Genomic DNA, 134,158 nt, shown 5'->3' with positions numbered 1-134,158 from the left:
TTCCCCATATATGGCTTCATAAAAAGGTGATGTTGTCCAGTTAGCCTAAATACTGTAGATACATGATATTTTCTTATACTCTACTCATGAAGTTATTCATCTCATCTTTCTGAGGTCCTGGACTTCTCTACAAATTACTTACAAAGTAAGAAGGCTCAGTCTGGCACCACTTCTCTCTTTTAAAGTGTCTCCTCTCTTTTAAAGTGTCTCCCTTCAAAATAGCTAGCTACCATGGTTCCTTGTTGTAAGCATAACAAGAAGTTTAACAGTGATTTCAGAGCCATGAACTTTGCATATAACTGAGAACTTAAAAATACAAATACCGGCTCAGAAACAGGAAACCATGCCCAAATTATTGCTTTGCATAGTTTGGTCATCTCATTTAGTTATATTCAACAGATACCTCATGATTCAAATTTTTAAACGCAGTCTAACACATCCTGTATGGTAACTCACTAGCTCCATCTGCAGTGATGTGTTGTAACATTTTAAATACATATTAACTTACTAGTTAATGTCAAATGCAAATGCGCTGCATCAGTTCATGTCTCTTATTACTACCTAAAATTGACCTCATGTTGCCTGTGTAACTACATAGCTTATCCAATTTCTATCCAAGAAGCTAAAGTAGCCAAAATCTCCACAGTTTACACAGTAAACAACAATTCAACAACCGTTAGAACATACCGCAAGTTCTTCAGCACTAATTTGTGATGATACATAATTGATCACAAGAACACTAAGAAACAGAATTTAATGAAAGACACAATGAATGCAGTGTACTACACAAGAACACTAAAAGGTTATGATTCTAATACAACCCAAGTTCTTTATCCCAAACCTCATTACTTATATTATCAGTCACAGCAGGAGAAAGCTTCAGTTAATACCTAGACCTTGCCTTTTACTTCAGTGACAACTGAATGTCCTCATGCCCATGATGTCCAAATACGCTTTTTACATATATAAAAAAGATTTAAAAATACATATATATAAAAATGCCAGCTGCTACTGTAGCTCTGTTTGTAGCCTGTGCAGAAAGCAGCATACCTGAATTCTGCATTTAACACTGCATTTTACAGTGGCCGCCTTATATTCAGTTCTTTGACTAGTCCACTTGATAAAGACCTGAAAAAAACCACTGTATGATTTCTTGTTTTATTTGTATCACTAATCACTGTCCAGCATTTTTGGAAGTGACCGTGATTGGATTTTAGGTGATTGGCCCTGGAGTCCTTGGCACCATCTAGCTGGCGGATGTCTTAATCTTTCTGACTTTGGCAATGCAACTTTGGGCTGGTGTTTCTGGCCTGCAGTTTCCTTTGTACAAAATACTCCTGGGTAATGGTGCAAAATATATCATGCAGTGAATCCAACTGTGTCCAGCACTGTGACTATTCCTGGAGTGAAGCAGATTAAGAAGCCAGCCTTACCTGGAAGAGGTAATCTCTGGGGGAAACAGCCATTTGCTGAGAAATGAGACATGTTTTTCAAATTTCTACTTAAAATAATAATGAAATTGTGATGACGTATAAATAAATACTAACGGGCTTTGTCCTCCAAGTCATTCAATGTGAGGAAAAAGAGTAGCCAGGACAGAAATTCACTATGTCATACACCATGTCACTCACAGCTTCTTCAGCTATGAGAGGGAGGGTATGCCTATGCTGCACATGACACTGCATTGCTGAGGCACTGCACTGCTGAGAAATCCAGTGCAGGTTGGTGGTAGGCTACTGGAAGCTGTGTAGAAATGAAAGGATGGAGTTCTATAGCTAAAAAAGTCCATCACCATACCTAGACTGCTTCTCACCTAACATACTTGCAGTACGGACATGCACAGTCACTTTTTTTTTTTCCTTCTCTTCTTTTCCCCAGATCAGATCCTTTATTATTGAGTGCTCCATGTAGGTTAGAAACAAACAGCAGCAGAAGCAACACTTGTATTTTTAAGTGGGATCCTGATCTCGTTGGCTTATCAGGGGATAGAAGTAGATCCTTCAGAACATGAATGTTTTGTTGGAACCCAAACAGATGGGAGACACACAGACTACTGAAGTAGCAGCTGGAAAAGGCAGCTGGTTCATTTAAAGCAGGCAGCAACCCTGCTTGTTTTTAGGGACTCTTGTTAGCAAACTGGAACTGGAATGGAGACTGCTCAGGATTTGGTCATGAATGTGCTATTCTGCCGCCTCTGCAGCTGAAAAGAGCACAGGCTCTTCAGGGAGCATCTGTCCTGACTCTAGCTTAGGAGCAAAGTTTGTGCAAGATTTTGAATAAGAAAACAAAGCTCCTGTCAACATATCAAATGATGAGAGCAAATTAAAAGCAAAGTCTATGGCCATAGGGAACAAAACCCCCCTTATTTTTCTTAGTTTCATGTCACAGAAGACTAAGGGGAAAAATATTTTAAGATGACACCCTCTGGTTCGCTTTATTACCACTGACCTCCTGCTTGCCAAGAATCCCAGTCATGGTGCATCTTTGCTTTTATGAAAAGTTCTCATGCAGACACAATCTTTGCATGATGACTAAAGAAGGGAATCCTAGGAGAAAAAAAAACCACAAACAAAACAAAAGAAAAGGTGCCGAACAGCCACACAGGCAGCTTCCATAGATGTATTTCATAGGGAGGCGATGAAAGCTTTTTCTTATGGAGTAGATTCTGCTTATCTTATAACTCTTACTGTTTAAGCATTCCTGTTTAAGGCTGAACTCTAAAAGGTGGCCCACAGCCTGAACAGACACATCAGAGCTTGACTCTAATGGTAAGCTGCCCTTGAAAACCTACCCACATGATGAAGAGAATCTAACACAGGAAAAATTGACAATAATAGCTATTATTAACAATTGCAGTATCATTCATCATTTACCATAGTGTCACCTCTCAAAAAAACCAGCATGGTCTTAATCATGATCAGTGTAGGGGCAAAAATCTTTGAGTATTTTTTGTCAGGTTAAGTCCTTACTGAACTCACTGGTGAAAAGTTCACTAGTAAGATAGAGCAGACAAGGGCAATTGGAAATTGATGGTGGAATACTTAAAAATAGCATATTCTAGTAGACATGTGGGGAGAAAAAAGAGGAACATTTCAAGTAAAGAGAGCATTGTTATACCTTTTTCACCTTGAAATTTTCCAAAACATGGTTCACCCTGTCCAAAGAATAAATAAGGTTATTGCTGTGTCAGACAAATGCCTCTGAAGGGATATCTGATGGAAGAAAATCCATTAATCTCTATGATGAGATGACAAGTTCATCACATAGCTGTAAGTGCAGCGCCTGTACTTCCACTCATTTTCAATTTTATTCTCTGTACAAATAATAAAAGCTGAACTCATCATCAAAGGACAGTAGTAATACCTTCTGCAATCTACCATAAAAGCTAGTTTTCTTACATTGCTCTAAGAAAAATATTCCAGAAGCAGAGAAAATAAGGCAGATTCCTCAAAAAAATCAAGACGCGCGTTATCTTCAGCGTTAAATTATCCCTCCACACCTAGACTGTATTTATAAAGTATGAATTCAGCACAGCATGGGTGTATTATTTAACTGTTTGTAACTTAAATCCATTATCTCCATGTAAATCAATGTATACCTAAAGTATTTTGTCAAATAGGGGCTAAATATTTTATTGAACTGGGACCTGAGTATGACTACAGGAAGTCCAGATAGGCTTTCTAAAGCCTTAATATTTCAATATGAGATCACCTAGATTTTGCAGAGAAACAAGGTATAGAAAATGTCATCCTATTACTGAAGGGATGTCTCTGCAAATAAAAAGAAGTGTATAAGGTCAGGAATTAATTCAGGTTTTTTTGAACAGAAGTGCAGGAGAGGTCATCCACAATGTGGAATACAGAAAAAAAAATTAAGAAACTGGGAAAAGAATGGAGAGCAAGAGGAAAAAGGGCTTGCTAATTTTTTATTAGTATCACAAACAACATTCACATCTTTCCCAGAAAAATGCACTCTTCTGTACATACATGCAGAACGTACAATTGTGCTATCCCTGTATGCGGCTGACACTTCATCTTTCATGCTTGTGTACCAGATGCTGCATTTATGTGGATGTGCCCATTATCTGTGTCACAGCAAGCTCCAGAATTTGTCATATCAGTGCACTCGGCATCCAATATGAACAACTGTGGATTTTAACCTTCTTCATAATGAAGAATTCAGTAGTTTCTAACCATACCAAACTGGTAAGATTTGTTCAGAATTTTGTAAGTTTCTTCTACGTAATTTTAAACAATGGTTTAACTGTGGTAGAGTAATTTGGAAAATCTATGAGGCAGATATGTCTCCATTTCTCTGCTACTATAAATTGCACATTCCAAGTGTTCCATAATTTTTCTGGTGATTTGTTTTGTCCAGGAAATATTTATATAGCTACAGAAATGTAAACAGAACAACAAAATACCTTACCTACTTGATTTCTATTTATTTTGCCCTTAACTTAAAATGAGGTTGACTACTAGAATAAATGTGAATGTTATCTTAAGAGACTTTATAACACACAGCAAAGAAAGCTAAATGCAGGAATTTGATCTATGACTAAACTAGATGCAGATGAGTTTCCCATTACTTAATACACCTAGTAATTACAGTAATTACTTCTTGTTCCTAGTCATCATGAACCTTATCAAGACAGGTCACACTTTGAAAAGAAAAATCAATATAGATTTGACTTTTATATGGCTCTGGATACAGTTGCAGCCAAAAGAAAACCAGCCTTGCAACAACCAGGACCCTGAGATTATATACCCAGGCAAATCAAAGTCCCTGTTCTCCATTTGCAGACTAGGCCTCCATTTAGGTATGCACAGACAGGTTCCCACTCCAACTCAGAGCCTGCTACATCAGTGGGAGTGTCTGTCCAACATAATAGCACAAAATCCATGGAACATTATCCCCCAGTCTCCTGAAAGGCATTTCTTCGCTCCCCAAGTTATACTTGGGCCAAGTGTGTTTTCGTCTTCTCCGCTCTTCAGATTCCTTCCAGCTACCAGAGAGGCTGGCAGTGCCCCTCTTCCTGGTAAAGAGCACTAGCCATGGCAACAGTCAGGGCCTATCCTGCTCTGACTGAAGGCCATATAATTTCCCAGGAATATATGCCTCACACTACAAACAGCTGAGAAGATGCCTATCAAGTTTAAAGACCTCAAATCTGCACTGCACTGAGATATGAAACTCAGAGATGACTGCAGCAAACCACAGATTAATTTGTTGTCCTGTGTTAAGACAGGTTGTTAAGCTTCTCACTACCACCATGGCCATGCACCAGTCACATCAAGTTCTTAACAAATTACAACAGATGACAACACAATACAGACAATAAAAAGCACAGTGTAAATCTCTGATCATCAGGCATCTTGATCCATCTGAAAGTCCGACTGTGCTTTTCTAAAGACTTGAACACAGAACCAGAAAGAAGACTTAAAATCCAAGCACTTTTTTTCCTCCAGCTAGATGTATCCACTTCTAAATTATATTCCTTCTCTTCTCCACTCTGGTATGCCATATCCTCACCCGTCTGGGAAGTTACCTGAACACTCCAAGTGCCACTGCCTAACTGCACTTCCCAGTATCCTGGAAGAACCATTAATGGAAAGGCATGCCCCCGGAGTTGGCCTAAGAACACAATACTGCAAAGGCTCGGGTCATGGAATAGTCCCTCCACATTTCATAGAACCACAGTGTATGTGCCCCAACCATGACTGTGCATGATACTCTATGAAATTCGCTGGCACATAAGCTGGCAGGAGAGGGAGCAACATTTCCAAAATCTTGTTGCTAAATTCCCAGTTTTGACTTTTCATTGTCAAGTAATTTGTGTTGCCTGGATTGTACATCACAGAGGGGCAGCCTGAAGAAATGTTGCATCCCTACTGTGCCTAATTAGCAAACCAGCACTTGAACTTTGTTTGGCTCAGATGCGACTGAATAGGTTGGAGTTTAAGGAGGTAAGAACCCAAAGCATATGTTTGTATCTTAGTTTTATGGCTTTTATTTTCCCAAGAACATGTGCTCAACTTTTAGTTATCCTTTCAACTTCAAAAGCTTATCTCAACAGGCAAATGGAAGCAGTGCTATTTCAACCATGTAATTTTGTCTGAGGATATTAAAACAGATGTCCACTAAGTTGGCATAATTATGTAAATTGTCCAGGAAAGAGTATATAGAGGACTCCATTGCCAAGGAGACAGAGATACATTAAATTTCCATTCATTCTATTAATACTCAGGACCTCATTCTGCAGAAGTTGCTTAAGTGCACACACTACATAAATTAAAAAAAAAATCGAATTTTTAATCTTATTTTTAAAAGATAAAAACTTAATAAATGTATGAACAAGTGAGTAATATACAAGTTGATTCCAAAGAATCTACCCTGTTTCCCATGAGTGTTCTTTTTCATTTCATTCACTGGAATTATGTTCTTAATGTACAATCTAGTAGGTAAAGATTTTACTGCATTGTCAGGGAGCTGTTTCTTACACTAAGAGTTATTAAGGATTATTTGTATCCTGTTTTAGATGAGTTAGGCTCCAAAATTTAGTACCACAGATTTCTTATCATCCTTCTTACAAGCACGATTGAAAATTAAATTTGATGAACCCACACCATGTCAAGAGTCCCATCAGATAGACATGGATGAGTGAGTATTCACAGTAACTTCAGGCATCTAACTGAAGTTCCAGGTCACTGTATAGGCCTTTGGGAAACACAGACCCCAAACGCTGGTGTCTTGATTAACCTTGGAAGGCACCTAATTTATAAACTCAGTCAGCAGAACTTGGTAATTTACAGCAATGACCCTGGAGAGCAACAAATGAAGAGACATATGTAATTCAGTGACAACTTAGACTGGGATGTAAAGCTGTGTGAAGAAAACAGAAAATTCTCATTGATTTTTATAAATCCTAGATCACTTTCTTCTTCTGACCATCTCTTAAATATTTAATGATCAGCATCAGACAAATACTCCACTCAAATCTGGGTTTTGACTCTCACAGACTGCCTACACAGGTTGTTGTGATGATGATTTGAATGCTATGAATATGCAGAGCAATGTCACAAGCTGTTTTATATGAGTCAGACATAAATGCATGCACATTGAAAGGTAAATCCTTGAATTTATTGGCTGAAAGGTCAAAAATTTTGTGAAAGGCTTAGGAAAAAAGGATGAAGTCACTTGGCACGTGGAAGGAAGTATAAATGAAATTAAGAGTTAAAACAAAATGTTAATATTAACAGCTGAAGGAAGATAAAAGGTGATGGAATTCCCATTTTTGAATTGGCACTGAGGACTGGTTCAATGATTATAAAATTCAGTGCAAATATAAGAACAAGATAATCTCCCTTGACAATAATTACCAGGTCCTCATATTAGCAGGAAAAGGGCATTTTTATTATTACAGATGTGTGTAGAAGAAAGATTATTACCCATTAAAGTCCCCTATTATTCTGCTGTCAGTTACCCTCTGTTAACAAAGTCTTCATGATTTGACAACTCATTCCTTAATTGTCACCCCATGCTAGCCTCTAGTTCACAGCCACACTGTGAGCTGAGCTTTCATATATTATACATATTACGTACTGAGTTTTCCAAGCTTTCACCTTTGATATGATCTTTATCTCTCTAAATGACATTCTCCTACACAACCAGCACATGGCTTCAAAGAATGCTTTGTGGAGTGATAAATTACACTCTTTTCTTTTGACAATGGAAGAGTATCCTTATGATCAAGCATTTCTCTGCTATACAATCCTGAAGATTGTAAGTCTCCTGTGAGAGACATGTCAACTCTAACACTTGGCATTAAGAGGTCTTTAATGCTAATTATGCTGCTGCTCCTCAACTCTCTCTCAAGAGTAGTTTTTAAGATTCCATAGATACCAGCTTTGTAGTTCTGTTTATTTTTTCCCCTTCAGAAAATTATATGGTATTTATTCCCTCAAGAAGAGACTGTTTATACCTAGAAAGCTGTACAACTACATTTATGTGTTGTAATGCTTCTTATGCCATGTAATGTCTCTTAGATGCTAGGCTCCCTGTGTGATATTCACAGCACTTGTTCGGTTGTTATATTCTGTGTGTGGCATTTTAAGAAAAGATTCACAAACATTCAGCTCACTAAGAGGGAAGCCAGCAAAGCTAGCCAAAATCTGAAAGAAACAGATTTTAATTACTTATTTTCTCAATTTTAGGGGGCAAATTCTTGTTTACAAGGAGTCATGCATATGCTTGGGAAAAAAATCAGCAGGGGTTATATTTCAAAAAACAAAGCACATGTCCAAATAAGCAGGTTGCAACGCATATTCCCCTCTTCCCCCACTCTTCCTGCAATAGCTGTCATCAGAGCCCTTCTCTAGTGATGTGGAGAACTCAGGTTCAGTTTTCTCCTTGGTCTTTTAGCTTCTATCCTCAAACACATATGCATGAAGAGATGACTAAACGGTTCTACCCCTGTCACATCACAGGCAAGTATAATGTAGGAAACACCAGTCTAAAGCCCTTTGTGATATAATCGTTTCACCTGTATAAAGATCTTAGTACAGCAACATAAATAAAGATCCTCCACAAGTTAAGATATAGATACAGTCCAAAGTGACAAAAGAGTAAGGGAGAGCTGTTGAATATGCATGACTGTTATCTGAGGTCAAAGTCTCACAGGACTAGCATGCTATTAAACATCTTCCTCAAATACTTGGCCTTTTCAAATTTCAACAGTCATTTTAGCCAAGGTCTGATGTCAGTCCAGATCTGCGCACTGCCTTTCAACACAAATGGCTAATTCTGATATCCTCTGTTGAATTTTACAAAATACTTCTGATATCCCTTCCTCCAACATCCCAGGTATCTCAGTTTACCACATTATGAATGTGTGTTTTCAGGATTGAAGAAATTGATTTATTATTTAATCTTGTATCATCCTGCTAGATGCAGGCTGCTATCAACAGTGAGCCCCTAATTATGTTTCCCTTTGATGCAAGTATTCATCAGCTGGCTCTGGTTATGATCAAGGCTGAGATTCTGAAAACCAAGGGCTAACACAAAAACATCCAAATCAGATCAGGCCCAAGGACTTAAATCATTTCTCCCACAGAAACCTTTGCTGGGAAAAGAGCATGAAAACAAAGCAATCTTACAATGAAACTTCCCCAGAACACTCTCCCAGTCTCCAAGGATTTGCAGCACAGGGAATTCTTGAGAATGAAGTTGCATCTTTGTGTTTAATTACCCTCAATGGATACATTCGTGGACAGAAAACCCAACTGCTTTTTGAATTAATGGAAACTTTCGCTATCCACTATGCTCAGTGACAAAAAGCTCCATAATCTGTATGTTGTGAGAGGAAATGCCAACTTGTGTGGCATTAACTTAATATATTGGTAAACTTCATTGTACTTTTCGCCCTTTTACTTCATGCCGCTGAACACAACCTGAACATCACAGGACTTACCACAAATTGAAGAGTTCATTAATTTCTGCACTATGTATGGCTCAAAGGGCTAAGACGTGTGCTTCTGTCAGTACAGACCAGTGGTTTATGTTTGGCTTTAATAAAAACATTGGCCCTCTTTCTATGATTATAACAAAGGTAAAAACTAAAAGTTCAGGAAAATAAGAGCTCTAAGATCAGTCAATTGCTGAATCTTCTATGACTCCAGTACAAGGTTGAGACAGATGTTTGGCAAGGAGCAAAGGCTTAACCTTTGTAAAAATGTATTAGCCATCTTGCCTGCATTTAAGGTTAGGAAGAAGGAGGCCTAAGTCACTCTGTGCGGGTCTGTATTCTGCATGTTTCACAAGCTTACAAGGTGCACAGGTATCAGTATGCAGGTGCCCACAGCTGAAGTTTGGTTTCGGTGAGGTATTTCTTTTTTTTTTTTTTTTTTTTTAATCAATAAGGGTAAGTCTATGCTTTCGTAAATAAACGGTTGAAAAAAGTGGTTTATTCATGGATCTTGCATGACCCTCCTAGCTAGATTAAGGTCAAAAACTGGATAGGGCCAATAGGATAAGCCATTTCACTATGGATTAGGCTACAGAAGAGATTGAAGTTGTTTTCCAAAGCTGAAAGTATGAACTGAACTCCTGGTTCCATTAAGATTTCCATGCAGCTAGTGTGGGTGGACTCTGACAGCTCAATGCACCATACTGATTCTCCCCTTTGAATGTGCACAGGGAGCAACAGAGTGCTACAGAGCATCAGGTAACTACTGCTCTTTTGCAGCAAACCAGTTGTATTGGATTTGGTAATGGGAAGAATACAAAGAGCCCCTATAACAAAGGCAGAAAAACCTTCTGAATCCATGCTGTGTTTTTTATCAGACAGATGAATTCCCTAGAAATGTCATTTCAAAGCAATACCAGATTATCTTCTCTAAGAAGTAAAAAATTGAATGAGTTCACACTGGCAATATGACATTTATTTTACTGAAAGGAAGTGCATTAGTACCTACAAATCAATTCCTTGCAAGATGTAGGCCCTGAACAAACACCTCCTTAGATATTCACAGCAATCAATGTACTGTTTTCCAAGTCCCAAACCAGGCATCTGAAGCCCAGCTTGTAGCTTCCCTTCTGTTCTGACTAAAGTACAGTTACACTCAAGTATAAGAACTGGTTCTCCATTTGAGTGTGGGGACTGTGAGAATATTTGTACATTTACTGCACTTTCCTGTGTTCCACTGGCTTTCTATATGTTGCTCGTCAGCATATGAGATGCACAGGTAACAATCCTGTGTCTATAGAAGACAGAAGGAGTCTGACTAGAGAGTCCAGAGTTGAATGCTCCTTCAGGCTATTTGCTGAGGAAAGCAGAATTTTGGAGACTATAGGAGCAACATCCCCCAGAAAGTATCTTTTAAAAATTAATCCCTCCTTCCACTCTCTACCCTGTCTGAAGAGAATTTCCAAAGATGGTATTCAGGTCAGAGATGGCATTCAGATGCAAGAATTTTTCTGCAGAAAACTCTTCTTTCTTTCCTTTCTTAGTTCCATGCTTGAGACTTAATTAGCAATTTCATCCTGTTTCTTTTTTCGTTAAAGTACTTATAAAAATTTTGAAATGAAAACTCCCTTTCAAATTGAGAAGCTTAAACACATCATTAAAACATAATGCTCTCTAAACCTAACATTCCAACATAGAAAGCAATTCCCTACTTTTTTGGTCCAAACTTTATGTCAAATATTGACAGACTCTGTCCTGAACAAGTAAATTCTGCCCTTATGCCAACTGAATTTTTAATGAAATTCACATTTACCAAAATAAATTCATCCAATTGTGCTCAGTACACAGATTTCCTAGTATGGGAAATCATTGAAAAAACAGATTCGGATTTGCTTATCTTTTTCTCTATAACACACAGTGCTTTTAACGTCTGCTACGTTAAACTTTAGATAGGAATGTGATATTTCACTAGCACATAAACGAGCACAAAACTTCAAGCATATGAGGAGTGTCAATAACTTATTTAAAAGGAAATGTTTGTTGGGTTTTTGGCTGCTTTTTTTTAAGAATGATTAAGGGCTATCATTTCCTTTTAATGGTCCATAATTGGTTATTTCACTCCCACTGACACTAATGGGAACAGCCTGCTTAATCACTGCATGCAAAGATGAATATATTTGAACATGTGGTGGGCGGAAGCTGCCTTACCTATTGAGTTTAACTATAAACAGAAAAAGGATATGAAATCTATTGTTCTGCTGACATTGTTTTATGAATCTCTCTAACAATATGACTTCTTAAAGCTTTTGCTTGTAGAATATATTTTCAAAAGCAGACTTTTATGTACCCTGTCCCATGCAAGAATATTGAGACACACAAAATCTGAGTGATTTTCTATGACCTCCAGTTTACAAGTTTATGGCAGAACCAAGAACAGAACAGAGGTTTCTGCCTCCTATTTCTGTGCTGCAGTGTTGCCTCTGCAATTAGTTAGAACTGATCCTTTTGTGCTTTCCAGAAAAATACACAGTTAGGGGCTGACTCAAGTACGTTGAAGTCAATGGAATTCTGTTTGGCTCAGTGGCTTTTGGACCACCTCATCTATATTTCATGCAGCTACACCTCTTTCATAAATTGTTGATTTACAGCTACAAAAACTGCCTACATACATGCCATTGGGAGAATGTGTATACTGCAGTGTGCATACTGTTGAGGTTTCTTTTCTCTTGGTAGTGATCCTAGCCAGGACACCATTGTATACTGAGTCGTCAGGGATCCACAAGACAGTTAACGTGAGCAGGCCCAAACCTGAGCTGTGCTGTGGGAACAGCTTAGCCTCCAGGCCTGTGCCGGCCACACAATTTCCTCAGTCACAGGATCACCTCAGCCGGCTCATTCTAACAGAGGAGCCTGCAGGCAGCTCCGCTGGGTACTGGCAATTTCACCACCCATGTGCCTCAGCTTTATCTAAAAGTGCAGCCAGGAGTTCTTATGTGAACTTCCCTTTTGTTTGACAGTAGAGGTTATGAATAGCATTGTTTTCTTGTAAAAAAATCATATAATAGCTCAGATGACCCAAACGGAGGAGCTTCTCTTTGCAGACAAGATCTGCGCAGCGTGCCGTGGGAAAATCCACCCAGTGTCTGTCTGATGCTGTACAAACGTGGGGTTTCCAGCATCTCGTAAGAGTTACTATCTATATTCCACTTTTTATTCTATCTTATTAAAACATCTATTTTATTAAGCCAATTGTTGTTGGGTCTTTCTTATGGAGACGCAGAAAGAAACCTGCTGACTGTTTCTTCCTTTCTCACCTCACAAAAGGTAACAATAGGAAATCTTGGGGTTTGGTATCAATAATTTGGACCAGTAACCTACTTCCTTCGCCTGCAGATGTTGTACATGTTGTACAACTAGTAACCTGATTTACAGTGTCATTTCCTGTAAAGACTTTGACCATCATTTTGCATCAAGGGCTTTTGCTTAAGGTTTCCCACTGATTGTAGAGATAATATGATCTGCTCAAACTGCTTATGCAGTCTTAGAAATCTCTGCCACAGGTTTCTGTTTCTTGCCATGTTGCCAAACTATTGAATACGCTTTAGCTTATTTCTGCCTTAAATAAATGACTTTTTTCACTGAAAAATAAGTATACCATAAGGACCACATCTTAAACTAACGATACAAAAGATTAAACCTTTAGTTGAAGTTATGCAGATTAGCAATAATCTCCTGCCAAACATAATATTGAGGATGAATCACTGTCCCAACTCAATTCACAGTAGAAATGGTGTATAGAAGGGTAGTCTCACAAAGATGCTGTATCTCAGATAAAATATTCACAGTTAACACCTCCAGCACAAGCATTTTGACAATGACCCATTCTCCATATGCTCATCTACTTCTGCCTTTTTAAAGATCTCCGTTCCTTTTTTCTAATTTTGGTTCTTTTATTTAATTATTTTACCTTTTCCCCAGTTGGCTTTTTCTTAGTTTTGATCTGTTATATTTGAGATATGTCTAACCTAACAAGAAAACATCTTTAAAGTGTCCTGTCTAGTTGTGGGGTTTTTACTTTTTCCAAGTTAAGTTGTCAATTATCACATAGTAAGTCACAGCACTTACTTAGTTTCATTAAATGCATTGTTTTTTCTTACATGAATACCCTTCTTCATTTCACTTTTTCTTCTTATTGAGAAGAAGCCTGAGGGGTACATTAAATGGGGAAGCCTAGTCCTAAAGTTGATCCTGAGAGGATTAGGTCTGTACAGTCCTCAGCCCCATACTGTTGAAAGAGAGTTGGTCTCGTGAATTCATAGACTTGCAGTCAGAAACACAGCTTCTTCATTTTGTCAGAAATACATCTACCTTGCCATCATGAAACACCCTTGGGAATCAGTGTGGGATAGTCTGCTGTCAGAGTGGGCACTTGAAGCCTGTTTTCATTTGTGTTACCTTGTTTCTGCTGTTGAATGTCTTTTTCTCAGTAGTCTGTTACATTCTGTGCTTTCTTCTCTTAGGAGCTCATGAAGTCAATAGCAGGCAGCATCTTTTTCATATCCAAATCCATCTTTTGTGGTCCTCTCATATCCAAATTCATCTTTTGTGGTCCTCTGAATTCTGACTCATTGTTTCAAAGAAAAAATGCAAACAAGCTAATCCTGGTGAGGGTTCAGCAAAGCACAGAAATATGAAGAGGAAGAGGCTAAGGGGTATCTAATTACACTCTTCTACTATCTAAGGACTAATTAGAGAGACGGAGTCACACTGTTCTTAAGGTTGCACCACAAAAGGACAAGAGACAAGCGTATTTTATAATCCAGTTATATACACTAGCTGCAGCAAGGGAAATTTGCATTAGATATAAGGAACCTTTTTTTACTGCAGAGGTGGTCAAGCACTGGAACAAGCCCAGACAGACTGCAGAATCTTCATCCTTGGAGCCATTCAAAAGTCAGCTGGACAGGACCCCTAGCAACTTGATCTAACTCCAAAATTGACCCTGTTTTGTGGTACATAGACCAGACAACCTCCAGAGGTCTCTTCCAACCTAAATCATTCTATGACATTGTTTGTCTTCAATTTTCTGAGTGCTTTAATATTTGGTTCCCTCAGCAATGCGCTAAACACATCATTGTCAGTTCTGCAAAGAAGCACACAAACTTTACCAATCCCAGAAAAGACCTGGATCCCTTCATTATCTTCTTTTCTTTGTGAAAACTAAAGCCCAAATAACCAACAGGTTGCCTCCTGTCTGCAAGCTAAAATTCAAAAATATTAACTAGAACTGTGATGCTGCTATATCCCTTTAAGTCAAACTGCATTTACAAATCTAGTGACCAACTACTTTTGTATATGGGTACATAAATGTTACAGCATCACAGGTGACACTGAGAAAACCAGTGACAGCAAAAATGTATTATGAACCAAATTCTCTACCAACAGTCTAACTGACATTGATATATCAGCAGGAGAATTTGCTCTTAGGTTTTTGTCATTCAGCCTTTAAACATCTCTATATGCGTTTAACAGACAAGATGCAGGACCACTGCAGAGATGTACAATTATAGAAAATAAGGCTGGAAGGGAGTCTGGGAGACAATTCCCTCTCCAAGGCATGTTCAGTCATTTCTACAACATTCTTAACAGATTTCTGCTGAAACTATTTTGGATCTCTACCGATGGAGATTCCACAGTAGTTTCAGGCAGTCTATTTCAATTTTTCACTACCACTAGACTATCGTTTTCTTAATTTCCTCTTCATTTAAGACCACTATTTCTGCCCTATAAACTATGGACATGAAGAACAGTCATCTCTTCTTCCCACAAACCACCTTTTATTTAAAGACTAGTAAGTATGTGTTTGACCAATAAAGTTGAAGATGTAAAAACACAAAATGAGTCATACAGTCTTCTATACTTTACTAAACTGACAAAGGCTCTGACAAAATTCTGAAGTTTTCCAACCTTTCTCCAATCCAAAATGAAAATAAATCTTGAAAACACAAAGTTTCATTCCAAATGGACATCCAAGTTCCTATCTACCCCTATAGTAAGTATAAGGTAACAAAGACACAATCCTAAATAATAAAATCCCCATGCAAGTCCAGAAATTATGCATTACTACTCCCTTGAGTATATAAATGCATAACAGAATGACAAGCTACACTTTGCATGCATGTCAACTCTGCTGTACTGTAAATTTCCAATATAACCCTGACCATGACACAACTACAGTAACAGCCTAACAGATATACCCTGATAAAGAAGCTCTGTAATATTTAAAGGTGGGAGGAAGACAAATAAGCCTAAATATAATACAAGCAGGCATTTGTTGAGTTTCTGCATAAAGAAAGAAAGAATGCATAGAAGTGACATTTGAAATAAAGGAAATTTGAGTTCCTCCCTTTTTCCTATAAGAATTTATACCCCACCAATAACAGAAGGAAACAAAAAGGTATCTGCTAGTATCAGAACAATCTGAATTTTATTACAAAGCCTATGTGACTGTAACTGGGTCACTGATTGGTAACAATGATGAGCCATGCTCCTCCCCTAAATTCATCTTCTGCTGGCAACACATTCATATTTGCTTGAAATTTCACATCCTGCCATTGAAGCAAATAGGCATTAACTTCCCAAAGAGGCATGGGCATTAAGGTCACAGTGTTGAGGACTGCTACCCCAGTTAAGAATGAAAAATGGACAGCCCTAAGGAAAAAATTAACCCTAACTCATTCTCAAAGCTGCAAACACCTCAACAGATACTGACACAGCTTCAGCTACTACTGATAGAGATAAAATGCAAGTTTAGAGATGCTGGGGAGAATATTCTAAATTTGTGCTTGTTATCAGCTTGCCATGGAAATTCCTTCCTGGCTCTGGTCAGAGGGAGATGCAGAGAGCAAATACGCTTCCAGCTTATTCCTGGGGAATGCCATCTACTGGTGGAAAAGAAGGTATAGAGCAAATGCATCCACATGCCAGAAACAGTTTTCCTAGGACTTCAGTATCACTCTATCTAGAAATATTGTTGCAGATTAGCAGGATTATATAGCTGTACATTATCAGTGCAAATGAAAGAGGCAATGGGCTGGGGGAAAAGGAACTTTTCCAAGGTTTAAGGAAGAAAGAACTAAGAATGAGAAATAAGCCCCAGTCTGGGCACATCTGATTTGTGCAATGTCCTTGCACCAATACATTGTTAGGAGATATTTTTTGGCAGTCTGTCCAGCTCTCATTGAGTGCAACCAAAAAAACATTCAGTCCTCTGTAATGTACTTGCATCCAAGAAACAAAATGGTGATGACATCCTTTGATGCTGCCAACATAAATGAAACTGCCTAATCAAAATACTGATGCATCAAGTAGCCAGGATGGGAAGGATATGAATGCCAAATATGTTGCACTGCTGAACTGGTAATATAGGGTACTAGTAATAATAGGTGAAACTGCTGAATGTATCCAGAAGGATCAAAAGGAATTAAAATTATTTGCAGTGTCTATTATATATTTCATTATGATGCTTCTCAATGCTAATATAATTTTGGTGTAACTTTAAGGCAATTGCCTACAGGATAACTATTGCTGGTACCTTACTGCAGGCTAATTATCCAAGTCCATTAGTTAAATCATATTTCAAATCTCTCATCTATATTCATCAAAATCACAAGTCTTACTTCTTGAAAATAGTTATTAAAACAATAAAGCCGCACATAGAGGGGATCTCAGGCTCATGGTATTTGGATGAATTCATATAGAGTGTGACATGGCAATTGTGACATCACCTGAAGTGCAGAACACAGTGCAGAACCGAATCATCCTGGCCTGGCCTCTCCCTGATACTGCATTCTTGTTTACATGTAAGAACAACAGGACTTCATTAAGCAGCAAATCGCACTTGAAGTGGACAGAAACCAGTTTATTGATGTCTGAACTGGTGACGACGCAGTTCATCGAGAACTGAGGGGATAGCAGTCTGCTTGTTTTGTGCTATTAAGGAAGTAGTACATCACCTTTAAGCTCTAGCCCTGCCTTTACAACAGCCTTAAAACCAGGCTGAGCTAACTATAGCCAGCTGTTGGTACTGATACCTACACCAAACCTTACCATCCCACAAGCCTCATTACGCGCAGGACTGAATTCTAGTGAATGTTTCTTTAGTGAAGAAAAGAAAATCAGTAGATGGTAGGCAACACTGTGTACTCTGAAGTAGATGCCACTGGCACAGATCAAATAGGTGTTTTTTCTCTACATGTGCAGGAACAAGAAGAATTATTTTAAAATATTAATTGCATCATATGCATAGAGACATCTACACAACATTAAACAAAACAAAAGGAATCGGTATGCAAGCAAAACCCTGACTGGCAAAGGGTATAAGGTTAATAGGAGTAGATCATAGCAGAATTTAGTTTTCCCCATTCATTTAACTAGGATCAGATCAGTCTGACAGCATAAATCGATTTACCGTTGATAAAGCCATGTATACATTCTCTCAGACAGTATAAAAATCATTCCTCTTTTCCAGGCCAAGGGAGCTTTTTGTCTGTCAAATACCAATCACTCATAGTGAGACAACAGTTGACAACAACCTATAAATATTAAATGGGGCTATTAGCAAGTAAGGATTTTGTCAGAAATTTGCAAAACTACTAGTGAATAGTTTCCTTTACATAAGTGAAAGTTCCAGCTGTGGTATGCTTTCATACACTTCACTGTAAATGTGTGACAATTGCCCTTCAGTTCAATACAGAGCAAAGCTTCAGTAAAGCTTTGGTACTAGCCAGGTTATGGCATACCACGAGTTATCCTGTATGTGAAATCCTAGGACTTAAAGTATCTTTAAAAAGAACAAGCAGAGGAAGAAACATTATGTACAGTATGTTATTTGGTAAAAGACACAACAATTTAGCTTTTGATTCAGGCAAAGATCCAATGTAAGTGTTCTTACTATCTTACTTAATTGTACTTCAAAGAATCACAGAATCACTAGGTTGGAAAGGACCTTCAAGATCATCAAGTCCAACCATTAATCCAGCACCACCATGTCCCCTAAACCACGTCCTGAAGCGCCACATCCACACGTTTTCTGAACGCTTCCAGAGATGGCGACTTCACCACCTCCCTGAGCAGCCTGTTCCAATGCCTGACCACCCTCTCAGTGAAGAAATTTTTCCTAATATCCAATCTAAACCTCCCCTGGTGCAACTTGAGGCCATTTCCTCTCGTCCTATCACTAGTTAGTTGAGAGAAGAGACCAACACCCTCGTCGCCACAACTCCCTTTCAGGTAGTTGGAGAGAGTGATAAGGTCTCCCCTCAGCCTCCTCTTCTCCAGACTGAACAACCCCAGTTCCCTCATAAGACTTGTGCTCCAGACCCCAAGAAGATATTAGCTGAGAAGGTCCTCTGCATCTTCTGAACCAATAGGCTATACAGCCAGCTGGGGGCTACCCCCTCTCAATGTGGTTGCCCAAGTCTGTTTGGAAGCTGAATTTGGCCTGTTCTGGGAAAAGTGTCATCTGTATGTGTGGTGTGGGAAAAACATTCTGTTTTCCTATCATTTCTGTAGATATACTCACCCACATATGCTAGAGTCATGGGAAACTGCATGATTCAGACAGCTCTCTATTTCAAAAATCACTGAAGGAAGTGTTATGGAAATGAAAACAATTATCACTGAAGAAGTCACAGGAAACAAAAATTAAAATTTCAGAACACATCAGTATTGATATGCCTTGGAAAACATTGCATTTTTCATTATTTTCTTAGGTAAGAGAGTCATTCCCCTTTACCAGTTCTAATCAATTATGTCTCTTGCTTCAAGGATTAGATAAGGATCAGGAACAAAATATGTTTTCAGAAGTCTACAATTCAGTCTTACACAAAGACATTTTATAAGAAGTTCTTCATTTACTTTTACTTCATCCTGCCAGGATCCATTAATCAGAGTGTTCTCCCTCCAGGACAGACTGCTCGGACAATGGAGCTGATGAGGTATAGCTCTCTTCTCTTTCTTGTGCTTCTTTTAAGACTTTTTTCCCCAGTGCGTGCATATATATCTACACCACAATAACATATATTTTGAAGTAAAGTGAAGCTCTTCTCCCAAGAATTAATGCCCTTAGAAAATCAACACAGCTCAGTAAAAAAAGACAGTAACTCACAGGACATTAAAAAATCCTTTTTCAGGGGAAAAGATAATGCTTGAAGTCTGGATTTGTAAAACCCACTGTTCTGAAAGTGCTGACCACCTAGTGCACACTTAGATTTGCTCTCTGCAAGGGTCTCCCGACAGCAATGGTACAGTCTTCAACAAGAAGTCCCCAAAGTGCAGAGTTACGGACTGATGGTTCATGCTTTTAGGAACAGAATTTTGTTAAGACTTGCAGTCATCATGCTTTGCCAAAGCAGCAGTAATAAAGGAGAATCAGAAGACAGTAGAAGGTGGTTATTATGGGACTTAGTAAGAATCTCAAAATCTGCCAGGAGGTAGTACACTACAAAAGCTACTTCAAATACAGTACACAAATGTACATGCTGCAGACTTACTGAGCTGCTGTAAAATTACCTTATGTTAGAACAGTTAAAGAATATAGCAATTATTCATGAAAGAATACATGAATTCTCCCATGTTTTCCCTGTGATTGAGATATTTATTTTTTCTTCTTTGTGTCTCTTGGCTGCCTCTTTTATATGCCACAGCACAATCAGATAGCAGTAATTATCAACAACCTTGATCCTGCCCAAAATGAAGTGAATGGAAAACTGCCAATTGAGCTCAAAGGGAAGTGAAAGTGAGTCCCCAAATTAGGGAAGAATAATAATCACTGTGGTAATAAGCTAAGGCTTCAGTGTTCCTGTCACTTTTGCTTTGTGAGGCTTTACTTATTTGCTTCAGGGAGATAATGATATGAGGGCATGTAAAAAGAGTATTTTGCTCATATACATTTGACATGCAGCGGCCATTTCTGCCTCTGGACTGACATAAATAAAGAGGCCATATCGTAAGCAGTGTAAATCACAAAATCTCCTCTGTAGAGCTACTGATCTATAGGGATTACCTGGCCTGGAGTTTGTACTTCCAACATTGACAAAGGCTTGATGCTTCCCTCTGGGGAAAAAGCCAGTCCACCATTACCCTGAGAATACATGCTCAACCTCAGACAAATAATAGGCAAGTTATTAAGCTGTTCTTGCTTGCCTTACCTGATGTCCGTTTGAATAGCGCTCTCATTAGAAAGCTGGTATAACTGCTTCTAAATTTGTTCTTTCAAGCTGCAGGTATATATAGATCTTTTATAAAAGAGTTTACCACATGCGAAACAATGGCTGAATTAAATGAAGATTATGCGCATCCACTGATTGTTTTTGAGCAAGTTGTGTTTTCTTTAATGACAACAGGGCCACACCGAAGGCAGCAAGTCCTGAACTGCTTACAGTCTTTAGGAAAGGAAGGCAAAGCCCTTCAATGGCCACATATTTTAAGGCAAATGATGATCCGTGGGCCAAATCATGAGAGGAGAGGTAGGCCGCATTTCCTCTCTTAAATTATCCTTCAGTTTTGACAGACTTCAGCAGCCTCTGGAGCTCATTCAGGGATCACTGTGTCCCACTCCTCCTCCCCAGCAGCAGGTCAGCCATTTTGCCAGAAGCTGAAAGAAGTCTTAGCCCCATCCTGGCTGCTTATGTGTTTGGTTTCTGGACTACATCTGCCTTCTGTGATAAAACTAGCTCTTCCAACATCATTGTCGCAACACACTGTAAAATACTGTCTGAATCCACTGCCAGTTTTGGAAAGAGCAGTCTTAGAAACCCTGTGTTCCTGTAAGTTTTGTGAAAATGAGTAGCCGGGCACAGCAGCGAGACCTTCCTTGCTCTCCCACAGATGTAAGGCTGAGGCAGCCTTAGCCTTGTCTGCCCCACAAGGCTGCAGGCAGCAAGCTCACCCAGAGGCACAAGATGGCCATCCAGCACATCACTACACCACTGGCTCTGCTGGGCCAGCCAAACACGCAGGTGAAAGGGGCAGGAAAGTCTACTAGACACGGCAGAAAGCACAGAGCATTCGAGGAGCCTGTAGGCCATAGGAAAGAGCTGCACGTAAGGGTGTAGGGCGTCAGCCATAGAAACAAAGCGGGCAACTAACACTACCCCGCCAGTGCATCAGGAAGAAACCGAGCCAGCCGCTGAGAGAGTGGGCGGGCGGCCGTTGGGGAGCCGTCGGAGAACCGTTAGGAGGGCGGGCGGGCGGCCGTTAAAAGCGTTACTTCACGGCGCTTCACAGAACGGGCTCGTGAGGGAGCCGGCCTGCTGGCAGCGGGAACGGGACCCTCCCGCCCGCAGCAGGGCTCTGGAAAGTTTGGCCACATCGGCGCCACCCGCCAGCCGCCCCACAGCCCGCCGCGCCGCACCCGGCCCCTCCCTCCGCCCGGCGGGGGCTGTGGCGGGGCAGGGGCGGTGCCAACAGGAGAGCGGAGCGAGCGCCACAGCCGGGCTGGGCGGTGGCGGAGCGGGCTCTCCGTCGGCAGCCATGGGCCAGGACTTGCCGTGGCTCAGCCACTCCGGCAGCCCGCGGGCGGCGGGTAACGCCTGTACGGCAGACGGGCAGCGCGGCGGGCCCTTCGCCGCCGCTACCGCCGCGCTGCTGGCGGCGCTCATGGGGCTGCTGGTGCTGGCCACGGTGTTGGGCAATGCCCTGGTCATTCTAGCGTTCGTGGTGGACCGGAGCCTCCGCACGCAGGGCAACTTCTTCTTCCTCAACCTAGCCATCGCCGACCTGCTGGTGGGTGAGTGCCGCGGCGCCGGGAGGGGCGGAGGGTTGCAGTCCGTGGCGCTGCCGGTGTCACGGCCGAGCTCTGTCCGCAGGCGGCTTCTGCATCCCCCTCTACATTCCCTACGTGCTGACGGGCGAGTGGAGACTCGGCAGGGGCTTGTGTAAGCTGTGGCTGGTGGTAGACTACCTGGTGTGCACTGCGTCCGTCTTCAACATCGTCCTTATCAGCTTCGATAGGTTCATCTCTGTCACCAAAGCGGTAAGGGCTGGACAAGCAGGGTTGAGGGTGGTCTGCAGGGGCTTTGAGGCTGCCCTTTCAGGCAGGATGGTTTGCTTAGGATAGCTGGGTCTCAACCGCATTGCACCTCACTCAAACACCACAGGAACAAGGTGGTATCTGGAAATAGTTCTGGAGTGATCAGCTTTGGCAGAAAAGGCAGTTGCTTCTCACTTGTACATTGGAAGAGGTTCTCTGTTTTAAGAATCAGGCAGTTTGTATATGCTGCTGTTCTGGCTAGAAGGGCAGAGGGAACAAGGTATACTTATTTCCTCCTCAGCCACACCTTGCATAAGCTGAAAAGGTATTACCCAGCTGAAACCAGACCATCTCCCTCAGAACATGGCAATACACCTGTTGACAACTGATAGCCCAAGCCAGCCTAGCTGCATCCCAGCTGCAGCAAAAGGCAGAGAGAGATCTCCTTGCCCTGGGTACCAAACTCTCAGGGAGAATTAGATGTATACAGTTGTGTATGGTTCAAAAGTGGCCAAATATAAATTAACATCTTTCGAAGGATGCAGATGCCATTTCGATGCTACAGCCACAGAAATAGCTAGAGCCTTGCCTCAGTCATGCAGCATGTCAGCTATCAAAAAAGGAGTAGACTAGAACTAACTTAATTTTAACCTAGACAATACTGCCTCAAAGTACTTGGATGGTGCCGAAATAAGACTTTTTACCTGCTAATAGGTTTCCCTCTTCTACACACACTTCTTTGTTATTCTTCAGGCCCCTGTTCCACCTACATTTCCTTAAAACATTAATTTAGCTTAATTGCTTATTCTAAATGACACTAAGAGGCAATGATACCTTTTTGGCAAACAGTACAAAGAGAGGCTACAAGATCACTTTAACATTTATATGCCGCTTAGTGTTTTACCAACTTTTTCTGAAGAGGGAGAAATGAACAGATTAATTCTTAAACAGTCAACACTTAAAATTCCTTTATTTTCTAGGTTCTGAATTAGCCATGAATTTTGCTTTTGTAAACCAAACTCTCATAACTGTACACATAGTATAAATATATAGACTAGATGGTTTCAGAAATGGAAACTGGTCATAATAAATGAAAAAAAAAGCCAGCTACTTGAAATACTTCAAATTAATGCTCCATATAAAAATTCCTCCCCAAGCAAGATTACGGAAGCTGCCTGTTGGGACAGGGCAGTATAAGAACATACGGACACAAACACAGGCAGTTCTAAATTATTCCCTACCTCAATAAAAATGGTAATGTTCCTACAAGACTGCTCCTGGAATCAAGAGCTTTGTCAAGGACCACAAAAATCAGACCTGATTCAAACTCAAGATCCCTTCAGTTGTATGGGTATTCTACCAGAACAGCATTGGCTTTAGAGATCAAGATCCAAAGATTGGGGCACTAAACATGAATCCTATACAGAATTCAAGCATGAAGACTTCATATTCCAAAACACTGTGTGGCGACTGTAGAGAGATGAATATTGTCTAGTACACCAGGGAATTAGAATATTGAGAAATAGAAGATCTTGATTTTAAGATTCTATTGAATTCTACTGCTTTTTTTCATTTTATTTAGTATTCAGTTTACTGACTCAGTATTACTGACGTACTATTTTCTTTTGCACTTTAGCTTCTCTGTTTTCTAACTAAGGGGAATTGGTTACTATTCCTGTAAAGCACTTTGCAGACCACATCTATACATCCTAATTGCAGATAGGAGTTCTGCAAGTAATCCATGAAAGAATGAAATTAAAGATACCAAACAGAAGTAAAAGCTGTTATCCATGGAGTTTTTTTTGGTGTAATTTTCATATTAAGGAAAAAAAAAAAGGCTCTCTCTCTGCAAAGCAGAAAGAAAAGAACTTGCACAGGTGTTCTACGATTTCAGATCCTTTCAGGTATTTTAAATTAAATTATTTAAAAATTCTAAATAAGTGAGTTTTGAGGGGCCATTTTTTTAGACATTCTATAAACTGGTGTCACAGCTAATGCAGTTGAATATGCAAGCAGCTGGTGACAACCAATTCTAGGAATAGCAGTGGTTGTTTGCTTTGGAAAAGCCTTGGTTTTTTAGCTTTTAAGATCTGATACACATTCTCAGAACATACCCAGTTGCTCTGATAACATTTGTTGGAATGGATATTTCAGAAATAGCTTTTCTGTGGTACCGGTAAACTTAGTATAACCCTTATCCTTAAACCAATATAATAGCAACCCTCAGAAATGACAGAGAGGGCCATGTTCCAAGGTAGCCATGTAACCATTTAAGATACTAGTAATCTATGTGACTTAACTTTTCTCTCTCAGGTCAGTTACAGGGCTCAGAAAGGCATGACCAGCAATGCAGTATTGAAGATGATCACTGTATGGATTGCTGCTTTTCTTCTCTATGGTCCAGCCATTCTCAGTTGGGAGCACGTTGCCCAAAAGAGCATCCTCCCTGAAGGAGAATGTCATGCAGAATTCTTCTACAACTGGTATTTCCTAATGATTGCCTCTACTATTGAATTCTTTACACCTTTCATCACTGTTACATACTTCAACTTAAGTATTTACCTCAACATCAGGAAACGCACATCCCTCAGAAATGAAAACCTATCACCTGGTCAAGAGGACTGTGAAAGTAGTTTCCAGGGGAAAAAGAGGAAACACACTATATTTTTTGTAAAACCTGCTAACAGACACAAACATGAGAAGAGAGCAAGCAGCCTTTCTCCCCCAAAAAAGGCTTCCAGGCTCAACCTACATAAGCTTGACAATCAGTCATTAAATTTGAATGTCCATCAAGACCTTCCACCACTTCAAGTGGAAGTCAAGACCAAGCCTCATAAGAATAGTTTCTACAAAACTACAGAAAGCATGTGCAATGCCACCAGCAGAGTGGACATTGCTAACGCTATGACAAATAGATTTAGACTTTCCCGGGATAAAAAAGTAGCAAAGTCTTTAGCAATTATCGTCTGTGTGTTCGGTTTGTGTTGGGCTCCATATACACTTTTGATGATCATCAGAGCAGCTTGCCATGGGCACTGTGTACAGTATTCACTCTATGAGACTTCATTTTGGCTTCTGTGGGTGAATTCAGCCATTAACCCTGTTCTATACCCACTGTGTCACATGAGCTTTAGGAAAGCCTTTATAAAACTCCTGTGTCCAGGAAAAGCCAAAATTCATCCTCATATTTTTATGTGAAAAAAAGTGTGAAGGGTCATAATTAGTACATCTTGCTTTCAGTGGGAGCATAAACTGGCTAATATTCACCTGTAAGTATTAAGTGCGATGTGCACTGGGTAGTTTATGGAATACTGATAAGTAAGTACAAGTATAGGTTTTTAGGAATGTATAAAGATACATTCATCCGTGTAGCTGGAGAAATCATAGCAATGAAAAGAAAGCAAATTTCTCAAAGGTCTTTGGGAAATTATGGCAACAGTGTATTTTCCAGTAATGGTGCACTTGCAGCATTACAGTGCTGAGAAGGGAATACAACATTTGTGGCCAATAATTAGAGTTCAGGCACTCTCACTTTTAATGACTGTAATTACTGCTGGTTAAGGAATTTCATAACATGTTAACCTTGGACCTCTTCTATTTTATCCCCAAACCCACCCTAAAATGTCAAGGGGCTCAGCTGTTAAGTGTAGTATGCTTTTATCCCTCCACTTAGTGGCAAGCCAGATAAGATCATGACCAATTCAAAAAAATACTGATATCCAGGAAAAGTATGGGACAAGAGGCACCAGAACAGTCAGGATTACGAGAGAAGCTGAGCAATTGTAGCAGGTAAGGCAGCACTGATTTAAGTGGAAAAGGTGATTCAGAAATAAGAGAGTAGAATTTTTAGTAAAACTAAGTTCAGGGACAGGAATATAAAAGGGTTTTGAGCTTTGTGGTAGGAAATATGAGAATTGAGAGCTCATACACTGGAATAGTTTCACCATGAGCTCTCTCCTTCAGCTAGGACTTCCTGCCCCCTGCCAGGATCCTGCATGGGTGGGAGTCTACTCAAGTCAAACCTCTCCTCCTTACAGGACTGATAGGTATTAATCTACTATATACTTACAGCAAAAAATAGAAAACATAATTAGTCTATGAGATCCATGACAGACAGATTTTGCTATAGACAGAACTTTAGGCAAACTTCCCTTGGACTATTTTTTAAAACATTTCCAGCTGTAGTTCTAGCTAGGTCTGAAAGGAAAGAAAAAAAAGTCGTTTTCCCCTACCCCACCCATTGAATCTATCCATCAAGTCATCAGTGGTCAAAACCAAAAGCATTATTTCAAGTGTTTAGTCTGTTAAAATTTACAGCCTTGCTATTGACCATTTTGACTATTGACTACGTACTGTTTCTGCTATTCTGCCTCTGCCACAAGAGAAGCTCACATACCTAGCTCCTGAGTTTTGACTAGATCTGTCCTACAAGAGGTATCAATTTGCACATCACTAGTGATACAAGTTTTGTTTCCACCATCATAAGCATTTCTACATAGCTTAACAGACACTTTCCTTTGCTGACAAGTGATAGCTATTGAACAGCTGTAGTCGTCCATTGCCACAGCCAAAATGCATGTTAGTATAGTTGTTAGTTAGTTAAAGTTTACAGTCAGTATTTTGAAATTTACTTTGTAAGATTTCAATAAAAGTAATGAAGAACTGTGGAAGAGTCATAACTTTGTACCCTTAACAAGCAGAACATGGGAAGAAGCACTAGCCTCCATCGTCTTGGTAACTGCAGTTGAAACCACAAAACCATTATTCAAAAGACAATTTGTAAGTTACAAAGACTGACCTTGAGGATTAAACAAACATGGTTAGCAAATATCGTAAAGTAGGAAGGCATATCCCTACCATATGAATGTATGTACATGAACATGATCATCATGTTCTGCTGTGGATGTTTTCTAACGAAACAATCAGCTTAACGATTCTCTTAAGAGAAACAGCATCAGATACATTATGATTTTTAAATAGCATTCATTATACCACTAGGCAAGTAAATCCATTAGATTATTTCCTCATTCCTCCTCCACTCCAAACCAGACTTATACATCAGTAGATCAGTGATCTAATTGTCTTCTACTCCATAATTCTTGTCTCCTAGGATCATATTTGCCTTTTTCTGAAAACAGGTAGCACTAAATTATTGGACACTCCCACCAAGGTCTCATTCAGTAGCCAATCAAGCCAGAACAGTTTTCACAACAGTGGTCAAATCAAGGAGTAAGTTCAATCTGTTAGCTTTAGAACATTACATTCAGTTAAGGTAAAACAGACATTTCAAAGTTTTCAGCAACTGGCATTAACCTACAGACCAGACCAGTCTTCACAGGAGTTGCCACTGGCAATTGCACTACTGCTCAGTTTCCTACAGCTTTGTCATTTAATTGCCACTAGTCCACTCAAGATATGTCATAAAAGCATTCTGAAATGCAACCACATGTCATCTCAGCATCATTTGTAAAAATACTGGTTTTCAATTATTTGATTTTCTATTCTACATTAGAAATGCCAGCAGCCTCCCAGCCTGTCCAGGATAACTATGCCTTCATTCTTCTGTCCCTACAAAACAGAAGTTCCTTTGCTTTTATCAGAAGGTTCAACATTAGCACTGGGTTCAACAGCAGGCTCTGAAGAGACATCAAACAACAGGTGTTAATAGCAACTTTATTGTTTCACTGGTGCAAAATCATGATACTGAATAAACTTGTGTAATGCATTTTCCCCTAAATTTACAGTAATGAAGGTTATACATATCTCTATAGATTGCAATTCCTCTATTTTTTTTTTAAACTATTTGGAACAAAATTAGCTTGATAAATATGCCCTGTGCACAGTACTGGCCCTCACTGAATGTCACAGAGCCTTAATATGCAAAATATAACTTCTGTTTTTGAACATGGTATTTTAAAACTCTCCAAACATGCATTAATATATTCTAGTTTTTAGGGAAAAATATTACACTTAGTCTTAACTTGCATTAAAAGAAAAGCACAAGCAGAATCTGACATACAATAATCCCAAAAATCTGATGCCCTGTAAGGATCAGACACAGCTTCAGATGACAGTCACTGCCAGTTTAGAACTCTAGTGCTACAGAAGCAACAGTGAACAGACAGAAGAGAAATCAGAACCAGAAGAGCCCTACCATGTCACATGGATGTCGAAGAAAATTTCAGCCATGCTAACTGATGAAACCTGTAGTCGCTGGTCCAACCTTTCAAATTTGTTAGAGTACTCAACACAAGTGTTTGAAGTGCCAGACTGAACACATGAACATTAACTTGACGTTTCTGAAAGGCACAGCCTATGAATCTACCTTAAAAAAAATATGGTATGTAAATGAAAAGAAGTAAGTATAGTGTGTATCTTCCTAAAGAACAAGACCTTCATAAATTGGCCCCTCTGATTCTGGCGATTCCCTCCTCAGACGCAAGTGCTCCAGTGTGTTGTGAAAGTGTTTGTTAATTTGTTCTGTTTCTTCAGTAGACTCAAGGTTTGGGAGATCTTCTCTTATCTTCTGTATAAGCTGATTCAAAACCTGAATTGTCACCTACAGGAGAATATAAAAACAGAAGTCATCAAGAAGGCCTGCGTATAACTGCATAGACATTAGTTTTAACAGAGCTGTCGCTAAACTGTTGGTATTTGGACAGTTCATAGAGCTGTTGGTAAGACTGCATGCAGACAAACTGTTGGAGACTGCCTTCTCTTGCTCCTCATAGGACCATTCTGATTTCAGAGTTTTGTGGAAATTCCGCTCATCCCAGCAAATGTGAAGAACTTAAGTCATTAACCTGATAGCTTTGTAACTTTTACCGCAGCATTTCTCTCCAGTTTATTCAATACAAGTTTTAAAAGCTTTAAAGGAAGCACATAATCAGATTGTCTGTGCACTGTAACAATGTTTCTTGTAGAAGTCAGGATGGTAATGTCAGATTCAAAGTTATTCTTACTGACCAAGTCATTACCTAGGAAATTACAGCTGCCTATGGTGTTAGGTCCAACACTACACAGCACAAAATGCACTGCAGACCACCACTGTACCCACAGACTTGTTTTTATAGCTGCTAAGTGCTTTGAAATTCAAAGTTTTATTTTCATCACCATCAGATACAGCATCTCCTATATGAGAGCACTGCTATAGCAGGAAGCCTGTTCAGTTGCTGGAGAGTCAGCAAATCCCTAAAATCTCTTCAGACATTCTCTCAGAACTACATTCATTAATGGCTGCTCTTGATGAAATGATGACATCAGATGGGATGTTGATCTCTGCTTGACCAAGCAGCTTTTTCAAACTGGCTAAGTTTACTAGTAATCTGCTAACAGAAAATGTATGAGATAACTATCTCACATTTCAGATGCAGAATTTAAGATGGTACATGAGATGTCCTATCTATTTCTTGAAATTAAAGCTTACACCAACCATTTGTGGTGCACTTAGCAGTGACCTTGCTGTAAGCATTTTCTTTCCCTTAAGTTAGGTACCTCTAAAGTTAGATGAGAAAGCAGTAAGATTCTAAGTCCTAGTTAGTTTTGATCTAATAAATATTTCAGGTATCCAAGTCTCACAATATTTACGTTCATAACTAAACTGGTAACATTTGGTGTTCTTCCCCCCATGTAAGAATAAAGTTTTATCCACAATTTTACTAGCATATCAAGAATTGACTGCTCTGTTGTTATTACCAGAACTCGTGCCTCTCATGAGAGACTACAAAGCAAGCTAGAGAGACATGATTTGGGGTATATGTGTGAATGAAGAGCTTAAAGAAATGGTCTTTAAAAAAGATGCAATAAAGAATGCATTTACACTCACCGCCTCATTTTCCTTTTCATAAAAATAGATGTATCTATTCAGAATTTCTATGAAAAGTTGGACTTGCAGAGAAGGGTCCATGCACTGATTTGCTATCTTCAGAGCCTTCTTTAGGCATTCCATTACTCTTTTTCCTCCATGAAGCTAGAAGGAAAAACCCAAAAGTTACAGGAACTAAAAGAACCTTAGGGAGCTCCAGTTTCTCTTCCCTTGGCACATATACAGCATTTCCTGGTCATCTACCACAGAAACACAAAACCACACAAACTGTGCAGAACAAACTATCATTGAAAGCTTACCTTGTCTGACTGCCACCAATTTTAAGTTTTGTTAAATCAGACATAACTTGAACAGTTGTTGAAAGCCTTCAATTATGAGATCGATGAACTCAATTTTGTAATATGTACACTAATGCATACTTTGAGAAACAGATTTCAAACACTGCTCTTTAATTACAGCAGCTTATATGACAAGCCCTGAAGAACACAGTTTTTTTTTTTTTTTTACCTTTCACTTCAACAACTTGTATGTTTAATTTGGAAGTTTACTAGTTCACATCCAAACGCAGCTACTATACTAAACACATGCAGAATGCAGACTGCACTTTGACAGCCAGTCTTAAACTAGCTGTCACTCAAAAGCTTGCATGGTACTTCCACCCTTAAATTTGAGTCTTAACCATTTTTGTATTTATGCAGCTTACACTGCAGTGAGATTTAGAAGCTTTGTATATTAGAATACATTCCAACCAAATCCATATCGCTAAGTGATATGTCTACTTTAGAAGTAAGCACTTCCAGAAGAAAGGCAGAACTATGTTACTGAGGTAGGATGTATTACGCTGCTGTTGCTTTATTCTTACCTCCTCTCCATTCTTGTCAGTATTTCGTCCAGACCAAAACAGATGGGCACAAGTGCTCACAGCCCGGCATTGGTCTGGCTTCTTAAGAAGCTTAGAGGCTGCCAGTGCACACTGAGTCCTTAAAGGCTCATGGTTCTCCTCACTGAAGCACTTCATCCTCTCAAATGTCCCAATTATCAAGGTGATTGCAGCCAGCTGTGCTTTTGAATCACTGATTTCATCTTCATACAGAGAGAAGGCCTAGTCAAGGGAGAAAGCAAGACTCTCAATCACTGCTTTGGAACACAACAGAAAAAAACAAATCACACCTGCTAGAGGATGTGGTTCTTTGAAACACACAAAGCAGTAGAGCAGAAGTTAAGCAGTAGGTCAGTGACCACAGAGTAGGTAAGAAAAGTGTTAGCACTGCTGCCATGTGGATGAAGAGCCTTGAGAGAACATACAGGATTCAAAATCTTTAACCACATCTCTAATAGAAGGTACATAGCTGTCATACTGCTCACATCTTCAGAACTGTGCTACAACGGCAACTGATACAAGACAGTGAGGAAAGGCTGAGGTTATCAGCAACTCCATTTAAGAACGCGTATTAGTAGCAGTATTGGACAAAAGATTAGGACAAAGCTTGCAATGCGGATAACATTAAATACGTTGGTTCTTTATCATGATGGGGAGTATGGGAAGGTTTTTGCAACAAGGCTTAAGACCAAGTAACAGGTTTAAGTGTATTTTCAGAGCAGTTTATAACAGGTTTCAATACAAGGATTTTAATCAGCAAAGCTCAGCATGGTAGTTGTGAACACTGCAAATTTTAGAGAACTTTCAAAGAGTTCTCATGGTCAGGGCAATACCAGCTAGATAACAGGAGCTGGGAGACAGAAGCAATGAAGGAGCATTTTATGTTGAGAAAGCTACACTCCTCCAGTGAGCCAACTATGCGAGTGGAAGGCAGCATTGCAACGTACTACATGTTGTCAGACTGAATATTCAAATCAGTAGCAACGGAGCTTAATTCCACAGCAGCCTGGGAAGCAAGAATGAAGATAAGGTGTTTCTACCCTGAGACATTAACTATCAACTGTTCCAGATGCGTTAATCACACTGGATGGGTCAATGTTCAGGAAACCTACTCAAGCCAAACTTAAGGTAGCACAGGACAGTGACTGGAATAGTTGGACACTCACCTGGGACATGAATTCATAGGCCACAGTTTCATGATTCTCAAAGCCAATCTCTCCTGCAGCCAGTGCTCCTTGTAGGAAGAGACGGAGAGGCAGCTCTGCCAGTTCTGCTTTGATCAGGGCACTGATGGTCTGATGAGCAAACGAGAAGATCTTCTGGCACTTCTTTTCCCATTTGTCATCCTAGAAGTGAAACAAGTCAAAGCTTGAACAAGACTATTGCTAGGAAATAAGGAAATTGCTAAGGAAAAGAGAATCTATATTGTAATCAGATCTGTTAAGTGCTCCAGTCGGTTGTCTTCCACATGCCACTCCAGCCACTTATTTACTGAAGTAAATCAGTCGATCTTCACAAAGTACTTCTTCCATTTACAAAAAAGTTCACACCCATGTTTCCTACCAGCTCACAGAAACCTTCCTCAAGCAGTCTACACTGAATTGCAGTTACCACAGCTGTGCTTAGAATGTAACTGAGTAAAAGTCCAATTAGCTAAGTGGAGAAAAATTCTTTTCAGTCTGGAGCATCAGACATGGAAGAGAATTTTAAAACACTCATTTTGAGGAGTGTTTTAACAAACAGCATTTTAACTTATTTCCCCACAATATGTCCCCCAACAATAAGGGAAAAATACATATTTAAGCTGTCTCAATCAGAAAGCATTAAAAGAGCCAGAATGGATCACTGATTGTTTTAGCATGCACTTCTGCAACTACCATATAAATTAACCTACAAAGAAGCACTTGCTTTTAGAAACATTAAAATAGAATAGCTACAGATTTAGAAGTTGATGAATTTCAATATTCAGATCTAAATCAGTTTCATGCCATCACTTGCGGTGTTGTAGTTCTCTGGTCTCCATGTGAAAACACATAATCAGTCACCTTCATGAATAAACACAACTAAACAATTTCTGCTTCACCATTCTTCAAGTGCTTAGGTAATTTAATAGGAATTGATAAAAATCCTCCTTAAATGAGAAAGCATTCACACTTCAAGTAAAAATCTGCCTCCAGCAAAAAACCCTAACATTCTATATCAAGCCTTAGTATACTGCAGCCAGACAAAATGCATTTAAGAAAGCCAAAAAGAAGTAAGTATAAAAGAGTTACCTAGAGGTCAACTTACCACTTTGGCATTCTCTTTGTAGCGAAAAGCAAGCTGGTATGCAGCAAAAACCAATGGTGGCAGCGTAAAACGAATACGTTGGTTCCCACCTGCACCAAAGTGTTTCCGGGCAGTGTTTAGGATCTAAAACAGAAGCACTGTAGGCTTAGAGAATTCTTGAAAGAGGTGTGTTATTTGCATCTAACTTTAATCTGCATTCTATGGAACAAGAGCATCAGAAAGACATGGTGTTAACATCAGATAAGTTACAGAATTTTGAGGGGACTACATACAAGTTCCTTTACTTGAATTAAATCTGTGCAGTCTCTGTAGCTCTTTACATGCTGCTTGCCCAAACTTTTCCTACAGCTGCTTAATAAGTGTTAGGCAACACTTGTTGTACTGTATTAACCACAGATACATTTTGGATTATGCAGTGAGATGGAAGTTGCCTGAGCTTGCATTTAATAATGACATTGGATACATTCTGTCCTCAACTTAGTTGAAGCTACAAAGACAACTATTCTTTCTTAGAGTAGCTGGTAAGAAAGTAAAAGAAAAACCAAGTTTCATGAAACTAAACACATAGGTCAATAAAGCTTCTCATATTCCAAGAGAAAGACTATAGTGCCACATTCTGGTAGCCACACCTACAACTTTTGCCATTTTTCCCTGGTTTTAGTTTATCATTATGCTCATTAATAATAGCTTCTTTTATTGCCTTTCTCAATTTTGAGCACAAGCTGCACACACAACATGAACATGATACTTTTCTGTCTATCACCTGAACTTGCATTTCAGATCTCTTCCATACAGAACACATAATTTAAAGTGAGATACTGTGAAAGAGCAGTGAAAATCATATTTTTTCCTACTGTTCCTGTAATGTAGGACAATTTGATACAAGCATTCATGACGCTCATCAAGAAGCTAGTAAGCATTTTTACTAAAATGTGTTAAGTAGCTTACAGAATTCTATCCAAAAGGTAATTTGACAAGTCCTATGATGGCATTTAAAGGTGGTCAATCTGATTAAAGCTAAGCATTACTACACAAGAAAGAAGACAGCCTGATGTTCAGAAGCTTTGCAAAAACATCTTCAACATCTCTAGCTATGCAGTCTTTTGGGATAAAAATACATCAGCTCCCTCTGTGCCAGCATCCCTTTGAGGAAAACTTTGTTCTCTATTAGCAAAAAAAAACCCCAAACCAAAACAAAAAAACAACCAAACACCTAAACACAGTTATCTTGGCTTTTCCTATATGAATATGGTACTTGCTATCACTTGTAATCAACCCACATAGTTCTTGAAATTAATGAGAATCTGGCTGACCTTCCTGCCTTACTCCAGCAATATTCAGAAATAATGCAGTCAATGAACAGGAGGTCCTGAAACACAACTGTCTCCAATCCTTGTACAGGCCTTAAAGCTATGCTTCTCCCCACTAGTTGCAGCAAAGCTCTACATTTCAGGCAAGCAATTTTTGTATTACATTTTAAATCCAAGCTAATGAATGCCAGTAGCATTATGTATAGCTTTTACTGGATTATATTGGTCTAGTCTCACTGTTTATACAGTGTGATATTGCTGTAACTTTTAACACAGAGTCAGCCAGTTGTATTTCAACCACACTAACTGTAACTTCACAGTAGTCCCTACTCAGGCCTGAGCTCTGACTCTAGCTGCTGCAATCTGTAACAGCATCCAACTTCAGCACATCTTCTGCCAGCTTTTACAATGGATTTTGCATAGAATATCCCCATCCCTCTGCCTCAACACACTTCTCCATACAGGGAGAACATTTAAACTTGAAATAAACTAAAGCTAGATGTAGCAGATTAACATCAGAGCTACATAAAGGTTTTGATGGATCAACCCAAACTGTTATGAATAACGTAATACATAAGTTTCAAGGCCATATCAAACCTACTATTAAGGATGGACCAAGCAGAGAGGAAAAACATTTGTAACCACTAAGCAGCTGTATACTACATGCTATATGAAGACCATATACTTACACTAATTAAAATCCCTGAGGCCAAACATATTAGCTGTATTTTCTGAGCTTTGGGGTGTATTTTGGTATCAAGAGAATGCAAATGGCACAGTGGTCCAAATTTTGCTTGCTGCTTTTTAGATAAATGATTATGTGAAGTTGTCAGAATGTTAACATTAGTTACCACAAACTAATATAGTTGCATCCAAACTGCCACCTCATGGGACGAAAAGTTTAAATCCACAAATGCCTTCAAGTCCTCGCCTACTTTCTCCAAACAAAAAAATATTTCATACTACCATTCAAGGTATCATACATAATGTTTTCTACTATGTGCCAGAGCAGTGATGTCCCAGCTACACTAAATTCCTGTAAAGTAATGCAAGAACTGACAGTTCAGAGAGCACAAGCATTCAGAAACACTCATCACAATACCAGATACTGTTGATCAGGGTCATCTGAACGCAAAAGATGAATAAATCTTCCCACAAGACTCTGCTCATCAGCAAAGTCCTCAGGGTCAGGATCTTCAGCAGGCTGATCTGGTTGATCCTGGATCAGCGTGGATACCAAATTCATGATAGCATCAACCTGTTAAAGGCAATAAGCTCTGTTTAAACCAGAGTGGTCGATAAGCATAAGTTGACAGCAACTGTGAACATCTTTACAGCCATTCATAGTGCTGACAAAGGAAAGTCTATTAGTTGGTGATGCTTTGGGACGTATTTGCCTTACTCCCTGAAGAAAGGTCCCTCTTAGCACAAGTGCGACAGCACAGCAGTACAGAGGACATTCAGATTCCAGAAGTACTATCCAGGCTTCTTTAGATCGTGTTTTAAGGTGATTCAGGATCTTTGTTCAAACCTAACAGAAGTAGTCTCTAGGATGAGGTTAGGGAAGATGTGCAAAGACAAAATGTTTAAGAACATCAGTGGAAGAATTATCAAGTGGGATAAAGCCTGTGCTACTAAGAAGGGGAGGCAGGGGTACACAGGGCACGAAGGCTAGGAAACAAAGCATGCCCTGCATGAAGCCCCTTAGTATGTGTTTTCAAGTCTTCAAACAGTAGTTTAAATAACTATGATTTCAAGTTAGCTTATGTCATACCTGTTCTTGGGACACAATTTCTGTGTTATAATCCAATACATTGCTAAGCACGTAACAACTCATGCTCTTCCTGGACTCATAATCAAAATATTCGAAGAGTGGGTGAAAATGTTTTAGCTTCAGAACTGTCAGGATATTGTTGTAAGTATCAACCGGGATTTTCAAAAGTCTAGTCAGCTCCTTTGAAACAGCACTGCTTGTTGCAATACTGAAAGAAAATATATGCAAAAAACACAATCAATCAATAGTTCACACACGTAGAGAGATTTAAAGTCTGCCTCAATACCAATCCTGATGTATACCATAACATCTAAGCAACTTGCTGCTAGGGAGACAGGAAATGAAGTACCAAAACAAGTCACTGGATATACACTGGAAACTACACATTTTAAGCTGCTGATAGCAGAAGCAGAGACTGTGGCTGTAAATTCAGCAAGAGGAGAACTTGAGTGCTGTAAGGGATGAAGAGGTAATGACTACACACAGCTCGGCATATACATTGTGTAGCTTTATAGCTGTGCAGTAAGATTTATGCGCAACTGAGCAAGTCCTGGTTAGTCAGTAGTTCATCATGATCCTCTATATAGCTTGGCCCAAAAGCAGTTCTTATACATCCAAAGCATGTCTCTGCTATCTTGCCAAATATGCTGAAGTGTAAAAGTCAAGATTTTAGAGAGAATGCAAGAGACATTTACTTACTGTTCCAGATTAAGTTTATTGAATATCTCCACAGTTGTTTCCAACACCTTATCAACATAGTCAACACGGTCCGGGTAGCATTTCATAGCCAAGTTAATGAGAGAAACTTGCAAAGATACCACATCCTCCGAGGGCATGTCCTGGCGAGACTGAAATTTAAGACAGCACTGAGTTGATAAAAAAAGCACATAACTTTGCAAAAAAACCCAAAAGTTGCATGCAGGAATATCCAGCATACCTGTATAACAGTAGCAACCTGCTGTGAAAAGATATCAAAGAGTTTGATATCTGCTGGGATACCAGGTCCATCTTCACGGTGTGCAAATAAAGCTAACCTGGTAACAGATAAAAGAAAGCAGCTTGGTCAGCATAGTTTCTCCACTCCTCAGATACAGGCCAGAAAGAGATACTGGCAGAAAAAGCAAATCCTTTAGGTATACTTGCAAACTCTATTACAAGCAAAAAGGAAATTAATGGAAGTCAGAAACCCTAAGAGCAACTGAGCCTGGTAAATATCAGTCCTGGAAAAGGGTGCTGACAGACATGGCAAGATGAAGAAAGAACAAGACAGATGTTTCATAATCCATGTTCTTTAGCTAGCAAGAAGTGATCCGTTCTTTCCAGCAGAGAAAGAGGTATAGGGTAGGCTGATGGAGCAAATACCCTGCATCCATTCAGTGATATTACTGAAGTTACGCATGCAGTAGCATTCTCTGCAAAACAGCCTCCAAAGAAGAAAAAAAAGAAGAAATATGCTGACTTAACTATGCTTTGTCTCCAAAGACAGTCCAACATGTCTGGAACTTCCATTGTTTGCAAAGAGCAAAATACAAAATAAATTTCAAATGGAGAAGAATACTTTTATTGGGAAAAAAACAAAGCAAAAGATTGCTATCCAGCAATCCAGCCATACAAAAGATGCTGTAGAGCTATCTCTCTGACAGGAGAAAGTCATGCCAAACACCATTTCTACAGAAATCAGATACAAGATAAGAATCACTACAGAAAGGCTAGAACCTTACCAAAGGTAAAGCTGAAAAAGCTCAGCATTGCTATCTTTGCTTTCTAATCACTAAGGGATTATTCTATTCTGAATTAGAGAAAGACCTACAAAAATATTTAGGAAAAGGCACTGGATTAAATTTTTAAAATTTTTTCTTACACTGTTGCTAAACTTTAATTCTGAATGAACTTTGGGTCTGAAACAAAGCAGCAGGTAGGAGAAGGTCAAGGTGCCAAAAAACTTCCCTGCCAGGAAAAAGAGACGTTGAACTACTCTTATATTTCATTAGGGTGGTAACAAGCTGACTTTCTAAAGCCAGGAACAATCACTGCCTTTGAGAAAAGGGACAAGGCAGCTTTTCTTGGCAACAGCTCAGAGGGTAAGGCCAGCATACTACAAACTATGATCAAATTGCAGGCAGATGGCAGCAAAATTAAAAGCTATGGATGGTTTAGTAAGGCAAGAAAGATCCCAAAGCAGCAAGATTATTTGCAGAAATATTCCTTTAACAGGAAAGCCCCATGGGAGCAGGGACTAAAGCTTCACAAGCTTCCTCAGCAGTTGCTGATGCTCAGTTTCAATTGCCCTATGCCAGCTGAAATAGAGATGAGAAATGCCAGCAGACACTACCTGTAAGGGGCAGATTCACATCTGAACTACACAATAGTGAAATGCAGTATTGCTCCTAACAACTCCAATCAAAACACAAGAGCAACATCTTCCCTACATGCATGGATTCCAAGAACAGATACACTCATATCCTTCAACAATTGCAGTAACATTATAGTCACATTACAGTCAAAAGTACAAGTAGCTATACTACAAAGAAGATAATCATCACACTGCTTCCTTTCTACCCTTGTCCAATAGCCAAATGAGAAGGCTCTGGAAGACACTATTCGTGGCCCACAAGAACACAACAGCAGTAAGACTAGGAGGGCAGCAGGTTCACTACTAGTCAGTTGCTTACTGTTGTATGTAACAGCAAGAATAGAAAATTTACTGTGGAGGTGATACCAAAGCTGTTTAAGTCTTCTAAGTAGACGTGACAGCAACAGCTACATGAGGAAAGCCTTCTTGCAAGAATTACATTGCTACACACTAATGTAAGAATCTAGCAAAAGATCCTGTGACCTCTGTTGAAAGTAGTCTCAAGAGAGTCTCAGAAATTTGATTGTTACAGGCAATGCTTCTTGGGACTTGGGGTTTTTGTGGGTCCTGTGGTTTTTTTAAAGCTAACAAAATTATGAAAAATCTCAGCCATGGCAAAGTGTAGGAAACCAATGAATTCCTGTGAACATCTCTGGATTAAAGTAGAGCTGCTTCTCTGACAAATGCACAAATTCTGAAAGATACCTCAATAAGCCTGAAGTCCTGAACAAATAGATCTGATGTAACCTGGAGAAAAAAAAACTACAGTTTTGTTAAGTAAAAAATTCAAGATCCTAAGTTATACCAGTCATGCATAATACACATGCTCCATCTCCAGGCATTAGAGAAGATAAAGAAACAAAGCCAGAACAACCCTGATCATTGCTAAATGCCAGTGGGACTCAAGATCCCTACGGTAACTGAAGTCCATGCATTGGTACACAGACCAGATATACAAAGGTACATATGTTTGTGTGCAAATATAAAGACAAGGATTTTGAGGCTTCAAAAGGCCATGTAAGTGCATTTCCTGTCTGCAGTAAGAAAATACAGGTACTCACTGATAATCTGCATTGTTTCCTTTCAGAATACAAATCAAAACTTCAGTTCAGATTTCTCCCTCATATTTTAATTCAGTGCAAGCAGTTTTAAGCAGTACCCCCACAAGAAAACACGCTTTTGAAAGAACAGGCAGGAAGCTAGTGGTAAACCAAGAACTAAGAAGGTAGTTCAATTTCCTATTAGCTCTTTTCTGAAGAGGCATATGTTATGTTCTTTGACCAAGATTGCAAGGTAAAGTATCCCTGATAGATGATTTCGCCATTAAGCTCTTCAAGTTTTCAAGAGGTACCTATGACCGATATGGCTGTCAAAGCAGAACACTGCTGCCACTTCAGTTCAGAAACACAAAACTGGTCAATACTAAATGCGTTGTTTCCTGGCTTAATCTGTTTACAAGTTTTAATCAGTCTAAAAGCAAGTTTCATTGGAAGATGTAAAAGCAAGAGTCCAGACAGCAGAAACTATAGAAATAACATTCTTTACAGCCTTATAGCTGATAGAAAAACACAGAAACAGTGAAGTGATATCAAACATTGAAAGTTTTCAAATCCTAGAAGAATTACCATCTGCTTGGGCACAACACAAATTTAGTTTTGAGTCAATTTCCACTCCCTTGGTCACTCACCTGTCAATTAAAGCAATAATTATATTTTTCACATTCACATTTTGGTGCAGCTCAGCACAGGCTCTGAGAAATGGGTTCAGGGTTTGCAGGTGAAATTCATCTGGAAAAACCTGAAGTTTTAGAATAATAGTCATCAAGTTATAACCTGAATTTGCCCATTCTTACACAGTAGTAAAATGCAACAGAGTAATTCTAAAGCAGATAGCTACACAGTAAATACGGTTGGGCCTATAAATGCTTTAGGGTTCCCCAAGCTGACCTTGACTGGGTAAATGCATGAAGCGAGAAATGCAAGACAAATGGGTAACCTGAGGGGCCAGTATTACAATTCATACTGCAGGCACTGCTGCTCAGATGCTTACAAGCTTCTGCCAACAGAAGGAACACACATCTCCACTCTGCCCCTCTGGTAAAAAAATATGGGACAAGCCACTGTGTAAGAGTCCCAGTGATGAAGTTTTCCAGTTCATGAGGAAGAGGTTAAAGTAGCCTGAATGTGACTAAAAGTATAGGAATAAGTGTCCCTATGTCCCATCGCTACAACTGATTTTAAGCAGCTCACCTGTATGATGCACTCCATGAGGTACTCCTGAGCTAAAGCATCTCTGCAGTTTACAACTTGCTCCAATATTCCTGGCAGAACAATCTAGAGTAGGAAAAAAGTCTTGCAGTGATTTTACAATTACTTTCTAAGTTTATATTCACACACATGCATTTAATCCAAGCAGAGCAGTATTTCTACCCTCTCTCAGGTTATTCTTCACATAAAGGCTTTCTGATGAAAAGGTTTTCAGTTTTCAGCAGTTCCATCCTTCAGAGAGAAAAAAAAATCTACTGGTCTCAGGCATCTGTCCCTTTCATACATCATACTACCTGCAAGCTTTGATTTATTAAGTCAGTGCTACTAGCTTTGCTGGCACATACCACCACTCAGGGTCTCAGCAGTACTGCTCAAAATCATTTTCAGCAACTATATGGTAGAACTCACAAGGGACAGACTTCTAAATAACATATTTGCTTGACCATCATTTCATGCAGTAGCAGTTCTCTTGAATGCTTTGGGAAGCATAGCTTCATTTAACTGGTAAAGTCTATCACATAACATTGTATGTGTGCACATCCCTTAAATCAACTCATTTTTCTGCAAGTAAAATGGCAATCAGGAAGGGAAGTTTTAAAATTTCTTGTCAACATTACAGACAAGCTTAAAGGAAAAATGCATGAGTCATGTCCTTAGCCTCACAACACACTGTACAGCTTCATTAGCATTCAGAACTTTTCCCCAGGTCAAGAGTCCAAGAAGCACCAGGACTATTGAACTTTTAGCACAGCTGTAATACTTCAAGCTGATCACCTGAAAGGCCAAACTGGTTTCATCTGCAAAAAGTAACAGAAATCAGAAAGGATGGGCAGACATCCCACCTGCTTATATCGCTCCACATTAACACCTTCCAACTGACTGAGGCGAACCAGGTTTGTTCCTACTAGGATTCTCAGTTCCTGCCTTTCTCGCTCCCTTTTCTCTCTGTCCCGACTATGGCCCTGGTGTTGCATTCGCACCCAAAGTTTGTTCATCTCTGCAAAGTTCAGCAGCACAAAATCCATCGAATCGCTGATGTCTCCAGTGGTTTCTTCACTGCAATTGAAAACAAGTTAGGAAAAGCTTGTCAGAGGCATGCATCCTTCCATCTGCTGGTGAACATCCAATGTTTAAGAAGGTAGGAGGGTGGAGGAGTGTGTGGTGGGATATCTGGGTTCATAAGAAAGGTTCATATCCTCACTTGTGAGAAACTTTAGTTCTGGAAGGGAATTCTTAATGGACAAAATACCAGTCAAGTCTACAGAGTTCGAACATATCTACTTCTCTCAAACCCGAAGAAAATCATACAGAAAATTTAAATATGTTCTTTAAAAAAATTGTTTTTAACAGTTATAGCCCATCTTTCTTACTCTGCTTGCTCGCCTTCATCTGGTAAGATATTCCTGGTGCACTGCAGGAGATAGTTTCTAAGAAAGAGGCCTCTAAGAGGATGCTGTACTCCACGGCACATCTCCACCAGGTCTTTCAAAATATCTTTCCTGGACTGTGGAAATGACTTGACATAAACAACACCTACTGTTATCAGGAGATACCTGCAAAAGGCACAGAATCAAACAGTAAATTGTAAAGTAACATCACACTTAAAGGCAACAGTTTCTTTTCTTCCATCCTGCCAGTATTAGGTCTAGGTCCCATCATTTTAGTTTTTTTGTCAGTTTTCAACTCCTGTTTTCCTCTGCTACAGAGTACAGCAAGTCTGAACAGCCACTTGACCTCACTACAATGCTTTACACATTGAATGGATAAAGTTCTGAATGCTCTCAGACTAGTTCTTCTATACTTTCAGCATCCCACTAAGCTGGAAAACAGCTCTGGCACATATAGATAAGTTATCTATTATGCTGAAACAGTTAAGCCTCATTCACACTGTAGTCTAGTAGGATAGGTGTTACGCTCTTCAGAAATCCCCAGGCCTGGACTCATTCCTTCAGCATCTCTACATTAAGCAACAGGTAGAAGGAACATGCAAGATGCAAAGGCCTAGTGCCCCAGTATACTTGGGCTCCCTTTCATCTTAAAGAGAAAGAACATATAATGCTCAGAACCTTCACAAATTCAGTTTAGAGGCCTCAACCCCCTCTGCACAGTCCTCTGCCTCATGCACGGATGTGCACAGAACCTCCATAAGAGCACCAAAATTGTTAATCAAGGACAACTAGAGTCTACATCAAGTAGGCAGGAAGACAACTCAAATGATTATGCAGAAGGGTAAAGACATTGTGGTAGTCATTAGCCAGACTCCAGAAACTGCCTGAAGATGCAGCCTAAAGTCTCCAAAGCCTCTTCCTGGCATGAATATAAAGGTCAGGAATCACAAACTGCAGTACCAAGCAAAACCTGAGTCCGAAGTCTGAATATCTAGAAGATCTACTCCAACCCAATGGTCACATATTTAAAGATAAGCCTTCCAGTATAATCTCTAGCAGCCTAACACATAGCCAAAGACACATATTCAGAAACACAAAGCTTTTAAGAATTGAGTTATAGCAATTTTCAGCTTTATTCTCACACTTCTCACTTTCCAAAGAGACAGATGGTTACAAAGCATCTACTGTGTGTGAGGATCTAAGACCTAGATCCTCAGGTGCAAGTTCATTAACAAATAATGGAAAAAGTTAATAAATATGTAGTCAATCTCACTGATCAGGATATGGTACTTGGTTAATCTTCCATTGACCAGCTCTTTACCCAAAACCCAACTTTATTCCAAGATCAAAGTGCGTCCATCCTGGTCACGTGCAAAACCAACACATGGGCAGGAGGAACTGACCAGCAGCTGCACTCTTGGCCTAAATCTCAGAAGTCTCATTAGCAATCCACTCTTAAGATACACAGAAATACTTATCACCATTGCAAACTGACTTCTTGCTGTCAGGCAAGAATGCAGAGTCAATAATCACCTGAACCCAGAGTCCGACCACTATTCACCAGTCTAAACAAAAAAACACTAACATATACACACTTACAGTCTTGGAATAATATTTCCAGCGTACTGTACTAGCTCATAAAGGTCTGCCACCTTCCTTCCTTTGGCAAATTCATCTGTCAGGTAGATTTCCAAGTAGTGTAGCTCATCAGAAATTGCCATGTCTTTTTCTCATAGTTAAGGATTCTAAGTTAGAGCGTCTACAACAGATTTACATAGCAATTGGCTCATTCACACCAACGAGGAAAGATGCTGTACCAAATACAATCATGCCCAGGTACGTAGTACTTCTAAAACAATAGTCACTATTGGGATAAATGTGCAAAAATTATCCCCAAGCCTTCAATTGTCATTTTTAGCATATTAGAAAACAGGGAAAGAAACCTAACTCAAAATAGCAAGCAAATGAAAGTGATTGAACAGAGTATCTGAAGTAAAGGCATACTATGTGTCATAGAAGAATATCATCCACACATGGAGAAAGTAGTATTTGAATATATTCACATTCTATTCCCAAGTCTCATGAAGAGGCTCCCCCTCTTTATATACCACAGTATGCACAAGTAAACACATTGAGGCACTGACTTATGGTTAGAAGCTAAGATAATAACAAAGGCCAAAAATAATCTGGTTTTACAGATTTTGCTACTGCAAGCAGGGTTGTTTTACAGAGGTGATATTTTTATAGAATTAGACTCCTAAAACCTCGCAAGGGAAAATACAAAAGACATTAAAGACCTACTTTATACCAAAAGGAAGAGATGAATTTACACAGTGAGCAAGTAAGGGTATATTCTCCTACAATATATCCAGATAACTAAATATTGAGGAGAAAAGCGCTAGTAAATATCTGAGACCAACAAGATGCCACTGTACCAAAAAAAGGACATGAACATTTCATTCCGAAGTATTTCAACTACTCGCTTCCTCTTCAAAGGATACAGAGCTCATAATAGCTCTTTGGTGATAACATAGAAGTCCGCAGCTCACCAAGCATGTTGGAAGCATGTTTCAGAGCATCCATAAGCTTGTTTTTGTCCTTTAGAGGAAGAAAGAGAGAACAGTCTGTAAGAAATAATACTAGGCAACTGCAGTATTTTAGAAAGCTACACTTTTAGCTTTTTAAAAAAGCATGCAAAGATTAAGTAAATATCACGAAAGCGATGATTCTAATCAAGTGATTTAGTACTAGGTTGCTCATCCTAATTAAGTGGAACATTATATCTGATGGTGGTAAGAAGACGTATCTGAAGACAGAGCTGCAGTAATAAAATGTAATACTAATGATACAAAAAATTAAAAGAAAATTTTGCTTATGCAGCAATCTCCACCCACCACTCAGATTCTATCCAGCAAGCAAAATAGAACAGATTTCCCCTGCCCCAATCTGGCCTATTGTTTTGCTCAGATCTCATAAAGAAACCTCTAGCAGACAGAGGATACACACTTCCAGCAGTCCACTGTTAGAATTAGATTCCTCTTCCCCTTCTTCTCACCCAAGTACACCACCTTACTGAAAGCCATAGTTTATTAGGTTGCACATAACCTACACCTATGATGGATATAATCACCTGGCATCACAGGATACAAGACAAACTTCTAATCTACCACCTATACACATACTTGTTCAACCCATAGGAAGCAGCATTAAGTTTTGGGGGAGAACGGAAGGAACTGCTAGTGTGATCCACTTAGTATATTGTCACTCAGTCACAGACAGCAGTTAAAGGCTCAGCTGCAGCTGCTTCAAAGATTTCAAAAGCACTCCAGAGAGTACAAAACTGCAAGAGGTATTATCTTTCTTGCTACTGTCATTTGGCTGCGAACAAAGTTAGCTTGGCTAACCATGTGAAAATATATGGGAATATTTAAGTTTTCATTGCAACTTTAAGCAGTTTCTCCAAATAAAAATAGGCTTCTCAAACCCAAGAAACTACACATGATGACATCATCTGCCTGCCTTGGCTATAATTTCAAGATAAATATCTCAGCACAACCCTAGCCAATTGTGTTCTCCAGTCACCAAAGAATCAGTCTACAGTTAATCACAAAAAAAGACTGCATGGAAGAAACAACAGTATGCTAAACATAAACAAGAACCGTTTCTCATCATGTAGTTCCATATAAAATGAATTTGAGCAATAACCTTCTGATATCAAATAACAGGCTTATTCCCAGTTTAGGTTTACTTAAATGCAAGCACATAAATTATACAGGTGCATCTCTATAATTTATCTTGTCAAATATTGGAGCAAAATCAGGAAGACACATTCAAAGAATACTCAAGGCTCACTCTGAGTAGCTGCCTCATTTATTTGCAAAGCCTCTGCCAGAAAGATGCATAGAGGGTTAATTTTCCTCAGAGCACTAGAGATTACTAGGTTTTTTTAGCATCGATTTACTGTTTTACTCCTAGCAGACAAGAAGCTTCATTGCATTTTAAAGTCACATTCTTACCAAGCATCTCTTCATCTGGAAAGACTGCACCTTCACAGCCTGAATGGCTTCATCCAGGAGTTTTTCCTGTTCATCCTGAGGAGATTGCTGTGTTGTTGGCTAGAATAAAAAAAAAAAAACCAAAAACACAGAACTCAATTTTACGAAGCTGTTTACAACTCCATTCAAACTGGGTTCCCGTAGTTTAAACGCAGTGCAAGTGACACTGCAGTGTGACCACTCAAGAGTTGTCAGAAATAGATGTGTGATATGCAAGGGGGAAAGTTCCCAGTACTCTGAAAAAACCTGAGGGCAGGGAAGAGAGAGGTTATGGATAGCCTGTGAGGACCATTGCTTTTTAGAGTGCAAAGCCATGGAGACAGAACAGGGTCAACCTTTCCCTTCTAACATTTAGAGGTCAAAAATCCAGTGCAAGTATCTGTCAAGAAAAAGCTCCAAGAGGACGCAAAGACATCACTATGCTGAGAGGAAGCTTCGTTGCTTCTTTCCACGGAGCTTCAAAGCAATGCCCAGACCCCACACACTGCAACTGTACAGATACTTTCCTGTACTCACAAGTTCTCAATTATCTGCTTTATGAGTCACACAACTCTGTTAAGGACAAGTTTCAGATAACCAAAAGATAAAGTACAGCTAGTGCTTTCCCGAAGATAGAAGTGACTTGCAGAAGGCAACAGAAGACTGAAGAGAAGCAACAACTCTTCATGTCCCCTACTTGTCCCAGTGACCCTCTTCCTCTTACCTCTCTCCAAAGATGGGCATTGCAGGCCTTCAACTTAAACCTTCAACATCTTTTGCCTTTCCAAGGATCATACTGCATTTTCTTGTAATATTAATTAAATCCATTGCTTACAGCCTTAGATTTCCCTGCAACCCAGCTATAATAGGCTTTCTCCTACTGCAGCTGCTCCCTGCCCTCTACCAGATTGATGAGATTACTTTCTATGAGCACCTTTAAGTTATCCTCCAAGATGTGCAAATTTACTTAGTCAGAACCCCTAATGCTCTCCTCACCTGCAGCCAGTCTTCCTCCTAACACCTTACAAGCAAACACCACCATCTACCTACAGTTTAGGCCCAGTCTTCAATATCTGATTAGAGCCTCCCAACCTCTCCTAATCTTGCAGTTTTCCGATGGCCTCTTTGAAATATTGACAGAGATAAACGCACTGTTGTTGTGTCCCAATTAATCTTCTCTAATCTTGACAAATACCACGTGCACAGCAATTTGCACAGCAGGTTCTCTGACCCTGCAGCTTCAGTAATTTCTCAACTATTTATACTCGCTCCCCTCATCCACTGTGTTCAGAAGGTTCCTGGTCTCCTCTTTTACTATATCTCACTAACAAGTTAGCAGACCACAAATTACATCCTCCTAATGTTCTTAAAACAGTGTCTTCGGTACTAACCCCTCCCACACACCCCATGCTTGGCGTCCCCACAAGTATCTTTCTGAGGACAGATTCAAATTGACGTCTTCATTCAAATAGAGGTTTTAGTTTAACAGCAACTTAATGATTATAGAGCATTGCAGCCTTGGCATGCCCCTGTTTTCTCTCATATTTAATAGAGTTCTTGTTCTGCAGTTGGAATCTCCCCCTTGTTCTTCCCACTATACTTTTCCACATACAGAAAACAGGCAGTGCCATGCAATACTGTTCTTGCCTTGATCATGCCCAAATAGACAGTGAATCTCTGCCTTTGAGGGTTTTCAATCACCCAGCTAGACAAAACCATTGGTGACAATCCTGCTTTAAGCAGGTTATACAAAATAAAGGTTCCTTCCAACCAACGCTTCTATGACTCAACATGCCTCAGTAGTATTCAAACCATACACAATAACTAATTAACAAGTCTATTTTGTCAACAGAAAAAACTACCTCTTCTAATTACAGTAACTGTACCTCTTATGAAGCTCACTCTATAATTAATCAGATAAAGTGCAGGTCTTCCAAATATATGATTTAAGCATAAAGCAAAACTGGTATCCATGGCTAGATGACCCTACTTCCCAGGCAATTCAATAGCTACAAACTCTAGAAAACCTCCAACTGTGAAGCAAGTACATTCTGCCAACAGAAATTTGCTATAATTGCTAAGCTTTAGTTGTTCCTTGACAGATCAGACTTTCAAGGAACAGAACATGACAGTGCTGGGTCTAGCATGCAACAATCAATAGCAAAACATCATGTAACAGACTTGCTGAATTATGTCTATGGCAGCACGTTTGTCACACCCTACAACACCCCGAACCCATACTAGTGCTTTAGAGAAGCTACATCACTACCGAGCTGAATGCCGTATGCTCTCAGCACACCAGATATCTCTACATTAAAGCACAGCTAGAAACAGTGGAGTAACATCAACACTAACCACACCTTCCTAACCCTCCCTGTAATGGGCACAGAGCTTACACAGCTACCAGTCCTGCTCTTCCATCCCCAGTTGCTCACAGGGCCAGGTAGTGCTGGGAGAGCTGTTCAGGCCATAAAACCCTCTAGAAGACAAGCCCAGCTGATTAATAGCTTATCATTCACCTGATTTATCCTACAACCACATGAAACCTTGCAAGTAGGGGTGTGAAAAGAAGGCCTTTGAAAGTTGCACCAAATTAAAGCAGTTATTGAAACACATAGTATTTGCTACAGCACCAATAAGTGGTCGGCAGAGTGCACATGCATCAGTTTCCTTACTTTTGGTGTGAAAACCACTGGTTAAAGCATAATGGCTACTATGAGTTTGACTACACTTTAGATGATACCAATAATGATCTCACCAGAAACATCTAATTGAAGATATACGCTTTCTTATGCAACTTCAACAACTGTCTTTTAGCAACAGTTGGAGAGATAATGGAATTTTGGAGCCTTGCTCTTTTGGACCTAGATTTCCCATTTATAATGAACCAGAGTCAGCTTTACATCAAATTCTGTCTGCATCAACAGAAGACATTGACAGTATTTCCATTTCTGCTCTAAATTTGAGCAGCAAGGCCCCACACTGTATTCAACATTGGGACCGTAGTAAATACATGACCGAATTCACCAACAGAAGCATTTCCATGCTACCACAAGAGATTCACTTTTTTCTTCTTTATCTCTTCAAGATTAAGACTAAAATTACATTCGTATCTGTTGTGATTTGAAGACTGAGAAGGTGGTTGGTCCAAAGAAGTCTTTACTACAAGGGTACTGCACTTCATGTCTAAAGAAAACAATCTCAGCATTTTACAGGTGCACAGGCACTGAGATAACCTACCACTGATTGTAACAAGCATACAACCAAAGCAGTCTGAGGTAGTGTTTGTAAAAGCTTTACTTCTACATGAAGAGAAAACATCTTAACAGCAGCACCACTGAACAAGTTCCAATTCTTTCTTACTTTTCAGTTTTCAAAGTCTGAATATTTATCAGCTTATCCTTTTCTTTCTACTTCAGAAAGACAACTACTTTCAGCTTCAGAACTGTAGAATATTTCTGCATATAACCTGGTTATTCTTAAGTGATACACATGATCACATCAAGATACACATATTCTGATAACACGTGCCTGAAATTTGAGGAAGTTTTAGCCAAAAGCAACTGAAGTAAAGAGACCATGCAGCAAAAGCCTACCAATGACAGTTAGCAGGGCACACACCAAACCAGAAACCAGTTCTTCTGTCAGATACAATGTGGAATAAAGCTGTTTATTTTCTGTATCTTCCACTTCAAATTAAAAAACAAAATAACACTGGAAAAAACCATCTTGTGTTATTAATCAAAAAATGCAACCATGCTGTGGAGCCCTACACCGATCTACAAACAAGAATCTTGAGCATAAGCTTTTTAAGAGGAAGATACTTTGACACTGGAGAAAAAAAATGCAGTACTCTATAATCAAGGCACAGAATGTCCTGCCTTGTCAACAGCATGTACAATAAGGTATAAACTCCTGCATGAACACAAGATAAGCAATTTATAGCATCTATGCAGCCATTTAGACTTCAGAAATGCCTGAGCCTTACCCCTACTAGACACGCTGCAAATGTTGAAGAAAAAAGGAGAGTCGATGTGAACACAGTTTTCTGCTTTACTAACCTTTTTTCTTCCGAAGCCACAAGGAAGCAAGTGAGCAGCGGAGAAGGGATAGAGAACTGCCTCTTTCAGCTGCACTATCAGCTTCTGTCCAAGAGGCCATAGCCTTTCTCTAGCTTTGAAGAAAGGACTACCATAAGTTACCACATACAAGTTACGTAGGTCACAACACACAGCAGCTGAATTCGCGAGGGGAACGAGGAAAAGCTTGCTTTGGTGTGGATTTTTTCTTTGTTTCAGGTTTTGTTTCCTTTTTTTAAATAAAGGCTAGTGAACTGTAAATTGCCTTGGAAAACAAGAATTTTTTTAAACCCCAAACTAGCTTGGAAGAAGTCTACTGCTTGGCTATCAGAGTGAGTAACACAAATTATCCTGCAGATAACAATTAGAAAAGCGTATTATTGCAGCAGCAAACATTATTCTGGACCATGCCTACCCTCATAATAGCAACTATTCTTGAACATACAAAGTGAATATTACACCTACTGTAATATTCCCTACCATGGGAAGACTTTGTAAGATTCATACTTAGTTGCATACTTGAGACTTAGCTGCACTCTGGAAATGGGTTATTATTTTGGGTAAATGTGCTGACTAGTTAAGATGCTCATTCCACTTAAAAATCTGGTAAATCGCAATACTCGAAAGGATTAGGTAGTATTGAAATACAGCAGAATTCAAGGTAAGCTTGTGGAGCCTACAAAATAGCTTGTATTCTGGCAATATAGGTATCTTAAGCTGGATGCAGAGTATAAATAATACAAAGTAGAAGGTTTTGCTTCTGTTCCATTCTAAAGTGCATTTTCTTCTAATCTCCAAATGATTAAGTACTTTTCTTTAGACAATTGATGTGCTTGCAGCCTATTCCAGACATGACTTTTCCTTCTGTTTGCTCACATGCTTGTGTTTAGTATCACAATGAATGAGATTTACCCAAGAAGGTTTTTCTGCCTCCTCCTAGTTGGATTAGGCCCACCTACCAAGCAGTCACCATTGAGACCTTTAAAATGGATGCTACCCAAGATAGAAGGTGGGTTAGCTACAAGAGTGGATCAGGACAACTGCCAGCTTACAGGTGAAGCCAGGGTGCACATAATGCATTGCTGTAAGAACCACTTCGCTGCTTAGAATGAACAAAAAATGCATAAGCATTTTGTACCATATAGGAAGCATTACTCTGCAATACTCCAGAAGGCAACCCCAGAACTTCTATTATATCTCGCAGTACAGGAGCTCAAAGATGAGCCAGAGAGAAGAAAACATTTTTCACAGGTTTAAACTGGTACTTAACTGCCACAGGAAGCCACATGGCATTAACAAAACTTAAAGGGATGGACTTCTTATTCTGGGGATGATCTAGAACAGCCAGAGTCCTCTTAAAATCAGTTTTTTAAAAGGTACTTAAATATTCAGCTTCAAGGTTTAAACCAAGCTTGGCCATAGGAAACGGCAATGGAGCCCTAATTTGGTAGAAGGGATTATCCCATGTTTAGCACCCATAAGTTTATTTTTTCTAAATCACCTGATATCAGTTCCCCTGGAAGTAACGGGCAGAGGAAAGTTGTGTTGTTCTTGAGTTAATCACTACCACAAAGTATTTATGAGGGTATATTTAGCATTTCCCATCACCCAATTAAGTATTTTCCATTCATCTTTCAAGTAACCTTACAGGTTTCACACACACACCCCTCTAGAGGATGTAGTATTAAACTTATACCAACATACCCATAACTTTAAAAAGAAAGTCTGTCCCAAAAGCCTAGGAACTGTGCAATCCTTGCTTTATAAACTACTCAGGTTTTGTATCACTGTCTAGATACTGTTAGCACTGTTTATACTCCACTGTGCTGGTTATAGCAAGTGCTGCTTAAAGTTTTATTGAATATTAAATACCACAGAATACACACTAAACTGGCAGACTTTTCAGTTTTACTAAGAAACTTGATTGTCCCCTTACATTTATTGGAAATTTGAAAAGCATTTCTCAGTAAGAGCTGCCTCCATACTGAAATTTCAGGTTTGACTCCCTAACACCAACATTTGTTCCAAGCAGCTCTATCAAGCCGGGACCACCACTGCAAAACCACCTTTTCTGCAGGAAAAGAAAGGAGGTTGACTAGGAAAGTCTGAAACGGCACTCCTGGAGGGTCCGGAATAACTGAGCAGCAGACTGTAACGTCGACAACGCGAGCACATCTGCACAGCACCAGAAATGACATAAACTCGGCTTTATGACAGGAGCAGCACGGTAAAATACATTTAAACTCTGACCGTCAGTGCAGCAGCGGTTCCCTAATGAAACATCTAAGGCCCCGGCGCCTCTACACGTAAACTCGTCGAGTCCAGTAACGCAACGACTTGCGCCGACCCGCCGCGGCAGCGGACCGCAGGCAGCGCTCACCACAGCGCGGACCGCTACCGCGGACACAACGGGCCCAGCCTTCACCTCAGCCCCGCCCAGGCCGGGTGGCGGCCTCCGGGCCCGGCCCCGGCCCCGGCCCCCCTGCCCCGCCAGGCCCGGCTCCACCGCCGGCCGAGCGCAGCCGCTGACGGCGCTCCCGAGCGACAGCGAGCAGGAGCCCCGGGCCCAGGCCAGGCCCAGGCAGCCGGGCCTGCCCCTCCGGCACCAGCGGGCGCGGGCCGGACCCCTCCCACCTGCACACACGGCAGCGGCAACGCTCCCGCCGGCTCCCGCGGGCCGCACCCCACAGCACCGACCAGCCCCGCCCCACTCGACACAACCCGGCCCGGCCCGACCGCCCGCCCCTCGCCGCCCGCAGCCCCTCACCATGGTCGCGCCGCCACCACAAGCTGCTCCCACCAACAACACCCCACAGCGCCGCGCACGGTCATGTGACTACGCCGCCCGTGCCGCCCCGCCCTGCCGCCGCACTACGGCCTTTCCATTGGTCCGCTCCGAGGAAGTGGTCCACTCCAGGCCGATTGGCGTAAAGGGCGATGATTAGCGGCAGAGCCGGCCAGTCCGCTGCCGAACGTGGCCGTGCGTCGCGGAGCTGCGCGCTGTAGGGAGCCTGGGCGGGAGCGGTGGCGGGGCGGGCGCATGGAGTGCGGCGCCGTGAGGCGGCTCGCCGCGCGGCTGGGCCTCAGCGAGCCCGCCGTCATCAGGTACGGCGGCTGCCCCGGGGGGCGTGCGGTGACGCGGGGCAGCTTCTCTTCGGGCGGCCCGGTTGCGGTAGGGCGCCGAGAGCGGTGTCTTCCTCCGGCGGCCGTTATGGCGAGGCGAGGGCTGAGCTGCCGCCGGTCGGTGCACCCCCTCGCGCTGTAGGAGGGTCTGCGGGGCACGCAGCGCTCCCGGTCACTACGCACCAGCTGTAGCCGGCTGCCCCCGCGCTCGGGAGCCTTATTCCCGTCCGGATAAGGGCGCCCGTCCGCGGGGTGCTGGCCTGTCTGGAGCGGGTCCTCCCCTCCAGCCGCCGGGCCCGCCGTGGCTCCTCCCTGGCGGCAGCGCCCGGCCCCGGTGGCTCTCCCGGCACCGCGGCGCAGCCGAGTCCCGCCGCACCTCCTGGCGCTGCCGGCCTGCCGTCCGCTTCCTTCTTGGGCTCCGGCCGATGTGAAAAAAGTCAGACCTGAAGGTATACGCGGTTAATGAAACGGCCATTGCAGGCTATGAAGTGCAAAGCCTCTGCTGCGCATTGTTAGAGAAAGGGCAGTATTGTCCTGCGTTTAGCACCCCTTTCCCTAAGCACGTGCTGCGGCCACTGCTGCAGCCGGGGTGCTGGACTAGGTAAACCTTGGATCAGTTCCTGTCCTGCCATTCTTGCTCTCTTGTCACCGTGGTTTTGTTAACGAGGGCTTTGCATGCCGGGTGTTTTGCAGAAAAGCTGAAGAGTATCTGCGGCTATCCCAGGTGAAATGCACGGGATTAATGGCTCAAATGACAGCGACAGGCAGTGCTGTGATGTGCCTGGACCTAGCAGCTGGTTTCATGAAACAACCAGTTGACAAAGTAAGATACAGTATATGATTTGGCTGGCTGGTGCATTCTTCGTAAGTCCACTAAAATAATTGTTTTGTGTAGTGTAGGTTGAAATCAGGAAAGGGATAGGAGTAACAGACATTACCCTACACTCAGTAGTGTGCCACTAGACACAGTGTTAGAGCTTTCACTACTCAGAGTTTGAAATGGGGCCAACGGAGATCAGTGTCGTAGTCACTTCACAAGCTGAGCTTGCTTTGCTGTAATTTCGGCTCTTTTAGTAACAAATAAACTACCAGCAAGGATATTAAATTTAAGATCTGTCCCTTTTACTATGGGAGGGAAGCAGTAGCTCCAAGGAATGCCTCTCTATCGTGGTACCTGTAAACCCCCATCTGCAGACCTGCCAGATAAATGGCACTGAGCTGCCAAAATAATGTCTTTTACAAGATGTTTGTGATTGTCCATTCACAGACAAAGTAGAATTTAACTGGACCTTACCCCATGAGGAGTAGCATGAAAATATTGCTCATCTCTTCAAGTTGCGCAGGTCTTGGTTACCTTTGCTTTTAAACACTTTGTAATGAAAGGGCCCATGTCATATTATATGGAGAAGACAAACCTCACTTCCAGTGAAATGGTCTAAAAATAACACTCCATTAAAAGATGTGGCATTCCTAGGTGGTTAATCTTTCTGCGTGCAGTCAAAACTTAAATCATTCATTGCACAAATTTGTTTAATATAGAAATTGAATTTTATTTTATCGTACTGTGTAGTTTCTCCCTAATCTATTTTGGTTGCCTGAGTAAGATGTCAGGAGGAATTCTGCTAATTCTTGGGGTTTGTTTTTGTCTTCTTGAAAGAGCTATTTTGTTAAACTCTCTGGTTTGAAGAAGACTACGTACCAGAGCTCGATGAAGTCTTTGGAGTATTTGCTAGAAGTGAACCCCAGACTGGGAATGCGAGACTTGGCTGTGCAATTCTGCTGCACAGAGGCAGTGAACACCGCTTCAAAAATACTACAGAGGTGAGGAAGCTCTCGTGAGCATGCTGGTAACCACTAGTAAGATTCTTTTTCTTTTGGATTGTAAAGAGCTTGATGGTTGGACGTCAGTGTGACTCCAGTCACACTGACTGGAGTGGTGAGGTGAGTTCTTAGCCATTTATCTAGGCTGCTTTTTAGAATACATGTCGGAAGGACTTAGTCTGTGAACCTCAGTAAGTCATGGTCTGAGTCCTAGTTCTTCATCTGGGAATAGTGTAAAAAAATACATGACTTCTAGTCCCTGTATTTGTCCATAGCATCACTCTGTCTTTCGTTTAACTGCTGATCATGTCACGATTCAGAAGTAATGCTCAGTAGAAACAAATCCTCCCTTCTGGAGAAGCAGATCTCTTAAAATGCATACTACTTTACCTGTAAAAGCAATAGGTAGAACACTTCAATGGACAGTCAACAGATTTAACTAAAATTTTGCACCCTGTAACATCTACTGTAACAAGAGCAATCACTGAAGAGCTCTGCTCTGGAGTGCTGTCACCCTGATAGCACATGTTTAAATGCTGTTAGGTCAGTGAACAAAGACTGTGTATGCTTGTCAGTGCTTAATACAAACTAAAAATATTAGAGGAATCAAAGAAACTATAATTCCACCCTCCACTACAGGATGGATTTATGCAAAGGATATCATTGTAACTTTTAGATGTAATGTAGAAATAAGAGTTCTGTGTGGATGGGGAGCACAAGAGATAGATTTCACTGACATGCCTTGATCCAGATCCCTAATTTAAAATTCTTTTAATTCAAAAAGAGGAAGTTATCCCAGTCCCCTCCTTTTCCCTAGTCTCTTTTGCTCTTCTCAGCTAGTAGCAACTATTTCTGCTTGACTGGGTTGCAAGGGACCAAGTGATCCAACAGGATACCTGTTCAACTGCTGAGTACCATGTGACAAATTAATTTCAACAGCTTAATTTGAGGCAAATGCACTATACAATTATCGCTCTTATTGTTGCTCTTTAGGTATGAATCCAGCCTCTCTGAAGCACAGCAAATGGACCTTGATTTCTCAAAACCACTTTTTATAACAGCTGCACTATTCACTGCATGCAGGTGAGTATAGCTTGAGGGATCTTTTATGGGCTTAAATGTCTAGTGAGATGCCAAACAGAAATAGGGCTTACAACATAAGCAGCTGATTCATTCAGTATGTCTGAAGGGTCTTGCTTAGCACATTCTGCTGCCCTACTCCTGGAAATGGAGACAGCTGTAGCAAACCAGGCCTTTCCTTACAGTGAAGTCTCCAACCTACACTGCATTTGCCTTCTGGAGAAAGCAGAAGTATTGTATGAAATCTACAGAAAAGGATCTTGAATTACTTATCCTAAAATAAATGAAACCTGTCTACCCTGGTGTGTAATTTGATGCTGTGCGTAGTTCCATTAGGACATACCCATGGCAATGGCTGAAAAACTTCTGTTAGTGTTTTGCACTTCAGCCTCCTCCCTCTCAGCCTAACCAGCATAACATAATCCCTTAGTAATATTTTTCAGATGTAGTTGGAATTTTTTCCCATTGTCAGGGTAGATTTGAGCTGGGCACAAAGCAAAAAGTTGCATGGCTTTTGGTGAGATACTGCTCAAGGTGCAAGAACAGCTGCTAGCTTACTTCTGAACACCAAGAAGCAGCCATTCTGAAGAAGGGAAAGCCCCAAGCCCTAAAGCATCACATCCTGGGGGTGCTCTAGCCTTTGGGAGATGGATCCAATAGCTGTAGGCCTGTTACCAGCTTGGAAGACAGATGTCAGGAGCACTTGACTCAGCCAACCCTTTGTAAGAATTTGTTTGGATACAAATATCTACCCTCTCAGTATTACGCCTTGTAACAATCTTATGAAGCAATTCGGGTGCTGTGTACTTGCACAGCTCCTGATAAATGTTCTCTTGACAGAGGGGTCCCATTCAGCTTTTTGCAGTAGTGGGATTTTGTCTTGGTTCCCTCAATCTGAAAAGTACCTTTTCATAACAGAATTTCCTTATGTAACTTGAACTAACCCTGAGTTTCAATTCCTGAGCTGTATTGACTGAGTAGTGTAGGGGTCTGTTTTTTAAACAAATTTGTTTCTGAGTGAGACAAGGATTACACTGAAGCCTACCCTCCTCATTCTCACAGGCAGTGTTGTTACAGTAAATGTCATCTCGCCTGAGTGATAGCTGGAGTTTTGCTCTGTACAGAGATAACTTTCTCTTGTAGGTGTTTGAAGCTAAAAGTGGACAAAACTAAAATGCTGGCTACATCTGGGGTCAAAAAAGCAATATTTGACAGGCTGTGCAATCAGCTGGAAAAGATGAGCCACCAACTCAGCAGTAAGTTTTTGGCTTTATCCCTGTAAGGCAGCATAACCAGTGCCCCATCCTTTTCCTCTGGTGATTTCATCCTGATCACTTTCAGCTGTCCCCTTCCAGCCAACCTGCCCATCCATTCCAACAGGTTTCCTGCAGCCCAGTTCCCAGTTACAGTCGTTGCTTCTAGGGAAGTCACAACAGCTTGGCATGTGTGGCCAGGCCAAAAATAAATATTTTCCTCTCTTCTCAAAGGTTTCTACTCTTTACATGCTCTGCTGCTGCAATTTATTCTCTGCTTCTCCTGTACTACCTGACCTATCTTAGATTCCTCCTTCTTTCTTGCTTTCTGCATCCCTTTAATATGGCAATATGACACACAAACATCTTGCTTTTGCTTTGACTGACTCATTTCTATGTTTTTCTTTCCCACACTGCAGGACTAACAAGCCTAAGCCATGCTCTTCTGGTAGTAATTCAGACATTACCTGACACCATCCCTCCACATACAGTGGGCAGCCATGAGGAATGTTTCTCACTGGTTTTTGAACCTGCAGCGCTCTCCACTCTTTTTTTTGTGGAGGAGGAAGATTGAAATACAATACACCCCTTCCTGTCCTTCTATCTCTGCTCCTTGCTACTTATCTCTTTTTTCCTTCCCCAGACTTTCATTCTTACTCTCCCACTGACAGTGCCCCTGCTTCACCCTATCTTCATGTGTCATATCATGGAAGTTTTCTGGAATGTGCTGCCTAAACCCAAATCAAAAGCTGCTGCTCTCTCCCTATGCATGGACCTTCCCATAGTACAGTGCCCTAGGAAAAAAAACAAACAAAACCTTACCCTACCACTAAAGCAGCTAAATGCAGCTGGGAGTTTCTGTATCAGTTCAGGGGAGAGTATGCATCTGTATACATGGACAGCCCCCTGCATGTTGTGGGCTTTTATAATACAAAGCGTGGAAATGGGATAGAAGGGGAAGAAATAACTGATAATCCTGCCTGAGTAATCAAGAAGGGTAGCAGTGTGGTTTTGAGGTATGAACAGGGTGGATCATTGTGGCAGCGCTAAAGCAGCCAACCAGTGCATGCAACCCTTGAAGTGTGCTGGCATCTCTGTGTGTACAGCTTGAGCATCAGTCTGGACCAGGGAACTGCTCTGAGTGGGAGACAGTACTTTTGGAAGGTGGCAAGTGAAAGAATTGCATGTAGAACACCACTTTTGGGGCCCCAAACACCATTCAGAAGTAAAGCAACTTAGTTATTTTTTTAGAAGAAGATGTTCCACTGGCTGCAGAGATGCCTGAAAGCTTACAGACCAACCTGGAGTGCTGTGAGAAGGAAGATGGTAAGTTGAGTTTAGCTATGAACTAAAATTGCCTCACCAGAGCAATTCTGAGCTTTACTGCTGCTTAATGTTTCAGTTGTGTAATATGCCATACTACTTAGTTCACAGCAGTTTACTCCATTCTGCAAACCACTGGCTAATGAAAGGATGGAGAACCTTGCCGAAGGACACTGGTGTTTATACTGAGTAGTACTAGTAGAATTAAGGACAGCTGTTCCAAATAGACACACTAGTGAAGAGGTAACTGTTCTGGCAAGTGAGGGGAACAGCAAACCACAGGATTATATAACAGTGACCGACCCTGTGCTTGTGTCTGTACATTTGCTCACTGCCATGGTTATTCCCAGTAACATACTGCCCATGATGGCCCATCGTGGACTTTCTCCTCCTCTTATAGGATCTGAAGGTGAGGAGATGCCATGTAAACGACCAAAGACCGAAACAAAGCAAGACTATGAAGAATGGAAAAAGAAAATCCTGGAAAACGCTGCTAAGGCACAAGAGACAAGTAGGAGTACTGCCTCTGTAGTGCTACCTAGTAATGTAACTGCCGCTTGCTCGTAATTTTAACTCCCCCTCTGCTCTGACAAGAGTTCCAGTAGCATGTGAGTGATGGCTGCCTGGTAGGCAGCTGATTTTATTTATTAGCTAGTTTTTAAGTATTTAAGAATATTATTTTTAGTAAGTGACACCAGAATTGAGATGATTTTTACAAGAAGCCTGTCTAACAACTTGCCAAGCTGGTACCTGAGCAGCTATGGCATTAGGTGGTAGAATAGCTTCATTCTCTTGCTGCAAGAAGCAGGCATCGTTCTAATGCTGTGTTAAGTGTAAATAAATTAAAAGTTATATGCCCTTGGGCCCCTGGCTGGAAGCAGTCTGTGAAAAAAGAGGGAGGGGACTAACGATGCCTTGTTAAACTGCAAAACTAGTAGAGGAATTAAGACTGATATTTTTTATTCTTTTACTGTTGAAGAAGTACTGTTTTGTCACTGCATTTGACTTATTTTTATGACCTCTATGGGACTGAAGTCTCTTGTGCTTGTACTAGGTCCCAAATATTCTGAGAAACAATAAAAATACTGGAAGGAAAAGCTTTGTATTATGACATCAGGTTCTTGGCACTCATCTCATATAAAACCCGTAGAATGCAAAAAAAAAGACATACAGGAGATGTCTGTGCTTTAAGGAGGAAGATATCCAGGGGACGAGGATCTTGTCTGAGTGATACAGGTTTTTTGCATCTCGCAGTCATAACCTGGGGGAAGAGGGGAAAGTGCCCTGCCATGTAGTTCTTAGCAGCAGCTTCTGCAGTCCTACCCTTTCATGCCAGCTATTCAAAATACAATTTGTGTTAACTACTTTTTGAAGGAAAACCATAACTTCTGTCAATACAGGGCTGATGTAACCACAATAAAACCAATCCAAGTTTTCGGCCTATTTCTGTTGCATGTTTTCTGCCTGGGATGTGTAAAGGGAAGTTAACTTTCAGAAACCCTCATTTCAAAACATCCCAGAAAACCCCAAGTGTCCCTATGAAGCAAGGTAAATTATCTCATGTCTGAGCATTTAGATTTGAAATGCTGCCCTCACCTGAGCTTCTTCTCAACAGTAATGGCTCACCAAATGTCTCACTGCTGTGCATACTGCCTGGATACAATAGTTGGTATCATTAACTGCTTCAGATATCAGTGTATGGGGCCAATTCTTTTTGTCATACTTACTGTTCGGTCACTCACAGGTCACCTGTGGTTCGTCCTTTTAGCTTTTTGTAGACCCCCAAAGCAAAATGCACAGGACATGGTGAAACCACTTGTAAGGCTGCAGAGGTGGGTTCCACTGTACTGCAGAACCTAAAGGGATTTCTTTCTAATAGAAACAAAGTAGTAATCCTGCTGGCCAGATACATCTTTTCTTTATAAAAATGGAGAGGAAATACGTACAAGACAGCAGAGAGCATCCATGTGTTACCCTCTTATAGAAATAGAGGAAAAAGCATACAGTAATTGGAAAATTAAAACTTACTGGCCATTTTCCTTTCACCACTTCTCTCAATGCATAAAAAAAGGAATCACTTGAAGCCCAACTTTCATTAGCAAGAAATAATTTCTTAAGTCTCATCTGGAATGAAATACAACAGTAACTATTGGGGAATGTACTCCAAACAAATGCCTGATGTGCAGAGAAAATATTGAATAATTAATCAACATTGAATAAGAGCTGTAACAAAATGTCTGCCATTTAAAGTCTGATCTAATATGTAGCAGAAATCCTCACGATGGGAGAGAATCTGACCTAGTACATTAGCATTCTGTTACTAAGACATACTCAAAGATGCTTTCGGGTTTGTTTGTCAGGGGGGTTCAACCAAAATTGAGGAATAGGCTTGTTCCACTTCAATGCAATTTATTAGTATTAATTCAGAAATATACAGACCAATTAACACAATCACATTTAGCATGCAGAACCACTGTGGAAGGAAAACATGAACAAAAGTGGGCCTTCACAGAAGGTGATACATTGTCAAGATTATTTCACTTGATTTTAATCATTCTCCTCTGTCTCAATTCTGGAAATGCTGCAGAGTCCAGAATTCAGGACTACGCAAAGTGAGAAGCACTAGAGTGGAAAAAGATAACAAGACTAGGGTAAGCCAGTCTTACAAACCTCTTTATTAGCAACCAACACCTTTGCTAATTCAAGGGACATGAAAGTCGATGAAGTTAAAGGGAGCTTTACAGTGTTTTGATGCCTTTGCTAGAAAGCTAGTTTTAGTAGTATTAGTTTCTGTTTTTCCTAAGAGCCTATCCAGCTCACACTGAGCTTTGCAGAATCTAGGACAGAAATAAAGGAAACCACAGCTTTAATAAATAATGTTACACTTTTAGCTGAGAGATTGTAAGTGGCTCCAATGCTTTATACATCACAAAAAAGTTCAAAATCCAAAATAAGTTAGTATTGTGAAGAAAATGTTTACTGTTCAAGAGCAAGGTGGGGAGACAGAAAAAGGGCTTCAACCTCCTAACTGGGCTAAGGGCAGAGTCTGGCAACACACCGTTCCCCTGCCACTGAACAGCAATAAAACCTATTTTCCATATCACACCATATCAACTTTTCAGACTTCATTAAAATTGTCAGAGAAGAGAAAAAAAGCCTCAAACTAAAACTTAGAAAAATCAAGGGCTGAAGTCACAGCCAATGAGAAGCACTTACAAGTTTTAAATAAATATAAAACAATGTCTGGAAATATCTTCTTTTTTGGACAACGTAAGATCTTTTCGCATAGACCCAACAGTCATTAGGCAGTTTTTTTATGTGGCAGTTTCACCTGTCTCCTTCCAAAAGTTCAATCAATTCATCTCAACTCACTATAAGAAAAAGCAGCAATTGACTGACTGACTGAAGTTGCTTCAAACCAGGATTCCTCATATTTCCTAACTATGCGATGACTATTTTTTAAAGGAGAGAGTAGAATGGAAAAAAAAACAGCAAACCAAAACCATTCAACTCTGAGTAGCTGCACTGAATCATCTTGGTTTGGGCGGCGGGGGGGAATAATCTTTCTGAAAAAAAACCACAGAAGAAAAGGATATTCGACATCTTTTGTTCTAAGTAACAAATACCACACGGAAAAATTGTGCCACCTGATGTCTTACATCAGTCATGAAGAAAGTCAGAAATACCATGCTTGGTGTGAGAAACCAGAAAACTGACAAGGTGTTTTATGGTGTAAACACATCAACAATACTCTGCAGAATCAAAGCCTTCAGCAAGAAGTCAGCCCCAAGAACAGCCATATTTGCCATCACTATGTACAACAACTAAAAACTTGTAAAAACAAACAAAGTAGCTTCCGCTTTTCGAAATTATTTCAGTGCTTCTTCCTTTGAGGCACTTCTGGAACCTCAGTACTGACACGCATAATATTTGAGGAGGACAGACCCAAAACCTTATGTTATAAAACAAAGGGGTAGAAATCACTGAAGATACTGAGTCCTTCTCCTATGGTTTCATGTCCATCTCCAAGAGTGGTAATGCTTCATACAAGCTTATGCAAGCTTGACAGACATACTCTGAAATCTCTTCAGCCTGTTAGCAGCAGCCACCACATAAAAATGTTTCTGTGAACAAAACAGAACAGTCCCAAGTGTGAGTGCAACTGAGGTAAAGGACTTTTTCTATGGCTGACATGGATTTTTCTTCTTAGTAAATCCATTTACTTCTAGTGACCCACACCTTGTGTGTGTTGCAGTGCAGAACAGCTTTGTGCTGGGGAGTCACTGATTACTGCAGAACAGACTGCTGGTACTGTGAACTTCTGCAGCAGTACTACGAATTGTATAGTGATGTGTCTTTAGATTATGTATTTTTTAAAATTCAAGTGCAGAAGTCTGCAACCAAACAGTAGGAGTCCAGGAGCAGAAAAAGTATAAGCCTCTGGTTTAACTCCCTGGCAAGCAATTATAACTCTCCAGTGACAAAAGAAAAGGAAATGGCCCTCACTGAGTTTTACTCAGATTTCCACAAGCTTATTTGTACGAAGATCACTGTGTTCACCTTTAAGGATCAATTCTCTACAATCCAATAGAGACTCCAGTAGAAATTCTCTATCACTTCTTCATATAAAATATTGTTCTGAAGGAGCATAGGGTGATCAGAAAGGTCCAGAAGAGTTCTCTGGATGGTTTTTAGCCCAATTTTTTTTTTCTCCCACACTTCTACTCTCTGCAATGGGAGGCCGAAAACTGCCTTATATTGTATCTCTACACCATAGTGGCAACAGAACAATGCAACTGTTGTCAATGGTAAAAAAGCTCTCCAGTATGAACAGAAAGAACATTTAATATAAGCTAAGTAGCATCTGAAGTCTCTGATCTTTTAAAGAAAAAAAATGTGCAACTTCTAAACACCAATCAGGAGGAGTAAAAATTGAAACCAAACTCGCTAGAAATAGAAGCAATTATCACTCTGCAGGAGAAAAAAAAAAAAACAAAACAATTTACAACTGAAAATAGAGTTCCCAAACTCAGTATTTACAAGAAAGGCAGCTGTGGGCAAAAGTGAAGCAACATAGAAAAAAGGAGGGAATGGCTCTGCCTGTGTTAAGCTGATTTTCCCTCTGGAAGTAGATTTGCCAGACTTTGTCTATTTACCTTCCATTTTCTGTGAGCCATGTAACTCTGCAGCAACAACTGGGACTTCAGGCGAAGATTGGACTTCTTGGCTTTGGCGGGTAGATTGTTCAACCACTCGTGCTTCAGACACTGTGTTGCACTCATCCGGCAGCTGCAGGAGAAGAAATCTGCCATGTAAATCCAGCCACCCTCATTGCCATTTTCTCAGTGCCCTGTGCTCCTCAATATCATTGATAAAGAAACTGCCTTAAATGAATCAACACGAGTGGAGATGCTTCCTGAGATGCTGTTCATCTCAGTGCATAGGATCCTAATGACACCCTGCACTCTCCAGTGTAAAGGATGGGTGCTGTGAAAAGCTGCTCGTGGGTCTGCAGCAGGTTGACTGAGCTGTGGTTAAATACTGTATTCTGCCTTTTTAGGGTTTTGACTTGGGGTTTGTTTTTTTTTCCTTTGAAGAAGCAGCCGGTACAGGTTCATCAGTTTATTTATCATTTGGTTATGTGAAGGCAGAACTTTGCTAAGAGATTCAGTGCATACAGAAGAATAATATTTGTGGTGTTATCTGTCTGTCCTGATAGTGCAGGCTTATTCTGTGCCTTATATTTAAAAAGCAAAATTGTCTATTCACCCTAAACATGGATCAAGTCAAGCATACATTATATCCTGACATTCAACAATAGGCCCAAATGTGAAGGCCTACCCAAAAAGCTTTGAGAAATATATGATAATAGAGGAAATCTTGAGGGAGAGGTGTTTAAAAAAAAAAAAAAAAGGTTTAATTTGCCTTTTTGCAAAACAAAAGCCTATGCCTAACTCCTGAGCTTTGCCTGAGCTGTCACTGACAAGATGAAGAAAAGATGACTCCTACCCGCTTGCACCTGATTGCAGTAGTCAGGGGAGGCAGGTACAGCTCTGGCACAAGGCCAGACCTACCGTCCCAACATGGCAAAGGTGCCCAGTCTGTAAGAGAGCGGAGGCTGTCCATATACCTTGTGAACAACTGGGCCTACTAATTATTGCTCTCTGCATCTCACTAACACCACTCTTTTCTTGCACAGTCATTTCATTCACAGCTTCTAACCAGACTTTGCATAGTGTCCCTCTGGAGTCCCTATTCCCATTGCAGAGAAGAATGGAAGACTCCAAAGCAAAGTTTATAATCTCATAGCAAATCATCATCACAGTCTGAGAGAAAACCCTTTGTTGTCTCCTGCTGGCAATATACTAAAGTTCAGTTTATTCTTAGCTTTTCATATGACTTATTGTTCAAAACTAGATTTGTCTGGTTGAGGTAATGATCTAGAAGTTGTTAATATACTAAGCACTCCTTTGAATTCCCCTCGAACACACAATCTGTTTTACTGTATACATATTTCCTGTTTTCATTAGTTTTGTATCACTACTCAGCAAGAGGATTTCCCTACTCACTTACCCAACCCCATAGCCATAGTCTGACATCAGTATCATCCTCATTCTCTCCTGTTGTTTCATATGTGCAATCACTTTTTATTTCAGTGGAGCCAAGACTGAGAAGCCACATGCAAAGTTAAGTCCCAAATGCTCCTTAATATCTACCAAAGGCATGTAGACCACTTTAGAAGAGAACAATGCACAGTTTTCACAGCTGCAGCTTCCATTTATCCTCCATGGCATTCAAGAGACATTTCTGCAGTTTGTGTCAGGGCTTGTGAGAATCCAAAGTAACAACAGAAGCAGCTTTTTCTTGGAGAAGGAATACTAAAGACAGATTCCCACAGAGCAAATCCTTCCAGATTTCCTCTGTTCTGCCTGTATTGATGCTATTGTGAAAAGCAACTTTCTGCAGTCAAGGTACACAGACATTTTGCTTTTAAATAGGGGCCTTTTGAATCACTGAGGAACTGCCCAGCAAGCACAAAAACAGCATACAAAAATGTCACACAGTATGTTCTCATTGTTGGTTGCAATCCAAACAGTTGGCCAGGAGGAACTTCATGTCATTAGGTGCTGCTGTCCTCACAAGCAAAGAGGTACCTTTTCTCCTTCACGAGTAGTCTGGAAATAAAGTCTTTAGCTTCCTCCGATAGCTGTTCAAATGCTTCTGCATCAAAATCCCAGCTGCAGTTGACTACGTAATTCATTGTCTCTGCATCAGTTTCTCCCAGGAATGGGGACAAGCCACTAAGCCTTAAAGAAAGAATGGGAAGGAGATGAGTAATTATTATTGTACGCAAGATACATTTTTCCTTCTACAAATCCTATGCTTTATAATTGTTCATATCTTACAGAAAGGAAAGACTCTCAGCTATGGGAGAGTTCCACTTCTCAATCCCTGCCCATATCAGCCAACAGTTCGGCACAATAAAACGTTGTAATGTTAGTGTTATTCTCTAGCTGTTCAGTCAGCTACATCAGGGAGCACTGTTAATAGACTCCCAAGAAAATTAATTCAGTGGGGATCTAGGTACATACTTCAGTGCTTTCCCAGCTAAGAAAGCTAGGGGGACTCAAAAGCTTTCCTAAATCAAGGCCCATATCCGTATTTGGCTTAAATTAAACAGAATTCTGAACAATAGCATGCTTTTTCCAATTAGTCTCTAAGCCAAGATTTATTGCTTCAGTCGTTTATTACTTCATTCAGTTGGGTTTTGGCTAACATACAAATTTAAAACAGAAATTTATCCAGTTCACAGAAAGCATCTGTGAAAGATTCTGGGATGCAAAGTCAGCTCATGGGAAGGCAGAGACTTCGGACAGACAGACCATCCGTGGCCGCCATCCACATATCAGAGACAAGTTTTAGCCCTATTTGTGACATGACATTTTTTAGACCCATGGCCGAACACCTAACATTAATTCCTCTGTGCAGATGCACACCAACTCCAAGCTACTAGACTGATCAGATTGCAGATTTGCAAATTAATTCAAGTACTCAAAAACACAATCAAAATGAAAATTCTGACATGCTTTGGGCAACTTCTCCGAGTTAAAAAAAGACCTGACCCATTTTACCTTGCTAATAAGGCGGTAAAGAAGAACAACATTTGCATATTTATCAAAAGGATTATTTGGTTTTTAGAGACTTTGTACACACAGCAAGGTGCCTCTGCATTTAAGGCTGGGATTTTTTTAGCAGAATGAATTAGGAGGAATCACAGCCAGATGGGCTCAGTGGTTGCTGCATCCCTGCTCTGCTCATACCCTCCACTGGCATGCTCTTGCAGAGCCTTTGGTGCCATCGCCACGACCCCTTACAGGGTTACTCACAACATATATGTGATGACTCCTACACTCCACATGTCTGTTGGGAAGGAAACAAAGTCATAGTTCACCACTTCAGGAGCCAAGAACTCTGGAGTTCCAAAATTAACCTTCAGTTTCTCACGAGGTTTGTACCTTTACCAGAAAGAGAAAAACATCACTGCTGAGAGCAGGCTGGGGAACGCGTCTTACATTTGTAAAAATCAAGGTGTGGCTTTTTGCCATGCAAGCATAGCAGAGGGAGCATAGCAGACTCACCCAGGCAATCAGGACAGCATTAAGGTCTTTAAAAAATAAATTGGTGAATTTTGCTGTGACTTCATGTGACCATCAGCTATCCCATGGCCAGAGCAAAACCAGAAGGAAGACCAAGGGCGATAAAACCTGCAAAGGCCTCCCCCACAGAGCGATAGCAGCTTTACTCTGCCAGGCTCCACAGGATGCCTTCCAGTAGATGTTGTCCAACACTAAGCAAATAAAGCAGCTTCCATTAAAACAGGTTTGGAGAGCATTTGCTTAGTGGGATGTACCCAGCTAGAGCTCAGGGTAAAGGTCTGTATAACAGATATGAGCACTGCTAAGGTGGGACCCTGAAGAGGATTATTTGGGCTTGGTAACAAGTTAAATAGTGATCCCATAAAGGGAGAAAATTACTCTGTTCTACTGCTTAAAAGGGAAAGGTTACAAACTGAACCAGTAATAATTGTCACTGATGGCAGCTGGAGTTACATCTGTGTACAGACAGAACAAACTACTAAAGCATTGCTTTTAGATGTCCATTTCCTGGAAGATCTTGTTTTTAAAACTGCTTTAGTAGAAGTTTGCATCTTTACCCTCCCAATTTAAAAAAAAAAACCACTAAACCCGCAAAAAACAACACAACCAAAAACCCCTCAGTGCATCCATTTCTGTTTTCATAAAATACTTCTAAAAGAAAAAAGTCCCTGGACAGATATTTACATACACACACAGAGGTATATATATGCATGAATGTACCAGGTTTTGGCTTGAGAAAAGCCTCAAAGGGTTTAGAAAAGAAATAGAGAAATGTTGTTCTTACTGTTATACTAACAGGAGTAACTCCTTTTTATTCTGGGGGAACTGACTCATGCTCTCACAGCTTTCCTTTAACAAACTCATGCAAGCAAAGTAAAAGATTGAGAAAAGTCCGTATTTCTCTGAGGGTTTCCTGTTTCATATGGGATGGCTCAAACATGTAGCTTTTTTCCCCCCTTCAATCAACTTATCTACGTAAAGACTTCAGCAGATTAATTTCCACAACTAGAACCTGCACAATAAAACCCAGCAGTCAAGAAGTCTCTGAGAGCCTTCATGGACTCCCTAGAGTAAAAGCTCTACATGGGGAATAATTTTGAGATAATTAGAACAGCAGAAAGGTTATTTGAAAAAGCAGTTAGATAATTAATGCACACAGCAGAGAACTCCTGCCTGCAGCAGCATACTGCTTAGCTCATTCACATAGCAGAATTACTTTAGAGCCACCAAAACACACAAGACACTACTCCCACCCCCACAAGAACTACCAAAAACACATCAGAGGTCTGTGGGCTTGTATTGGTTTTGTTTTTTAAAATAAATTTGTAACTGTACTCTCTTACCTCCTTGCTAATCCAAAGTCAATAATTTTAATCTGGTTTCCTGTGTGATTTACACATAGTATGTTTTCAGGCTACAAAAAGAGAAGAGTGTATTTAAATGTATGACACAGAGAGAGAACTAGCAAAGGAGTATGAAAGACTCAGAGATTTTAATGATCATTTTTAATATAATACTTTTCCTTCTATTCCTATCATGGGAGACAAGTATTTGACTGGTGTACTGAATTAGCAAAAGGTTTGGTTTTGGACCTCCCATAAAGAAGTTTAACTTCTGTTCCTGTATAACAATAGTCCTGTATTTCACCCTAGATGACAAACAGATTTTGAAATAGAACGGCCCCCCTGATGGCTGAGGCTTACCCACAGGATTTACTCCTTAAGTATAAAAGTAATTCCACAAAAAGCCACAAGAAACATATCAAATACATCCTTTGGTTTGCCCACAAAGGCAAAAATTTGCTTTTTCCAATGAAGATATTTTCCAAGGGCCAGGGGGGTGGGGAGGTGGGAGGTGAGGGGGACAATGGTGTCCAAACTTATCACAACTGCAGAACTGTCTACAGGCCAGCCAGGTGTAATATCATTTGTGTAACGCACTGCATAAACAAGCAGGAAAAAAAAAAATCAGTTGGTATTTCTGTTCAAAAAGATCCGTTATTAAGGGGCCATTAGGAAAACATTGTAATTTTACTGCAGTTCAGTTCCAGGCAGTAAAAAGTACAAACAATAGGAAGATGATTGAATAGGTATTTGAATACAGTTACAAGAGGGTAGGGAGAAGGGGAGGGAAGACTGCAGGCATTTCTAGTCAAAGAGGTTTTTGGGTGTGTTTTTTTCATTGATGACAAAAGGGCATTGTTTAATTCCACACAGAATGAAAAGCTTCTGATTTGAGAGAGGCAAAACCACAGACTCCTGTTCATTTCACTATTCTAAGCAAGCTACCAAATAGGCATTGCAAAAAAAAAAAAAAAAAAAAAAAGGTCATGAATCTCTAGAGCTCCATTCATTGTGGCTATTGAATTAAGTAACTCTATTTCTTTAGGACTTAAGTCCATGAAATGAGAAATGACTCTTGTAATTACAGACTCCGTGGTGGTCCAAACATGGCACCGCTAAAGAGCGGAGAGTATGAACTACTGACCTTGAGATCTAAATGGAGAATATAATGCTGGTGCAAGTAGTGGACTCCTTCACAAATCTGTTTGGTAAATAGGATTGCATCCAACTCAGTTAGATTGTAGTTTTCATCTGTGATCCGGTCAAATAATTCACCACCATCAAGACTAAAATTTTGACATAGAAAAGTATTAAAAACCCTAAAATTCCTCATTAGCTCAATTTATTTCCAAGTTAGGAACTTAGGCTCTCTAATTTAGCAAGGGTCCTAACACCACATCCAATATAAATTGTATCAGTAGTCTCAATGGCTTCAAGAGACTTATTCCTGAGTATGAAATTAAGTATGAATCTAAATTAAAAAATAGAAAAGTTGTCAGTAACGTTTCGGGGGGGGTATATGTCAAACCCAAGCCCACACGACCTGGTGATCCAATGGCAACCTGGAGAACCTACGGGGAGTATCAAAGTATCTATTCATTGTTCATGTTATTAGTCTAGAGAAAATAAATCTTCAACCTATAAAGTTTACTAAATGAAACTTCTCAAACTGAAAGTTATTTCACATGAGCTGACAACTAGACTTAATTCTGCACAAAAATTAAAAGAAAATTACATCAGACATACAGCTCTGACAAGGTTTTACAAGGTAAAAACTTCAGGTGTTCATTTCAATATACACATTTTAAATGTCTTATCATATTTATATTTGCTATTCCATTTTGTATTCTTCTTTCCTTTATGTCATTAACAATTAGTTCTCTAGCAGAAACTCAGTTTTTAGGTTATAAAACTTCAGGTTTTTGTAAAGCAGTATGCCACTACGCAGAAAAGGCAGCAGGTGTGCATCATGAAATCTCCCTTTTGTGAATTCCATATTTGGTATAGATCAAAATTCTTATTTAGCTTCCCATTGGGGAAGCATTTTTACTAATCCTAAAATTATTCCAAGGAAGCAGACCATGCATACAACTAATCATCTTCCTACCTTCTCCATGTCTTTTCTAATTCTACTTATAAATATCTCACTCCTCCTCTTGTCTGGGTCTGTCACCTCACTCTCTCCCTAATAAGTGATTTTATTTACCCACAACACTTTTATGTAATTTGGTAGCTAGGGACAATGTTGGGGCCTGTTAGTTAAACTTAAAAGAAAAATGAACCATAGTGCAGTTCTGTTCACAAACAATCTTGTAATTTCATTCATACTCTTGAAGATGGCTGCCCTTCTTACCCTTTGTTTAAACTGTAACCTTGCCAAATATATAATTTTTAACCTGAAGAAATTACTGTTAAAACATGTATTTTTTTTCTTCTGAAAGTGAAATCAACTCTCTCTGGGGCTGGAAAACCACCCAGGTCGTCTTCACACCTCAGAATTATCATTCCCTATTTTCTTTAGTGACCTGAGAAAACCCAAACATCTGACAATTCCCAAAAAGATCATTTAAACTTACTATTCCATGATAAGAGTGATATTATTTTTGGCTTCAAAAGCATCATAAAGCTGGATCAGATTCACGTGATTTAATTGGTTCATGATGTTAATTTCATTTTTTACTTCCTCCTGAAAAAATAATAAAAAAATGAGCAAAATATGCTCCTTAAATTCCAGTGTTTCCAAATAAAATTATTTGTAAAATCCAGTAACACCTATACCACAGATCTCATGCAGACAGAAGGTTTAAACACAAACAGCCATCTAAAGTCCAAGCTGCTACTTACTAGGACAGATTTTACAGTATTTGATAGTACCCAACGACAAGTTGCCTCTTATGGGCCAATTCAGGGGAGCGGTGTTAAGGTGCTTGCAGTGAGGCCAGGTTTAGAGTGTGCTCGCTTGGGTTCACAGCAACATAGTTACCCTCTCTTTTGCTCCTTTCACTTTTATGATTTTGGCTGCCAAGTTGAGACCAGTTGATCTTTCCGTGCACTTGTGAACTTGCCCAAAACGACCCCTGTTGATACCAAGGAAAAGATGGGAAAGCGGCTCAGCACAGCTCACTGCAGAAACTGTTCATACAACTATTCTTACTGCCGATTAAAAATAGCGCAGTACAAAGTGAACAGAATCAGGTGGCCAGCAGCATGAATCTCCTCTTTCTCTCAGCTTATGAAGGATTAGTTTTATCTTTCCAGCCAGTTGTTCAGTGCTTACATTAAAATATTACGCCCCCTTCATATTACTACATTTCACTGCGGTATGATGACCCGATGATATTCTTTTTCGGTTCTGTAACTGTACCCGCTTGCTGTCCTTCGGTGATGCGTTAGTGGGTATATTAACAAGGATATTTCTGTCCTGATCTCATAACTTTTTAAATGACTATAAGACCAGTAACTGTAGCCACTCCACAGACTGCATTTCTTGCGTGTTGTAAATTCTCCCCCGTGTCACCCAGATATGTTAATGCCCCTTGGGATGATATCTAAACACCATCTTTCTGCTATTGCATCATCAGGCTTACACTTATTAAGCCATATTTGTACTTGGATCAGCCTGTAAATCAAACCTTCTTGTCAGATAAGTAAGGATACAAGCATACAAAGGCTGAAGCAGCTGCAGACTTCCTATGAGTGAAAACTAAACGTAAGGTCAAAATAATTATAACTTCTCCCTTAGTTTTCTTTAACTTGCAGTTCAGCACGGAAAAAAGATTTTGGAAGCTGCCTGACCTAATAGGCTTTGCTGACTTCAAATGCTCTGAATCTGTCTGCCTGAAGGTTACAGGTTTTTCTCATGACACCAGCCATGGCCCAGACTATTATAACAAATGCAAAAAAGAGTCACCCAAGATCATGGTCAGGCATCTGAAAATGGAACTGGGGCAGAAACCAAGGTATCTAAGCGACACGCCCCACACACACCCCAAAAATCAACAACAAAAATTGATACAAGGAGCCCAACAACTATGATAGCCCAAAAGGTCTCAAGGATGAACCTGCTTACGCTGGCTGCAGTGCGCTTGTATGTGCTTCACCCACACACACCCTGGAGCCACCTGAAGAAGATAGCTCTAGCTCTCCAGCTAACTGCATTTCTCCATGCCTTAGCCACCACCAGCAGTACAGCATTAGGGACGGGGAGACTTACCCTCCCAGTACTTCATGATGGCACACCAAGTAGCACGCTGTCACCTCTGTTTGCTTGACACTCACTATGCGATGTTCGAAAGGAGCCGGAGGAGAAGGGCTGTCATCTAAAGACGAGACAAGCTGGTCACTGAGACGTTTCTGCACACATCACTCAGTGTCACTTCCCTAACACCAATGACTTCAATCCACAGGACACGCACATCACCTTGTTGTGTTCGCTAAGTGTAATGAGAAGTCTCAGCTGCCTTCCATGCTCCCAGTACCCACCGCTCCATAAAACCACACGCTTCTGTTTCCTCCACCTTCAGCATAGCTGTTCCTCAAGGGATGAGCCCAGTTTCTCAGACGGGGACTGCTGACGCAGAGCCGGGACCCCCAAGGCGCGCACACAGCTCCTCCCCGACCTCAGCTCTCAGCGTTTCTGTGGCTGTGGGGCTCTAAGGGGGAAACACCGGGGGCCAACACAGACACCTGGACAAACCAGCCTCTGACTGCTGCCGGCAAGCTGCTCGGGCAAAGACCCAAAACAGCACTTCATACTGCAGTGCACTACCCTCTCTCCCAACTTTTCTCTTTGCCTCATGTTCCTCTACTAGGCCATCATTTTTTCTTCTACTAGGAATTCAGACAAGCACTGAAGTATGTGGATAACATCAAGCATGCGATTCCTTCACTATTTTTAGAGCGGCATGCAAGTAAAATAACCATTGCATTTGCAGCTAGCCATAAGAAGGGAGGTGCTGAAAATATCCAAAACCTATTACTTCAAGTGAGGGACTTTTACTGCTAACACCCTTATACAGATGAAGAATAAAGGCCCAGAACTGAGAATAGGATCCCACCTCCTGAACCTCAACCCTTTTTTTAACACTGAACACACCAACATCTCGGTTTATGCATTAATAGAAGAGGTCACCTGAAAAAAAGGATCTGGAAGTTTGAAAAAGTTACACTTCCATCTTCTTTTAATCATTATATGGCAGCTGGAAAGACGAGCACAAATACACAGCACTGATAAACTATGGCAGTTATTGGCAAAATCAGGAAGTCTCTCCTGTCTGCAAGATTTTTGCAGACAATGCCCAAGTTAAAGCTGCAAACATTAACATTACAACTATTAAGTTTAATCAGTTTGTGGGAAGCTAGATCAGTTAACTATGACACATTTAACATCCAAGTTTTTCTAGGGTAAAGCTTCCATAAACTCACTTTTGGTGTCCCCCATTCAAAGCAATTTTACAACTAATCTCCAGATTATCTTGGGCTACAATTTAACACATATTCGACTAATCTCCAGTCACTGCTGAGAAAGACAGATCCAGCTCAGGACATCTACCCATGTACGTACGTCCTGGGACACACACATACTTACGCTACCAGGAGAGAGTACTCCCTGAAACAATGCAATCGAGTGTTCATACAGTAACTGAGCAGAGATCTATGGCCAATGACACAACAAAGACCACAGCAAGATACTCTTCCTGCAATATTTTGCTGCTCTCTGGATCTCCAGTCCATGGTTGCTGAAGTATACCTGGTTTGCATACTCTATCTTAAGGAATAAATGCTTAATCTAAAGAAAATGGGTTTTTTCCAAATTCACCCAATTTTATGTTAAAGAAACTTTTTTCCCAAAACACACTTCAAAAGGAAAATTACTATTAAAAGAATTTGTACAAATGTTAATTCACTTGTTTTTTTACATAGACAAAGGTACCCATGGCAAAATGCTCTTGAACTGTAAGACGCAGGTGGTCTACTGAGCGCTGCTCCAGCTATTACTGTATAACTAACACACACGAGTAGTACAAAATCCTCAACGTAAAAGCTTCCAAGAGTAACCACAAGCAACTTACCAATGATCATTTCATCCTGCATGGGAAGCTCTTTGCTAGCTTGCAATGACTTCGTTTTCTCTGTTGCCATGCCTGTACACTGACAAGCATCATTTTCACTTCCCCCTGAAGAAGCAGACTCAGATTCTCTCCTCTCACAGTTGGTATCTGTCAGGGATTCTTCTGCTTTTGCTGTTTCTTGATGGATTTTCACTTTTCCCCCCAGATCTTTCACAGGCTCCTTTGCAGAGGTATTCTGTGAGGTTATGGGCTTGCATTTTAATTCTGATTTCTCTTCAGCCTTTTTACCTGGTTTGGGCTTGCTCAGTAATGGCTGTTGCTTCCCTGTTTGAGAGGCAAGTTCATTTTGCTTATTGTCCCCTTTCACTTCTTGATTTGGCTCAGTGCTGATGTTTTTAGGACTCTGTTGAAGTTTTAATTTGTCAGACAACTCTTTGACTCCTTCCACTTCCGTTGCTGTGGAGGATGGGAATTTTACTTTGGGACTTTTACCTCTGTGATCATTTAAGTTTCCTTCTTTGGTCATCTCAATCTTTTCTTTCATTTCAGTCATATGTACATTGATGGATATCCTGCGGAGCAAATGGTTGACATTTTATGCAGATGACTAGCCTTGCTTTTGTAACTTTGTGGAGGAAGAAAAGTCTGTAAGCTTCTGAAACCAGAGATTTCTCCAGTATTAAAGAAATCTAACCATATCAATCCTGTTAGGAAATACAACACTATGTGTAGAGTATCAAAAAGCTTGCTGATACTTCTTCTGTGTTCTCATCTGTGTATATGCCTGCCTCTCACACTGCAAAGTGTTAATCCCACATTTGAAAGCTTACTCAGTTTTTGCAACTATTGTAGTTGGTCTAATAAAACACCACTCATCTGGGCATAGAGGGGGTAGTGACTGCCTTCACAAATTACTGGCTAATTATCTAAATGACTGACTGCTCATACGGCTCTACAAATCCAAAGGCTTGCATCTATCCTAGTCCTCTTCTAGCTGGCAGACTTGCACACTCAAACATCTGTGTTTGCGTCTTCTGATAAGAGAGCATTCTTTCCACAGCTTTCTGTTAAAAATGTAACTTTCATAAACTCTCTCACTCCATCAATACTATTTTCCTTGGCATTCTGGTTACTGGAAAAGTTTAATAAAGTTTTTTCCTCGTGTTGCCTAAAAAGAATACGGGTTAAAACCAATTCTCTATGCTACTAAAATCCATCAAAGACGCTCCAACTGTCAGGAGCACACAGTCTGATTTCAGTGAAGCTGAACTGAAACTTGTGAAGTTGTAAAGTAGATTCTATGCAACAGCAAGTAAAGAACATTTCTGATGTCTAGGAGAGAATGTACCTTATTTTCACAAAAGTTATTGCCTCTTTCAGTGGAGCGACCTTATTACAAAAGATGTTCTAGAAGAAAATGTTTCTGCTTTTGCATAACAAGAGTCTGAAGTGTCTCATTTTCAGCACCTTTAACACCCTTGCATTGTGCTATAAATCTAAGCTGCACTGGAGTAAGCTATCGGGGCAGCTGAACACAGCTCTGAGCAAACACTTTTCCACTGCTATCTAGACAAGCCTGAACTCGGCAGGACTCTTGGGCATTTCTCCAAGCAGGAGAACACAATGTTCTTTTGACGCTTCTGCGTGGGCTTACAGACTTCATTAGAAGTTGCATTCATTTTAGAGAGGCATTTACCACCCTCGTGTGACTTCACACACAAAAGCATAATAAGTAGCCTGTGCAGGAAGGCTGCAGCTTCCCCTGGGGTTTACTCTAGGTTCTGTCCTCCAGTTATCTGTCAGCCTTCCTCCTTCCCAAACCAAAGTCTTTGGGGCTCAGACACCCCCCTGTCCAAACCAGCCAGCTGCTGCCTGTCTCCAAGTTCACCACCTGGCACATCGTGAACAGCAACTGTTCCTCCGCTGCTTCACAAACACCTTGAGCCACACTCAAAGTACAGCACCGGCGGAGCCTCCGAGGCAGCGCTCCAGCAGGCAGCTGGGACCGACCCGCTCCAGCTGGTGAAGCACAGTGCCCATGGCTCACCAGCCAGAGCCTCAAACCCACAGGGAAAATACAGGGAGGTCCCTCTTTTCTTAGTGTTGATACAGTAACTAATTTAGAGCTAACAATCTCTATAAACTGTACACAAAGCTGTTCCTGAATGTCTGAAAAAGAGGCCACAGTGGTGAAAGCTTCTACTTACTCCTGCCACGTCCTTACACTCAGCCTCTTAGGAGAAAAATATCCCAGTACGCCAACCTTCACAATGAGCCCTTTCCCTTGTGAAGCCTATGTGCTGACATCAGGACAACTTTCATCCATTTTAACAATTTATGCTTCATTCACTTTTTTTTTTTTTTTTTAGAGAGTCCTGCAATCCCAGTAGACACTTACCCTCGCACAGGAAGATTTAAGTGTCCGCCCTGTATTCACAAGTACTGCTACAAATTCAAAGTTTTCGAATGAAATTACGCATACACAAAAGTAGTGTCATATTCTTGTCTGGGCTTCAGACACTGATTTGTACACATGAGCAATGGGGAAATTCCTCCCACAAAGTAGCATACATATATATACACACATGTGTGCGTGCGTATCACCCATACAAACACACATACACCTATATAAACAACTTTATATCCAACGGCCCAGACAGAGAAAGCATGGCAGTTACAACTTGCCACAGACTTTCCATCTGTTGCGGTTTGGCTGGTAGGGGTTTTTTAGTTGTGGGGTTTTGTTCTTTTTTTGCTATATGACCTTTTTAAAATTTAAATAAATTGAATTAAAATAAAATCCTAAATAAATAATTCTAAAGGAAATGTATTATGAAAGACATATTACAAAACACCTGTATGAGGAAAAGATTAGGCTAATAGAGATTATAAAATGAACAATCTCGTTGTATCTTTAGGTGACCAAAGCATTAAAAAACCCACAAAAACACCAAGGCCAGCAAGCAAAACAAGTTGTTTGGTTTTGTATTAGTAAATATGTCAAATTCCTTTCACTCCATGGTTATAGAAACAGGATTTGGAAAGGAGTGAGTGGTTTATAAATGTCCAACTACCCCTTTCTATCTCTAATACACAGAAGCTCGGATCATATTAAAAAACCTCCCATACGTCTAGCCCTCTGAGTCCTTGGCTTCATACAGATTTACAGAGGGCCCTTGCTGCTTTAGGTTTTTTGCCTTAACCGTTTGTAAAGTTTCACCACTTGCTATCCTCGTATGGCTGTTTTTCCCCTGGATCATACCTCAGCAGGAGCTGCCTCCTTTAATAATCTGGCTTTCCTTTTTCCCTTTTAACACATGAAATGGTTTCAACATCACACAGAAAGCTACCAGCGAGGCCATTACCTGGTATGTGTCACTTCACACCCTGTGTCAGATATAGCCTGGGACGTGGAGGGCACAGCTTCCTGGGATGCCGCACTCAACAATGGAAGTTTGTTTTCAGTTTCTCTGAGTTTCTGATGAACAAGCTGCCTGTGGCACTCATCTAAGTGTGGGGCTCTGTTCGTATCGTGTGCTTCAGCAGGAACATTTTGGTTGACTACATGATCTTGATTTATGAAGGGAAGACCATTGTGTTGATTCAAAGCTTTGACACCAACATCCTTTTGCTGTTGACAGCTCTTAGAGCCATGTGTTTTGCCAGCACCTCCTACTGCTTGCTGCTGTGCCGTGCTCTCTTTAACTTGGGCTTTGGAGTCAGCTTTGCGGGCCACAGCACTAGAAGCGTTCACCTTCTCATGTGCTCCCTTGTTTTCATCCAGCTTTTTCCCACTTTTTGTCTCTGAATAAAATAAGCCATTAATAAACTATACTTGACAAAAGTGACAGCAAAACAGAGAGGAAGTAAAGTAACCCAACGTTCAAAATAACCTACATAGTTACATACATCTGAACAGTAGCAACAAACCCCCTTGAAAATCCTCACACCAGCAGGCTCGAGACAGCCATTATTAATGCTCATGTCTTAATCAAAGGTCTAACTGCTCTGCTGGCGCTCCAGCAGTGTTACAGATTGAACTTGGATTTCCATAAAGTAAACAAAAAACCTGCAAGGCTCAGCTCACTGCTTTTCGTATCTGAAATCACTCTGTGGGCAAATGTAACAGGTAGTTCAGGTGCTGCAGACCCATTCAGGACTCTCCTAAAGCCGATATACCCTCTACCTGATTAGAGCAGCAGAAATGCATGGAGGAAGACTCCAAGGGATGCTGGGCTTGAGAGAGTGCCTCTTGCATTTTCCACAAAAGAACAAGAAGGTTCTTCAGCCCATCCTCAAGACAATGGTTGTGAATGTTAACAGTGGAAATTTCTAGGGTAACTTCTTTCAGGGTTCAGCATACACATCACCAGCTGAGATTAGATCACAACCCTGTGCTGCTTTTGAGTCAGAATTGTGACCACCTGTTGACTTGATTTTTGTCACTTCCTAAATGACGCTAAAAAGGGGATCATCCATAATTTAAATGATTCAGTGGCAATTTGTGAAGACAACAGCATGACGGGGCCTGCTCAACGTCACGTTCACGCCTGTTGCAATATCACAGGCATTAATAACGGACACAACAGGGCAATGCCTTGACAGATGCATCCTAAATAGGGATCTAGCCCTGACATGGGAATGAAACTTGCTGATAAAAAAAAAAAAAAAAAAAAGAGATATTCCCAATGTCAACATGTCCCTCTCTCAGAGAGAGAAAGAGGACGGAGGACTGGTTCAGATGCATTAAGGGAAAAGAATTTTTTAGTTTGCTATGTGATATTGCCACTGCCTTCATGGTATCTCCAAACAAGTACTGCGCTCTCAATTCAGCTCACTGTAATTTCAAAGCAAAAAAAAATCTGTGCAGCCAAAGGTGCTGCTTTTATTTTCTTTATCCTCTAGGGTTTTATGGGGTTTGATCTGGGGAACAGATGTTCTTGCAGAGGAGGTGAGAACATTTCTATTTTTCCCCAGTACTGAGGGACAAAGTAACTCAGTTACATTTGAGTAATTCAGGTAGTGGGAAATAGCAGGCTATTAATTTCCAGTTTGTCTGCTGCACATTCTAGAATCAAAGCTTGTAACATGGCTGGAGTGATACATACCTTCCAGAGGCTTCTTGCTTTCAGTTTGGGTTCCTCTGTTACTAAGCACATGCTTAGGTTTTGCACCACTCTCCTCAGGCTTATCTTTGGCCTAAAAATGACAGAGGAACACAAAAATAACAGTTATGGCCTAGAGTGTTTATTTGCCACTAGGTTTCTCCAACTACCATAGGTATTCAGACTCTGCAAAACCTAACACTTCTGATCTTCTGATTTTTTAATTACTACCGTGTTTACTCCCCTCTTTTTGTCTCTCCCCACTTTTGCACACAGGCATGCTTCTAAAACAAGATGACACAGAGTAATACATTAGCTCATTGCTTTCCAAAATTTTGACTATCAGAGATTTTGCCTCCTGTCATCTTTACTCATATTGATTAAAAACCATGACGTGAAACATAAAAGAGATATTAGAAAAAGAAATGGTAATGTATTTCTGTTGCTTTTTGGCTAGTGACTGAAAGATAAGCAATGTCTCTGAAGACACTGTTAATATATTTGTCTCAAGGCATCTAAAGATTCAAGATTTGAGCTATGACAGAGATGATACCAAAAAAAAAAAAAAAAAGAGCCTCTAGCTTTATGGTAACTCTTGTGTATGTACTTGACATTACACATGTCACCTTTGGCATGGTTAAAAACAGACTTACTGTCTTTTAGCAGCAGATTTTTATTTTGAAGCAAATTTCTTCCTCCAATTAAGAAAGCACAGAGGAGAGGTATTTTGTAATAGCACCACTAAATGCTTTACACAGCAATACCTTTGTAATCAAATGAAAACAAAACAACTAGTATTTAGCAAAAAGCATTACACAAAAATAGGAAAAGGCATAGCATATTTCTTGGTTGGCATATTGCTAAAATCTAGTGGCGAGCAGCCTCCTATCCTCATTTGTACAAGCAAATAAGGAACATTTAAAATACTTCTGCAGATAATGCCAGTTACAAGACTGCTGCAAATCACCACCTTCATCTGTTAGTAAAAGCGGTAAAGGATTAAGTTTATCATGCTCCAACAATACAGATTGCAAAACAGAGCTCCCCCCCGCCCCGCTTCCAAAAAACCAAAACATCCAAAGAATAGAAGTAGTAAAAAACCATTACCATTTTTATTACAGCTCTAAGCAAACCTGCAACAATGACCAGGGGGAACATTATTCTCGCAAAATCCTACGTGCAAAGCAAGCCTTGGCTAAGTGACAGTTTAATGCTGGTGGGCTTTTCTGTCTGTTTTTAAATATGAAGTTAGAGGTTTGAATCCTCTGAAGCTCAATTCATAGTCTTTTACTAATCTGACTCCAAGCCCACAAAACTTCTTCCCTAAGCATTCCCATGGCATCCCTGGAATGCTGTCATACCCTCAACAAACAGCTTCACCCAGAAATGAAAACATGACCTCCCCACTCCCATCCCCATTCTGAGTAACCTTGCACTAAGCCAGCGCCGTGATAAGCAGCATGCTGTTACAAAACAGCAAACGTTGGAAAACAGAAACAGGCAGGTAGAAAATTCTTTTTGTATGCAACTCCTGTGCAACTGCGGAGCTCTTTGGACATATCTATACTGCTATCACAAAACAGACTGCAAAAACTAGACCAAAGTTAGCACATGGCTCAGCACAAGCCAATTTGTTTTTAAATTCACCAGTGCTTTGCTCGACATTAGCCCCGCTAGGTCACGTACATATGCTGTTTCACTAATTCAAGCCTAGTTCAAACATCACTCAGCCGCCTGTGATCAGAGTATCCACATATCTTAAGGTCTTATAACTGATCTTATGCTCCAATTTCAAAAACTGTTCATGACCAGAAACAAAAAAGAACAATGATGGTCATATTGCAAAACTAGAGTTAGCCATAAAACTCTCTCCTCGCCCAATACACATTGCCTAGTTAGAGCCTGGGACACAGACCTCTGCCCCATCCTAGTCCATCAGGTCACCAACAAGCAGGTCATGCCACCTCTCAGTCTCCATCTGCCTATCCATAAAATCTGGATGAAGTTCTGACCTCCTTCAATCTCTTCTTTTGCAAACACCGATGAGGAGGCAGTGCATAGCGGCTAGTCGACAACTAATCCCAACAGTATGCTAGAAGTCCATGTGAAACATTCCTCCAGAATCCGTCACATCACCTCCCTTTATTTGCACCCCTCCTTACTGCTCTTCTCACTTAGAAACTGACAATCTGGAAACAAAATTAGTTTATCACCTTTATACTGATCTACACCTGGCCATTGATATACTGTGCACTGCTAGTTCAGCTCAAGGTGTAAACCCCACATAGGACTGTATCTGGCTCCAGGCATTTCGCAGCGTAACAACTTGTAACAAACAACGCAGCTTTAACCAAAATGCATCAAACTTTTCCGTTTCTCCAAAAATCTGTAGAACTAAAATTGGAACCGCAAGCAAGTACAAGCTTCATCTCTCTCCAGAATTAAGGCTGATACCTAATGCATGATTTATTGTTCTCAACACTAATGGAAACTCTTTATAAATTCTTCTTTCTCCTAACAGTCTAGCTCACTTGTCAGTCTCTGACACTTAAAAAGGAAGACCAGGAGAGCACTTGGAAAGCCTGAAATGTTATGCTAGCACCTAGAATTGCCCTGTTCTTGCAAAAGTCTAGGTGTACCTTCCACTAAAATATTTACAGTTTTGGTGAAAAAAACTGGATTAAGATACAAATGGACATTTGCATTTGAGCTAAGTTCTTACTGTAATCACACCTTCACATACAAGGAGATTCTTGGAATGAACAAACCTATTCCAACTCTTGCAGCTTTCCCTCCCTTCTTCCCACTGTGGGATACAAGCCATGGTGAAAACTGAAAACTCCCATTAGCTAAAACTAATTCCAGATGTCCGTACATTTTAAAAACAACATTAATCAATTCTAAAACACCGTATCAACTATGTACCGTTCTTGCCTGTTCCTCCCTCACTGTCCTCAATAATTAAGAAATGCTTAGGAATTGATGTCTAGGAACTGGAAAACACAAGAACTATTTGATTTGAGGAGTGAACAGTGTTGATGGAGTTGATAAAGTCACAGTTTCATCACAAAGGTGTAGCTAAAGACAGCTTAGATATCTAAGGACATATAAATCTGCTCAGTAATATTACCATAAGTGAGCATGGGTCTTAGTAACTGGCGTTGTGTTCAGAATTCACAATCAGTCAAGAAAACAGAAGCTTCTTCCAACAAAAAAATGCTTCCAGTATGTTACTGATACTTTTCACTGGGACCTCAATTCAGTCACTAATTTGAATAACATTGCTGATCTTCAACCACTAGTAGAAGCTGAATTTTCCTTTACAGTAGCAATCTGCTCCTCAGATTTGTTACAGGATTGCCTGGCACACTTTGGGAACCTCAGACATAAGACTGCAAGCCATGTTTTGAGCCTTGGTCTCTGCCTCAAGAGGCTTCCAATTCAAAGGTCACAGCAGTAACCTGTACAGCAATACTGAAAGGAAAACCTGAATTATACATTAGGCAAGAAATCGACAGGAGAGCCTAAAGCCCTACTACATCACATAGAAAAACATGAAGAATAGTAAAACAAAACCAACCTCAACAAGGATTTCCAGCAGACTCCCCTTCTTCCAGGGCACAATGCCTTTGAGAATAAAATCCACTACTTTAGAATTTTTTAATACGTCTCCCACAAATGTAATAACTTTATCCAATGTATCAACCCTTTTCTCTATCTTTGCCAGCCTCTCCTTATGCCTCGAGGCATCTAGCTGGACAGCTTTCATCAATTTCAGCACTTCTGAGCATATGCTCTGGATATCAGTCTGGTGAGTACTGTCCGACACCTTTAGGCCTTTTTTCATTGCATCTGTCTCATCAGGAGCTGCTCGGGATACTGTTAGCTTGCTAATGCCTTTTTCTACATCATCAATGCCTTTGTTAACTCGCTGCAGTTTGCCTGTCAGATCTTCTTGGAAATGCAACAGTTTGTCCACCTTCTCATTCAAGAGATTCAGTTTTTTGTCCATCACACTTAAATTGTTCACTTTTGTAGGCTGCAACTTTGTCAGGGCATTTCCCTCTGCAAGCTCCACGCTACCCGCAGACATTCTGTCCAGACAGCAGGATGTCAGATAGATTAGGTCGGCTTTTCATTAACCATAAATTAGAAAATGAGGGTCTGAAAGCTCATCTTCTTTAGCTATTCCTATGCCCGACAACCTCCCTTACGGGAGTCGCTAGAGCGTATCATGAGATAGCTACCGGAGAAAAGATTTATTTCTGCGTTATCTATTTCTTACTGTGTGCTTTCAATGATGGAGGTAATTTGGCACCAGACTGTATTTTCTTGGGCCTCCTTGACGTCACAAAACCATTTAAAATTCTTTCTCGAGTGGCTGTTGATAGGCAAGCATCTTAATTGCCAATGCCTGAGCAGAACTCTGGAGGGAGAAGGATTGTTTTTATGACCAGTTTTAGTTCTGTGACAATGAAAAGAACTTGCTAGAGCATTTCTCTTAATTAAATAGGAAAAATATAAAAGTAAATTTGGTGACCTTGTGCTAAGGCTTGGAAGAATTCAGCTTTGTAGCACAAGTGCAGAGCACTCAGCATAGACACAGGGTGTGCTCTTTAGGTTGGCTGGCACTTGAATTTAAAAATAGCGTACAATGACAAGGATCTGAAGTACGTATCTAGCACCAGCATGTCTTTGTCAACTGAAACTTCTAAAATTAAATCTTTCTCCCAGGCTATGAAAGTGAACCAAGTAGAAAAAAATCTTCATGAAAGCATAGCAGAATTAGTCCAACTATTAGCAATAAAATTATTAAATCATAAATCTTATTTAAAGGATTTGTTACTGACTTGCTTTCATTTCTGAATCACAGCGTGTCTACTACAAAAATTACAGTCAGTCACTAGAGAACGGAAAGGTAGTCACTTTATACTTGCACAGCCCCCACTGCCACAGTTCTGAACACTTTAGAAATGTTAATGAATGTATCCTTACAGTACAACACAGAATGAGAGTCAGTCCTCCTCCACAGTGGATGAACTGTGGCATCAAGAGATAAAGCAGTTTGTCTTATGCCAGACATGACATTGTGTCAAACCTGCGTCTAGTTCTCCCAGGTCCCTTTTCACTGCTGTATGTATGTACGGCAGGGAGAGAAATCAGTGGGGAAATCCTGCTGCTGCAGGAGAGCTCGTGCAACAGAACAACGGAAGTACAAAGCCATGGGCTTTCAGATATTGAGCATCCCTTTGCATCCAATCCCTTCCTCATCTTTTGGAAGGGGTGTATAGGAAGAAAGTGTAATTCTTGAACTGAATTTGCTGTATGAGATGGGACATTCTAGAAATCAAAATACTTCCTTTACACTGCAAAGTAGTAGCGGCATTAAAATTACCCTCTCGAGAAGATGTTAAGTCCTTGCCATTTCTGTAAGACAAGGTTTTTTACCTTTACAATGAGAAAATATTTTGTTATATCTACCAAGGCCACCAAGCAATTATAGCCAACCTGGCGGTTCTGTGACATTCAGAGGCCAATTACTGTCTTTACAAAAGATACCAACACCTTTAATACTTGGACTGTTCATCACCTTCAAGGGAGAGTTTGAATGCCAAGCAATGACTTTAAAAGAAAACTTCGTCTGTGAAAGTTGATGGAAGTCAGCATTTCATGCCATGTCACTTCTGATCAAAAAAATATTTTAGAGTTACTGGTATTTTCACAGTGGTCTGAGATAGTATGGCATAAGTTTTACGATAACCCATACAATCTTATTTTGATAATCAAGCATACAATGCAGTAAAATATACAGCTCTATCTTGAAAGTATAGGACATTGGTAATAAAAGCTTCACAACTCTACTACTGTATTTAAAGAGTCAGAGTTTCAGATGCTTTAAGTAATTAATTCTTTCGAGCCTACAAACATGCTTGATGACAAATAATCAAGACAGCCAACATTTTTACTAACTCAAGAGTACCAGCTGAATGTTGTCCTCTCAGGGACAAAAAGGTAGAGTCATTTGATTGTTAAACCTAGACAACTTGCAGCAAATATTTCAATAAGGAAACCCAGCCACAGAAAGTCATCCACAGTTGCATACTTAGAGCTTAAGTTGCCACCAGCAGTGTGCTATTACAGGGACAGCATGCCCGGTCGTGAAACAATGCAAGTAAATAGAAGTGCACAACTGGTCTCTGTGTGTGTTTGTGGGCAAATATGAGTCTTTTGAACCTTCTTAATTATTTAAGAATTGAGAGACAAAAGCATTAATGCTGCCCCATTGTTATTTACTAGTGTTATTATTCATATAAGTCCGATTATTTAATCCTCCTCACATACAATGGACTCTAATGGTAAACGCTGTGTAAAACAAAAAAGGTGACTTCAATAAAACCAAAAAGGAAATCTGAATCTGTATTACTTTACACAAGCAGACTTGCCTGACTGCAACTCAAGGGGCAAACACCATCTCTTCCTCCTCCGCATTCAGCCATATGCACTATATTCAGCACATCCAGCTATATGGAACAGATTTCCCCACCTAATACCTACTCACACAGTGCACTGTGAGCTGTGTAAGATACTGCACTAAGGAAAATTCTTGCTACATGCAGCAAATATTCCTTGCTAGTGTTGTTTGAGGTACAAACAGCAAAGATACACCCAAAGCTGTATCCTACTCCGATACAGCTGTTTAGCTTGTTTTACTACTTACATCATACTGTGCATCCGTAAGCAACTTCAAAATTATGGGTGGGATGAAGGATAGAGAAGAAGGGAAACATCATTCAGCCCACAATGAAAGTTTTAAACATCTATCACAAAGTTATTAAGGTCAGTTTCTCCTTTTTTTTTTTTTTTATTTCCTTCTCCCCTCTCTCCCCTTTTAATCTTGTGGTAAACAAACAAAAAGAAAAAATGGCTCCAACATATCTAACTGATTGTTTTGTCTCCAGGACGATAATATGCTTAAATTCCAGCAAAAATCTTTTATTCCTTTTGCTTTGTATTACAATAGAAGGCAATTTTTGCTCAGAACATTGATTCAGTGGCCTATGTTTGCATCTTGCTTGAGCAGTCTGAAGAGAGCATTCAGTTCCACTGATAGTCTCAAGCCTTTCAATACTCACCAACAAGATAAAGAGAAAAATCCTAAATTGCCTGACTCCATATTGCAGATCATACTGTACCCATCTTCAGACATGACCAAAAAGTACAGTTATTGTAACAGATGTAATAACCTGTTAAACTCACTTTTTCTTTGTGAGGAGCTATTGCTTACAATGACATTTTGCACTTACATACAGCAGCACACCTTGCTTCATCTTCAATACTCTCTAAATTACATCTGAAGAACTTGAAGTGTTGTATAAGCAACGAATACCAGTGAATCTTGCAGAACTTCTGTAGATCGCAGAGCTATGCTCAGCGACCCTGTGCTGTCATGGGCAAAACCAACTGGCGAGCCACAAGGCTCCATCATAGTCTGGATGTAACTTGAAAAGGTTTCCCATGATAACTGGTGTCCTGTGGATTTCTCCTTGTTTCTTCCACGTAACAAAAAAATGAGCACTGTGATCTGGAGTGTGTAGGCAACTGCCTCTATTCCATTAAGAGCTGAACTGAAATTAACTTCTAGGATACCTTTAAAATATCTAAGCTATCAGGTATCTCAGGAGTGCCAGAAAACAGGAACATAAATGCTGGAGAACCAGAACTACAAGTGACCTTGAACTGATTATGCCAAAGACACTTCTATTCTCAAGGGGGAAATAAGAGTTTATTCCTCTTTGGCTTCAACCCCACACACATTCTCCCTGTTATAAAAGAGAAATGTCAGAAAACAAGAGAAAAATGCACATTCAACACAGACAATCTAGCATATGGCAGTTCAGTTATGATCCCTCCTTGCTAGCTCTGACCCAAAGGAAGTAAAAACCACCACAAAGATGGGATCAAGAGAAAAAAAAAAAGTAAAAAAAGAAATCTACTGCATGTACTAAAGTGACAGCAGAGGCTTATATCCCAAACAAGAAATGTCACAGAGGTTAAACCAGCTGCTCAAACAGATCATCTCATTAGATTACTGCATTGCTTCCAACAACATAGTAAAACTGGAAACAGCTGAAAATATGTAGGTAAATGAAAAAATAACCTTTTAAAAGACTGAAACAAAGCCAAAGTTTTATAGAGAACTTGGGGGCTTTAGGAGAAGTTTGCAATGGTTGCAATGCAACAGAGTTCTGAGGAGATAAAGAACTCAATGCTGTAAAACATCAGGAGCTTACAAAAAGAAAAAAAACAAACAGCAGATAATCTCAAAACAATCTGGCTACATCTGCTAAACACTAATCAGGCAAAAAATTACTAATAAATATCCTTTACATCTTTAGAAACCAGCTTTCAACTTTTTCAAGTTACACTGAGAATCTACTTAATCTACATCTAGTTGCTGTAGCTCGTTAACTTCTTCGTTTTCCCCCAGCAAATGAAAGCATAACTAAACTTCTTTAGGGTACCTAAACTTTTGAAAAATTAAGCCCTACACCAGTGAGTAGTTTCTCATGAACAGCATGTTTCCTAGACACATGAAAGGTAGTAAATCATGTCCACAGAGTAATAGTGCAGCAAGAGACCAATTCTCATGACAAGTGGCAAGCGCCAAAACAGGCATTGGCTCTAACTGAGAGCAATAACTTCCGAGGGCGAGATATGCCATACAGTCTGGATAAGTCTATCTAGTCCAATAGCTGGGTTTCCTGCTGAGATCGGACAAAAGATGTCCATCTGCTATTTTTGGTAGTGTAGGAACTAGCCCACACCTGCCTTAGAAGGCCAAGAACCTGACATTTAACACATTACTAATGTCAGCCGTTGGTTGAAATCCACCTGCACAGTAAAAGGGTCTATAAAGCACTGTCAGTCTCCCCAGCTGACCCTGGCATGATACACTGCAATACTGCCTAGCTAGCAAGAGTATGTTACTGCAGGACTAGATCAACTGAATCTTAACAATCACTATATAAACTCCGCTTTTTTTCTTTTCCTATGTATTTAATGACAGAAAACTGTTCCCACAGTAGGTTATGAAACACTTTCTTGCAAGTTCTGACTTTTCCCTCCCTCTTTTTTATTCTTTTTCAAACAACTGTGTCTAAGTATAATGCTCCCAGGCAGCGACACAGCTAAGGACAGGTTAATGAATCTGAGATCATGGGTAGTATTGTAATGCAACTCTGTCAAGCAGCTGACAGCAGATAGCTGAACAGATCAATTATGACATTTCATTTACATCAAAGTGATGAGGTTTCTGGATAGCACTGTTTACCATTTGCCCACATGGCTTAACAAGAGCCTTTAAGTCCTTCCTCCAGGCTCCTTTGCCTCTCAGAAGGCCAAGGGAGCACCTGCTGCCCATCCACTCACTTGACCCCAGAGCTTATTCTCACCACCAAGTCTGTTCCCCACAGAGACTACATTAAGAAGCTGTCTCCTTACTTTTAATTCTCATTCTTTCAAACTTTTTTTTTTTAAACCCAAGCAGCAACTAACCTATTTTGCCAACTTGGACCAGAAGGGTGGTCATCAGTAATGTTTCTCTGGTGTGGTGGTAATGATTCACCCTCCCACTCCTCCACAACCTCCAACAAAGAGCTCTCCTCTGGAAACTGAACAAAAAAGTTGTGTTGCTCATTCTGCTTTCCTTGAATTTCGGAGATTTTGTATCTAATGCAGTCAGTTCCTCGTAAAGCCTGCTGATTTTAATAGTCAGCCACAAAAACTACCCTTGGATTCAAGAAGCCTCTCATTTACAAGATGCTTTCTCACTCCTACTAGGAATTCAGCAGAGAACCCTAAGGCACTTTTTACACCTGCCAAAAGCTCTTGTGTCTATGGCAGTTTGCTCAGGTACAAGTAATTGTAAGTCAGTAGAGATCTAATGTCATGTAGAAGAGTAGCCTTGGCTGTGCAGTAATGCCAACAGGAATAAAACCAGTAAAGAAAATTCTTGTCACTGAAGCGATGTGATACGCCTCTCAATATAAATATATAGGGAACAGATTTGTTGCATGAGAAAGGGTTGTTTCTACACAATCGAACTTTTCAGAAAAAAAAAAATCTTACATAATCCAGAGTTTGCTCCAAAACATATTGAAACCAGCACAATTGTTCTTGCTGACTTGAAATTTGACTGGCTTCAAATCAAATCCCTGAGAAAAGTCTCTGCTTTGCCAGCAACACGCTTTTATTTGAGAAGATGAAAATCACCAAATCGCACTGTGCTTTGCGTTGTTTTCTGTTCCCTTCCTACTTCACAAGATCTTTTCAGCTTCAAGCTTGAAAAATTACCACAAAAATGCACACACAGAGCTGTACCAACTTGCTAATTTGTAACCATCATTTCCAGCTTCGCCTGTCTCGACAGCACACTGAGAACTGCTGTAAGAATACATCTGATTATTTTCTTGGCTCCCCCACTCATATTTCCAGCATTAAAATACTGTTCCCCCAACTACCCTTTATGCCCTTCATAGTTACTGACTGAATTATGATCACCTCGAGCACAATTTTACATTGCATAGGTTTAAGCATTTGAAAGGTAAAACACACAAGCACCTCACATCATGTCAGACTGCACTGGAATCCAGTGAACGAAGCATTCATTAATGGTCACTCACAAACCATTTGACTGGACTTGAGTGTGCCTTGCTTGCTGACATACACTTCGGGAAACTTTTCCCAAGCACTTGCAAAAGCAGTCAGTGCTATCGTTTTGGGCCTTGAGCAAGTTGGAGTCTCAGTTACTGATCTTTTTCTCTCTCACATTTCCATCCAACAGTTGCCATTGTGGTACAACAAATACCAAGCACTGTGCTCAGTGTTCCTTGCTAACGGTGGTCTTTACAGAACCTAACAATGGGGGGATTTTTTATTTTAAGTAAGAACACTCTTTGACATTGCTATTTCGCCCTAATAACCAGAACACCATCTTAAGGAAATTCTAAATCAAGTAACAAAATCATCTGTCCCATAATGAAGTCTGTTGTGAGCTATATTCACCTGCTGATTTAGATATCTCTGACATTTCGCTTTGACGTCATTCACAAACACAGGAATAACTTCATCAGTTCAGGCTCTCAACATGAACTCTGTTCTGAAAAGGATTCAGAGTACGAGGGTTTGGGTACAAAAGCTGATGGTTTTGCAAACTCCATTATCCCAGTAATCAAATACTCACCAAGAAGCTACTTGCACTCCATTAGGTGAATGTTTAGACATCTGGAAAAAAAAAAATGCTGCATCCATTTCAGATGTGCAAAAGATTATCTCCAGCTAAATTTATGATGGCTTTCAATAAGTTGGAAGAAAGATACAGGAAACAAACAAAAGAACGTCATCTACCACAAAACTTGTCTAAAAGCATGCTAGGGGAATTGCAGAAAGCAGCTAACAACAGGTGTCAAGATTTCCAGAGCAAGGAATGAGAAGGGAATTTTTTTAGGTTTATCTGTCTAAAGCAGATAGTTTAAGAACAGTTGGTTGTGAATTAGAAGTCTTGAGTTAGGGCCTCAATGGTATGACTAACACACAGTGATCCATTTTTCCATCTGAAGTTGGTATCTCAGAACAAATATCTAGTAAAAACAGAAATCCACAGCACATTCGGTGCAGTCATTTTCACTCCCAGAACAGTAAGTACCCCCTAGTGCTTCTATCAGAACTCAGAAATTTTTCTTCTGAACCACCTTGCGACCTTAAATCAACAGCCAGAATCCAGAGTATTAATTTTAAACAAGCACATACAAGGTTCTCCGCACTCATTAAAAAGCTGAATTAAAACCATTAAACAATCAATTTTGCAATTCTGCTCTTAGATAGATGACAAATTCACCTCCAGATGCACTGCAGAGACATTTGTAGTGTAAACCCAGATACACTGATAAGCAGCATTAGACAAAAAAACAAACCAGCACCAAGTGCTGGCACCATAAAGCAAAATCACCCAGAGGAAAGCAAGCAATAACAATAACACCGTTGATAAAACATCCAGGATATAAATGGTTTGGATTTCATAATAGTTGATATCAGGAGTAGCTGTCACCTAAAGGGCAGTAGGGCAGTGCCAGCCACACATCTAATAACAGTACATCAAGATCTTCTCAGTATGAGAAATTAGGAGAGTAGTCAAAATGCTGGGCAGGATGCTGGAAAAGACTTGAGCACTGGGACAGTGAGTTACACCTGGCAAGAGTCTCTACATACAGTCCATGGAAATGGTGGAATACAGAGTTCCCTGGCTCTTGTTCAGCCACAAAAGGAGGGACAGGAAATTTTTGCAAAAGTTTCTCTAAACTGAAGCTAGTGCAGAGTATATCTCATGAAATTCTGCATTGACCATAATCCAGTGGAAAGTGTACTGAGGCAAACTCAATGACCTACAGCAACGACTGACAGCTTTCTACCTGGCTTACCAAGACAAACGATTACTGACAGCCATGGTAAGAACTGTCTTGCAGATCAGGATGACCCAGTCTGCCATTTGACAACTTGCACCAATGTCTTCTGGCCTAAGACTGATAATTCTGTATAAAGCAAACCCAGAAACAAGGTCAGTCAATCATCAGATTTGTAGCAAGCTATTTTCTTTTTATAGCAAGAGAGGTCAAGGAAGATGCAATTAAAGCTATAAGTCCTAAAGAGGTGCTGAGGATTAACCAGAACCCTGAACCTGAAGCTCCCCACACTGGGATTCTGGGGGGATCCTCAGCTGCATCTGGGAATGGGAAACCACCAAGAAAATATCCAGAACAGAGCTATTTATAGAAAAAGGGTATTTCTTTCTCATTCTGCCCAGCCTCACACAATACCAGTAAGCATGCAATGACAGTGCTGGAAGGGATCAGGTCTCTGAACAGAAGCATTCAGGACGGTACATACCTGAAGTTGGAAGCATGCGTAAATAAGTTGGATGAGCCAGAAAGCACATGTACTGCTCAAGCCTGAACACCAAAACGAGGACACAAATGAGACAATGAAAGGTGAACCACAAATATAGAAGACAACAGCAGGAGGACCTGGTAGCTCCTGCTATGTCAATTCAGCCAGCAGAGAAGGTGAAAACAAACCTGTTTTGTAATGTCAGAGACTATATATAGTTTAGTACTCTAGTTTCTGTGATACGAACCGTCTGAAAGGATACTCAATAGAATATATTTAGACTGCAAACCACTATACACTGGTGCAAAATTCAAATTGGTGCATACAACATCTTTCTTTGGAGTTCCCACAAAGCCTGGGAAGACAGTGTTAACAATTGAGATGCTGAGAAATTTTCCAACCACGTATTTTTCTAAAAGTTCCAACCCTTCAAAATGGCTTACTACTTCACTGATTTTTTTTTTTTCAGTCTCTCCACCTTTCTGCTAGCTCTCCATAGCAGCCTGCACGTAGTCTGCCAAGACTCTGGACCTAAGGATGGTAGTTTCAAGGCCTGTGCAGTACGCAGACTGCCCAGAGCCTGGGATCCTGGATCTCGTCTGCTGAGTAGAGGAGTGACTCCCCAAGTAAACACGAGCCTGAACTGCAGGTGTCAAGGCCTGATCTCCATCAGGCCTAACCCAGCAGCTCTGTAATCCAAGCATTAAATAACTACACAAAACAGGAGACAACTGTTCAAAGAGACATTAAAGCAAAAGTAATTGTTGTGCAGTGCAAGATCCGAGGAGCCTGAATAACCCTACACAGGACTCCCAGAAGAAATAAGTCTGAGTAGCAAAAATCAGCAAGATGTTACCCAAAAAAAGGTCAGTGGAATGCACACCCCCTACCACAAACAAGAAGCAGGAGAGGAGCATCAAGATTAGCTTCTGTGAAGGACTAGGCGACTTCAGGTATCTCATTAAACGGCCACGTCCTAAAATAAAAGTCAGCTCCAACAAGTCATCAGAAGAATGAGAGCAGCACCACCAAGGTTTAAAGGATTGATGCAGCTGAACATCAAAGCTGTTCAGCTCCTAGGAAGGAAAAGCTAGAAGGAAGTATAGGCAATTTGGTCTTCAGGCACATGTTAGAACACTCCTATCACTGCCTCTCCTAACAAAGAGTCTGACTGATTTTGGAAACACAAAACACCTCATCTTACTGCTTGAGCATGTACTGCACCCTCCACTGTACATCTGAGCAATAGCACAAATTAACAAGCAACCTGTAAACACACCCAGGCCACTGCTTATACAGAGCTGCCTAGTGTTATGAGTCCTTCCATAACACCAGGATCAGCTGAGCCAGCCACTTACTTGAGTACAAGCAGGCAGATCATCAAGTACTTTGCCAGAAAGAGACTACAGTCAACAAATATGCAAACAACAAGTTCCACACTGCAACCACAGAAATCAGAAGTGTACATACACTTACAGGCTGCCATTCTACATGGGAGAAGAGAGCTCTCACTAAGATTAAATTTACAGATTACAGGAGTTCTCACCAACATTACTAAGGACTGCATGCATGGTCCAAGACACTATTTATCTTTATATGCTTCTCTGCTGGTCGTACCCTTCAAAAACAAATACGAGTGCTAGCTTTGTGAATAAAACAAAGAATGATTTTCCAGGTGATAAACAGGAATGCAGTAAACTGGCCAGAGTGATGTAATCCAATGCAAGACATGCAAAACAAAATTATTTTTGATTCTTAGCTTACTGAGGACTAGGAAAACCAATAAATCAAACAAAATCTAAGACAGTTTTTACCTGTGGACCTTAACATGTTTTCAGAAGAGACGTATCATTATCACTAGTTTTACAGAAAAGGAAATTGATGCAATGAATATTAAAGAATTACTCTGTCACCTAATAGCTCAATTACAGAGAAACAAGATATTCTGAATCTCATTATAGCCTTCATGTTATTGTGAAATACTAACCCTGCTCTGCACAGAGCCAAGCCCCAGAATGCCATGTAGACAGGGAACTGCAGTACTGACTTTTTCCCCCCCAAGACATGACTAGTCAAAAAAACTCCTCATCATTTGCTTTGATGGTTCTAAAGCCACCTTCTGTAGTCCCTCCTGAAATATCTTTCAATTGCATTCCTCCAGCAACAAGCAAAATAAAATTGCATGTATTTCAGGCTGTTTAATATTTTCAACAAAAAGCTGAACGATTTAAACACATCATTATCTTTTCAGCATGAAGAACAGTTGAGTAGTGTATTCAATTAAATAGACTTATTTTTTTTTTCCTGCTATGTTGCCATAAATAGACAATAAATCATGTGGCCAGATGGGTATGAAATGTACCTAGTCTTCTGAGACATTCTGTTTCTTATGTAATAAATGATAGCCAACAGTACAATATGATTTTCTGGGTATCTTAAATCCACTACTTGGTATTACATTAGATTAATTCGAAGCTTTGGAACAAGATCCTACTTGTTGAAATTAGTAGAAATTTTGTTATTTTCTTTAACTGGGCCAGAATTTGGTTTATCACTGTTGATTTGGTTAATTTACTCCACTGGCTCTTTAAAGAACTAAATGATTACAAATATAAACTTTCTAAGAAAGCCCATTAGAATTAGCATTGGGCAAAATACATGAGGAAGTAGTTTCTTCAAGATTTTGAAAGAAAACAGCCCTAAAAAAACCTCACAACAATCTGATCCATTCTCATTTAAAATGTAACTCCTACACCTTTATTTTTAATTACTGGAACTGCATTATATGTACATGGCATTCTTCTTAAGGTTGCTTAAGTCCATTTTCTGCTTTTGTCTAGATGGTAATGGTCTTTTCAGCAACTCAAAAAGTAGGCAAATGCAAACAAACTGAAGAAAACAAACAGTGTTTCCCTAGACTTCCCACCCCTGTAGCAACTGAAACTTAACTACAGAGATAGCATTAAAACACAGTCTGGTTTGATGAATAGCTTATAATGGTAGAAAAGCAGATTCATACTCTCTCTTCCACCAGAGACATCTCTACCTCTCTCTCCTCTTGCAGTTTTTGCGGTCTGTTGATTGGTGGTTAAGCTTTCACAGACAGACTCTTCTACTTTACTTCCTCAGAGCCTCGCACAACGGGATTCTGACCTCACAACTTCTACGTACTGCCACAGAGCGCACAGTTGAGGTATGGAGGGCCTGGTGTTCAAGACAATTGCACTGCTTTTACCACAGGTCCATACAGAATTTGTATTATCCTCATTAAATCACCTCAGCATAAGCCTGCCCGACAGATTCATTGTCTTAAAATTCTCACACGTATGACAACTAAAGCAAAAAGCCATAACAACAAACCACAAAATTTGAATGGCAGTCTGGCATCCTATTCTACAGATACACCACTTGGAAGAAAAGTTTTATGTGCCAAGGCTCTCACGAAAAACAAGTTTATTTACAAAGGCAAAGCCAGCACTCACCATTTCAGAAACACCTCCTTGACATCGGCAGGTGTTTTGCAAGCCGACAGGCTGCACAACCGGGCCAAGAATGTCGAACACATATAGTGCTTTACAGAAGGCACAGCAACCAATACTGCACCATCTAGACAGTTTTTACTTTCAAACTAAGATCATGATAAAACACCGAGTCGTCCCTTACCGTAAATCTCTTTATGTAATCAGAAACACAAAATCCTCCCATGCTTAAACGAAGGGATCTGTGCAGGGAAGATTCTTGATATAAAGTTCCCATTCTGTTTGGCTTCTGTGGTGGTCACCGAGGCAGCCTGAAGGCTTTCACTGAATAAAGCTGCACAGCCTCCCTGGATCTTGCTAGAATTCTGCTTGTGAGATAAACTAGGCATTTCATCTTATCTAACACTACACCAGGCATTTCAATTATTTCACTTCCTTATCAGCAGTACTAAGTTCTATCTGTATCCCAGCAGCTCACTTCCTGAATTACTGATAACCGCTACTGTAAGGCACGGAAACAACAGAAGATGACAGCCAAATCTCTTGGGTCACTAAAGAGTCCCTTCTTTGCACTTCTCTGTTCCGTAGCTTATTTTTACCCAATTTAACTTTGCTTTAGCTGTAACTTAAGGACAGCATGTTTGCTTCAGCCAAGCAGCAACAAGACCATCATTTATCTAAATGCTCTTCTTTTTTTCAGTGAGACCGATTACTGCTGCAAGATACTTGCTTTACTATAACATGATTATTATACATGTGAGCATTTCTTTTATTTCTAATTTCTTAAGCCATAACATAGAAGCAGAGGGAACAAAAGAATGGACAAAAAAGAACAAATATTCGTCCTCCTTCAGAATTCACACACCTATTTATGCCTTCATGCACTGTTTCTACAGTCTGATGCTACACTCACAGAGCAATTCACATCACTCAAAAGTCCAACAAAAGTACTCACACAAGTGTATGTTGCCATGAAGTCCATGTAGACATATTTGTGAACCCCTAGATTTAGGATCTTTTAAATTTTTTCTACCTACACAGTTAGATTAATAAACAGCCATAATGCACCCAAATTATATTCCTCCTCACGCATTTAGCCCTCAGCTAATGAATTCCTTTTTATTTTGCCTTGTGTAAAACACATGTTTTTTTAATTGAGTTCTTACCTTAAGAATGTGTCAGTGGAGTACAAATATACAAAGACAACAGATACCAAGATGCTGGATAACCTAAGAAGGAAAGTAAGTTCTGGAGAAGTAGAAAAAAAAAATCTACTTTCAATTTGCATCTGTTTTGTGCCTTCCTTTCCCATTCTGCCAACAAAGTGCAGTAGAATTAGCTCTGTTGATTACTAGCTACAAGTGATCTAACATTAACCTGAATCACATCAGGCATGGGTATACAAAATGACAGCCACCACTATGGGCCAGCGGCCTTTGAGCAAAGGGACAAGCATCTCAGGCAGTGATATCAAAACAGATGTGTGTTCTACCACAGGATGGGTGCATATGCACTCTCCCGCAAAATAATCAAGCAAGCAGTGGAAGTAGGACTGTACCTTTATCATCACGATCTAAGAGATGTCAGGTCCAGAGTGTGGGTATAAATTTGGCTACCCCTCTCACAGCAGAAACAAGCACTGCGTTTCCACTTGGCTTTGTACAGCAAGATAACCAATACGCTGTTAAAAAACAAAATAAAACCAATGTGAGTACAGATAAAACCAGTGAATTAAGGTGAATGAAGAACTCTCGCAGAGCAAAAGCCAGGGAGGAGACAGCCATGCTCGCTGTGCTGCAAGTATTTTTTTACCGCCTGACATGGAATGTTTTTCAAGCCATTCAGCAAGCAAGTAAAAAGGCCAGGGGTTGCTTGGGGTCCAGGATGGTTTGACTGCAGCTTATAGAGGTGAGAGAGTTCTACCAAGAGGTTAGTAGTCTAACATGCTGCCAAAGGGACACAGGCAACCTGAGGCTGCCTGAGACACTGGACTTAAACCTCCAGAAACATGAGGCCAGTCTCAACTGCCAGAATCCTAACTTCTAACTCAATCTCTGTGCCTTGGCTTTTCCACCTGTAAAACCAAGTTAAACTCTTCCTAGCTCACAGAATATTTTCAGAGCTTTAGAATCTATTATTACTATTCCCCCTTTTAAAAGGCAAACCCAACCCATAAATCCTAGGTCAAAACTGTCCCAAAAATTTTGAGACACATCAGCTCGCTCCATATTGGTACAGGAAAACTGGTGTCTTCTGAGCAGCAAGCAGCGAGACTGCTGCTGAAGCATTTTGCCTGGATAGGGTAGGACTGTTGCAGGTTTTGTTGCAGCACCTTAAGCAGTATTCCTGGCATCTGCATGAGGAACATGTCCAGCCACTCTTCAGTGGGCGAGGAGACTATTCACATGGGCATCAAGCTGTTGAACATAGCCTTAAGCTTTTTTATTAACATGTGACTGACTGTATGAATTAAAGACCCAGATCCTGTGAAAAAAAGCAAATGCTACAGCTATTAAAAAGGTGTAGCACTTGATAGGAGATCTCTAGACCCAGGGGAGGAAAAAAAGTATTTTTAATACATTTGTGACTTATTCCAATAGCACAAATAATCATGTTACTCCAGATTTAATAAAGAGGTGCTATTACTTAATGTGGCAGCAGAGGCATGCATAGCATCTAAGTGCCATGCCATGGGGGAAAGCTTGCATGACAAAGAGAACCCTTTAGGAAATTTGGCAAGAAGTCCGGAACAAGCAATGCTCAGCCTGCAACCTTCCATTAGCAGATCTAAATACAGAACTGTAGTGTAAAACAACACCTTCCTGCAGTATTTTCATTAATTAATACTAAGAATATAATTATTATGAGATGAGCTTCACTGACTTCGTTTTTTCTCCACTTTAACTTCTGAAAAAAGTAAATTTGGAGCTTTTCTCTTCCCCATTTCCATTCCAGACCTTATGATACCAATTCTGGACTATGCTTTTAGAAAAGTATTAAGAGCAACAAATCAGTAGCAACTATATAACATTCAGTCCCCAACAAGGAAATAGTCTACTTTTCACAAAGTTACATGTATTGCTGTGGCTATAAAACAGGCAATGGACACAGGACTACATTTTCTTCAGTACTAGGGAAAAGGGTAGTGGATTTTACACACAAGGAAAAAAGAGAGTTTGGTGCCTTGCCCTAAAATACTAAGAGCTAGAGAGAAGGAAAGTGCTCACTTGGAGTACAGATATTCCAGTATAGGCATTGTAGGTGTCACGAGACATTACTTACTTATAGAATAAATGCAAAGCTTCTCTAAAAAGTAACACCCAACAAATGAAATCAAGATCAGTACTTCAGCTTTTAGAGCAGCTCTTTGAATCTGCTATACCTAGACTCCAAAACTCCTCTTTCAAAGCAAGAGAGGTATTTGACAGCTAAATCACTGCATTTGGAGCAAAGACCAAGAAAAGGAAAACAGTAATGTTAAGAGGCTATTAATTATTGCTAGTCTCCCCAGCCAGCTACTGACAGATTATGCCAATTCCTGCACTAACTACAGAATAAAATGAAGGAGCTCAGCATTTTTGAGGTGACCTCTCTCATCTCCTAGCATCAGCCTCCGTAAATTAGGAGGAGGTGCACTGCTCCACAAACACATCCCATTTTCAGGGAATTTATAATAATATAAACAACATTTCTTAGCCAAAACTGTTAATGCGGCAGTTAATACAGAGTCTCTTCCTTCCTGAACATAAATGAGAAGCTTTAGTCCCTTGGCACATTTCTTTCACACACACTTAAGAGTTACTAAATTACTTAAGTATTTTAGAGCCTTTTTGTCATTAATAATCAGGGTAGGGAGCTACTAACACTGATGCCACACAGTTTAACTCACCATGACTATGCCCAAAACATCTAATCGAAGGTTCACAGTTCTCTTCCAAAAGGGATTTCCAAACTACCAATAACTTACCCTTTCATTACGCTTCCATCCATGCAACAAGCCTAGAGCTGAATGCCAGCATACAGGAGTATTCCCAGGGAAACACACGCAGAATCAGCATGCAGAGTATTGATACCAGAAAAGTTCAAGTCCCCTTCTGTATTTGATCAGGAGAAGTATTCAGGAGTTTGTGAAGACTTGGACTGATGAGGCATTTTCTAAGAGCAGTCAATTCCTGGTTGTCTCTGTGCCAGTATCAGCACATTTCTAGGGCTGCTCCACTCACAATGGATTAGTATTAAAGGCCAGGTCTGAAAGCCTCCCCACCTCATTAATATTAATTTTATATTTTAAATCCCATTTACAAGGACTCATCCCCAGGGCCAGAAGCCTCATAAGCTATAGTCCATTTTTAAGCCTGCAGTATTCACTCTCATTGTTTCTGAAGGAAAACACTAGCAGACACAGCTTTAGGCAGGCTGCTTTTGTTTAAAAGAATAGTATCTAAAGCCCTGCTCTAACTTCATTAGCCCACAAAGATTTGCACTACAACGAAACCTGCCTGCAAAGCAAACACAAGTACAACTGTCACCAGATTTTCATTCTTTCATTATTCTGCTTTTCTTCCGGCTGCCAAAGTGGGTTGGTACAACATCTGCAGCTGAATAAACTCAGGAAAGGCAACTTACCTAGTGAACACTTCAAAAATAGCTACAATCGCCTTAAAAACAAATTAAAAGAGACAAAGTGACTCAGTATCTACTTTGTATCCTGGCAAGCATGGGTATATGATTTTGCATTCAAAGTGTACCACATTACATTGCAAACCTGGCTTCGATTGTCATAAAAAAGGTTCAAAGCAGAACAGATTGAAACCTTCTCCGCAAGGATGGGGGACAATTTTTGGGTAGTAGTCTTTTACTTGTGTATAGCACAGAGCCTTGTTACACAGGTCAACCCTATCGGCAGCAACAAAGAAGTTTGGGATGCTGAGGCAGATAATGCCTGCACCCTTCCAGTCTCCACTAGTGAAGGAATGAACAGCAAAAGGAAAAAGTAAGATGAATTTTTCTAGTTTTACATTATTCTCCTTTGCAAAGCATTTGTTGTAACACAGACTTACTGTTCAAAAGTCTATTAGTTTTTAACATGGAGATGTAATCTTTTGCAAAAAAACTGAAACTAAAAGAATTTTATGTCATTCCTCCACTTACCCTTAAAAGAGCCTACAGTAGTGAGAAGAGCAGATCAAGCATGTTTCCCAGAAGATGGGATGAGTGGACTGTCACTTGCATTGATAAAAATCTATCATCCAATCTCCTACTTTGCACATGCACTATTCTATACTTTTTATAAAGAATTAACTCATACCCTCTTGCCCACTCTGAGGCAGCCACAAAGCACAGTTGGTAATTATAACCTCTTATTTCAATGGTCCATTAACTAGAGACGACATAATTTCTGCCAGTAAGCCCTATAAAACACACATGCAGCACCAAAATTATACATCCAATGAATATATATGTGAAAATCAGATTTATAGGATCCTTTACATTTGCGTTTCAAATTCAAAGGTAAGTATTTTAGATGTATTTTAACTTTGGCAGTCTGGATTACTGACTTTTTTTTCCTCCTTTAAATCAGTGTCCACTAACTAGGTTCATTCTAGTCCTCAAAAACCTTCTTTACAAGACGTTTCCTCATTTTCAATCAGCTCTAGAAAACAAGGATTAACACTTTCAATCCAAGTCCCAGTGGTGGGGGATCTTGTTCATCTTTCCACATCATGTCTGAATCTGTTTCCCACAAGAAAAGTCCAGTAAACTCACAACTAAGGATAGAGCTGGGGAAGCCCAAACAACACAGAAAAAAGAATATATAGTCTGGAGAATTCACTTCTCAAGCCACTTAATTTTTAGGTAAAAAGGAACTGCTCAACTCTAAGAACACCTTGAGGATAGTACCCCTACTCCTCCTACAAGTGCAGCACCTCTCCAGTCACCTCTCCCTTGTTCTCCGTATTGCCCTGCCCCTCCTCAGATCTCCAGAAACGTGAAACACACACACTGCTTTCCCCACCACGATATCTGACAGAAGGGCTCTATGTCTCTCTCTCGACGGCCTTAACACACTCATCTTTAATTGTCATCATTATAGGCTTCTCCATTCCCTAGCTAAGTCTAGCTTTTCTGTTTTCTACCCTCACCATTGTAGCTTGCTTACTCTGGTCCCTGCCTCCTCCTCACGTCTGAATCGAGCCACAATTACCTTCCTCCCTTTGTTATATAAAGAAACTCCACTGCAACTGTAACACTGGCTAATAATGAGAACTGCATGCTGAAATCCCAGAAACTGAGATTAATGTAATCATCATACAATAACAATCTGCCGGTGGCCTTTTAAGTCATTGTGTTTTTGAGTATTATTGCAGTCACAAAGAGTGCAAGCTGTCAAAAACCCCTGAAGATATTACAGCTTGATCAGCAAAGCAGCAGTAGTAAGTTGACAAGCAGCAAACAACAATCTCCAAAATAATTAATCTAATATAATCTCAACCCATCTGTTAGTCTCACAAAATATCTATATATCATTTTTGTCACTTTCTCAGTTTCCTCATGTTCAAATAATTAATCTTCTTGTTACCCAGAAATGCATTTGTAATGTAGGCACTCAAAAGGGAACATGTCTCCTGCTTTTTTCCATTTGCTGTATTTTTATTTTTGATCTTTCTATAGTTGGTAGGAGTAGGGTTCTGTTCATTTTGTTTTCAAGTTTTTGTAATACTTTAAAAATTTAATAAAGATTTTAAGAGACAAAACATTTTACAAGACGTATTTTCCAATGCACTGTTGCCAGTCTCAAAGTCAAAACTGCTGAACAGTACAAATTGTTAAAGTATCTGTTTCCTCTTCCAAACTCTGTACTCCTTTAACCTTTTTTTTTTCCAGAACTACATTTAGATGCACACACGTGAGCTGTACGTAAATGTGAGCTTCATTGTTGCTAAGTAACTGTGCGCCCGTAGATAGCACTGTGACTGTTGTAAGCAACATCATACAAGTTGCCAAGTTCATAATTTGGTCAGCGCCAAGAAATGTAAGCTAAATATTTTGGATGAGACTCTCAGATCTTCTTAAAACAGGCATAAACAACAATGAAAGAAAAATATACTAAGAAGTAACTAGACTCGTGAGTAATCCTACATGCTGTGGGACATTTTTCCCCCCCATCAGGACAGTTAGGCTATTCTTCAGAATGCAGCTATTAGTATTTATGTAAAGTAGGCTTCTTTCTCAATTTCCATTTAGCCCATTATTCACTGCTTTGAGGTACTATGTTCAAAACAATCCTCTATGTAAGTGTTAAAAAGACATTCCATCACTAAACATTCAGTTAAATAAAGGTGTTTTTTTTTAAATACCTTCCTGAAAACCTTTCATTGGATGTCAAGACCTTTCACTGTAAAAAAATCCTAACAGTAAATGCTAATGCTCATCTTTCAAATCTTAGGATAAATTTGTCCACTCAGTTTGGCGGGGAATTCTACTTCTACTTTTTTTTTTTTATTTTAAGTTTTTAATTTAGTTTCTTCTTTTTCAACAGAGTTAAGAGGTAAAACTACAGGATCAAGCTCTGAATCAGTACTTGGCCAAGTCTTGATGTCTCAATGTCTTAAGTATCTCATAACTTACTGTATTGTTTTTCATTCTTTGGAATTGTTCTATCTTAAAGAACAGAGAGATTTGTTACTTTTTCAAGATGACAGAAAGTAATCATTATCCTCCACTATTTCAGAAAGCTAAAGTAAAAAAGCAATTACACCTTAACCCTCATTCTACAATAACACAGGTTCCCTAGTGAATTTTTTAAAATTGAGCCTTGCATTTCTAACTTCATTCATTTGAGGTTACACAACATTTCATAGTTTTAATAAAGTCCTCCAGCTGACAGTCTCATGCAGAATAACAGTTATCCTTTTGAGAGTTTCTTACACTCATGCCTTTTCTCTGACTTCTCTCTTGTGTTCAAGACAAAAACCTGCACTACCTTCAGGACACTCTGTGTAGTTTCACAAGATGGATTTAATACCTAGTGCACCTCTTGTGCAAGTTATGACAACAGTAGATCTACAGATTCATGAACTATGCTGTTAATAACTGTATCCCTTTACTTAAATAAAAGTGTCCTTTAATACATTGCTATTGTTTTAATTCATTTGCCAAAGACGTAAATGTTTATTGATGGAGTTACTTTCAAACACATTACAGACTACCACGCAGCGCCAGTAAATTCAGTGTTAAGACTCAGTATCATCTCTCCATTTTACTGAAAAACAGAACTCCCGGTTCAACTCTGCTCCAGCTAGTTCAGTGACCTTGGATGAAACACTTTGCTATTGTTGAGGATCAGGACCAGACCACCTACATAGCAGACTCCAACCACGCATCTCATCATTATGCGTGCTCACTTGTGCATGTACACACACACAAACATTCTGCTCCACAACTTCTCCAAATAAAGCAATTCAGTATCAATCTGAAGATTTTTCTTTAATAGCACGATATTTTCAATAAAATGTTCAAAACCTGCTTGTTCCAAAACAAAACAAAAACCACTGAGACTTAGAAAAATGCCAGACTATTAGTGTTTATACTCCCGGTATCTGGAAGAGTCACTGTTAGCATTATTTGATGGTCTTCAACACTGTCCAGCATTAAAAATAGTACTTCTTCCTTAACCCTTATGAAAAAACTAAAAACTAAGTTATAATTGGGAGAAATAATGCATAGTAGGAGACCAAAGGCAGTAAACTAACTTTTATAAGATGAAGTTCAGATTCTACATACAAAGCTAAAAAGCACCAAGAAAAGCAGCTTGTGGGGGGTAGGGAGGGAAGATGAGGGAGGGGTACCTGACTTTTTCCTGGGGGCTATGCTGCGTGATGACACCAAATCATTCACGAGAACCATGTTTTGAGCTTGAAATTAAACAACTTTGGTGAAGGCAGGTTTAGAATTTCTTCTGGAGAAAAATACTACACAGATTTATCCGTATCCACTCTGCCTTCTGCCTAATCGATTTCTTGCTTTTTACTTAGATTGCACATCCTAATCAACAGCTAGCAGCTATGAGCAACCCTTTTAAAAGAGCAGAAAAAAACCAAAACACTCTAGTACATAGATTTACAAATGCTTTCAGTTCATTATGAATTCACAATATCTACTGAAATCATGCAGTGTATTTCTGCAGCATCTGATCAACCACAAGGCAGCAAATTGATCACCTTCATCTCACAAGAAAAACTGCTTATATCCGATATAACTTTGGGGCAGCCAGGCTGTTAGAATTCTGTAACTAGTAGTGAGTTTTGAAAGTGCCAGCCTAAAGAAGAACTAAAAAAAAAAAGCTACTACTTAGTAGAGCTGTTTTACTCATCACTGCTACCTCCAAAAAGGACAGGCAAATAACTGGGGAAAGTAACACCTTGAATAGCTAGATTCACTACAGGTTATTTGCCAGAATCAACAATGAAATAAAAAAGTAGGATGCCTACTACAAAACACCGATGACTTTGTTACTAGTTTGAAGGATAAATTGTTTTTAGACTCACCTGAAAGTGTTTGTTAAACTTGCTAACATTTACTCTGCTGTACTTTCATAATAAGCCAGAAGTGAGGCACAACAGGAAATCTGCAGAGTGAAACAGTTGGTACTGAGCACCCAACACCTGCTAATTGCCAAGCTGTCCCTGCAGACCAAGCACGCACTAACCATTGAAAGACATCTTCAAGGTCAATTTTTTAAAAAGGAATCTCCTTCCTGCTCCCCAAGACCATTCCCATTATGCAAACATAAGCATAAGTATAGACTATCATGAGATTTGCTTGAAACACACACTCCTAATTCAAACAAAACACTTACATAGATACACCCAGAGATACAAAATAGGACACCAGCAACACCTGCACATGTTCATGCATGCAGAGGAATTGTAGTCTGGAGAACAGCAACTCAAAAAGGCTTAAGCTAAACAGTAGTGTAAGCCAGCTTTCTGATTACACTGTTTAATCACAGGTTATCAATACCTTAGAGGTTATCACTATCTTAAAGAACAAAAAGTCAAGCACCATGTCCTGTTAGGCAATAAGATACTAGGCATCCTTGATAGTACAGTCCAAGATAAAAGGAACAGGCACAGTGCTGCTAGTGGCCTCCATGAATCACTGTTTCACTCTAAAAAAAAAAAAAACAAAACACCAAACCTAGAAAAACTCAGAAAAAAGGAAAATCAACCTAAAGACCTTGCTCAGGACCTGATATTTGAAGCAAATATCTAAATTTCAGTCTCCCTCTCTGTAAATCCAGCTGCCCAACCACAAGGTGATGATAATCTGCGATGTATTGGCCCATTTTTTTTTAACTTTTTTTTAAACAATCATAACAGTATTAAAAAAATTAGAGATGTTTGTAAAATTTGACCAAAGAAAAAACTTACATATATAAGACTTCTTGGGTAGGTGAAGACGACATACCTTAAACCGCTTTTTATTACATTGCCAGTTGAAAGTTCAGAGTTCTTCGGTCTTGACAAATTATTCATCTCTACCAATTTTCACAGCTCAAGAGCTAACATCCCACACAACTGATGAAGCCATCTACTTTCAGTGCAGATAGCCAGTAACACAGATTGGCAGGATTTTAAGCTCCCACGTTAGATACGAATGCGTGATGTCCTAAAGAAAACTAATCCTTCAGTGTACTTTCACTGAAAACGGAATACCGTGCTTTTCCTAGTATCAATAGGAAGAATACCTGGATAGACAGAAACTGTCTTTAGAATAAGGCTGCCATCTAGTAGCAGAACAGAGTCAATGCAGAGAAATCTCAAGCCAGAATTTAAACTGTGAACCTGCTTGATGGTCTGACGTGCTATTACACAGAACTATAAACACTGGAAGCATAGTTCTTAAGTAAAAAAGGGAAAAGTGGCAGAAAGCAGAACTTGCTAGACGGTGGTTTATAATATGTATTATATATAGGCAGTTCTCCAGTACAATGCTAAACTATTCAGTTCACAACATCAAGTTTATCTAGTCAGGTAACTCAACATGTAGAGGCAGTATAGAGGTAGAGTGGTATTTCTGTGGTGGTGATATACTCGATCTTCTTTCAAGTTAATTAAAAAAACCTGCAGTCTAATTCACTTTTTCTGAAAGACGACTATTCTTCTGTGTGAGGTCTCATGCTACAAAATGCAGTGAAACAAATAAAGCTAGACTGAACCACAAAGACATTCAAAGGCAGGGCCCAAAATCTTATACTTGAACTACAGAGTCGCAAAAAAAAATTTTTTTGCAAAAGTAACTTCCTGAAGTGTTACATATTTATTCTTGCTTCTTGGAAACGATGCAATTTCCAGGTAAGTCAGCGCTGCAGTACATAGAATTTTACTCTCTCATCATTTAGCTGTTGCTGGCTTTATTTTAGTTTTGTAGACAGAGATCCAATACATTTTACAACTATAATCTACAATGATTTGCAATAGTGTTTCATCCATTGATCATGTCTAACACACAAAGCAAAAGCTCTTGAGATGCCATCATGTTGATGCCTATTTCATACAACGCATACACTTTCCAGATCAGTCACCAAATATGTTCCAAGAAATGTATGTCTTAGCAAATCCACAGCCACAGAGTTACCAGGGCTTTTGGACGATGCTGAAGTGTCCTGTCTATGTAGGAAAGTGTCATGGTTTAGTGCCAGCAACTAAGCACCAGACAGCTGCTCGCTCGCCTTCCCCCTGCAGGTGGGATGGGGGAGAGAATCTGAAAAAGACACGTGGGTTGAGATAAAACCAGTTTAATAGGACAGCAAAAGAAGAGGAAACAACAATGATAATAATATTACTGATAAAGGAATATACAAAAACAATTGATGCACAATGCAACAATTGCTCACCACCCAGTGATCAATAGCCTGTCCCTGAGCAGCGATTCGCACCCCCAGGACAGTATACTCCAGTACATACACCGATCATGCCATGTTATGGCAGGGAATATTCCTCTGGCCAGTCTGGGTCAGCTGTCCTGGCTGTGCCCTCTCCCAGCTTCTTGTGCACCTCCCCACTGGCAAAGCATGGGAAGCTGAAAAATCCTTAACTTGGTATAAGCGCTGCAACTACTTCACAACAACCAAGAACATCAATGCGTTATCAACATTATTCTCATATCAAATCCAAACCACAGCACTATACCAGCCATCAGGAAGAAAAAACAACTCTATACCAGCCAAAACCAGGACTGAAAGAATTGTTTGTTTCTGGTTGGTGGGAAGAGAAAGTCAAGACTCTTACTTTGCAAGACCCACTGGCAAAGAACCACTCTCTCCCTAGGATATTTTCAAGGCCATCCACTTCCGTCACAAATTTCTCGAAGAAACTGGAAGCCAGAAGGGGAAGAAAAATAGCATGACCACAGGTGGGAAAGAGCTGACAGCAGAGACCTGGGGAAGACAAAGGGAAGAAGTACAGAAATAGAACTCAACCACTGTTTCAAAAGTGTCTCCACCAACAAAGGAGAAAAAAAGTGGCCTTGCACTTTTGAGAGGTATGAATGCATTTTTCAGTACTTATCAGAGAAGGCACCAATCCAAATGTAAAATTCCTAAGTTAAATTTTGTCACACCTGAAAACATTAACTTCAGTCCTCTGAAGATAACTTTAATTTCATGTACAGGGGCAGAAAGAAATAGATACCTGTAGGAACGCAGGTTAGAGTGCCAAACAGACTGCATTAGTAGTTCCCTTTGTCCCTTCTTAACACAGTAAATCTCACTCTACCAACAGAAGCAACAGAAGCCTGATCATATCTTGAGTTTTCAAAATTAGAACTTCCCTTTTGTCATTCTGACTTTAATAACTTACCATGCAAACATATCCTCTATCCTTAAGAGTTACATCTGTCCTTACTACTGGTATCTGTGACAGGCTACAGTTCTGGAAAGCAGAAGTCTATATGATGTAGGGAAGTAGGTCTCGTGTGCGCAATTCCTCATTTACTGGAATAAAGATAAATGTAGATTAGTGGTTTAAGTGCATTTCCACACCCATCCCCTTTGTGCAGTGTTAAAAAGGACCCCAATTACTTCTTCGTAGTTAAGAATTAAAAATTAGTTTCCATGTTTCCTGCTTCTGCTTACGAAGTTTGCATCTGATCAGTCCCTTGTGGCTTAACTCAAAACTATCATAGCTCCTTCTTTTAACCAATAACCAACAGTCAGTACCTGATAGTCTAGCTTTACTGATAACAATCTGTGCTTCCACACACAGATCAGTTTTGTAGCAGAATCTCATTAGGTAATTCTCACTATTAAAGTAATGCCATACTGAAAAGCACAAGTAACACTGAAGAAAAACTAAGACACTTAGTTGCATTCCCCTTAGAAAAAGAGTGAATGAAAGGTGACAAAAAGCTAGTATGTCAGATTTTATGAACTACAATTGCCTCCTACAATCTCCTTCCTCAGGATTTTACAGGGCTTGAGCTTTTTTTTTTTTTGTGGTAAGACAAAAATCCCCATATATTTACCGAAGTAAGAGTTTTGGCTCAAACTGCACAACATCACTTTAACAAACATTACTTTGTTGAATGTTTTCCCCATATTTCTACCAAAACAGCTCATTTTTACACACTCAGGTAGACTTTTGCTTTGGTGTTTACAATCAATCGTCCAAAGACAATACAGCTAAGAATGACAGTTTTAAAAGGCACAAAGGAAGCTGATGAGAGTAAAAGGAACTAGCATATCCTCATCTTTTGGAAATACCAGTAAAATGATGCTAGCTGCAAATCTACATCTCTGATGCCTGCTTCTCTCTCTCTCCAGTACATGATTGGCCAAGAAAGAGTATGGAAGAAGTACTTACCATCTGGACAAGGCAGATACCCAGCAAACAGTTGTTACAAAACAAGCACTTAGCTCTCAAACTGGATTCTGGCCCCAAAAAGTATATGTGATTTTTAAAACACAACTCTGTGTAACAGGGAATCATTTTCTAGACAGAATTCATAAACAATACGAAGTTGTCAAGCAGAATAATCCCCCAAAATGAAATCACTTTCATTTTCTTCCTATCAGAAATTTGTCAAACCTATCAAAAAAATGCAAATCTAAAGTCATCCCCAGGAGGAATACCAGGTTTCAAAGAGTATTAAAACCAACACATTCTAAGTATCACAAATATACTTAACTCCCCATTCAATAAAATATTGGAGTATCAATTTATTAAAAAGTTATGTGAACTGTACATATGTAAAAGGCAATATAGCTGAAAAATCTGAAATATATACTTTTAAAGGAAAATCATTTATTTATGAAAATATTTAAAATATTGCATTTCTGGCAGCAAATTTAAAAGAAGTGCTCTGGAATGGGTGCAGTCTCTCTGTGCATTTGTCTAGCATTTATCTTCAAGGTGTAAAACATATCTCCTTTCTGATTTTTCATAGCATAAGCTTGGGAACATGTTCTTTCTGACTTGTAGAGACAGAATTCGATTTCCAAGAACAGCAGCAGAATTTTAACAGGAAATACTATGGTCCTTGTCGGTGCAGACAATACATTTTCTGAGAGTCCATGACACCTTGGAAATATCCTAGCCATTCTGCATATAAATGCATCAGATTGTGCTTACAAGCTACAGAATAAGTCTTTGATTGATAATTTTTCTGTTTATTTCCGCCAAGGCCACTGAAAATACGAAGGCCTTTTCATCTGAAAGGTTAGCATACATGTCAACTTCTTTGTCTTGTTTCTCTGTAGAAGAAAAAAAAGTCACTATTAGAAGCTTTTTCCATTATCCAAAGTTAATGCAAGTCACATAGTAGCTAATAAATTATGTGGAATGGAGTACTGGAATTGAAAAGAAGTTAGACAATCAACTCCTATGCAAGGAGAGACTGAGAGAGAGGAGGAAGGAATGGAGGCACACAAAGGTGCTAGAAGAGTCACAGAATTAGTCATCCAGAAGCATGACTGAATTGCTGTTCTTAATGACAAAGAAAGGATGAGTCACTAACACTATATTGATACCTAACACAAGAGCGTTCAAGTGTTCCTCCAGTTTGGGGTATTTCTTTTTGCTTTTACATAAACACCTCCCATCCTAGAAAACAAAGATACCTCACAATATCCTCATTAAATACAACATTTGTCCTGCATTTTACATGTAAGTAACAGAAACCCAAGAGTTTAATTAGTGTCCAACACCAAAGAGCAGATACATGGCAGAAATCAGGTTCACAACTTGTCACCATGAACATTCCTGGACTTTCTGTACCACAAACTTTCAATCCTATCCCAGATATAGAATAATAATAACACTTCAGTGAGCAAAGGAAAGCCTCTGAATTCCCTCTGTTGATGCTGCCTTCCTTCAAGGCTACAGATACACAAAAGCAAATCACACCAAGGGGTTTCTGCAGTGCTCAAGTACACTAAGTTACAGTATAGCATATGATAAGTCATAGAATAGTACTTTCATAAATATCACTTACTCCGGATCATGACTATTTATATCCCAGTTTAGCTAGCCACCAGTAGCTGACACAACTCATTAAGAAAAAAAAAAACAAACAAACAAAAACCAGCTTGGTCAGCAGAAGACCAGGCTTGTAGATACAGAGAAGAGAGGAATACATTTAAAGCTTTAAGGTTGGCGTCTAGCTGTGGAACTCCATCTCTGATCCAAGTTCCATGGTGGCCTGGACTAATTTACAATCACAACACAACTCTCACCTGACAGACCTCTCTAACACATACATGTGTGCTCTTTTTTCCACAGCACATGCTGGCAGACTGCTCTACCAAGACACCTAAATCAGCAATGGGCAAGTGAAAGACAAAGCAGCATTGGAAAATAATGGCACCACGTGGAAAAAAGATCCCAGCGTTTCATGCCTCCACCTACTCACATAGTTATTCCTTCAGTGGGTCCACATTCATAACAATATTTTTAGATTTCACTTCATATCTGATTGTCTGTGTTACAGCTACAGACACCATTCCAAGAGACTACCTTCCCTGTGACATCAAGTGCCTGTGTTAAATAACTAAGTAGGATAGACTGAAAAACCCTTTACCACTGTGTTCTGATTTAATACTGATATAGAGACACAGCAACAAAACCTTCTACTTAAAGATTTCTGGACAACTTAAATCACACACAAGCTCACCTTTTCTTGCAAGTAAAATTGCTTAGTGAGGAGCCTGGAGACACAAAAATGCATTAGTTTTTACTCTGAAAACAAGAAACTTGCCTTAGCAAAGTAAAACAAATCAAAGCATGTTTGATATTTGGCATGTAAATTATTTCTGCTGGTTCCCTGGCTACGCAAGACAATATTCTCTAGTGTATTGAGTTTGAAATGAAAGCTAAGAAACCGAGTTTCAGTGTAAGTCCCACCCTGTTGTTTAAGACAAATCAGTTTCTCTATGTATACTCAGTCTGGGTTGCTCCACTTCCTCCCTCCCACCATTTACAAATTAACAATGCTGGGAGTTGTTCTGAGCGCAGACATCACACACACTGGTTATTGCACATTAACCTAGTCTATTTTCATATCTAAACCCCTCCCCTTTTTTCATACTTCCTGATCCAAACAAATCCAGCCACCACCTGACTACATCAGCACTCAGCAAAAATAAAAATACTTCCCCCCCCAGTTACTGCCAACAGATCATAGACTTGGCAAAAAAAACCAACCACCCAAACTTTCTCAAGTTTCCCTTCCCTGCCCCATCCTCCCAAAGTACTGGCTTGTTCCGAGAGACCTCAGCTTTAAAGAATTGACATCTTGATATCAAACAGCATCAGGGATTAACACAGGTTTGCAAGTTTTATGCTTTCTTAAGACAATTCCAGTTCTCAGCAGTAACTAGGGAAGAGCTTGCACCTGCCTGACATTTTATCATACACTACTCAGAGGATACCATGGTTTCTACAGACACTATTAAAACTTTCCGCTCCACAGTCTTATCTGAAAATAGTTTTGACTCACTTCTCTATTGTTAGCAAAAGATTGTCTTACAGAATCACACCATTTTTGTAAGACATTCAAAATACTAAGTCTTTTGATATACGACTAAGAGGCTATTTAGATGAATATATTCAGTCTTTCTGTAGCATGTCTCTCACATCCCCAGATCTCCTGCAACCCACTAGAGCCACAGCCCTCAAAATCGTGATCTGTGTATAAATCAAACAGGGACCCTCTCCCCTCACAAATTTTGTATGGATTCAAAATCCAAAGTTCTATCCAAGATTCACTATCCAAAATCGCAAACTACTTCAAATGTACACATTGAGCAAGCAAATGTATGAGTAATACAGTTGGAAATTACTGGAAAAGGAAAACTTGGGTCAAGAACTTTAATTCTGCTTAAATTTTATCAGGATACAAAGATTCGCCCCTTGTTAGGTATCAAGTATGCTTTAGTAAGACTCCAGGACACTCTTATTGTCACTTGATGGTAACCTCTTTCAAGAGCAGAATAACCAATACCACTTCCTCCAGCATACAAGGGGGTTTTTTGTTTGTTTTAATATAATCAACGTTGTTACCTAAGTAACAAGGCAGCCTGGGAACGGGTCTAGCTGTGTATCACAGACCCACACAGTAAAATAAAAGACATACCACAACCACCACCACAATCAGAATCAGATTATTATGAAGTTTCTACTCGCAAATTATACTGTAGCATTTCTGACAAAGAAATTAAGTGACAATTTTGACAAGCCAAGCCCGCAGCGAGAAGTTCCTATTTTCCAGGGTCATCACATGGCTCTGAAACCTGCGATAGGAATATTCTCTGGGTCCCAACGCTCTGCCATATCCCCTCAATCTACATCAGCTTCCTCTTTCCTCCTCCTCCATTCCTTCTTACTAAATCTGCAGGAAAAATAGATTATTTTAAAATCCCTTTTGGTTCTCCTATTCTTCAAAGCTTCTGTTGAATCCTGCAGCTCTACTCTACTGTGAACCAGTCACAAAGGATACAAAAGAACTAGTCAAAGGCACAGACATAACTGGGAACAAGCATGCTATGTGTGAAAAGAGCACAACACAAGCAAGGAAGCTAAACTACAGATGTCAGGGGTGTCTTTAGGAAAAAAAATTTCACAGCTGGGTGGTCTTCAAATGGACAGATTATCTGCTCTTGCGTGCTGTTACAATTCATGTGTTCTCTGTCCTCCTGTTTTTCATTTACAAATGAATTAGGCATTGCAGAAACCTAAGAGGCACCAAATATTTAACAGCTTTGCAAGCAGTGGTCTCTTTTCAAGTCTTTTGGGGGAAAGAAGAATAGCACAATCTCTAATAGCAAGTAATGTGTACCCAAAATATCCTAGAAATATACAATAGGCAAGGAAATAACATACTTAAAGTCTAACACTAAGCTAATGTCTTGCACTCCAGAGCTGACTTTCAACACTATGCAGACCGATACAAGGACCAGCAATGACTCACACAAAAGCCACCTCAATTGGCATAGAAGAACTACAGTTGCTTAATATGCTTTTATGCAAACACTATCAAGCAGCAGGTTTGGTAAAGGAAGAATATTTCTAAAATGCCCCACTAATGACTCCACATGTAGTCGTTACAGAAATTTTATAAGCCACTTGAAAAGGTATAAGTCAATGTTAACATGTTTTATAGTACTTACTTACAAAATGATGAGCTCTTTGATGAATTTATTTTTATAGCCATGACAGCCATATATATCAACTTTTTGTTTGTTTTTTTAAATCTGCACAATAATCACCACAGTGGTCTACACACATTACAGTTTGACATAAGCAGAAATAAGTCAGAAGTAAGAAAATATCCTAAGCCCACTTACTCCTAACTAATAAGGTGTGCTGTACTGGTGAGGAGCAAAGATAACTATATTTGGGTGTGAACCCAAGCTCTATACCAGCTCTGCAGAAGAGGTCAAGGAAGAAATAGTAGTAGTAGTCACAGTACCAAGCAAAAGGGATGGTAGGACAGGACAAGAAGATGAAGACAATCTTCTCAAGTGAGATTCAACTTAAAAAAAACCAAAACACCAAATACCAAGAAAACAACACATCACACACACACTCTTATGCAAAGATCTCATTACACCTGTACTTCTAGTTTTCTACCTCAGAGCACTGGCATATTGTCACACTTCGGCATATACAGGAAGAGGTTAAAAACATTCAACCTAGTTTTGGATAGGAAAACAGGTTCTCTAAGTATCCCTCATGCTTTCAAATTCTTGCTTTTCTGAGACTATAAAACATGCATTAAGAGAATGGATCTTTTCTTTTGATTGCTTAGATTGCTTTCCTCTTTTTCAGGGGACAGGAAAGAAGATTTACTTTAATAGGGCAACCCAACAAGCTTGCAGGAATTTTCAAACCAAAGCTGTGTGTGAACTAGACTGGCAGTAAAATGCTAGAAATGATCTTATAGGTGCTAGACAAAGTCTAGCTTGGGTCAATAACAAATAGGGAAGCTCTGTATTCCGTGAAACTACATACATCAATAATCCATATGCAACAGTGAAGAGATTAGATATTCTAAGTGTATTCCTATTACAGTAAAGCATTTACCATCCAGAAAACATACAGAAATCAAATTCCATCTCTTCTTTCCACAGCCAAAGCACTAAAACAACAACAAAAGTCCCAATTTATACTTTGTTTTTACAGGAAAGAAACTTGAAGAATGAACAGATTTACATTAAACAACGGAGACAACAAAATTGGTTTTGAAATGTTAGAAGTTAAAGGAACTCATTTTGCAATGTGGATTTACACTCATTTCTGTTAACAAATAAGGTGGCAGGGGAAAAAAACAATTGCATTTCTGAGTATGCCTCACGGTTTCAGTAGTTTTAAGAACAAGATCTTCTGAATATTTGTAAGATGACTTGCTCTTCCCCTCCTATCCACCTTTGAGCCTTTTTAAGTCTATGCTGAGTTCTAGATAAGGCTTAAACTGAGTATCTCCAAAACCACAGATAGCAAATGCAGTGTCAATAGGCTCCTTAAAAAAATAGGAATCCTAAGTGACAATCACATACTTGAAGGGCTCCAAAATTGTGCATGTAACAGTCTCTTTACTGTATAAAGATTAAGAACCACAAATCACAAAGGAACCTTAATAAAAGCAAGGAGGCATTCCTTCCTCTAGAGTATTATTCTGTAGAAACATGGGACAAAAAAAAAATCAGGTCATAGTCATGACTCTAGATGCCCTTTTTACTTTGGCCTTCCAAGTTTCAAGGAACTTCTTAAGCAATCCAATCATCCTAATCACTCTCTGATAACAGGCATCATCATATTGTTTGCCCTTGTGATATAGAGCAGCGGTACATCAAAAAAACCCCAAAAAACCAAAACCAAACCAAAAAAACCTACTAAGCACAACAGTCCCATGGCTTTCAACCTACATATTGAAACTTGATCTGATGGCTGAAAATACAGATTTAGTTCTTTATAGTTAGTTCCAATCACACACTGAAACATAAAAACAGAGGTCTCTACAGATGTGAAACAGTCCCTTCCCCATATTAAGATATTGGGTATTGGCTGAACCAGTCTAGTTACTTAAATGGTTTGAATGGTATAAAGGTTTATTGAGAAAAAAAAAGCTGCATACAAAAAGAAAACCCAATGAACACATTTCTCCAGTTCTCATACCTCTTTCTTCTTCATGCTTTTTGGCTGAGGCACTCTTAGGTCTTCCTCTTCCTCGTCTGCTGTGATCTGAATGGCTGTTAGACCTGGATCTTTTTCGGTTTTCTAAGTCTTTACTTACTGCAGAATTTATCTTCTCTCGCTTAACTCTCTCTGTCCGTCTCCTTTTGGCCTCACTCTTGTTTTCTGTGCAAATGAATAGAGATAGCATGATCTAGTCTTTTCATCTTTGTTCTTAATTTACTCTTAGTGCTACCCCACCCAATCACCTTTTTTCTTTAAATCTCTTAGCAAAAGTGATTAGATGTCTATACCTTTACAGAACAATTACATCTGCATGATATCCATGCAGAAATTAAGATGTCAGATCCAGAATGACACTTCACTTCTTCATGACAAGGATCAAGCCTTTAGTTATTTCAAATGCTTTTTGCAACATGAGACATTTGCTAGTATACAAAAAGTTCACCATTTCCCATAATAAGATGGAAAAATCCCCTGTACAGATCACAGCCACCAAGACAGACCACTGCATTTGTTTCCACTAGCCAAAAGAAGTTTATCATATCAGTAAACAGCAAAGTACTTCATCTTCTTTTGACACTAACAATGAAATCATTCCTGCTGCTCACACAAATTGAAACACTGAGTCAACGATGTCAGCAAATGCCACATTACATAGCATACATGCCCCACCATATTTAGCCTATGACAAGGCTTCATAATACTTAATGCAGAACAGGTGTATTGTTGTCCTACACACCAGAGTCAAATAAGAGTATTTACAGGAGTTTTACTTCTAAGTAAAGTACGAATTAACGAGCTTGGGTACTAAAAACAGTAGTCACCACAGCACACTATTCAACACAGACTAGTTGTAGATTTGCAAGGCTGCAGGACCATTCTGCAGCAGTTATATTGTCGAAAATACTGGAACACCACTTTCTAAAAGAAGTTGCAGTTACCTTATGACCACAATATAGACATACACAGTTTCCCTCTATATCTTCCCAGGGAAGTGGTTTCCTTTTGCTGCAGTTGTCCCATTAACCTTGTATTAGACACAGGGTACAAAATGGACAGCAGGGTAACTTGTCACTAATACAAGAGCTGTACTTCACAGTGTCACAAAAAGGTTGAGGTAGCAAGGGATCTCTGGAGACCAACCCAGCCAACCCTTCGGCTCAAGCAGGGCCACCAAGAGCCAGTTGTCCTGGACCATGTCCGGATGATTTTTCAGTATCTCCAAGGATGGTGACTCCACAACTTCTCTGGGCAACCTATGCCAGTGCTCGGTTACCATTACAGTAAGAAAGTGTTTCCTGATGTTCGGAAGAAATAGCCTGTGTTTCAGTTTGTGCCCGCTGCCTCTTGTCCTGTCATTGTGCATCACTGAAAAGAGCCTGGCTCTGTCTTCTTTTCAGGTATTTATATACATTGACAAAATTCCTCTGAGCTTTCTCTTCTCCAGGCTGAACAGTCCCAGCTCTTGCACTTTCCTCAGAGGAAAGATGCTCTAGTCTATCATCTTCGTGGCCCTTCACTAGACTCTCTCCAATATGTCCACGTCTCTCTTGTACTGGGGATCCCAGAACTGGACACAGTATTTACTCCAGATGTGGCCTCACCAGCATTGAATAGAGAGGAAGGATCCCCTCGCTCAACCTGCTGACAATAATTTGCCTAATGCAGCCCAGAATACTGTTAGCTGCCTTTGCTGCAAGAGCACATTGCTGGCTCATGTTCAACCTGCTGTTCACCAGGAGCCCAGGTCCTTTCCTGCAAAGCAACTTTCCAGCAGAGTGGCCCCCAGCATATATCCGTGCATGGGGTTCTTCCTGCCTGGTGCATTTCCTATATAAAAAACTGAATTATACAAGACCTTTGCTCTACTAGATTATGGCAACTACTTTATCAACTTTGAAATGAAACAGTCAGGGAGGGAGAAAGAGAATAGACCAATGCTTCCAAACAGTACCACTGACATTGCTTAACTGAACTTTCAAGGTGGAGGAGGTTATTTAGCATAACGTAATGTAATTCCTACAAGATGGCAGACTACAATTATGCTTCAAAATAGCGATAAAAATATCAAATACTTAGTTTCCCTTTTGTAGGCCTGGTAGATAATTTTAAAAAGTAGACATTATAAATCAGATACTTTTTTTTTTTTTTAAAAACATCTTCTCTGACAGGTGTGTGCTCTAATTCCTACTAGGACTGGAGGAAGTGATAAAAATGAACACAAGGAGAGTGTTAATCATGCCAGAATGCATATCCAACTGACTTCTTACTGTGCCAATCAACAACAAAAGATACACAAGTAAGACAAAAAATATACCATTTTTTAACTTAACCACACAAAGAGAAGCAAGACCCACCTGCGTTTACATTTTTATCAACCATTATATGACTATTTTTATACAAAGTGCCATTCAGGTGTTCATGAATAAGTACAACTCAGAATAACTTCTTCAAAAAAAGAGGATTTTCACTTTCAGAAAACCCAGCTTCAATGAGTGTGTACTCTGAAATGCTGGCCGTTTGGCACCTCTAGTCATTTCGCCTCAAAACAGGATTAACAGAAAGCTTTCTGTAAAGAGTTATTTAGCATAGTGACCAATGCACGCAGCTACCATATACACAGAGTAAATGCCAACATCACAGGTATAAAGGAAGTAAGGCTGAAAACACCAGCATTTAAAAGTCTACCATGTACAAATTCAAGGGAAAGTGAACTGAAAACAGTCAATTTACACAGAGAAATAAAATACTCTATCCTTTGCCTCCAAGAAATAAAGGGAAAGAACTGGTGTCCTCTTCTTCCCATCGCTATAAGTATTACCTGTGATGGGTGGTGATCTCTCAGCACGTTTAGCATGCAAGAGTTTTCGACTAATAAATATGTAGCCACAGGGACATGATTTACATGCAACAGGAACCTGTGAAAACAAAACACAAATATTTCAGATAATTTCAAATTATGACAAAATTCCTGTCTTATGAAGAAAAAAAAAAATTAGTAACTTGCATTTTGTCTTCAGACATACCTCTTCAAATTCAGTCGGTAGTGCAAACTATGACCTGTACTATTAAACAATTGTATTTAAATGTAGTAAAACCAGGTTCTGCTGTGAATGACCCACCAAGCCTTTTCTTTATGCAGTTGTTAGAAATCAAGCTTGAAATGTACAGCTATTGTGACCTCTTTGTACTACAAGCCCTTTTCCCCAGACTGTCAGGAAAGGCGGTGGGGAAAAGTGGAGAGCACTAAAGCAAGGGTGAGTTAGAATAGAAATATAATTTCTCTTCAGAGCTCTCAAATATCCCCAGTGAAATCAGTCAGATGTTCCCAGTTTTGCTTCCTTCATTCAGTTTAAATAAAAAAAAAAAAAGAAAGAAAAAGTCAGTACATTCTGAATACATTCACTTTCAGAAGCATTTTAAAGTAACTCCTTTAGAGAGCAGGAGCAGCTTTAAACAGGAGGCACAACAGAGCCCTAAGCAAAACAGATGCATTTATACCACACTCTACAACACCGTTGTGGACAAGGCTGGGTGGTTGCAGAAGGTCCTAGTTAGTTCAAAATGCAAATAACCTACCAGAGTTAGTCAAAAGCTGACTGCAGGATGAAGAGTTTGAGAGACCGTAGTGCTGCTCCTGATCAGCTAAGCAGTCAGGAGTAGATTCCCCCAGCATAAAACAATTCAAAAAAACCGTGATGCTGATAAACTACAAACCTCATTGCCTTCACTTAAAGCCAACATCTTTCAAGATCTTTTAAAGTAGTAAGGAATACACCATATTGCTTTGATTAGGTTTAAGACTGAAAGCACAAATCAAAGCAAGTTTAAGCAGAGATCTGGAAGAGATTAACACATATTAAAGTCAAGTCATGTTGAAGCACGACAGTGGGGAAAAAACCAGGAGGTAATTTCTCAAATGTAATTCTTTAAGACAGGTCTCTACAAGTTTGCCAATGTCCACTGAAACAAACAGGAGTACAAAACTACAACTGTCTGCTCAATTTTACTGGACAAGCATAAGAATCAAGTTCCAATGTTCTACGGGCTAGGAAAAAAAACCTGCCAAATCAGTACATGAATTTGTAAAGGGCAACTTAACTGCTACTCATAATATGCAAATTATTTTGCCTTCTGTAGCACATCTTAACTTCTGTACTTCACCCTAACATCTTACAGATAAACTTTTAATACAAGTTTTATATAACTAGAGACTTTTTAATTCCCTTTATGGAGACACTGACATAATAAAAACAATTCTAATCAAGGTTTATTGAACCTTAAAGCTCAGAATATAGCAGACGTGCACTTATCTCCTCGTTCCTAAGTCAGTATAAGAGTACTAAAAAAGCACTATTTAGCAGATAGTTTGTCTGTACTGTTATGGTGATACAGGAGTTCCATTTAAGCCCATTTTTGAATACTGGTGTCTCTGCAATAATTACCTTTCCAGGCTCAGCCTAGAAAAAGTTGGGGAAAACCACCCAAGGGGATTGGAACAGACCCAATATTTTTCAGTGAACTTAACTGTTTTTAAAAGAGCAATATTGTTCTCGTGTTACAAGTTTGGCACGTAGGTGTGTGTGAAATTTGGTGGGGATTAGGTGAGAAGGGGCTTATTCACTGAAAGATCAGTGTAGGTCCTGAAAAGCATAACTGGTATAACATCCTGTAACATAATTAAGACAACATAGTCCTACAAACAGTATTTTACTCTGTTTAACATTTTCCTAGCCAAAAAGAAATTGAGTTCTCATACAAGAAAGTTTACCTGAAGCTAAATTAGGAAGTGATAATTATTTCTTCTGATTGACTTCAAGCTCCCTAGTTTAATGGGGCCATGCTTTGATTGTGAAAATATCTTCAAAAACGTTTTTTTTTATTTAAAAAAAGTCTAAATGGCAATTACATATCATCTAAATTACAACAGAAAAAGTTCAAAAGCCTAAGAAGTGTTACTCAATATTGTGCTCCAATATTTGTGGCTTACTAAATACTTCCATGCATGCCACTTCTAGTGAAGAAATCAGAAACAAATGCAAAGCCCTTGTTTACGGAAGAAATGCAGTACCGGACACAACCGCTTAAGAGTCTCACAACAGCTTCCCCATACTCTGCAAAGGGCTGACTTGTACTGTAGGTTTTAGTTTCTTGTCTCCTCTCAAATATTTGGCACTTGAAAACAAGGTCCTATAAGCAATGCCTGTGCAGGACATGGGCACATTAATTCCATGTTACCCACAGAAAAGTTGCTAACAAAAAATCTCCATTGACATGCATATCATATGTTTTAAAGTGCAGAACAAAGTGAAAGTTTCAGCACCAGCTTAAAAATGTTTGCTTACTTGCTTTTCCTATCGATGGTGGTTTGACATTCACTACCTTTATTTAAAAAAAAAAAAAACACCAAAAAAACCACCCAAACCCAAAACCAGAAGAACACACCACCACTCATATTCAGCTTCTCCCTCATTTCAATTCCTTCTTTCACCACCTGAATAACCAGAACTTGGTACACAATGTTTTCTCAGAAATAGTACTTCAGTGACGTGCTTAACATGTGAGCATCTGCAGTGGTTCATCAATTGCTTAAAACATGAAAGGATGCCCCCCACACAGCTTAACATTCCAAACTGTTCCAGGACGAGTAGAAACGCTATAAAAAAACTACACAAGTCAGAACAAATAAGATTACTTTTTTTTTTTTAATCTTTATGAGTAAAGAAAAATGGCATGAGATTATTTTTTAAGGTTAGCTAGAATAGTGTATACCAGTCAAGCTTCAGGATCAGATAACAGAAACGCGTTTCCCATGACTACATGTAAAAGCCTCTCCCCCTGCCCTGAGCCCCACAGCAGCCTTCTGCAGTGCTGTGCTATTGTTCCAGCAGAGGAGCACTGCTGGAACAAACTGGCCTATTTTTAATAGCAACATCATTACCAGTAAAAAGCATAAATGAAGGCAAGCTCCTGATATAGTAACAGTTCAAATCAGCTGTTCTTAATGTTTAAGTGTAAGTAACTCCATTTTGTACACATAACAAAACTGCAGTGAGACAAACAACAGTTCACGTATATGCTTTGACTAGATGATAGAAATAGCAGCAAAAGTCTCAATTCTGCTGTTTCTAAACTACTCCATGAGAAAACAACACGACTGAACGCTCTCCCGAGTAGCCTTAGGCAATTAGTCATCCGAAGGACAAACTGCGTTGTATAAATTACAAAGTTCATTATATTTTTAATAAGTGACACAGTTAGTAAACGATACCAGCGCATAAAAAAACGATTCTGCACGTCGCTTCAGCGTAATACAAGTATTACATTAGCCTGCAAAAGGAACACGGTATTTAATCCACATTCCAAGCAGAGACTGCAAAGGCAGCAATTTGCTTCACAGCGGCACGGCGAGTTTCATTTTCTGCCCCTCAGGACCAAACAGCTCAGCCGACAGCTTCTTGTCGCGGCTATTACAAACGCGGGGGCTGCAGCGGGGGTCTCCGAGAGGCAGCCGCCGCCGGGCGGAGGGCGGAAAGCAGGAAGCCCGGCCGCGCGCGCTCGGCGCCCCGGGAGCTGCCGTCCGACTGCGAGCGGCCTCTGACCTCCGCCCGCCCCGGCGGCGGGTCAGCGCGGGACAGCGCACACCTACCGTGCGGCCCCGGGGCACGCGGGAGCGGTGCTGGCAGCGGCGCTCGCCCCCAGGTGCTACCGGAGAGGGACTGTGGCTCAGGGCGGCGAGCCCCAGAGCGGCACTGAGGAAGCGGGGCCCGCAGCCCCGCCACCGACCGCTGCCAAGGGGCTGGGACCCCACCGAATGCCACGAGCCGCCGACCTCCCCCAATTCCGCCCACGGTTCCCGCCCCTCCCTTAAGCCTCAGCCCCAGCAGCAGCAGGCACCTGTCCTCGCTGCGGTGGCTGGCGACCCCCACCGCCGCCGGGCATCCCGCCGGCCTGTGAGGGCCAACCGGCCCCGACCGCGGGCGGCCGGCTGCCGGGGCGCGCTCCGCGCCCTACCTTGGGCTGGGCGGAGGCAGCGGGGGCAGCGCTCCTCCAGCTCACCCACGGCGCCGTTTCAGCCCCGCGGCCGCTAATATCCCTTCCCCGGTGGGGCCGGCAGGCGCCTCACCTGCTGGTCGCATTCCGGGCAGGACTTGGTGGCCATCTTCACTTTCTTGGCCCTGCTCGAGGACATGCTCGCTGCTGCCGCTGCCACTGCCGGAGCGCCGGCCGCACCGCCCCACGGTGGCCGGGGAGGGCGGGAGGAGAGGCCGGGGGCGCGCGGCCGGCAGGAGCCTGCACAGCCTCCGCGGGACCAGCGCCCGCCCCCGGCGCAGCCCGCCGACAAAGGAGCCGCTCCCCGGCGCCGCCGCCGAAGCCCTGCCCAGCCCGGAGACGGCAGAGCGGGGGCGGGGCGCGTGCGCGAGGAGCCGGCTCCGCCACCGGATTGGCTGCGCGCGGAGGAGTCCGGTGCCGTTTAACGGCCGGGCTGTCGCAGGCCAGTAACGGCTCCAGGCGACCCTCGCCGCGCCGGCCGCGGGAAATTGGGGAGCGACGAAGCCCGTCCCGAGCTGCACCTCCCGGTGTCACCGCCGAGCGCTGCCGGGGCTACGGCGCCATCGCCCCGCTCGGGTGCCTTCGGCGTGACTGGAAGCTGGGCGGTGCGCCACGGAAGCTGGTTGCTTCGTGGTTTTCATGCTTCCACGGTCTTACGTTTAATTCGAGGTAGTAAGTGACTGGGGCAGCTCTGCAGCCGCCTTCCCAGCTACCTGCGCCCCATAAACAGCGGCAGCAGGATGAAGTTACAGTGAAGCGTCAGCAGTCGGGAAGTGTTAAATACCATTTGTCTGGTCTTACTTAATTCAGAGAAAGAAAAGACTAAAGTTGAGCGGGAGGGTTACCGCCTGCTGTTCCTTTATCTTTGGGAGCCTGGTGGCTCAGCAGTGAGGGTATTCAGCCATGCTCCTAGAAGTTGTTGTTAGCTTGCAAATTTGATGTTTTTACATTAGGATGTTAAGTTTCCTGTCAGTCCCACCTAAAAACATGAATAGCATAATGTAAGCTAACTGCACTTTTACATTTCTTGTAAAATACGTTTTTAAAGAAACAAAGCAGCTGGAAATACTCATTTCAACTCCAAAATTCCTTCAAGATACAGCTCAGACTGAAACTTTGCATCAGCATGCAAAAATTCTGTATTCCTAGTAAAAGTTTATATCGGAATCATTTACTGCTAGAGTTAAAAAAAAAAAAAAGAGGAAAGTGATAATGGAAATATTGCTATTAAAAGGAGTTTGGATTTTTTTTTTATACTACAAAATGTCTACTGGAGAAAAATGCAGCAAAGTCTCAACAGAAAATTCTTTTTGAAGATTATGGTTTAAAATAGCCTGAAGTACAGTGCCAACAAATATTAAAGAACTGTACTGGAACTGTAATGCTTTCACATGGGTAGCAATGACTGCATCTGTGAGGCTGGCTCTGGGCCCATTATAACAGAATTTTTATTTTATGTTTGTAGTTTAGTCTTGAACTTGGTTTGCTGCACCCAAGTATTAAGAAAAAACATTGGAAGAGAAGCAGTTTTAACAAGACTTTTGTCTATACTTCTCTTTCAGGGAAATTAACATAAAAGCACTTTGGAAGAAACTTTTTAAAGTTACTTTTACAGCTATTCAAGTGTTAATACCATCTACCTGCTCATTACTGAGTTACTTTGATGCATTTGGTCAGTTCTCGGTGGACAGGAATCGAGAGAGAGTATTTATTCATGTGCTAGGGCAGTGCAAATAATTTTTCCCTGCCAAGCAAATTAAAAAGATGCTTTTTCCTTCAGGCAGAAAAAGACTAGCACTTGTCACAGTTTCTCACAGAGTAAAATTCTCCCCACAGCTGAAGGCCCAGTGGTCTTTTCTTCCTCTGGCTTGTTGACCTTCCCTACAGATCAGATAGCTCACAGTATCCTAGTTGCCAGGTAATCTTGTCTAGAGTCTCACTAGTGCTTGATTTATTCTGCTTAATTGTTGAGGCTAACTTACTGCAGGTTCTGTGAAACTTGAAAATAGAGTTCCAGATTTGAAAAGACAACACATGCACTAGATAAGCAGTATGTTTCTATTACAAGTTTCTAAGTGACATGATTGCTGTGCATACTTTAAATGTAGACTGTGAAAACAGAAGCATCTTCTGAAAGGCCACATAGAAAAACAAATTACATATATCTATTCCAAGGAAAATCTGAACATTTAGGAGATAACACAGGGAAGTCATGTGACATAATAAACTTAACAGTGAAGAGGTACATCCTTACCTCAATCATTTGAAATGTGGTTCCTCTTAGTAATCGTGACGGTTAATCTTCTCATATGATAAAGTCCACAGGTGACAATCTTAGTATAAAATTTTCCTTTTTGAAATTTTAAAACCAAATCTCTTTTACTTCATACTAACCATGATCTCCTCAGAGCAGATTTCTCACATTTACCATTTGAAGTGAGAGGCTGCAGTTCTGGCTCTACGTACAATCACTCCAAGTCATTTACTGTCTTCTCTTACTGACAACTTACCTCTATGATTATCAGGGGCAGATCTACAATGAGAGTTCCTGCATAGAGTAAATGAACTCTGGACTACGCCATTTTTCACATGCAAACTGAGGAAACGCAAGGGTTTTAGTCACTTCTAATCTGTTTAGGCTCCACTTCTCCCACCTGGCCAAGGAGAACCTCTTCCCACTCTTCCTTTAGCAGTCACCCTGAAGAGGGAGAAGCTATCTCAAAGCATCCTAGCAGAGAGGGGCATACCTTGTAATAGACAGAGACTCCATGAAGACAGCCCCTAAATGAAGAAGATTATGATCCGTATTTGTATAAAATACTGTACTTCGCATTGTACTTGACTTCACAAGTGTATTCACTAATATACACAAGTTAATTAAAGACACTGAAAAGCCTATTCTGGTAGTAGATCAACTGTACTGTTTCTTTGTTGTTGTTTTACACTCTTAAATGAATTGATTTAATGTAGAACTGTTGCAAGATTTCAATGACCAAAAGGATCTGTTTGGTAAATGATTTTTCTACCTGTTTTCCACTGGAAGCCCTATATGTCACAGCTGGCTGCAGTGGAAGCTTTTGCATTATTGCAACACAAAGGATTTTCATTTCATGTGATAAAACAAATGCCAATAGATGTAATTGCTCTAGATAGCTTTATATTCTTGCTGGGGTAAAAATGAAAAACAATAAAATAACCTCAACATTTTGATTCTAAATTACTCACATAAAGCAAAAGAGAATGGATTAAACTATTCTACAACTCAGATTTCCACCACTGGAACAACATTAGTTAGACTCTCAAGTCTCAATGCTTGCTTCATGCACACTATCATGAAATGAAAGCAATGCTGGAATGGATCTATGAATGTAGGCAAAGAAAAATAAGCTCATCAAGTACATATGGTCAAAATATAAGTAGAAGTGTTTTAAATCCTAAATACTGATAGTGGGGAAACATCACTGAACTCTGATTATCACCTCTCCACACAAATATACTCTGAATGGTTTTCTAGAGGCTGTGGGTATCCAGATGCTGTAAGTTACAATGAGCATATGTATTAACTTTGTCTCTTACAGATAAATGTAAGATATACAGGTATACAGTTTTGTTTGATCTAGTTTTCCAATGCCTCAACTATAAACCCATCCTTACTGCAGACTCATACACAAATTTCTCTTCCTGAAGACCGCAGTCAATGTTCTCAGGCAGCAGTGTGCTACTACCATACCACTACTAGGACCAAAGCAACAGGAAAAGCGCTAGACCTCTGCTGTCTCGGCAGGGCCTACATTTCTGAGAGGTAAATCATATTTATGGCCTAGAAAGTATCCTTCAGATTCCCACTGTGTTATGCCAGCCTTCTCCATCCCTACTACCAATATTGTATGAATACAATAACACTATGATGAATAAGAACCAAACACCTTATCATTTGCAACATTCTTTCCTGTGACAGTACAACCTATTGATTTTTTTCTATCTTTCTTCTTCCTTGAGTGTCTCTCTTGAGCCCGGTTCCCATGCAGGGCATGTAACACCCTTCTGTGCTTGTGAGCATCTTGGGCTTCCCCAGCTGTGTGTTCTGGTTTCTGCGTGAGTACTGAGGTGCTGAACTCGCTGATTTGCCCTCTTCCTTTTCTTCTTAGTATTTAAGCTATGTCTCAGAGAGTGGGTTTTGTTTCCCTTCTCTCTCTGCATATTGTTTTCAGCCTATAACAATCCATTACCAGCAGAGGTCTTTCTCCAGAGATACACAAAGACAAGACGGGTTTATTTTTTGTATAAACTTTGACTGTTGCCAAAAGCACAAATGTTCTGCGTAGGCAGGACATCCAGATTTCATTCCTGAATCAAGACCAAATTCATGCAACCAGGACCTTGGGATTACTTTTGGATTTTTTTTTCATCTTACCTGAGAAGGTCCAGACATAGCAAAACTACATATTTTATGTATAAACAACATTTAATTAACAAAACTACATAGCAAAAGAGTCCAGACTTTTGGTATTTCAGAGGGTCTTCACAACAGCAGGGGGCTCTGCTGAGTACAGTAATAGTATCTAGTAAAGAAGTTAATGAATATACAAGAGAACCAAGAGATCAGAATAATCTGCCTTTCTATGTAGAGCAGATTACCTAGCCACTGACAGCTGTCCAACTATTCTAATACAAACAAAAATATTTTCCTTATTGAATGCAAACAAGATAGTATTCATGGCTAAACAACTGATTATTAGGATTTACCAGACCTATATATTCTCCATTATTCTAATTTATTAACGCGTTAGTTTTGAGTCCTGAAAGTCCAAGACTATTTCTTTTGCATCAATTCAGAGGTTTAATCCAGCACAGAGAAAAAAATAACAAATACCTTTTTAAGGGCACGTATACCTCCTCTCTTAGAGAGTCAATAATATTTGGCACCTTGCAAGACCAAGCCTCATTTAAAATGTGCTTTACACTAATTTAAAATAGAAAATAAGAAAGTTACACCATTTCTCTATGTTACGAAAACCGACACATGACTTTTAAAGTGTCTGTTCCTGAGGGCTTCTTTTCTTTGTCGTTGTCACAACAGAGTCCAGCTGACCTGAATGCTCTGCGATCTTAGGGTTCTTTCTCCCTTTCACTGTAATGCAGGGTATATGCCCACCACACCGGCTTCTTGCACAATACAGTATTTTGGTGTGCAACTATAATTTTACAATTAAAAAAATCCCAAAGTAGGTACAATTCACATATCTAATCCACATTAGATTTGCAGAAAGAAGGGCTTCCTAAATTTCCTTTCTGCTCGCCACTACAGACAATTCGGAAACATTCTGCTCTCCTGCAGCAGACCTCCCCGTGAGCTCTCCTGTGAGGGCTGACAGACTCAGACTTGCCCTAAGAGCTGACAACATGCAGCAAACTGAAAAATTGAATTCCTAAAATGCTGTGCAACCTTGTGTCAGAAAGGTTGTAACATGCATCCTGATTAAGTAATGACTTCCTGATTAGTCAGCTATGTTCAGTGGGGTTCTTATTCTTACCATAGATAAAGTACTATCTAGACAATTACCAAGTTACATCTAAAATGCATAGGTATTCATACCAAGAACAGAATGTATCAGAGGAAAATTACAAATATGAAGAACAGCTAGATGATAATATTTGCAATGTTACCGTGAATGAATTGAAGTTGTTGTGGTACAGTATACAACTGATAAGGGGACAGTACTATATAAAAGTAAGTTCATTATATAGACAAGCTTTAATCCCGTTTTCTGTGATTCTGGTTTTGGCAATTTTGGTAGTCACAACAGTTTGCCGTACTTAATACTGTTACTATGCTCCTCATCAGTAGATTTCAGGGCAGCTGTAATCTGAGTACCCTCTGAATCCTTTCCTAAGAAATCAAAGTTGTGCCTAACAAGTCCTTTGAGATCCCATTACTCTGAACTTGGGCCAGAACAACATTTAAGTGGTACAAATGTTGGCTTTGCTCTCGAAGTACAGCTAAATATTGAGAGTTTCCCAATTACAAAGCATTTTGTTCTTCAAAATGTTGTTACGCATTGCTGTCTTTTGGTTTCAGGAAGCCCACATTCAGGTTGACTTCCTCAGTCCAGTTTAGGTTTTGCACATTAGAGCTTGCCTGAAAAAAAAGACCATGCCACCAGTGTAAGTAAGTATGCCAGCTTCTACCAACACAACATAAGTGCTAGCTATTTCAGACAACTATGACATAGTTATGAGCCAGCTCAAAGCGTTAGCGCATCACCAAGCTTCCCAGGTAATCAAGGCCCACTCTTGCTTCACAGTCACCGCAGCATTTTCCCACCTCTGCAACTGAACGTCATCATCACTTGTCCACCACAATCTATGGCAACAGAGTCTAATAAAACTAAAGCCCACTTCAGTAAACAACATTTTACATTTTTTTAGGAAGTCATACCTTTTCTATACCTTTACTGTGCTGCTTTTTGTAATCAGAAAGAAACGTTTTAATTTCTAGCTCCTGTATTTTAGTAAGTTGCTATATTAGTAATGGAAGAAAAAATCCTTGAACTTTCCCATTCAACTGCTTGATTTTACTTGATTACAGTGTCCAATACACTGACCTTGTCCATATATTTTATAAGAATTACATGTCACTGAAACCCTCTAGGGGTAAAAAGTTGGTGGGAAGATCCATTAGATTAGAGATCAAGCTGAAGCATAACCTACAAAATTAGTTTTATGGCCCAGGTCATTTTTCAAAAAATATGTATTTGCTTTGTGAAGCAATTCAGCTTCAGATGAGATTTTTAAAAGAAGCTTTTATTAAAATATTAATAATTTAAATTACTTAATGCCAGTAGCAGCTACCATTCCATAAAAAAGGCTTCCAACATTTTATTGCCACATATCAGGCCTTTTTCATGGGAAACTTTATTAAAATCCAGATACTGTTCAGAAGAGTTTGGTTTCAAAAAAATCATAATTTTTTCACCAAAAACCTTCTGAGCAGTTTTATTTTAAAAGTAATGTGTATAAAAAATGTTTTGCAAAATAAAATTACATTAGTTTTATAGACCACCCTTTCAATTAATTTTTATAAAGAGAACTCAATAGACTATTTCGTACATTTCATTTTGGGTTTTTTTGGCGTAGTGGGTTGGGCTTTATTTTGCTGGGCCTTTTTTTTTTTTTTTTTTTTTTACCTATCATGAGAGAATGAGAGCTGGTAAACATTAAGATATGAAGTCACTGAGCTGGCACTTTTTCCACTGACTGCATTGAGCTTTGGACAAGACCTTAAAGGTTTATGTTCAGTTTGAGGAACAGTAGGAACAGTAATTTCTCTGAAGATGTTCATTATATTCTGAACTGCAACCACCAGCAGTATTCCACAGGAAACAATCATCCTTCATACTTGTACAAAACAGAATACAGGAAGGGCTTGCTCTTTTTGCCTAAAAAACCATATTTTTTGTAATGTGGTTTCCATTTACTCAGTGTCCTCAGAATCCATTTAGATAGGATTTTATTATTTAAATATCATCAACAATATTTTGCCATTTTAAGCTATTAAGAGTAGTTTTCTATCCAGTGCCTTTAGTTAAATGAAACAGCAGAAAAAAAATTAATGCTTGGTTACTATGTGCCATTACTGTAATCATGGGGTTTAAACCATGCAACTAGTCATGACAGAGAAGCTTGCTGAAGGTCTGTCAAAATGGAAACATGTGACAGCAGCGGTTAGTCTCTTCAGCAAGGTTTCTTCGCCAGCTCTCTATCTACCTTTCTACATACCTATGCATTTGCTGTTCTGTATCTCCAACTCCTCACCATCGACACGAAATTCATTATTTTAGCTTCTTATGACTGCAAGAAAACCAGCCTCCGTCTTTATGACTAAAGACGGAATGCAACATGGGAATGAAAGAACTGCCCTTGCAGATGAAAAAAGTTAAGCAGTACTTGCCACCTTCTTTGTCTGGCTTGTCTGCAACTTGTGTTCATACAATTTGTATAGGATACATAAATTGTCTGTTATCAGGCCAATTGATCACCACAGGCCAACTTGCAAAAGCTAATGTCTTCTCTAAAGGGTATGCCACCAGCCTGTAATTACGTGTGCTGTCTGCAGTTCAACTCAGGGGGCAGTGGAGAGAAAGGAAGATTTCCATAAGTAAATACAAAAAGATACTTCATCCTTAATAGGTCATTGCACAAGATTTTTACAAACATGCATTAAGTAATTTCACAGCTCATGAGGTAACTTTTCTTTTCCTCATTTTCTAGGTAGATATGCCAAGCCACAATAAGTCAGAATGCCATGCACAAGAACAGTCACACTGACATAGGAGTAGAATGAGGACTCTTCTGAAGTCATCAGGTGCTTTGCTGCCTTCAAACTTCAAAAGCCAAGCAGATAGGCACAACTTTGCCTCAACACTGCAAGTTCATCATACACTATTTCCCTTCCCAAAAGTATCTGTATTAAAATAACATTTGGAGATACATTTATCATAACTAAAGCAACAGACACTTTTCCTATAGCACAAACAAGGCTTCACATTACATTGAACGTGGAAAGGCTTTTTTTCATCTCATTTATTTCCTGTGTGCATTTCTTAACTTAGGAAATTAATCAGGCTATTGAATTTCAAGTTTGCATATATTCATTCAAACCGTTTACTCAAAACATATGCCTTGGCTTGTGCAACATGCGTTTTAAGACTGTTAGCCTTATTCCAATGCTGCCGTGCTGTTACTTGCTAACAAGCAGCATTACAGAATTTGCAAACAAGGTGTGAGGTCTTGCTTAGATTGTCAGCTAGACACAGAAACGGAGATGTCAGGCAGTCTGTACCTTTCCTTCCTGGGGGATCAATGCGAGATACTGTGGCAGTGATGGCTGGAAACTTTCTGCTACGCCAGCTGTTTCTGGGGGCGGCTTGGGGGTGGGACAGTAGTGTGTGGACCAAGAGCAAAGGTTAAGTTGTGTTCTTCCCTTAGCAAAATTAGTGGTTCCAAATCCATGGGTCTTCAATTTTTAATAGGTTGGGTAGCATTTCAACCCTGATCTCTAATGAACACTGCAACACTCACACTCAGATCAAGACGTCTGGGGAAGTCTACTTGTGTACCCTGAATGTAAAGATTAGAATTTAAAATAAGTTGAACATTTCAGGTAATCTGATTAAAACTTATTGCAAAATCAGTTCTGGTTTTGTTTCTGTGGTAAATTTGACCTTGACAAGTCTTACCACAGCTTGAAATCTTTTCTTCTGAACTACATTTTATGAAACCTGGAAAAAAAGCACCATGACACTGCTTGTTAATTATCAGTCAAAAAGCCAGATTCAGGCAGCACTCAGCTTTCCAGATACACAACTGATGACAACTTTAAAGGAAAAGTGTCAAAATGTACAGGCTCCAAAACTTGACATTTCAAAAGTTAAAAAGGTTTAAGACCTGGAGGAAAAAAAAGCAGTCTGAAGGAGAAGCAGACTGCAATGTCAGGAAACAGTTATTGAAGCTGCAA

The 134,158-nt window shown here is 40.1% G+C and overlaps 5 protein-coding genes across 6 annotated transcripts; 2 read left to right on the top strand and 3 right to left on the bottom strand.

Moving 5' to 3' along the window:
* Positions 1-21,997: 21,997 nt before the first annotated feature.
* Positions 21,998-25,694, top strand: LOC309409664 (histamine H3 receptor-like; the record flags this gene model as incomplete). The annotated part of the gene is made up of 3 exons (XM_082005863.1): positions 21,998-22,253; positions 22,333-22,499; positions 24,810-25,694. 3 exons carry the CDS (start codon positions 21,998-22,000, stop codon positions 25,692-25,694), a joined length of 1,308 nt encoding a protein of 435 aa, XP_081861989.1.
* A 3,181-nt stretch (positions 25,695-28,875) lies between these two features.
* VPS35 (VPS35 retromer complex component) lies at positions 28,876-48,025 on the bottom strand (the record flags this gene model as incomplete). The annotated part of the gene is made up of 17 exons (XM_082005643.1): positions 28,876-29,055; positions 30,322-30,465; positions 31,184-31,423; positions 32,368-32,547; positions 33,491-33,613; positions 35,903-36,058; positions 36,575-36,782; positions 37,274-37,422; positions 37,512-37,608; positions 40,615-40,724; positions 41,177-41,260; positions 42,037-42,250; positions 42,565-42,747; positions 44,182-44,305; positions 45,084-45,180; positions 46,599-46,697; positions 48,008-48,025. 17 exons carry the CDS (start codon positions 48,023-48,025, stop codon positions 28,876-28,878), a joined length of 2,406 nt encoding a protein of 801 aa, XP_081861769.1.
* A 5,607-nt stretch (positions 48,026-53,632) lies between these two features.
* ORC6 (origin recognition complex subunit 6) lies at positions 53,633-59,862 on the top strand (the record flags this gene model as incomplete). The annotated part of the gene is made up of 7 exons (XM_082005886.1): positions 53,633-53,800; positions 54,512-54,641; positions 55,476-55,639; positions 56,633-56,722; positions 57,863-57,975; positions 59,227-59,298; positions 59,696-59,862. The coding sequence occupies exons 1-7, from the start codon at positions 53,736-53,738 to the stop codon at positions 59,860-59,862; spliced, it is 801 nt and encodes a 266-aa protein (XP_081862012.1). The 5' UTR covers positions 53,633-53,735.
* Positions 59,863-63,347: 3,485 nt separating this feature from the next.
* On the bottom strand, positions 63,348-84,564 carry MYLK3 (myosin light chain kinase 3; the record flags this gene model as incomplete). The annotated part of the gene is made up of 14 exons (XM_082005849.1): positions 63,348-63,419; positions 64,452-64,584; positions 66,450-66,602; positions 67,683-67,811; positions 69,296-69,366; positions 70,440-70,581; positions 71,872-71,981; positions 72,279-72,372; positions 73,509-73,614; positions 75,367-75,938; positions 78,732-79,170; positions 80,475-80,565; positions 81,579-81,644; positions 84,052-84,564. 14 exons carry the CDS (start codon positions 84,562-84,564, stop codon positions 63,348-63,350), a joined length of 2,691 nt encoding a protein of 896 aa, XP_081861975.1.
* A 26,964-nt stretch (positions 84,565-111,528) lies between these two features.
* On the bottom strand, positions 111,529-124,807 carry LOC309409684 (UPF0547 protein C16orf87; the record flags this gene model as incomplete). 2 transcript variants are annotated; one of them, XM_082005884.1, is made up of 4 exons in its annotated part: positions 124,715-124,807; positions 120,410-120,506; positions 117,568-117,750; positions 111,529-111,647 (listed from the first exon to the last, which is right to left on the bottom strand). In XM_082005884.1, exons 1-4 carry the CDS (start codon positions 124,778-124,780, stop codon positions 111,529-111,531), a joined length of 465 nt encoding a protein of 154 aa, XP_081862010.1. In that variant the 5' UTR covers positions 124,781-124,807. The 2 variants fall into 2 exon arrangements, with proteins under 2 accessions (XP_081862010.1, XP_081862011.1); XM_082005885.1 differs by lacking the exon at positions 117,568-117,750.
* Positions 124,808-134,158: the final 9,351 nt, after the last annotated feature.

The sequence above is a fragment of the Phaethon aethereus genome, assembly GCF_964289735.1.
Source record: "Phaethon aethereus genome assembly, chromosome: 13".
In the NCBI taxonomy this organism is placed as follows: Eukaryota; Metazoa; Chordata; class Aves; order Phaethontiformes; family Phaethontidae; genus Phaethon; species Phaethon aethereus.
This window is presented reverse-complemented; position numbering and strand designations above follow the sequence as displayed.